This window comes from Durio zibethinus, chromosome 27 (assembly GCF_047325235.1).
Source record: "Durio zibethinus cultivar Kanyao isolate XHJ-2024 chromosome 27, ASM4732523v1, whole genome shotgun sequence".
In the NCBI taxonomy this organism is placed as follows: Eukaryota; Viridiplantae; Streptophyta; class Magnoliopsida; order Malvales; family Malvaceae; genus Durio; species Durio zibethinus.
The window spans coordinates 13,023,012-13,167,190 of NC_143188.1; the positions used below are offsets into that span (position 1 = coordinate 13,023,012).

The following is a 144,179-nucleotide window of genomic DNA, read 5'->3' on the forward strand; positions in this document are numbered from 1 at the left end:
AAATTTTAAAAAAATCAATCTAATTTGATTTGACTTAATTTTAATCTTAATACTTGACCCTTTCATTCTCAAAAATCAAATTCAAAAATTTCAAATTAAACTATTATTTTAATCTTAATACTATTGTAACTGTTTTGTGTTTGCCTAACGAATTTGAAAACGAAATAAAAAATAATGAGAAAACGGAGTCGCCACTAATTTTTTTTTGCTAGGTGTGATTAGTCACCTGTTAAAATCTATCATTTTAATAAAATTTTAAAATTAATTAAAATTTATTAAAAAGATAATTTTATGGTCTGCAAAGCAGTCTGAGTTAGGGAGTCGGTTATGCGTGGGGAAAGATTAGCACAGTCACAACATTCGTTTAAAAACGGTATCACTTAACTATGTGTTATCCTTTAATTTTTATGAAAAATAGTGTTATTTTCGGTGTTTGAAAAATAATTTTCTTGATTTTTTCATTTATTGGGAATTGTTTTTTTATTCAAATATTATTCAAGAAAAATAAATTAGAACCTCTTTATGAAATAATTCTTAAAATATTCCAGTAAGTTGGTAACATTAAAAGAACTCTTTCTCACCTAAAGATTTCTTAGGCATCGCTTCTTAGAAAATCTTAGAATTTTATCTTCAAAAGCTCAAATTTATTTTTTGCAAAAGAAACTATTCAATGCATGTAATGCAAATGATAATAAGTTAATACACATATTTTATTTTTTGTTTAGAAATTTTATTAATTTATTAATATTTTTATTAAAAAAATTGAAGAAGAAAATTTTTTTTTTATTATATTGAAGTTTTTCTACAAATATTCCAATACATTGATAATATTTAAAAAATCTTCTTACTTAGAGATTTCGTAAGTATCACTACTCGTAGTACCTTTGAATCTCATCGTCGGATAAAATTTTTTTTTCTTATATTATTTATTATTTTATTATTATTATAAAGTTTGTTTTCAAAAATAACAAAATTATCACAAATTTTTACTATATATTTCATTATATATTTTTATTAATTATTATTATAAAACAAAACAACAAAAATTTATTCTAACAAATTTAAATATTTTTACATGCATAAATATTAATAATAAAAATTTAAAATAAAAAATAATATATAAAAAAATCTTTTAAAAAATTAAAAAAATTTTTTTACCTGAACTAAACAGGTCAATGGTCTGGTCAATGTTAATTCGACAGTGACCTATCCGATCAACGTCAATTCGACTGTTCGAGTGATTCTGCAGTCCAGTCAATGGTTCAACGGTTTAGTCAACGATTTGGTTCATTCTGATCCGATTCAACTGGACTATTCAGAGGCTGTTGAAGGAACGGGTCAATGGGTCAGTTGGCACGGACCCCGGGTGAGGTCGCAGGTCAACGCGTGGACCCTGGGTCCCAAGACGACGTAGTTTTGGACTTTGGCTCTCTATATAAAACCAAAATTTTTTTAGTTCATTCCAAACCCCCTTCAGAAAAAAAAAAAATTAAGTGCCTTTAAAAGAGCCCCAAAGTTCTGCATCGTCTGGCTTTCGAACCACAGCGCCAACTGCCATCAAAGCCACCTTCGATGGTCGTTGTCGGTGGTCGTTAGTGGTCAAAAAATGCCAAACTCCTCCAAAAAGCTTTCTTTGATGCCTTCTTTCCAGATCCGATATTCTTTTTATCAGAAATAGCTTCAATTAACGTAGATCAAGACTTAAAGTTTCGGTCTCCCTTCTCTCTCCTCTTTTTTTTTATACACCAAAACTGACTTTTTGATTTTTTTGTTGTAGGGGCTTGACATTGATGGTTCCTCCCTACATAGAGGATGGTGTGTTTTTTTTTTTGGTAGAAAGAAAAAAAAAATTTTCTAGAAATTTTTTTTGCAGGCTCCCCCTTTTTTTTTTTCATTTGGATACATTACTCTATTTATAAAGCAAAAAGAATACTAAAATCCTAAAAATTTTGAGATTTTAATGGCCTAGGATTATGATAGCCACTGGCTGTCAGAACAACTGTTGGTGGCTGTCAAGGCTGCTGATAGTGTAACTGTAGGCAGCTGTTAGAGCCACAGCCAGAAAAAGAAAAAAAAAAGAAATAGAGAAAAAGAAAGAAATAGAAAAAAAAAGAAAAAATAAATGAAAAAGAAAATAAATAATAAATAAATAAAATGATAATAAAATGATGTCTACAGCTACCTCTCTTTGCCTATTTTTAAGAATCAGGAATAAGACTAAGACAAAATAGACAACCATTTTATTCGAAAAGAAGAAACATTGAGCATAAAAAAAAAAATTTTAATTTAAAAAGCTCTTCTAATCAGAGGCTCAACAAATTTAAAAATTTATCTTTGAAAAAATTTCTCTACGCAGAGGCTCAACAACTTTAAAAATTCATCTTAAAAAAGATTTATCTAAGCAGAGGCTCAATAATTTTAAAAATTCATCTTAAAAAAGCTCTTCTAAATAGAGGTTCAACAACTTTAAAAATTTATCTTAAAAAAAAGCTCATCTAAGCAAAGACTCAATAACTTTAAAAATTCTTGTAAAAACTGCTCTCAGCAGAGGCTCAACAACTTTAAAAATTTTTTAAAAAGTTCATCTCAGTAGAGGCTCTATAACTTTAAAATCTCATTTTGAAATAGGCTCTTCTAGATAGAAGTTCCACAAAAATAAATTAAACCACAAAAAAATAACTTCAAATATCACCATCAAAGGATAAATAATCTCAGATATCACCATGAAAAGATGTTATTGATTTCAGATATCACCATCGAAGAAAATACAAATGATTTTTTAATACTTGGATATCACCATCGAAAAAATACAAATCAAACCTTAACACTTGGATATCACCACTGAAGGAAACTTAAATATCACCATTGAGAAAATGTAAATGATTTTTTAATGCTTGGATATCATATATGAGAATATGCAAATGACTTCGTATATCGTCACCGAAAAAAACTCGAATATCACCATTGAGAGAATGCAAATAATTTTTTAATGCTCGGATATCACCACCGAGAATATGCAAATGATTTCAGATATCGTAATTGAAAAAAACTCAAATATCACCATCGAGAGAATGCAAATCAAATCTTAACACTTGAATATCACCACCGAGAATATGCAAATGACTTTGAATATTACCACCGAAGGAAACTCGAATATCATCATTAAGAAAATGCAATTGAAGCTTTAACACTTAGATATCACCATTAAGAATATGCAAATGACTTCGGATATCGTCACTGAAAGAAACTCGAATGACATCATCAAGAAAAATGCAAATGAAGCTTTAACACTCAGATATCAGCACCAAGAATACGCAAATGATTTTGGATATCACCACCGAAGGAAATTCAAATATCACCATCGAAAAAATGTAAATAACTTCGGATATCGCCACTAAAGGAAACTCAAATATCTCCATCGAGAAAATGTAATTTAAGCTTTTAACACTCAGATATCACCACCGAAAGTATGCAAATGACTTCGGATATCGCCATTGAGAAAATGCAATTCAAACTTTGACACTCGAATATCACCACCGAGAATATGTAAATGACTTTGGATATCGCCACTAAGAAAATGAAATTCAAACTTTAACACTCGGATAACACCACTGAGAATACGCAAATTACTTCGGATATCACCACTGAAGGAAAACTCAAATATCACCATCGAAAAAATGTAATTTAAGTCCTAACACTCGGATATCACCATCGAGAAAATACAAATAACACTTCGGATATCACCACTGAAAAAATGTAAATAATTCAGATATCACCACTGAAGAAAATTTGAATATTACCATAGAGAAAATGCAAATCAAGCTTTAATACTCATATATCACCACCAAAAAAATGTAAATCAAACCTTAACACTTGGATATCACCACCGAGATTTTGAAAATGTCTTGGATATCACCACTAAGAAAATGAAATTCATACTTTAATACTCGGATATCACCATCAAAAACTTTGAAAATAATTTATCATAATATTTTTCTTGAATGTTGCCAATTTCACTAAGTTAACAACTTTTTTGCCAGCTAGATTGGTCTTAAAGCTCTCATCTTATGCCATCTCATTGAAATTCTTAAAAAAATTTTATCTTTTGAATATATTTTTGCCCTTTTTTTTTCTTTAATGTTTCCAAAATTGGTGAACACCATTATGATGCAAATGGCTTCTCTTAAAATGATGATACAAATGAAATGCAAATGTCTTATCTTAAAATAATGCTCATGAGATGTAAATGTCTTTTTTTAAAAAGATATACATGAAATACAAATGTCTTTTCTAAAAATACTAATGCATACTTTCCTGTCAATATTGGACAAGCTAATGATGCAAATGCAAAGTCAAAATATTCAAATGCTCAAAATTTTCTTTTCTTAAAAAAAACCAAGTCAAGATACACAATTGCCCAAAATCTTCTTTTTTTAGATTTTTCAAGGTTTTTTTTCTTTCAAACTCAAATCATTCATCTCATTTCAATTCCAAATCATTTTTTTTTTGTTGCTCAATTTTTGCTTTCTTTCTTCACAATTTTGATTTTTTGACTTTTCTTTTCATTTTTCATATTCAAATCAAACATGCATATGATCAGCTCGAACTCGGTGAATGTGAATTGAAGAAAATAAACCATTGAACTATGGTGAAACTCAATTGATTAAACATACTATTGTATTAAAAAGTGTTTCCCATAATGCCATTTATTTTCCTTAAAGTTTTTTTCTTCCTCAAAAATATTTTAATGACAAAATTCTCACAAAAAATGGTCTTAATCAACCTTTATGAAATAATGTGACTTTTAAGTCTTTAAAAAATGGTGATCATTATTATGCACATGTTTGAATAGAATGGTAATTTCATCTTTTCAAATGGCTTGGATGATTAATTGTCAAATTGAAGTCTGCAACTTGATATGAAAATTTGAATTTTTATTTAGGCTCAACAACAAATTCTTTTTTAAGGTTTTTTTGTAGTTAATTTAGATTTGACACCTTTTTTAGTATCACAACGTGGTATTTTAATAGATGTCAAGATCAATTATGGTAAATTCAAGATCATATTGGGAAAGGCCAAGATTTTCTATCTCAATCACTGGTTGCAATGAGTTTTCATGTTGCAATCTCATTATTGCTCTAAATCGCCTTTTTTTTTTTTTGGTTTTCACCTTAGAGCTTTATTTTTTTATTTTTTCTTTCTTTCCTTTTTTTTTTTCTTTTCTTCCTTTTTTTGTTTTTTCTTTTCTTCCTTTTTTTGTTTTGATGATTTTATCATGCACTCAAGTACTTTTGTGAAAGAAAAAATCTTGCAAAGAAAATAGAAAAAAGTGAAATTGGTCATGAAGATTTTACAAGGAACAAATTTTTTAGTTCAAGTGTCCATGTTTGATCAAAATGGACTTTTCAAGGTATGTAACATAGGTCCGGGTTTGAGGTTTTGAAGAAATGCATAAATAACCCCAAAACATGTGTTTGAAGGTGATCGGACTAAGGATCATTTCATACCATGTGAAAAACTTTCTTTTGGATATTTATTTTTTTTTATTTTTTCAGTCATAACATCCAATCATCTCTTTTTTCTTTCTTTTTTTTTTCTTTTTTTTTTCAATTTCACTTTTACCTTTTCTTGCATACTTCAACATTTGCTGGAATATGTTTAAAACTCAATATGTCTAACATTTGCTTCTACAACTTAAGGCATTCTTCTTTTGTTGTCAAAGCATGACTTCATCAAATAGATCTTTCTTTATGTCAAGTGACCCTTGATCAGGGTTCATTTAGAACGAATTCACTAAGCTCAAAAAGGCAGCAAATGGATAATTTCTTATTTGTGAAATGAAAAAAAAGATGGTCATTCGTCATCTCAAGCCTAGTCACTTATGCTAAAGAGTGATTCCTTGAAAAGTCAGAATTTTATTTAAATCACCTCTTTTTTTATCATTTTTTTGGATCATTTGAATATTTAAAGCACATGATGTAACCATCGATATTTTTTTTATTTTTTATTTTTTCTTCACAACTCATATGACAACCAATCTTTGTCCTCTTTCGGTAAGTCGACAGGATTTATGCGACAATGAAAATCATGTTAAAAGGGTCTATTTATGTCTCGATTGTGCACATCATCACCAAATTGAATAGTGGCATGAACTAGGCAATTTTGGGGTGATTGGAAATCATTATCTTCTATCAACATGCCCCTAGACAAAAAGGTGCATTTGGCTATCTAGATGACTTTTTGTTTGAAGCATAATCTTGACACCTATCAACTCACCAACATTTAGATAAAAAAAAAAGTAAAATATTAGTCTGATGTTCAAGAAACTCAAAAAGTTTTTCCAAATTGATCATTTCAGTGTTTGTTACCTTGACGAGAGGTATCACAAAGTTCAAACTTGTATCTTTTGGTGCATTAAGGTCTTTCAAGTGATTTTGGGACATGAAAAAGACACGAGAATATTTTATTCAAGTAGATTCATAATAATGACCACTAATTTTTTTGAGACTTTTATTATGAAGAGCAAAAAAAAAAAAATCTCTCAATTAGCATTCAAATTCAACTTTCATACAAGTCAAGAAGTTCATACGTATGTCTAATACAGAAATGAAAAAAAAAAAAAATGACACTTTTTGAATCAATCCACCCAACGAATCATCATTTTTTTAGAAAATCCACAGAACCATTCTCCAATTCTTCATCTGTCCATTGCATCCAAATTATCCATATCAATGATTTAACACCTCTGGTTCACCTCTTTTCCAATATATCAAGGACACAATGATCACCATTAGTTTTAAATTTTATTTTTTCAACTTTAATGAGATCTTTGACTTTATATTTTAGTGTGAGACAATTTTCTATCGAGTGGTCCTAATTTTCACTATGGTAATCACATTTTACATTAAGATCATACTTGGATTGAAAAGCTGATTTTGGATAAGTTAGGGTAACAATTCTATGTAAAATATGAGAATAGGGTTGAAAATGGTTCTTTTTTTAGTATGTCTTAGGGCTCTCAAACCACTACTTAGATTGGATCTTCATTCTAATTTGGTAGGTATAGTGGGATGGTTGTACGAATAGCTGGGTGTCTGAAAAGATGGTTGGCAATAGGGTGGATCAGTTGATTTTGTAGTGGCTGATACAGTTGACAAGGATAATGGATGGATGTAACATTGTTTATGAATGGGTAATGGGTTGGGTACACTAGTGTAGGGTATGAGGTGAAACCTCTGAATTATTGCCCTAAATAGTTCACTACTTAGGCTTCATTTTCTTTCTTTTTAGGGGTTTCAACTTTATTTGCTTCGCTTGTCTCTCTTAAATCGAGCTGGCCATTCTTTATTGTGTTTTCAATAATCTCACTAGATATTATCATGTTTGTAAAATTTTTGGTTGCATTGCCTATCAGTTTCTCATAGTATGATGCTTTCAGAGTGTTCACAAACAAGATAGATATCTTTTTCTTAATGAGAGAAAGTTGTACTTGTACAACCATATCTCTTAATCTTTATGCATACTCTTTAAAGCTTTCTGTTACTTTCTTTTTCATGTTCTATAGACAGACGATCTAGAGCTAAATCTATGACATGTCGATATTGTGTAATGACTACCCTTGTGAGCTCTTACTAGAAACGAATATGAGTCATGTCTAGTTAAACATACCATCTGACTACAGATCTTGTAACGCTATTTTAAAATACATGCATCAACAACTTCTCGTCACGAGTATTGACCATCATCTTGCGATAATACATGATGACATGAGTCATTGGGTATTTTGTGCCATCATATTTTTCAAATTCAAGGACTTTAAATTTTGGTGAAATGATCACATATGGGACCAAACAAAAGTCGACTGTATCCGTGAAGCCATAAAAATTTATTCCCTCTACGACCCTAAGCCTTTCTTTCAATAACTTCATCTTCTCTCAGGCACTGGTATCTTTCACTTTTTTAAGTTTCTTTATCCCTATCTTTTCTCTCTCTTTAGGATCATCCAAATCAAGAACCAAGATTGGTTTAGGTGATTTTTCCATCATAATAGGATTGACAAAATTTTGAAATTATCTTGGAGGAAGTGTGGATGTCATTCCTGGATAAAGATTGAAATATTCTCTAGGAGTAGAAATTTACACTATGATTCATTGAGACGGTTGGGTCGATCATGGCTTAAATTCTAGAAGGTAAACAAGATCCATGTCTTGCAATTGCTCTTGAAAGCTAAGATTTTCTTTCACCACTTTTAGTTCTTGAACATGTCTATTATCTTATCAATATCCTCTTTTAGTTCTTCTTGAGCCTTCTCCATTATCTCAAATCAGCTAGCCTATTTTTGTTTCATAATTCTTGTCTAAGCTCTACTATTGTATGAATGACTAGTAAGTTGAGTCAAAATTTTAGTGGGTAAACTGTTTTTAAACCTTTATTACCAAAATCTTAAAAAAAAATCAGAATGCCATATGTTAACAATTTTATTTTTTTATTTTTGATTTTTTGAAAAAAATGGTGCACATGATGCATGAATGCAAGTGGAAGATATTTGCCCTTAGACAAATTTCAACATTAAAAATTCTCATTAATTTCATACAACTTTTGTTACATGAAATTTGAGCAATCTATAGTCCTATGGGATCTATGAAGACTTCTTAAGAGAAAGATGTCTTAAAGTAAATATCTTGATATAGAACTATATGATATGATTAATGTAAAAAAATAATAATAAAATTGACCTAGTGTGAGGATGTGGTTTGAGATAAAAATTTTTTGAGATTTTTTGTTTTGTTTTGTTTGTGTTTTTTTTTACACATAATTTTTATTCCTACACGTTTTGGACTTAGGTATTTTCTACAATAGGGTTAGCAAAGCTCTACCTAAGGTTGGTTTCCTATAGCTTATTACGTGCTTGGTTTGGATTGACATGCATCTAAAAGTTCTCAAATTGTTCCTCACTGTCGTCCATATTGGGCTAGTAAGGTGCCCTGATCCTTACCCATTATAGGTTACAAACGAAAAGGGTTTAATTTGAGTGAAAGTATTTCACTTGCTATTACGAAGGTTATCACTTTACGAGAGCATAGGTACTTTACTTCCTCCTATAAGAGATAGAGCCCGAGTATAAAGCTTTTGTATGATATCATGTCATTATGTGTGTATATGTTTCCTAATTTATTGAGAATAATACATAATAAAAAATAAAAAAAATGTTTATGAAAATTTTTCTTTTCGTTTTTTGGTTTTTTTTATTTATTTGGCTTTTTTTTTTATTGAAAGTGAAAAGAATATAGGAATTAAAAACTAAATACCGATTAAGACTATTTAAATTAAAATTTGAGAATAACACGTAGTTAATTTTGGCCTGACTCTTGAAAACAAATGGCATCCCTAATGGAGTCGCCAAGCTGTCATAACGATTTTGTGTCCACTTGACGAATTTGAAAACTAAATAAAAAATAACAAGAAAATAGAGTCGTCACCAATCTTTTTTTGCTAGGTGCGATTAGTCACCTATTAAAATCTATCCTTTTAATAAAATTTTAAAATTAATTAAAATTTATTAAAAAGATAATTTTATGGTCTACGAAACAGTCTGAGTTCAAGAGTCGGTTACGCGTGGAGAAGGATTAGCACTCCCATAGCGTCAATTTAAAAATGGTACCACTTAACTACATGTTATCCTTTGATTTTAATGAAAAATAGTTTTATTTTCGATGTTTGAAAAATAATTTTCTTAATTTTTTCATTTATTGGGAATTAGTTTTTTTATTCAAATATTATTCAAGAAAAATAAATTAGAAACTTTTTTTGTTAAATAATTCTTAAAATATTTCAGTATGTTGGTAACATTAGAAGAACTCTTTCTCACATAGAGATTTCTTAGGCATCGCTTCTCAAAATACCTTAGAATCTCATTTTCGGAAGCTTAAATTTATTTTTCGTAAAAGAACTATGCAATGCATACAATGCAAATGGTAATACGTTAATACATATATTTTATTTTTTATTTAAAAATTTTATTAATTTATTAATATTTTCATTTAAAAAATTAAAAAAAAAAAGAAATTTTTATTATATTGAAGTTTTTCTATAAATATTTCAATGTACTGGTAATATTTAAAAAATCTTCTGACCTAGAGATTTCGTAGGTATCACTACTCGGAGTACTTTTGAATCTTATCGTCGGATAAAAATTTTATTTTCTTACATTATTTATAATTTTATTATTATAAAGTTTATTTTCAAAAATAACAAAATTATCACACATTTTTAATATATATTTCATTATTTATTTTTATTAATTATTATTATAAAATAAAACAAGAAAATTTTATTCTAGCAAATTTAAATATTTTAACATGCATAAATATTAATAATAAAAATTTAAAATAAAAAATAATATATAAAAAAAATTTTTTTACCTGAACCGGATTAGTCGACGATCCGATCAATGTCGGTTCAGACAATTCTGCGATCCAGCCAATGGTTCAACGATTCGATCAACAGTTCAGTTCAGTTTGATCCGATTCAACTAGGCCAGTCAGAGGCTATTGAAAGAACAGGTCAATGGGTCGGTTGGCATAGACCCCAGGTTGGGTCGCGGATCAACGCACAACCTTGGGGTCCCAAGACGACGTCATTTTGGGCTTTGGCTCTCTATATAAAACCAAATTTTTTTAGTTCATTCCAAACCCCCTTCAAAAAAAAAATTTTAAAGCCCCAAGGAGAGCCCCAAAGCTCTGCACCATTCGACTTTCGGACTGCCGCACCAACCGCAGTCATGGTCACCACCGGCAATCGTTATTGGTGGTCATTGGTGGCTACCGATGGTCGAAAAATACCAAAATCCTCCAAAAAGCTCTCATTGATGCTTTCTTTTGGAATTCGGTATTCTTTTCATCGAAAACAATCACAATCGACGTAAATCGAGGCTTAAAGTTTTGGTCTCCCTTCTCTCTCCTCTTTTTTTTTTATACATCAAAACTGACTTTTTGATTTTTTTTGTTGCAAAGGCTTGGCGCTGATGGTTCCTCCTTACGGGAAAGACTGTATGTTTTTTTATTTTATATTTTTTAGCAGAAAAAAAAATTTTATTATGTAAATTTTTTTTTCAAGCTTCCCCCTTTTTTTTCGTTCAGATACATTGCTCTATTTATAAAGCAAAAAAATATCAAAATCTTACCGAGATTTTGGTGGCCTAGGATTAAGGCGGCCATTAGCTGTCAAAATAGCTGCCGGTAACTGTCAAAGCTGTTGACAGTGTAACTGCAGGCGGTTGTCAAAGCCACTGCTAGAAAAAAAAAAAAAAAGAGAGAAAAAGAAACAAAGAGAAAAATAAATGAAAAAAAAAAAGAAAAAATAAATAAATAAAATGATAATAAAATAATGTCTACAAATACTTGTGGTTGAAATTTAATTATTAGTAACCTCAACATACGTATTTTGAAACAATTACTAATGCTGGTCAACAACTACTGTATGAACATTTAGAGCCACAAGTTGTACTTTGCTTGATTGAAACTAGAACAAGAAAATGTCAAACAGAATCAGAGGATGGCACTTTCACAATGATATGATTTCACTCAACAGAAACAGGTATTTCTCGGTAAAAAGTCTAGGACAAGGTCCCACGAATCGGCTTTCAAAGTCCAAAAATCAAAATTTTTGGCTTAATAATTGCCAATTGGTATTATATATTTATTTTCTTGGTCGGAATTGTAACAGGAGAAACATGACCTAAGGATATGTTATTGATTTAATCATCCGATCATACAGTTTCCAATTGGTTCGGCAGCCTCCACTTAAACAGTGTTAACGATTGCCGTGAAATCATGGGAAATTTTTTTTTCAATTTTCCATCTATACTTATTTTTTTTAATTATAATCTAAGGTAAATTAGAGATATTAAGATTTAAATATTAAATTTATCAAATGAATAACATTTTACTTGTAATTTTTTATTATAATTTTATATTTATTTAATTATAATTCAAAAGTATATAAAGATTTATAATTTATAAATATAGAATTAATATCAAATTTTGATAGATTTTACGTAATTTTAAATTATAATTGATTAATTATAATATAATAATCGTAGGTGATATATTTTTTCTTGAATGATATCTCTTAAAGATAATTACATAAATTATTAAATTTTTAATTTAAATTAATATAATTTAATTAATCTTTAATTTTTCTTAGTCAATTCAAGCAAAAATACACAAACTATGTGGAATTAATGATGAAGAAATTTGAAATGGACCCAGACGCAAATTTTGATATTATAAAAAACTAGTCTTGAGAATATAGGTGAGAACCTAGCTTTAATTAATGAATTGGAAAATCATGCATTGGAAAATTTTAAATCCTTCAAGTGTTGAACTCTTTGTTTGGTATAGTTCAAGAAGAAAAAAAAAAGAAAAAAAAGAAGGAGAAAATGACTTATAGCTAATTTTTTAACGTAATTAGTTACCGTTTTATTCTATCATTTCTATCATGATTATAGTGAAAATTGAAATTGTACTTTATATTATATATATTTTATCAAGTTAGACTATTTTATATCATTAATTTTATCTCAAATATTTATAATTTTTAATATTTTATATAATTATGAGTTATTTTTTATATATCATTGATGTAGTTTTTAAATCTCACAATTAAAGTTAAGAGATTATTGTATATTTTATTTTTTAATAACTTTTTTTATTATTTTAATATATCCTATAGAGACATGTAATTGGTATCTCTTTTGGCGAATTTTATTAATTTTTTAATTATTTGATAAATTCAAAAGTAAGATCTATTAATTAATTAAGCGATAAATCAACTTATTAATAAATGAGATATTACAATTAAATTCATATATTATTGTCATTAGGAGAGACAAAATAATCTAAGTCAAAATGAAGAATTTAAGAAGGGAATGAAACATTGGTCAATGGATTGAGTGACTGACAATGTGCATTGCATGGTATCCTAAGGACATATACTTATTGGGTTGTTGAAAAGCAAGCAAAAAATTGCTATGTCAAATTGGGAAAAGAAAAATTAATATATAATTTTAATATTTTTGCAAAAAAAAAGTTGTAATTTGAGAATATAAAAAATATATGAGTGTTGAATTTTTATTTTCAAGTTTATTGAATGTTATTTTTTAAAAATAATTACATAGATTTATATGAATTACAATTCGAGTTTAAAATCTCATTTTACTTAAAATGAACAAGATAAGTAATCAGATGAACAAAATTTGGTATTAGACAAATCAAATGACCAAAATCATATCACCATCACATTTTTGTATCTTGGGGAACTTAATTATTTTTTTATTTGATATTGGGATATGTTAAGTATTAAATTTAAAATCAGTTGGCTATAAGTGAAGAGTCCAAACCTAAATATAAAATTATAAGAAATTAAATATTTATTAGATCTGAGATAACATTATTTTAATAAGCTTTCATTACATATAAGCGAAAATAAAAAAAGCCTATCGATAGATTTGGAAAGGGTAACAAAAAAATTTTTTGACTATGATATTATGCTAAGTATTCAATTTAAAATCAATTGACTGTAAAATGGAGAGATCGAATCTAAATATAATATTACAAAAAATTGAATATTTATTAGATATTTAATAACACCATTTTAACAAGATCTTACTAAGATTATTGTTTATGAGTTAATTTATATACAAATTAAAAAATTATCTATACAGTAATATTTTATTCTCTTTCATCTTGTAATATGTAATTCATTCACTAATAAATCACAATTTCACACATCACCCCAAAATAATTGAACAACCTTTTTTTTTTAAAAAAAAAAATTGCAATCTTAAGATAAAAAGGTTGTAGGTATTGAAAGTTAAATTTATATTAAATTTATTGAATTTTTTTTAATAATAATTATATAAATCAATTAAATTAAAATTTAGATTCAAAATTAATAATTGAACTTTAACGTATAATATATAAATTTTGATTTTGAACAAATGAAAAATTAAATAATAATTTAAAATAAACCTAATAACTTAAAATATGATATAATGATACGATATAAAAATAATATAAATAAAAAATATAAAAATAATATAATTTAAGGGTCAACTTTTATTAATGTTAAAATTTAAGCACTCAGTAAACGCCAAGCTGCCAACTTTTTCCGGCTACTGAAACACCGTGTAGGCTGTGACATGACATCTATAATTTCAAACATTATATGCCAATCCAATGCTCTCCACAAACTTAATATTTTATTATTATTATTACTGCTGTTTTAGCCAAAAATCTTCTAAATCAAATGTTAGACTTTTTAAGTATCTTTTTAAATACACCTTTTCCTAACAAATCCAAGACTTACGGATAGCAGTGAAATGTGCAGACAATCGATTTTCACGTGTTTCATTCATTTCAAGTATGGTCGGTCGTAATTTTGCATGCTCAATTGTAGTTGCCCTCGTGAACGAATATTTTTGCCTTCTTTTTCATTCATGAATTTTTTTAATTTAAAATTATCAAAATTTAAATTTTAATAATCTATCATCAGATCATATTATTATTATTTTATAAATCTTTTTCATGTTGTATAAAATAATAAAAAAATTGAGAATATATGCAAAATGTTCGAGTTTATTTCTTATATGAAAATGGTTTGATAAAAAAATAAAATGAAAACTTTGTTTGAAATAAAAAAAAAAATTTCAATCTTCAATCGAGAGTTATGTACATTTGACGACCCAACCTTGGGGCGCCTACCAGCTGATGCACAAAAACTCGATAGCCATTTGCCCACCAAGTTATATATCCCAGCCGATACATCACTCCACTTGCCATTGACAAGCTTGATTTTCCATTTTACAGCTATGCCATGACTAATCCTACTTGAAATTCTTCATGGTTGGTGAAGTCATGCGAGAAGGGAGTCAATTTTATTATATAGGATTGGAATTTAAATAGTAATGTAAGGCTCGGGCTATTGGTGACCTACGTAAACGGGGAGATGAACATAAACATCCATTACGAAAGAGAAACGAAAGAGAAAACGATTTTTTCAAACGCATTAAATTTTTGAATATTTTATTATTTCTAAGTAAATAAAATGTCTTACTTAATTATTATCAACTTAACTCATACAAGGAAGATATTATGAGTCTAAGTCTTTTCAAATCTATAATTTTTCAAAATATGACCAACATACATACCATATGAATTAATATTCAATTGTCATCGATCTTGATAGTTTTCTAAACGTAGCATTTTGGTTATGCTTAATCAATGTGGAACTATATAAAAATCTGTCAATATTTTCCTCTCTATGCATATAATTTCATCATTAATTTACATTAATATTCCATTATATGCCTTTGACTAATTGATTAATTTTTAGACTTTATACATGAAAAGTGTTGATAGTAACTTTAATTAATGATGCATTGTCTTAATTAAACAAATTGGAATACATCCTAAGCTCTAGCTAGGGAATTACAATTATGAAACTGATGTTCAAGTTTATTGAGTTAATTTTTGAAAGATTAGTTTGACAAAAAATTATTTTATTTATACACTGATAATAAAATTTTTAATCTTCACAAACGAGTTTAAATAATTAACATATATATATATATGTTTATCAGATTACAAATAAAAAAAATTGTTGAGTTAACACATATAATCACTCAAACGGATTCGATCATAAAATTTAAAACCTCTATCATTGATCGATGTATCGAATAATAATCCTTAAGTTAACGTTACGATTGCAATCAATTTTAAAAGTTAGAGGGGATCAAGAGTCATGTTTTGCTTGCATATGTGCATGTGGAGCAGACATACTGAAGACTAAAGAAGACAAAGTCTTTATCCCCTTATTATGGGTAACGCACCTTGTTTCCTTATAAGTCTTTAGCCCCTTATTATGGGTAACGTTCCCTGTTGCTTTGTTAGACGTAATAGGTAACTGAAAGATATAATATGTAAGTGGAAAAAGAAAAGAAAAATAAAAAGGTTTAATTATTTTTGCACTTGTTCTTCGGGAAAAGATTTCAATGAAATTTTTTAAGTGAAATTCTTAAAAAAATTTTATTAAAAACGATTAAATAAAAAAAATTCAAACCAATAAATTTAAATGTCTTGTTATATAAATTAAATGTGTAAAATTTTAAAAATATTTAATAAATTTTAATATGTTTTTTACATAAATTGTATTACTAAAAATTTTGAAGAGAACTTTATTATTAAATAAACACTAATCGAATTTAAATTATAAATGATATTTTTAATATTTTTTATTTGTTATTAATTTTCTCACTAAACTTTATAAATATAATGATTTAAATTTTTTAATAAATTTTTTATTGAATTGTTTTTAATAAAAAAAATTTACAAACTTTATTTAAAAAATTTCATCAAAGTTTTGCCCGTTACACAACGGCAGCGTACAAGTCATGGAAAAATTAAATTGAAAAAGTTGCTCCAATTTCTAGAAGAAAGAATCTTAATGTATGTAACGCTTCATTAATTTGTTCTATTTCTTATTTACTTTTTCACTTTTTAAGAAATAAAATGATTGAAACAACGCCAATTTCAAGAGAAGTTTGTATATAAACAATCAAATTGGAAAATTTTTTTCCTCTAAAATTATTACATTTTTATTTTTATAAATTTTTTTTTAGTTCTGTCCAAACTCATTCTATTTGTTTTTACTTTAATTTTGAAAGAATTAGCTAAAATAACAATCAAATGATTGGGTATCTTATGTATGAATCTAGCTAAAATATTTACTTTAATTCCTTTAACTTTATGATTTTGAATACATAATTTATGTTAATTAGAAATGCTTTAATTTGGTTAAGCTTGTTTTTCAATTTCTATATTTATATTTATATTTATATATCATTATCTATATATGTCTATCTTATGATTTTGAAAAAAAAAAATCCATTTTTTGCTTGTTAATTCATGTTTGGTGCCAAATTCAAAAAAAAAAAAAAAATCTTATTTGGAGCCCTAAAAAAATATTTGGAGATTCAATTTGTTAATCTATATCTAGTGTATCTGTATCTATTCACTATCATCAATATTTGTTCCTCATTATAAATCTTAAAGAATATAAATTCTAAATTTAATTATGAAATCTTTTTTTGAATTTTTAAATTCTTCATCAAATTTAAATTTAACCCATTACTTAAATTTCATGATTTTCAATATATATTATTTAATATCAAAAAAATTTTGAACATTGATTTTTTTTAATCAAAATATAAAGTCTTCTTTTATATGTTTTACATATAATTGTCAAGCAAATTCCATGAAAGATAGAGAGAACTTATATAAATAAAAAACTTTCAATTATATGTTGAGTATTTAACTCAATAATAAATGTATTTGTTGATAAAATGTTAAATTTTTAATTTTAGATGGTAGGGTTCAACTTTTTACAGCTTAAATATCAAAAGATGAGGTAAGAGGGCTATAAAATGAATAAATAAATAAATAAATAAGAAAACTAAACAAAGAAGAAAGAACAAAACAACCTAGCAGAATCAAAGGCAATAAATGAGGTCTTTCACACTGCCAAATTAATAAAAAGCTTACATAAAAAGTGAAGTTGCATTAATGAAAACAAAAAGTGCAGAAACTGTGGGGGGGTATATATGAACAAACAGGAAATCCCCCCCCCCCCCCCCCAAAAAAAAAAAAGAAAAAAAAACTAAGGAATCTAATAACACTATAACAGGATTTAGCAAGATGTTAAGTTCCACATAAAAATTTATTTATTAAAAAAACCCAAAATTTATAAGTTGATTAATGAGAAAGATCAATAATTTAAATAATATTATAAATATCATTTATAATTAAAATTTGATAAATATTTATTCAAAAGTAAAAACATTATCAAAAGTTTTAGTAAAAGTATTTATTTAAAAAATTTATCAAATGTAGCAAGATTTCTCAATATATCAATCCGGTTTTTTATTATAATTTTTATGTAATTGTTTTTAATAAAAAAATTTACAAATTTCATTAAAAAAAACTCTATGTCCTCAAATTAAAATTTAGGATTACCAAATTCTTAGTGTGCATGTACTTTGTGCTTTGCACGGATATGTTCTCTGAGCTGCTTTTGCCAGGGAGAGAGGGAGATATTCCTCATCAAAGCACAAGGTTTCTAACCCAGATTTTCCTTGTTTAACTTCATATCATTAAACAAAGAGAAATAAACTAGTTATATTAGAAAAGAGAAGAATCAAAGGCTACCAAAATTTTGTAAAGCAAGGAGAATAGCCTTAAATAATAATAACCATTAATCTACACTTTGTTATATATATTTGAGATAACTTCTTGATTCTTAGAGATTACAAAATTTTTTTCCTAAATGTACAATTAATAACTATTTTCTGGCCCTATATATATATGATGGGTAAAAAAGAGGATAAGGCCAACGGGGTTCTTCATCTATATACCTAAGGTTAATATTTTTAACTAAGAATTAAGTTTTTTGAGATTGAACCATGTTTACCATGTTGATTGCAGCATCTTTCCATGGCAAATTAATGTTAAAGCTTTGAGCACTCAAGATCAACTCCCTTGCCGTATTCAAGAAATCAAAACCCTCCTTTTGCATTTGCACTCTTTTGGGCCATTTGAGTAAGCTGATATAGGTTTCCAGGTCATGAACACATGAAGGATTTTGGACATTGAAGAAGTCTAGGGCTAGTTCAACACCAACATGAGCATAACAAGAGCAGCTCCATGGGAACTCATATCTCCCTCCCAAAACCCTAAAATTCTCATTGAATAAAACCCCTGGAAGCTTTGTAATGGGGTCATTGACATTGACTACTCTCAACACTTTAACCCCCAATTCCTCACACCTTTGCTTGAAACTTGAGTTCCCAACCCTTGGTCCCCCAAATGAGAGGACAGTGACTGGTATGTGATCTTGGTCTGAATTGGTTTGATTCAAACCGAGCTCTGATATATCATATGCAAGAAGAAGAGCCAAAGCACTCCCCATACTGTGACCAGCCAAAGTTATGCTCAACTCTTCACCTTTGTACTTGTTTAATAACCTGGAAACCTCAGATAGAAGCTGTTCCCGACAACTTTCGAGCCCGAACTTGCTGTCGGTTTCATCTGAAGTGTACAAGCTCAAAAACCCAGACTCCACTTTCACTTCTGGCCTCGGATTATGCGGGTCGAGGCGTGCAGGCGTGAGTGAACTCATGAAATTGGCAAGCCATTCATGGTTTGTAACTGTCCCTCGAAAAGTAATCAACACATCTCTTCTCCCAAGCCTTTTCACAGCATCATCTGATGAGACGGCTACATATCCGATCCAACGGCCACAAGAAGTCCCATTTTGGATTGGGATATTAACATCAGGTGTAGCGTAGATGTATTTTGTTACTTGGTAACCAGAATTGTCCATCCCAACCTCCTTTAGCATACTCTTTTTCCCATACTTGCAATTCAAGTACCTTTTGGAGTTGGGGTCAAGATCAAAGGCCTTGTAACAAGCGGCGACGAACTCTCCATATCGAATAATCTCTTTTCGAAGAAGCGGGTGCAATGGTTCAATTAGATTTTCCCAGTTGTTTGAACCTTGTAATTCTCTCCAGAAATGAGACAAGATGGAACAAGTTTTGGTACTCACCACCATAGCTGCTGGAGTTACTAAAGAGTTATTAGCAATAACCGATTGTCTTGATGAAGAAATCCCAGTTTTCTTTGGCAAACAAACTTGCCCAAATGAATGTGACTGAGCCTGATTGTGCCCTGGAAATGTAACATTGTTCAGGTTTAAGCTTGGCATCAAAACTGTCGACGCCATCAGAGGGAGAGTGAAAGAGAGAAAGATAGAGAAGCAGATTACAGGCTCTGAAAATTGTGTGAAAAAAATAGGAAGGAATCGGATATATATAGAGACAGGAGAAAGCAAGAGTGATGGGATATTGAGAGAACTAAAGAACCGGAAATGGTGTTTCTCGCATGGTGAAATTGTGACAGACAGAGAGGAAAATTGAAAAAGAAAAGAAAAAGACAGGTTGGGCGAGTATTTGACTGAGATTATCATTCAAAAGAGAGTTATCATATTTTATGTGGTCGGTGTGGTTTAATTAATATGTCACACTCTTTCAAGGGATTAAATCGTTTACGGTTGGACCAATATTGGTGTGTACAAAGTGATAAAAAGAGCGTATTTTTTACTATTTATGTTTAAATTTATAAAAATAATTACAAAATTTTTTTTTTATAAATTTATTAAATTTGATATAAATAAATTTACTTCAATTGATTTAAAAAAGATATATTGAGTAAATTTTAGAGGTTAAAAAAATATTTTTTGATAAATTTATAGTCTGATATAAATAAATTTATTTCAATCTATTAAAAAAATGTGTTGAGTACAATTAAAAAATCTCTTATAGTTTTTAAAAAATAAATATATAGTTTTAATATACTTACTATATATTTTTTATAAAAGAAAATATACAGCATGTCTTGTAAATAAAAAACGCTTTTAAGCTTTTACAGGCGTAGCTTTGTTGGGTTGACTTCAAAAACCATCACTATGAACATTAGAAAATTTTAACATATTAAATTATATTAATTACTAATATTTTGGTCTCATACAACTATGATTTTATTTTATTTTATTTCATTCTTTAACATTTTTTTGTGGATTTCATGAAAAGATTTTTGAAAGCATTATTTTATGGATAAATGTTAATTTTTTTTATATAAAAAAGATTGCTATTTGAAAATAATGAATTACATGAAATTTAAATTTAATATGTTTTGAATGTGAACTAAAATAATTAGGTGAATCAACTTAGCTGAATGATGGATTCAAGCAAATGTTAATATGAGTTTCAATTTGATTTCCTTTGTCAAAGTTACAACTTGGAAGGGGTTGAATTTACTAATTAAGGAGAATTGTATATAGACAAGTCATTAGACATCTTAACATATATATATATATATATATAAATTTAATTTTGACAATATCAAGAAGTTTTTAGTAAGAAATTAATTGTTAAAAGAAAAATATTGGAAAGTTTAAATATAGAAATAAATGAGCAATAAATGAGCATATATATATAAATATATTTACACATCATTTGATTTTTTTAATAATATATATATGTGTGTACGCGCAATATCATTTATTAAAATTGATTTTTAACAAAACAATAAATTTTTGTAAATTTTTTTTTTATATTCAAGTTATGATTTTTTAAAATATATAATATTATATGTCAATTATCTTGTAAAATTTAATTATCTGAAATTTTTAAAAAAACTTTTATCACATTAGTACATTTATAATGCAAGATCTAACACTATGAGTATATTTGGCTTGAATAATTAGTACATGTTCTTTAATTTGTTGAAAAAATAAGATTCATGTCCTTTCTTTTTTAAAATTAAAAAAAAATGAATTCTAAACAATTCTTCAGTTCCTCATCGAATGAAGTCTAATTAAATTTCACTTTAAATAAATTATTATAGTATTGATATAGCATGTGGGGAAGGTAAGGGCCTATTGGTGATATCCCCCACTTTACCATTCAAGAGACATGTTTACATAAGATCTAAAAGCTATTTGGATAAAAAAAAATAAAAAAAAATTTTTCCTTTATCCATTTTTGGCAGTTACGTACCTTTATCCTTAAATTTGATAATTTCATACATTATACGAAAAAATATAAAATCGGCAATACGATTTTAAATTTTGATAAAAATCATATATGCGCTTGATAAAAATAAAATATATATTTTATATTTAATTTATTAATATGAATTATAATATAATATTTTTATATTTATATATATTTAATATAAAATAGACATGATACAAATAAATGTATTATCTTATCTAATTTTAATTAGGAATTCCCATACAGCGGTCTTATGTTCCTAATCCTTTAAGTTTTTCATTTTAAACCCTTTAATTATTTAATAAATATAATTAATATGGTCGGAAAGGAGGATAATTAGGGACGAAAACAAAAATTAATGAGTGAAATAGGAAAGCAAAAGGATTGGACTTTGGCTGAAAATTTTGCTGACGAAAGGCTTACAAATTTGTCGTAAAATGAGACACATGGCCCAAAAATGGGTTACTTGATTTGACGAACGTACAGTCCGAGTTAGTGATTCAACGCGGCGGGTTGAGTGACTTTTTGCTTTATTGGCAAATCCCCTTTATCACATGCTATAAACCTTTGTAATTTAGAGACGAGTAGTGAGTGCTTCACCATCAGCTTCCTTTTGGGAGGCCTTAGATTCCTCTTTGGCCGGTTTTTGACTCTCTTTGCATGCCTTGCTTGTCAACGAATAACCTTATAAAATTTATATGCCCTTTTTTTCTTAGTTGAAAAATAAAATGATATATAGGGATAGTAACGGTTGGATTGTGATAGATTTTTCCTTGTTTCAATTTCATAAAATTTATATTTAATTTCAATTTGATCCGATATCAAAATATTATTTTTTTCATACTTGACTTGATTCGTTCTACCTATATATAAAATCGTAATAGATCAAAAATTAATTTAATAATTTTAATTTAATATAATATTTATAAAATATTATTTTTTAATATAAATTACACCTTAATAACACATAAATATAGTATTTTGTATTAAGTTAATATTTTAAATTAAAGTATGGAATAATAATTTATTAATATAATATATATATAAATATAAAATTAAATAAAGATTAAAAATATTATATATATATATCCAATTAGATTTATCTAAAACTCAACTTCAACTTTAAATTACATATAAAAGAGCATTTAGTTAAGAAAAATCTAAGATTTTTTTTGGGTATTCAAATTTTTACGTTTGGTTCGAAAGTATTAGATTTTTGGATATAATCTTAGATTCCAAACAATAATCAAAGTTTTAAAATTAAAAATTAACATCTCCTTATAATTTTTTTAAGATTTTCAGAGAAAAGTGACTTTTGTCCCACATTGAATCTTAATAAAATTTTTTTTTTCTATTTTACTCCCATGAACAGAAGGTGTCTATTTTTTTTCAACGTTTGATTTGATAGCTTTTGATTTAATAATTTTTTTTTATAGTTATGGCAATTATTGCATTTCTTTGGATAGAAATGTAGTATTTAACATTTAATTTTTTTTTCATCTTTTTGATTTGATAATTTTTTATTAATAAACATTTGTTATAGATTTATCAATTATTGCGTTTCTTTGAATTTAAATGCAATAATTGTTCATTGTATTTGTTCAATCCCGTTTCCTATATTTCTTGGATGAAATTAATACATTAATTGATAACTAATTATTTTTTTATAATTAGTCACTTGAATATTGTGTTTCTTGGATAAAATTAATGCTAATTAAAAGGCGAAAGATTGAAGACACCTATAATGGTGCTATGAAAGAAAAAAAGAGAAGTTTCAAAATTCTTTTTCTTCAAATAAAAAAAATGTGTTCATAAATTTTTTTTCTCGAATATTTTTCTTTATAATTTTTGAATTTCGGACCATTTAGCAAAATATTTCCTATATTTAATTAAGAGGGTTTTTTTTTTTTGAAAGATAACATAATTATATTCCTATCATTTAAAAAAAAAAGGAAAATGAATCTCTATAACAAAAAACAAGGAAGCTCATTGAGCTATGCCCTCAAATAGATCATGATCTTTACCCACACCCAATTTTGCTAAAATAGTCAGCAAAAATAATTTGCCTTTCATGCAATATGTGAAGAAAGCTCAGCTTTTCGCTTTTGAGAGCAAAAATTATCAATTTAATTTAGAATAGTATTATAAACTCAGGGGATTACTGCCATATCTAATTCATAAATGAGAAGAAAATTGGCAAAGAAAAGCCATGACATTGGTCCCTCAAATGGGTCCCAAGTAAATAATATCATGTATCTTAATCGAAATCTAGCTCACCATCCATCGAAATTTTAATATTTGCCAAGAAAATAAAAAGAAAAAAATGAAAATGAAAATGAGAAAGTTTTCTTGCATATGAATAACGAATTCCACTGTCTTTTTTATTCAAAACATTGAATAACAATGGTATGCTGATGGGAAAACAAGAAAAGAAAATTTGACAAAATTTTCTTGTTATAGACTTTTTTTTTTCTTGGTTTCTCCCCATTGGTATTGGAAAATAGTGACTAAGGAAGAAAATGAATAAAAAAAATAAAATCAAGTATACGCAAGTTACTAGCTTTGACAATTTTGATTAATTGAAACAGGCTAACATTTAGGTCTCATTAGTTGTTATAGTATTTGAGAATTTAAAATTAAATAAAATTTATGAAATCAGATATAATTTCTTCTTCTACAATTCAAACCGTAATGCTTTCATACCTTTTACCAAACTTAAAGTTTCCTGTGGAAGTTGAACTATTGATTGATCAAAGGCTTGTTTTTGTATATATTTTCTCGGTGGAATTTTTAAGATTAAATTTATAACTTTTAGAACTTTATATACATAAAGTTAAGAGCTGATCAGCTAAACTTTAAAGTTTTTTTGGCTTTTTCTATCATATAATTGCCATGAATGGTTCCTTAAACCACAAAATTTTTCTATCAAATGACAGCCAAATTAGGGCGGAAAAATAAGCATTTCCATGGAGTTGCATGGAAGTGAGGCAATGCTAGTAATATGCAAAAATGGCTGCCTTATATGTTCAAGATTGTCAAGCCCTAATCGTTGAAATTTTTTATTGACTGCAACTAAATTAAGAAACAAAAAGATTGTTGACAAGCATGCAAAAAGAACAAAAAATATTCATTGCATTAACTCTTTTTCAATGGAGTTAATCGCAACAACTTCGTAAGTAAAAAAATTTTAACAATAATAAAGTAATATTTTACAATGATTTTCATTGTTGTTAGATGTCATTTTTCTTCTAGTGTAAGTTTCTATAGTTTTTTTTTTTTTTTTTTGTCTTGGATTGAGTTGGATTCTCTCCCATTTTCTACTATTGCAAATGTTGAGAAACGAACTTTAATTTTGTGAGAATTTATCTCAGTGAATGATATATAGCCACACCTACTAAATCAAATACTCGTATGCTATGTTTTTCATGCTTGAGACTTGAAAGAAGCAAAATCAATTGGTTTCTTCAATATCCAATTAAATCCAACATTTTACACATTCAGTTTGAATAAACACAAAGCATTTCAAACTAATTAGCTTTTTATCCCATTGGCTTTGTTTGTTAGAAAAGTTGTTGGGTGATAAGTGTTGAAAATTAACTTTGACAGCTTTGTGGAACAAGAAAAAAAACTTTTTTTGGCCAATCATGGAACATGAAATTGTCTAAACAAGATTGCAGCTTACAAAAATTACTAATGTAATGTCTGTTAAATTTAGGTAATAAGAAGACAAGAGATATGTGAAATGTCTGAAAAAATTATAACAACCGCCCATCAGGCCAACACCATGCAAATGCTGACAAACAATTAAGCTGATAAGTACCCTAGTTAGTACTTTTTCTTTGGTCGGTTAGGTTTTTTTTGTCTTTTAAGGTATGATTGGAATTCAAACTCAAGACCCTCGACCTTAAAATTGAATCCTATTGAGATAACAACTCATCCACTGTCTGTTAGTTTTTAAAAAATGGGCATTGAATCAAGTCATTCATTGTCCCTTCCACATTAGATCAATTTTATTTTACCTAGTTATGTTCCAAATAATGTGGAAGTGTAAGACAGGAAAAATTAAAAATGTAATTAATAAAATAGCATATGATAGGAAAGTATATACATGTTAGAAATTATTAAAGTAGATTATCCTATATCTAATAAATATTTAAATTGGACTCCTTCACTTATTTTTAATTAATTTTAAGTTGAATACTTAACATTGTATCAGAACTATAATTTCTTCGATTGCTTTTTCTAAATTTATCACGTAATAAGCTTCTTTCATTTTTGCCTAGAAGTGATGGAGATTTGGTAAAATGGGTTATCTCATATCTAATAAATATATAATATTTTATAATTTTATATTCAAATACTGCTAATTAATTTTAAATTGAATGCTTAACAAAAATAATTACCATATTCTTTTCAAAAATTATTTATTGTAATATATATTCTAATTAAGATTTGTTAATGAGGCTTTGTCCCAATAACAAAGAGGAAGCACTAAAATTTTCATATTTTAAATTGACTTTCATATAATATGTGAATTTTGTCTAATTTTATATTGAGTTTTCTTTAATTATATGCAAATTAGTTTATTGGTTTCCTCAATTGAAGATAACAATTATGTTATGTGCTATTGGTTTTTGATTTGTTATAATTATAAATTTTAGGTAAATTAATAATTAAAAATTGCCCTGATTACAGGTATGTATAACACTGAATATTTCATGTTGCATTTCACAATTTTCTTCTTTGGTCAAAAATTGAACTACAGCTTTCTTTTTGGTATAAACAAATGTGAAACAATGCCAGATTGACAAATTAAGCTAGCTATTTTATGTATTCTTCTTGGAGATTTGAAGTTATTAGAAATCAAAATTTTAACCAGTCATTTTATCAACAAATTATATGATTATTGATAAAAATTGTTGTAACAATTTTTTATTAGAGACTCGATTGCTAGATTTTAAAAAAAATTTATGAAATTACTATCAATCTTTTTTTTAACTAAGTGTAATTGATCACAAAAAATTTTATCTTTTTAATCAAATCTTAAAATTAATTAAGATTTATTAAAAAAATATTTTAATTTGCAAAACCAAGATTGAATTCAAGAGTACAGTTATTAGTGAAAAAAGGATTAACACTCTTACAACGCCAATTCAATGAACAATACCAATTAAATATGCATTTTTCTTTTATTTTGATAAAATGATTTTTTTAATATTTAAAATTAATTTTCTAAAATTTTATTCATGGGAAAAGTTTTTTTTTTTTTTTTGCAAACCTTATTATTTATGCATTCTATAAATCTTCCAATACTTTGGTGAAATTATAAAAAATACCTTCATTCAGATTTTTTTTTTTTTGAAAAATTGACCATACAAAAAGTCCCCAAATTTTCATCATAAGATTTTTTTTATTTTTTATTTATAAAACTAATTTTAAAATTATCCCAACTCTTTGAAGAAATCTAAACATCATTTCTCTTAATAAAAGGAAGACTTTTCTATTTTTTCCTCACTCAAGAGATTCAATGGAATAAACACTTAATTAATTTATCATTATTTTTATGTTATTTTTTATTGTTATTATTTTAATTTATTTTTTTGGTTATTTAAATAACCTTTATTTAGTAAAAATTTTTAGATTATTCCAATTCTTTGGTTAAATTCAAAAATAGTTTTTACTTATAATAATTAAAAAAAATTGAACTTTTCCAATTTACATTAAAATTACATTTTCAAAAGATTTATTTAAATAATCAACTATTCTTATTGTATTTACATTAAAATTTTTTATATTGTAAATTTTAAAACTTAACATTTCAATTTTAAAAATTTTAAGTTTATTTTGAAAGGAAGAATTGTGATTGATGAGATGAGATTGAAGTTATATTTTTTTATTTCATCATAGAGCTCAAGATTATATATGCAAAAGAAAAATGACATAGCATACTTATACAAAATCTTACATATACAGAAATAAATAATTAAATTTATCACGAGTTAAACTTTAATTATTGAAATTAACAATGGTGGATGCAAAATTTTTGTAGGATGCTCACTTATATAATTTACAAATATATACAATACTATTTACAGATTTATCAATTCTATCGAAAAAAAAGTGATCGGAGAAAAACTTTGAAAATATTTAAAAGAAAATTTTCTTTTAAAATTTTTTATTTTTCAATCTGAATATCTTACTTTTAAACGTAGATTTACTTTTAAAAATTAAAAGTTCAACGTTTTATTAATAAATCACACTATTATTATTGTAATGATATATATATATAATTATATGTATAAAATTAGAATAATGTATTGAGATAATTCTTAACATATATGACATAATTATTACGTTGTAAAAGTTGGTTGAACCGTTTTGATTACGTAAGTGTGTTTAATTTGACCTAAGAAGTTAGAATATTCGAAGAAAGCTGCGATAAGAAAGATGGACAATGTGTTCCCTTGTAGCAGCTTTTTCAAACGAAGCAGGGATCACGAGAATAGGAGAATAAATTGCTGCTAGACGCCACCTTTTAAAGGTGATTGCCGAGTTCCATACTAAGGACTAAATATTCAACACTGAAAACCAGTTGTTGCCTAAACTTCAAATGGAGCAGTGTGACATCTTGATGATGGCAGTGCTTGATCTCCATGGAAAGTAATGCAGTATCTCAAAGGTTTCCAAAAATAGCCTATGCATCTGACAGCTTTCGCTGTGACAGAAGAGACATCAACAACTGTAACACAATAAAATAAGTTGAATTCATGAAAATGTAGGATTAAATTGTGTTTAAATTGGTGGTCACACTAGAAAATTGCAATTTTTATACAATTTTCATGAATTTAATCAACACTTTACAACAGGGTTTCACCAAGTTATAACCTCAGTCCTTTGACAATATTAGTACCTGCTTTGCAATATCAGCTACTTTGTTGAGGTATAGTGTGGAACTATTGCCAAATTTGTATAAAAATTACATCCTTGTGAAGGTAGCCAGGAGAAGAATAGGAGTATGGCAAGCAGCAATGTTAGATTGGTTAAAAGCTTCTTCCAAAACCAGTACCGCAACTACAGATTGCGCAAGACAAGGAGAGTTGAGTACTCTTATAAGCTTTCCAGATACGGAATATCGAGTTGCAGGATACTCCAATAGGAGTTATCAGTCAGTGATTTCGTTTGTTCCATTAAACTACATTTCAGAAGTAGCTTGAATAAAATCAATGTACCTTAATATGTGGCAGGCTATTGTTAAGTTTTGTTTGGCCTTAAATGATGTCAGTCACATAATGTGAGATACATGCAGTGCACCTATGACATTTTCAGCTTCCAAAATCTTTTGCTTGGCATTGTTATATCTGAAGAAAGATCAAAATGATCAAAAGTTTTGCACCTTGTGACCAATATGTAACAAGGCAAAAAGATCAAATAATCATGAAAGAACTCAGTAGTCATACCTCCAGGGCAGATGGTCAAAGAACATATTAGGTGAAACCACAATATCTTTCACGTATTCTTTGTTTACTAAGAAAGCTTTGTACTTCCGTGGACTCTCCAGCTTTTCCAAAAATGGATATATAACTTTTGTTGTTGAGGTACTATATGAATTAGAAGGCCAGGTAGAAACATCTCGGTAGGATCACTGGCTGACTCATTTTCAGATCTGGAGACAGTTCCATAATCTGAGATATTGGATCATTTATTGATTTAGATCAGAAGCAAAAGGACTGACGAAATCGCTATCCTCAATGTCAACAAGATTTTGTCTCTTGTCAATCTCATAACAGAGGGAAAATTCCTGATCTTGATCCTTGCTCTCTTCAGAAGTATTCAATCCTTTAGTAAAATTTCTGCCCCTCCATAGTTTAAACAGCAAACTTTACAAACAGGTTCAATCTTCATGGACAGGGAGCAAAAGATTGCCCTCTACCATGATGGCAAATTGGAAATTTGCATTTTTCCTATCTCACGTCATTTTAGTTGCATAATCATGAAGTTATATTTACTATCATTCCTATACTTCAACTAAACTTTTTCCAGAAGAATATTTGACCGCATCCTCTGTCTGGATCTTAGTTCTATGAGATTTGCTTGCATAAAGAAATTGGTGTGAAAGTCTGAAAATCAAGGCTGTATCAATTTGGTATTTTCTGATAGAGCTGTTATTGCAGCTGCATGAAGCCATAGGATTGATCCAACTGAAAAGCAGGTAGAAAATTCATTGTCCAGTATAATGGTGCAGAAAGCTCAAACACTTAAAAAGTGAAAAAACAAGAAATTTCTAGATAAAATTGGCTATCTTGTCTTTAAATATTCAGCGGCATGATTGCATTTAGAATTACCTCGCTACAAAAACAGAACAAGCATCTGCCACAACTGAACCACCGCATGGAAGTGGTCCACAGGAAAAAACATGTAAATTTGGGAATTGCTGATATAACTGCACACAGAAAGCAAAGGTCAAAAACTTGAACACAAAATAGTAAGTGAACAAGCTTTCATATCTAGAAGACGAGAACACACGGCAGCATAAATGTAGATGCCTTTTAAATCATGTAAAGTGATCCAATCTCATAAATTAGGCCCAAATAACCTAAAATTTATATGCTATTCAACCAAGTCCTTTTAAATTTTAAGCAGTATACACAAATTCAAGAAGAGAGATTCTCTTAGAAACCAGTCAGGTCATATTAATTAAGTGAAATTTCCCCTCCTCCTTTCCCATGGTTAATAAATATGGATTCATCTTGATCCCTACTGACATGCAACTCACATAACAATCAGCACTTCAAAGAGAAGCAGAAAGAGAGAAGGGGAGATTATAGCCATGTTCCTTGGGAACATAATAAATGTTTACCTAAGTCTATCTCTTTTTTCTAATTTTTATTTTATTTTATGGGCTTAGGTCTATTTCAATCATACAGCATGGCATATAAACAAATAGTAGATTATCACATCATTGAAGCAAGGGAAAGCATACTCTTATTCCTAGCAATGCAGCAATTGCACCTCCCAAGGAATGCCCAACTATCCGTAAACTATAACTTTCACATTCACATCCAGCTCCCAGCAATTAAGAAAGGAAGCCACCTGACTGACGGTCTACATCACCATTTGCATCCATAGAGATCAGATATGATAGCTAATGAAGAAAACACTGTAGTCATACAGTTTCATTAGGTAAATAGCATGAAATAATCTCTCAGGGAACCACTAGTTTTGAACCAGATTAATTTACTCTATTTTATTTTGCACAGAATAGAAGTAAAAGGATCATATTCAGCATCAGAGGGACTACCATATATGACCCTTGCAACAAAGTAACATTGTAACAGATGGTCACCCTACAACAGGAGGGCAAATCATGGCAGCGTGGATAAGAGGCATTGTAACAAATAAGAAGGCGGTTGCATACTGGTCGTCAGAGGACATCAACATACAAAGGAGTTGGAAGCAGTAAGTTTGTTCTGCTAGTGATGATTTTTTTTAGGTGAGATGTTAATCATTGTACTACTTAGCAATAGCAGGTGCAGTGAAGCCTCTGTACCAACAATAGTTATAGACAGCTGGAATGCTGAAAATGGTGCTGAAAAGCACCACTTTGAGTGGATTATGAATACAATTTGGGACCTCCAAATTACTTGTTGAAATCCTGAGAAATTTTGGAGCACCTGCTGCTCAATGAAATCAATAAATTTGACAACAGAATTCTTAAGTGCCTCCTTTACATCCCTTATCAAAATATACCTCAAAATGGTAATAATAGCAATAACAGTAAAAGCAGTAGTGCTAAGAACAAGAACAAGAGCAAAAATAACAATCTCCTCACCATCTCTAGAATATCCTTCAATCTGTGCGTTAATATCCCTGCAGCTTCTACCATACCTGAGTGCCCATAGAGTGGGAAAGATGATTCTACACGTTGGTTGACAGAAGGGTGAATATAACTGCTATTGCAAAGTGGAAAACATGTCACATTGGTTAGAGACACCAGTAAACACAAAAAAACAGAATAGCATAAGATTACTTATATTTAATACCAATGGCGAGGCTATTAGTTAATTTGGAGGGGAAAACGGGATATGATGTTTGGCAAAAACAGAATACAGAATGATGCAATCCTAGAAAGAAGAATTTCAGTAGGAAGCATATTGATGTAGTAAAATTTCATATCTTGATCACACTTAAAATGATAAAATTCCATTTGGTGGATATCATCATTGGGGGTGTAAATGAACCGATAAGTTCATTGAACAGCTAGTGAACGAGCCTGGTATATTTGTTATTAAGTTAAATTAACAAAGTTGAGCAGTTTTAAAAACAACACTTAATAAACAAGTTCAAAATATATCAGCTTGTGTCCTTTTAGTTTTATAATGCTTTTAGTTCTATAACAGTCATTCTTTACTTATTTATTTTTTAAGGAAGAGTAATATCCTAATACTAGGGTTGGATCCATAGTTAACAGCACGAGGGGCTGCAATGCCGGACCAGTAAGTTTTGTTAAATAGATGAAACATGACTTAAAAGGGTTTGTTAAAGAAGTGTCATGAGATACCTCAAGTCAAGGTGCCTTTACCACATCTCATATTGCCTTACATCTGCTTTTTTTTTTTTTAATTGTTAGAACATCAAGGAATGTTCAAGAAATCACCTAAAGAATCTCATAGTACATGAATATTCCATATCATAGAGTAACTGTAAAATTGACTGCAGCACCATCCAAGGCATATTTCCATCTTTGCAGTTCTATATGTCTTATGCTCTAGCCTAAAACAAGAATGGTATTTAAAGGGAAAAGGAAAAAAAAAGAATTAGCTAATCGAACTAGTGAATATAGATAACATGTGGAAAGACAAGCAAAAGAGATGATGAAGACCATTAAACAAGATGATGGGTTTTCTTTAAATCACGTCAAATCTATAAGGTGTAAATTTAGGAACATGTTCAGAATTCACATTTTGTTTCTCACTTCTCTCAATTTCTCCCCAGTAAGAAGTTAGCAGGCCAAGCTACAAACAAGGAAAACAAGAGAATCATGCTGAATTTTTTACAACTATATTTCTGTGGCCATGCTATATGGATAATCATGCACCTTAAGTGAAATTTGCCTTTATATTGACAACCTGTTATGATTAATTGCTGGATACGGGTATTCTCGGGTCTGGGCAGTTGCTAGTTCTGGGCTTGGATTCTTGTTTCTGATTTGTTGCTTGAATGTTTTCTGCCAAAATTTCTGTTGATTTTCTGTGCTTTGCTTTCCTTGTTGATTGAGGCTTTGGGTTGTTGTGGCTGTTTGCTGATAATTGCTTCTGACTTGGGTTTCTGGATTGACTGGCTACTGTAGGACTGTGTGTGAGGCCGATTCTTTGCTCCCCTGTTCACTGCTGGACATTGTTTGGCTCTGTGTGATTTCTCTTGTTGCTTTGAGTTGCAATTGCTCTCTGTAAACTGAGTTTGTTGCTGTATTTCTGATCTTATCGCCTACTGCCGAAATGCTTCTTGCTTGGTTCACTTGAATGTCTGCTTGTTAACAGCTCTGGCTAGATTGATGTACCGTGACTGCTTCTTCAATTGCTGCTGGATTACTTCTTCGTTGATGCTTGATTGCTTCTTCGATTCTGCTTTTGATTGTTCTTGCTTATTGCTTTCTGTGTGGTTCTTTGATTCTTGTTCAGTGTTTTGAGGCTAATTCCTCACTGCCTATGTTGGTTGGGTTCGTATTATCTCCCCCTTCGACGATTTTAAAAACTTTGCCCAAATTTCTTGCTTTTCAACCTCTTGTTGATCTTGATTACCGGTTGTCCGGCTCCCCTGTGATTGCAGATTTCACATCTTAATATAGGCATTAAATCCTGATTCAATTTGAACAAACATTAATTTCAGGATTTCCAAAATTTTATTCTTCTATATTTTCCTTTTTTCCATTAATTGAGAACCAAGCATTTTCATGCATGATCAATCAATAATTGAACCAGAATCAAATATAAGACTTCCCCCTCCAAAATCCAACCTTTTCTTTTTTTTTTTTTTAATACTCTAATTAAAAATAAAATAAAATAAAATTAAAATTAAAATTAAAATTAACATTAACATTAAAATCAAAATTTAAACTAAAATCAAAAGTAGGATCAAAATTAAAATTTTTGGGTTTTTAATTTTTATCCAAAAAATTTTTTTATTTAAAATTTAATTGCACAATCAAATTAAATTTTAAAACTTAATAAATTTTAAAAAATTTTCAAACAAAATGAAATATTTACAAAGAAATTACGTTAATTTCTTGACCCGCGATCGCGGGAATAGTTGTTCTTTTTTTTTTCCATCAAATTGAATGAAAGGCATAATTATCTGTTCTGTTTGGAATGATTTGCTAGTTTTGGATGGGATGGAATGGAAATCCAAAGTAGGACGTCAAATTTTGGGGTTACCTTATTTCACGCACTAAGATTTCCACTGGAGGAGATGGTTGAGGTGTGAAATTGTGGTTATGGCGTTTTTCAGCTATTTGTTCCTAGTTGGAACAGCTTTTTTGTGACGTTGGAGCCTAGGAGGCTCGGGCCTATACAAAACAAGAGTCCATGGAGGGTCAGTTGTGACGATAGGTTCTATTTTTTAAAATAATACATAAAATTAAAAAAAATTTAAATTTTGAGTTAAATTTAAATGAGTTTTTATAAAATTTGATTCGATTTAAATCAAGTTTTATTAATTTAATTTAATTTATTAATTTTTAAAATATATATTTTTTATTTTTATATATTTAATTCAATTTAAATTAAATTTTATTAGTTTTATTTGATTTATTAAATTTTAAAATATATTTTTTATTTTTATATATTATTTTAATATAATTAAATATATTTAAGTATAAAATAATTATTTTTATTTTATAAAATTTTAAAAAATATATAAAAATTAATAAAAATATATAATTTATTTTGATTTTTAATTTTTTGATTTAAAATTTGATTCAGATTCAACAAATATTTGTAATATTTGAATTTAATTTGAATTGAATAAAAAAAATTTTATTCGAACCGAACTCTAAATATAGTATAATAAAAAAGTAGTTTTCATTATTATGATTGAACACAATTATTATGTAATAAAAATCTTTCGTAGTACGTTATCAAAAACCCTAATTGAAGTGCTAATTTGTTTTATTAACCTTTGATCTTTCTCATTATGTTGCCAAAGGAACCTAAATATAGTGTTAGTTTCGTTTTAATAACCTTTGATAGTGGTCAATTGATTCACCCTAGGTTTACAAAGTGCTTGTTTCTTTTATGAAATTATTTCTTTAGGGGAAAAGGAAAAAGGAAAGACTTTGAGCAGCTTGGCCTTTTCATCATTAAGATGGAACTCCTTTTGTAGCCAATAATTTTAGAAAATTAAATACAAAAATTGTGATTACCTTCACCTTTATCATCTGTCTCTTTCATTGTTTTGATCAATCCCTACAATTAAAAAAAAATTTTCCATATCAAATATTTTTACTATTTTTTTCTAGATAGAAGAATTTTAAAAGAAAGGAAAACAAAGTATATTTTTAAGAATTTCAAATAAAAAATTAATTCAATTGATAAAAATTATATTTTTAAGAATTTTGAATAAAAGATTAATTAAGTTAATAAAGAATGTCTTTTGTATATTAACAGTCGTATGATATGGTAATAGGTTGCTAGAGTCTTAATTTTAATAATTAATGATCAAATCTTGATAATTTTGAATATAAAAAAAGATTTTTATATTTATTGGATGTTATTTTTTAAAAATAATTACATAAATCATTTGAGTTAAGTATCAAGTTCAAAAATTATATTTTCTAAGTAGTAAATCAATAAATCTAGAGGTGTAAATAAACTGAATATGAACGAATTAATATATATATCTGCGATTTGTTTGTTAATTTTTAGAGCTATTTATATTTGGCTCGTTTTCGATAAAAAAATTGTTTATTATGTTCGAGTTCGATTCATTTAAATGATAAGATATTCGTGTTTAATTTGTGTTTAGCTTGTTTAAGTTAAACTAACTTTTTCATGAACATTAAACGAATATATTTACAAATGTATATAAACAAACATCTTCATTAATAATAAACAAATATATGTTTATGAATAATAAACAAATATTTGTTCATAAATAAATAAATTTAAATAAACAAACATATAATTATAAAATTAAAAAATAAATGGACATAAAACTATCCCTAAATGAATAAGTTTTAAAAAAATTTTAAATAAATTTATTCATGAATATAAACGAACTAAATAGACATTTATTTATATTCAATTTGTTTAATAAATTAACGTAAAGATATCATTCAAAATTATTTTTTAAATTTAATAAACAAATATAAATGAATAAAAACTAAACATGTTCATAAATAATTCGGTAAAAACTTTGTTTGTTTACACTTTAATTAAATAAGTTGTTTCAAATGGATATATCGACTTGCAATATGTTTTTTTCCCTAAAACACATAGATAAATCATAGGTCATTAGCATAAATGTTATGGGGGTTCCAAAATTATGTTCACAAAGTGGCTAATTCCTAATAATTATGAAGGCATAAGATATAAAATTTTTAGTTCCATAGAGAGATGAAATATTAAAAACTAGAACATAATAATTTTTTATTAATTAAAAACTTAGTACTGAATTTTATTATATATGATTTAAATAATTTAATATATGTTATTTATTAGGTTAAAGGGTAAAAAATATCTTTGAATATGATTCAATAATCATTTAGAATCATTGACATTTTATTATAATTAATCAAGCCTTTGATCTTTAATTTTGATTTAATTAAACCTTTAAATAGATGAAAATTAATGTGACAAAATTTAATCATTTAACCTCAAAATATAATCAATTGAATGTTGAAAGGGATATTAGAGAGAGAGAGAGAGAGGTAGAAAAAATAGAGAAGAAAAAAATTTTATTTTATTAATTTTTACATATATTAATTATGTCACATGTCAAATTTTAATTTATTTTATTAATGATAAATACAAATTTTTTTAGTTGGTAAAAAAAATTAAGGGTGTTAATTTTTTTTAATCCAAATAAAAATTTAATTGAATGCAAATAGGTGTTAAAGGGATTGGTTGATTATAACAAAAAAATTTTTTTAATTTTTTTAATTATATTATAGTTCATAGATTTTTAAAAGTTTTTTATTAATTATTATTTTAGTAGAAGAATCAGGAATAAGTGCAAAATTCATGTCGTTTATATTAAAAAAATAAAAATTGTGATTGCGATCCAATAATAAAACATTAGTGTCTTATTTTTTTTTACCGATTAAAATTTTGAAAATACATATTTGAATTCTGATTATTATCTTTTAAAAATAGTAAATTACATTGAGTAATGGAATGGTTTTTTAATAAATTTGTTAATTCATAAATTTATATTTATTTTATATTTAATACATATAAGACATATCAAATATAAAATATAATTATTTATTTTTATTAAATTTATATATTTTTTATATTGAAGCATCTTGTCATGCGAAAACTGTAAAATCTATTTTTTACTATTCTCCAAACTCTAAAGCAAATACAAATAGGTAGGAATGAGAAAAAAATTTGAAAATTAAAAATTGATTCGAAATTATAATATTTGACTTGGTTTGTATTGATTTTTTTTATTTAATTTGGATTAAATTTAAATATTAAATGTATATATTAAATTCAAATAAAAAATTAAAAAATTAAAAAAATTAAATCGAATTGAAATATATATATTTTTAGTTTTTATGTATATTTTAAAAATTTTAAAAATAAAAATAATAATTTTATATCAAAATTTATTTAAATATATTAAAATTTAATATTAAAATAATATTTAAAAATTAAAAAAAAATTAAAAATTAAAAATCCATAAATTAAATCTAATGAATTAAATTTGATTTGAATAGAATAAAAATTTAATTTTAAAATTTTATAATATTATATAATATTCAAAATATTTAAACCTAATCGAATCTAAATCAAACTATTATTATTCTTACCCGCTATCACTATTATTGCTGCTCAAATGCAGAAGAAAAGCTTTTTAATTATTAGATCTTTAAATACTTAAAAAAATATATATATAGTAATTAAAAAATAAAAAATACTAACCCCTTAATTTTCTGCGTGCAAGTTGCGCTGTCTTTTTTTATTCCATTCCTTCCTTCCTTCTCTAAACCCCCGAAGTAACGAGAAAAAAAATTAAGAAAAAATGCCGAAACGAAACGAAACGAAACGAAGGCACATTTCTTTCTCTCTTTCTGGTTTGTGAGTTCAAATAAGAAATTTTGAATCAGTCTGTTGGTAGAGAGAACTCTTCGCGCTTTTCCTCTTGAAATTCTTCTATCCAATGGCGACGATCGATTTAATTAAATTAAAAAAAAGGAAAATTATTTATCTTTGCCGTCAGATCTGCGGTTTCAATGTCGATTCAATCAGGTTAAGGTTTTTTTTTTTTTTTTTATCTTTGTTCTCTTTCATTCGGATCTGATTCGTTTTTTATTTTATTTTTTAAAAAAACTGGATGGTTTTCTCTTGTTACAGATATAATTTTCATTTCTCAAAATTTAGCTCAATTTCTCCTCATTTTGATTGATTTTTAGTGGTTTTGAATTCATAATTGTTCTAAAAAGTTACTCTTTTTTTATTGAATGATTGGAGCTCTGTTTCTTATTCTTGTAAATTACATTTATATTTATTTATCAATTGTTTTTCTTTGCAATTATTCTTAAGGGAGCTGTTAAAAATATTTCTCAAAATTATAGAATTTTGATCCCAATTAGCTTCTTTTATTATTAGATTAACTCCTTTTCAATTTATGCAAGCTTAATTTCATTATATTGCTTGTAAATGACCTTGAATCTTTCTTTTTCTTTTGAATTTTTTGACTTTTCGTTGTAATGTTTATAGTTAATATGTTCAGATGCATTTAATTTTAGTCCCTTGTGGTGCCTGAAAATGGTTCAAGATCTAATCTTTCCTTTGTTCCCTCTCTCTAACGTGACAGGGCTGCTTCATTTTGAACGATGAAAAAGGCCTTCGATCAAACTGTTAGAGACCTGTAAGTGTATCACTAGACACTAATTCCCTTATCATGATAATATGTTTAATTTTTTTTAAGTACTTAATAGTTTTAAAGCAATATCTTGGTAGCAAAATTATCTATAGAAGACTATGATTGGAAGTTTGACTGCTTGTGAATCAATTTGTTGTATTTCTGCATCTGGGTATTTGCTATAACCAGTGGTTAAATGATTTTTTTTTTTTTTTTGGTTTTTCATTCTTGCAGTAAGAGAGAGGTTAATAAGAAAGTTCTTAAAGTTCCTGGAATAGAGCAGAAGGTAAGATTATGTTTTTTAGAAAGTTCTCTGTCCATTTGAGAATGTAAAAGTCAATTGTTGCATAATTGTAAGTATCTATGGACTGTAGCGTCTAGCAGAATCATGTTTGCCTTTGGCAAGGGATTTAATAAACTATCTAAATATTGTTTTAGTTGATGTTGATTGCCGAGATATTAAACTATGAATGTGATTCTGACTTTGATTCACATTATGGTTGTAAAAGGTGAGGGCCTTTTAATATTATTTATTAAAGTGCTATTTTGATTCTATGATGTAGCATATTCTAGTAATGGAATATAAATGGAGAGGCAAACGGAGGAAGAACAAGCAATACTTGGGGAATGTGAGTTTTTGTAGAAGGTGAAGAAATGGGATGATAAAAGGAATCCATCACGTGCACATTTGTAAAGGGAGTCTTTTTTGGTAAGTTGGAAGGGTTAATGCTGTTTGTCTGCATTATGGAGAGGTGACAATAAGGGGAGAAAAATGCTTTTTTTTTTTTGAAAAAAAAAAAATGCTCTTGTTTTTGAAAAATGAGACCGGAGAGAAAAAGTGTGAGAACTAAATTAGAGTTAATGAAATCTTTGGGTTAGTAGCTTGATGGATATTTTTGTTATATTTGGGGTGGTTTCCTACCAGTCATCGGTCTACATATGACACTTCTTAACCGAGCACTATAAGGAATGGCGTTGGACTAATAACATTCTGACAAATGGCTAATTTGGTTTGGAAGAAAGAGCTTACTAATCTCAACTGTTGAGCATCCTGTGGCTGCCTGTTTGAGTCTTTGAGTGAGTGTTTGGGGGCTCATAATGGAAGGTTACTAAAAGGACTGATTCTTACATTTGCTGAAGAACGATCCCTATTTTGCAATGTAAATGTCTTCTGAAGTTTGATTAACTGCCTCTGATGTTGGTTGAGCTGAATCTTGGTTGAATCTAGTGGTTACAAACTCTTTTCTTTCTTTGTTTTCTTTTTCCAGGGGGAGGGGATTGTCCTCAAAAGTATTTATTAGAAATAGTATTCTTGAACAAAGGTCTCTGTGCAACAAAGTAACAATATTACTTGTAATACTATTAAAATTTTATTTAACTGCTTGAAATAATATTATTTTTTCCTTTTGTCTTTCAGGTTCTTGATGCTACTAGCAATGAGCCCTGGGGTCCTCATGGATCACTTCTTGCAGATATTGCAATGGGTACAAGAAACTAGCAAGCTTGAGAGAAATTTATGTATGATTTTCATTACTTATTTGTTACAAGGACATTCAATTTTTTGAATATCCATGCAGTCATGAGTATCAGATGATCATGGCAGTAATCTGGAAATGTACAAATGACACTGGAAAGAATTGGCGACATGTCTATAAGGTCAGTAAGGATTAGTTGCATTCACTATCAATTTGTTTTCTCTGCAACTTAAAAAGTGGTCATCTAAAAATCTCATGTAACTGTTAAAATTTATCCTTTCACTAAATCTACATCTTCAAGTTTGCAATGGTCTTTGTGTTCTGACGTGGTACATATTTTGTGTACCATATTTTGCTTTGCGTTTTCTCTGTATATATTTTACTTTTCCTCAATTCCCCCCCCCCCCCCCACATTAAAATATACCAATATACTAAGGTATTTGCTTTATTGAGCTTCAGGCTCTGACTGTTTTGGACTACCTTGTTGCCCATGGATCGGAGCGTGTCATAGATGACATAAGAGAACATGCGTATCAAGTATCGGTAATTGATGTTTCTTGGTGCTATATTACAACTTTGCATGCTGTGCTGATGATGCAATCTGAGCTCACTGTATGTAAATGTTTTGGTCTAATTAAATAATTTTTCTCATGTTACAGACTTTGTCTGATTTTCAGTATATTGATTCCAGTGGAAGGGACCAAGGTAGCAGCGTCTGAAAAAAATCTCAGAGCCTTGTAGCCCTAGTAAATGATAAAGAAAGAATAATTCAAGTAAGACAAAAGGCTGCAGCTAACAGGGATAAGTGAGTCGGCAAAAAATGCATTTATGTTTTGATCTCCTTTTTGTGCTCAACCGCCCTCCCCAATAAGTGTTTCAATCACCAGCATTGACAAAATTGATGCTTATTTGATTTTATCCAGTTTTCAACATCACATCACTTGTGCATGAGCATGTGTACTTTCAACATGATATTTACGTGTCTTTCAACAAGACAAGTACATGCGTGCAAGAGCATACATACTTTCAGCATGATAAGTACATGCAAGCATGCGCATATGCACATGCACTTTCTCTTGCACTTGGATTTCTGATCACATTTTTTTGTGTTATCGAATGGGATAGCTTTTTCCATTGTTCAGTAGGAAAGTTCAAGTTGTTATGTGGTATATGTTGTTCACATAGCAATTCAGAGACATCCATGTTTTATGCATGTGAGTGTCAGTTGGAAATATCTTTGATGTCAAGGTCCATGGAATGAGATTGCTTAAAATGGTTTTTGTCTCCAAAGATGCTGGTGTTTTCTCACCATTATTGCCATTAATATGGGTCTCGTGGGATTTTTATTGTTGATCCTTTCACCAGTGAAATCAAATTTGATCTCTTTCCTGCTTTATGTCTATTTGGTATCTTTCTGAGATGTGTAGCATGGTCCTATCTCTGTCTTCCACTTATAATTTTGTATCTTCAGCTGTGGTCTTAAATCTCTATTGCTATAAATGATATTGGTGAAATATGGTATTAACTTTATAGATGATACTGTGTCTTTTTTATTTGAGTTCCATTTCTGTAAGTTCTGATGACATTTCTTGCTTATGATCATTGGGATGTGTTTGATTTAAATTTGTTGTCCCAAAGGCAATGTGTTTTAAATTTTCCCTCAAAATTGCTTTATATATGAGAATATAAATGAATGGAAATGTAGAATTCTTCCATAATCTATAACCGTTTGTTCTACAGGTTTCAAAACACAACTGGTGGAATGTATAGGCCAGACTTAGGGGGATATGGCAACAGATACGAATATGATCATTACGGAAGCAGGGATGATGACCAGAATGGTTATGGAAGAGACAGGGATTATGGCTATAGAGATGATGAGCAGTATGGCAGATATGGGGATTCAGACAGTCGTGATGGAGATCGTTATCCAAGAGACTATGAAGACCGCTACAGAAGAGATGGTTACAGGGACATGCAACCGCAAACCGGAATGCCTGCCAGTTATAACCCTATGATGGGTTCTGGTGGCTATTCTCAACAGCCATACAGTGGTGGTTATCGATCAGAACGAGTTGCTTCCCTAGACGAGTAAGTTACATACATGCTTGTGATACAGAGTAAAAGAAATTGAATTAGCAAACCCAGGTGTCGCCGTCCGAGTCGAAGCTGTAATTTTGAAGTCACACATTCTCTTGGCAGTGGCCTGACGTGATCCGTGTTTATTCATTTCATTATTTCTCGTTCTTGCTTAAGCTATTGCACTGTTCGGGCCACAGGAGTCGTTTGGTTCATTGCTGGTTTGAGCAGTTAGTGAAATTGTGTTAGTAGTGAGGACAATCTTTCTCAGTTCCTTGTTTTTTCTTCTTTCTTTTTTTTTTTTTCTCATTCTTCCATATAAATATATATATTTTTTCTTTCACATGTTGAGTATTTGTAGAATGGTTGGCCACACTATGCAATAATAAATCTAATCATTCATTTTTCCATCATTTATTTTCCCATCAGCAATAGTATTAATTTCAGTATATTTACGAAGGGCTGCTATGATGAACACCACAATTTTCACTTTATAAAGGCTACTATGATGGTATCAGGCTGAACAGGAGATGGATAATTATCAAAAAGGTTAATTACATTTTTTTTATCTAAATTTTGAGAAAAAAATGAATAATTTGGTATTTGAAGAACAACATTCACGATTTGTTCCTTAAACTTTAAAAAACTGTATCATTTAAGTTTTTCTTTTTATTTTTAATTTCTTGCGGTTGATGAAATTATTAATGATTATAATTAGAGTTAATTATACTTTTAGTACTTAAATTTTAAAAAATGAATAAATTGGTGCTTAAAGAATTAAAATGTACAATTTGCACCGTACTTTTAAATTATATGTTATGTTAATCTAAATTCTAATCTTACTAATAATGTCAATTTATATATATATATATATAACATTTGATAAATATTATAAAATTATGTGCTCATTATATATATATATATATATTATTAACATTTTTTCAATATAAATTGAAAAATACTATTTTATCTGAATAGTAAAAATTATATAGAATAGTTCAATTATTATTTGTCATGAGATATCTAGATGACATTTACATAAGTTTTTACAAAATATTTAATATTTTTATTTAATAAATAATATGTATATAGCAAAATTATATTGATTAAATACTATATAGAAGAGTTAAGTTAATAATATTAAATTTTAGATTAAAATTATAAATAATTTAAAAGTTCATGATATAAATTATATATTTTAATTTTTATAAACCAATTTATATTTTTTAAAAAAATAAATGTATTTTCAGAAAAATGTAAAAAAAAAATGTAATTAACTCTGATTATATTATATACCCAAGCATAGAGGGCACCAAAAGGAGAGAACTAAAGAAAAGCATGGATTTTGCAGTAAGCTTTAAGTGACAAATCAGAACTTTTTTTAGCATATTCATATAAATCATTACATTATCTAAAGCTATAAATGTATGTTAAGTCCATAGATGAACAATGTTTCCTTCACATTCTTCAGTAAAAGATCCAACTAAAACATTCTTATTCTGGATTCTGTCAATAACCAAATTATTTAAATGGTAGAAAAATAACTTCGTAATGGATAAATTTTTTTGATATAAAATTGAAAATACAAGATAAAATTATACAAATCCATATATGAATAAAATAGAGTTTTCAAAAATCTTGAGGGGCCTTAGTCCCCTCGTCATGCTTACCATCCGCCCTTGTTTGCAACATTGATATTCATTATCTATTTGAGCAGCAATCTAAGGCATTGCATTTTTTTTTTTGGGTATAAATAAGTTTAAGAGTAGGGGGAGATTATCTCATTTTTAAGATCATAGTAAACCATCGATTTATAAAAGGATTTACAAATTTTTTGAGATTTTTCGAATTTATAAATCGTCCACTAACATGGAACTGTAGAAGTTCGAATTTGGATGCTTTACTTTGCTATATAGGCAACTAATTTGATCGGAGTTTGATAGTTTTGGCGATGTAAGAATTTTCTCCGGAGTGGAAGTACGGACTTATCGTTTTCCATTCAAACCTGAGCAATGGCACTAAATGAAGCAGAAAAGGAAACTGTTCGTAGAGGTTGGTGAGCTGTTAAACCGGAAATTTTTTATGAGGTCTCATTACGGGTTGCCAGTATGACAGTTTATGTTATATCATCAAGGTAATGATCCATCAACCTGCTAGTTCTTTTTATGAGGCACGAATGGAAGAACTACTAGATCTACTTTTTTTTTTTTTTCCTTCTGAGTCGAATTCTTCGCTTTACTAGTGGAATAGAACAAATATTAATCCGAGTGAATCCACAGAAAAAGGGAGGTATTCCAATGCAATAAAGTTACGTAGTGCCTAGTTTTCATTGATAAGGAGGTATTTCCATTGGTTTACCTTGGAATCATGTTCATATTGTCGTATTGATTGATTCCGGTTGTTTGATGTAATAATAAATGGGTGGTTAAACCTGACATCTTGTACACGTTTCCAGTTGATGCCTGCCCCCAAACCTTTACTTTTAGTGGCCATTCAAGATGAGATCAATAAAATAGGTGAGGACATGATACATAGCTTTGTAACTCAAATGCCTTTGGAATGTTGCTGACCCAAATTTGCTTATCAACTCAGCAATGGCGACCAGAGCTAGCAACAACTGCATTTTGGCATATGAGTGAATGGAGAGCAAATTAACCGACCACGAATATTTTATTTACCAAAATGACATTTCAAGGTCCTTGTTAGTCATTTCTTGGATATTATATAAGATAATCAAACAGAAATTAAGAAATACAGTATTTTCTTAAATGTAACAATAAATTTTTTTATTCTTTTACCTTCTATTGTTTAAATTAGACTTGATCGATTAATTAATTAAATTAAATCAATTCGATCCGTTTAATTCAGGTTAAATCAAATTTTTAACATTCTTAGTTTAACAATAATTGCATTTGCCTATAAATCATAAGGAAATAACCTATTCAATAGTTTTTCAAAACATGCAACATTTGTAATAGTAGCCATTGACCTATATCTTGTGCTCCAAGTGAAAGAGGAATGAAATAGGTGAAGCCCTAAAATGAAAATGAGAACAGCAATTACTCATTTACAATTACCTTTAAGGTCCCAAACATGTCCTATGGTAGATAGCCTCCCTATTCCAAAGAACAATACATCATGATTTCTTCCCTTGCACATCTTATCCAATGTTCTGGTTCTCAACAATTCCCCTTCCTTCGATGCTAGTGGTATAATCATGCTTGCTAGTATCCCCGGTTTTCGAGCTTCCAGCCATAGTTCCGCGATTGAGGTTGTCACAACCAGCCTCCTCATCAAAATGCTTGCTTCTTTCAGCATCTTCATCAGCAACACCAGCTCGGCGTTGATCCTCTTCCTTGTCACCCCTATAATAAGAGGAATTGGCAATATACATGACCATGTACATAAACTTTCTCATGGTTCATAGCTGAATTGCCAAACAGCTTTTCTGACTTACTACTGAAGAATCAGACAATTACGACGAAACAGACAACAAATCATACTAGACATAACAAGCAAAAACACAACTATTCTCCTTCAGTCTGTTACAAAATCGGAAACTAAAGAGTTTGGATTGCAAACTTACTTACCCAGAATAAATAATAAGTCCAACAGCTACTGCAACAAAGGCTAAAAAGTACATCCAATCAACCTGAGGAGGATAAATGTTATCAGAAAACTGATCCTCGGTCTATCACATTTGGACTTGAATTCAATCTCAATATTTAAAATAAAAAATATAATTTTGATTGCCAACCTTCTCATGGTAAGCAAAAATGCGGATTACGACGGCCCACATGTCTGAGGTTAGCAAAGAGAGATTGAGCATTGTGGAACCACTAATCTGCAAGGACGAAAACCGATATTCAGAAGATTGTCAAGAAATATTAGATGTTAATTAGAATAATGCTGGAGAGTTTATCCCATTAATATAAAGTTTGATAAAAGAAAAACATATATCCCTGTATCTCCTGGACAAGTTGGATAGCGCTAGATTGCTTAGAAATTTTTGGATCATAAAATCATGGATTCTGACAACTATAACAAGAAAAACATGCATCCCTGTATCTCCTAGACAAGTTGGATAGAGCTATATTGCTTAGAAATTTTTGGATCCTAAAATCATGGATTCTTACAACTATAACAAGAGAATGCATTTCCACAGAGCATTCACCATGATGTCTTTATGCACTCATACCACCAAAATCTGTCATTATGAAACTTGTATCACTAATCTGAATCAGTCGGATAAACTTTATATATACCAAATAACAAAACAATATAATTTAAATATTAGGAGAAAAGTATACCAAAAGAAGTGACACTAATTTGAGTTCTTCCAACTAATGAAAACTTAAAATTAAGCATTGACTACGGCTGAGAGGCATTGGGTGTAACCAAAATAATAAGTCAACATGGGGCTAAAACTTTAAAGAACAAAAATGAACGAAAAGCCTCAAATTTTCCTTTTTCTTTTTTATGTAATTAAAAGAAACACTAATGGATTTGCTAATACAATAGAACAATAACAGTTTACAAACTATCCTTGTTCCGGTTTCTGGCTCTTCACCACCTTGCTTGAGCATATTTGTGGTCATTTAGCGGGAAAAGATATACATTATATGAAATCTTAAATTGCAGTTTTCATACCTTAAGTAACACCGGGACAAATGAATAAAACAGAAACATAGCCAATGAAAATCCAAAAAATGGAAATGCCTGAAAAAACAAAAAGAATAATCAAAGTACATTAAGAAAACAAAAACTCGAGCTTTTATGCACACCTAAACTGAAATGACAACCTCCAGTTTATTGATATTGTTCTACCTATTAAGAATCAGCTCAGGAGACTGTGTGTATGTATGTGTGCAATATATCAACTTCATATATCCCATGCACAACAGGTAAGAAAAAGCAGCTTTCGCCATCAAAAGATACAGGATGCCGTAAAGTTATCAATTGAAACATTTAGTGTCATCTAGTTTTTACAACACATTATTTGATCCTGTATTCCTGCCTAATCATCTTCATGTCTTCTAAACAGAAAAATGCCAGGAAATAATGATACCAGATTTTGATTCACTCAAATAAAAAAAACATATGTTGCTTTTCGTGATCTTCTTAGGAATTAGTTCCTGGTTCTGCTTCATACATCAGGGCTCCAAAATACCTTAACTATTTCTAACAAGCTCCCTAAAAATTTCTTCCAAGTAGGATCACAGGATCACAAAAAATAATTTTCCCCTGGATGATTTTTAATCCAATTGCAATCAGTAGATGTTGCTCCATTTGCTGGTGCAAAAAGAACGTGATAGAAGAAGAAAAAAATCAAAGACTTCTTACTAGTTTGGACCTCATCAAGACAACAAGTTGTAGTCAAATAAACTAGTATCAACTATTGTGGCTTAGCTAGGGTCAGTTGCATTTCTCTTTTTTTATTTTTTATTTTTTATTTACTCAGATAGCATTTCTAACACGCAAATTTGACACCTATATCAGGTATGAGGGAATTCAAATGCATATGAGAAGTTTTAAACCAAAGTTGTAGAAACAAATTATGGTTGCACACAGGGAGAAAGAGGAGGGGAGATTGGAGGTTTTGAGGAAACTTACAGCACCAGCTGTCCACCGAATCGATTTGAGTTCATTGCGTTCAACTATGCTTCTATAGACATCATTAAGGGTTACAGATTGACAATATAATTGCAGTAAAGAAATATGTAACCAGCTATTGTACATATTTTATATCTTTAATAAAATCTTGATGGCATTAACATTGTCAGATATTGTAACTTGTCTAACATTGTGCAGCTGGGATGCATATCAATGAGAAAATTCGGACAGTAGATTTCATAAAAGGAAATATAAACCCATAATTGTCAGGAGTCATTGAATTAAAGAGCAATCAAATTCGGAAACCAAGGATACATTTGGATTGCACTAATAATGGCACCAAAGAGGCCCAAAAATGACATGAGTTCAACTCTATCAGCATTCTTCACAAGAAACTCCTGCAAAAGAACAAACAAATAATGATGCAGAGAATGATAGATAACCAACTGCTGTACACACAGACGCTAGGAGAGAACAACATAAGATAAAAGGATACAATACTTTGAGCTTTGTACGAGCTGCAGCCAGTAGACTAATAATGATTGTTAAGGCAACTTCATTTACAGATAATGGTCATTCTTCAAACCATAAAACAAAATTATTTCACATTTGAAAATCTATCTTTAAACCTGATAGGTAAACTTATATGTGAGGCAATTATTAGCAGAGAGAAAGAGAGAGAGAGAGAGAGAGAGAGATCAAAGCCCTCAACGGGCTATATCCAGTAGGGTAAGAATGATTGACAAAACAATTTCAATGTACAAAATAGTAGTCATTCGTCAGGCCATAAAACAAAACAATTCCACATTTGAAAATCCATCTTCAAATCTGATTGGTAAAAAGAAACTTGAGGCAGTGATTAGCAGACACAGAGAGCAATGGAAGTGGGATACGGTAGAGAGAGTATAAAAAAAAGAGAAATTAGGGTCATTTAAATCAGAAGACTGGAAAACTACTGAAGTTGATTTCAAAATAAAATTAGAACAATGGACATTTCAACTTTTAACATTATGTAAGTAACTAAATAGAAAAAACTTGCTTACCGAAGTATATTTGTGATAGAAAAAGCTATGGGCAGAAGCAGCTAAAAACAAAAGAACACAAACCACAAGTTTCAACAGATCCTGATTTTCTCTCAGCAGAGGGGCATCAAATGGGAGAAAAACTGCTGACGACAAACAAAATATAAAATCGGGGGCTTCTAAGATCGAAGCCAAGGAGGGAGGTATACAAAGAGGAAAAGAGCAGCAGAATGAAATGGGGCTAATGGAGAACAAGAAAAGGTAAAAAAAAAAAACGTAAAGTAAAAAACAGGGTGGGGGGGATTGGAGGGAGAGACAAAGGAAAAACTTTGGATGTGTGAAAATCATAAAGATTGTCAAATGATGTAGGTGACAGGGACCGATGATTTCAGGTGTTACATTTACAATAACAATCATGCAAAGCAATATTTATTTTTCACTATGTTTTGTCATTATCAGTATAGAAATGTGCTATATTGAGAAGAGGATAAGAATTATCTGAGCTTTCCAGTGGATAAACATAAACATAATTTACCTCACTGACGTTACTAATGGCATAGAGTGTTGCCCCAGTAATGACAAGTAAATCTCCTTTGCGAGGGTTGCTGCCTCCTAAAACCCAGAATAGTAGTTCTCAAATCATAATATGCCCCATATTGATCCATCTTAATGCCTTAAAATAAACTAAAATAGATAGTGGCAATATGTAGTTTATGGTGAAAATAAAAATCCATGAAAATACAGGAAAGGTTGACCACATGCCTGTGCCTTAGCATTGGACAAAATTCATAATTATGAAGATCAGCCAAAAGGTAACAGTAAACAAAGGAGCAATGGGAGAACCAGTTCCACAATTGCAACACTAATATGGAGATTGAAAAAAGTGTATAAAAAAGGCAGCAAATACCAAAACTATACCTGATCGGTCACCTGAATGAACATCTGAAAAAACGACCATAACAAGACCAGCAACACATACAATCACACCAGCTATCTTTCTGAATCTGTACTTTGTTTTCAGGAAAATAAAGGTAAGAAGCATGACAGATGGGATAGACCAACAATCCAGCAGCATGACACTTGTTATAGATGCGTACTGATAGGCCTTCACCACTGCACATGAAGTGACGGTCAATTAACAAAAGTAAAGATTAATCGATTTTCACATACAAATATTTTCTGACAGATATACAAAAAACTCCTAAGCAAAAATTTTTCCTTGTAAAAAAGGCGACTCAGAGTGCTACAGGGTAATACACAACCGTTTCAAATGAGTTCTGCATCATAAGCTTCTGTACTGATTCCAGTAAATTGCATTTGAGGTTACTATACATAAACAAAAACTATTCACAATCTAAACTGAACTCCAGATTAACAGCATCAACGTGAGTGTTGAATTTATGGTTTAATACTAACTTGTAATTTCATATGTTTAGCTACTCGTTCTTTCAATCATTCATAGCAAAAATATACTCAAATAAACAAACACCTTGCAGACAGACTTGGTTAAATTATAAGAGTATCTATCATGATTAACTATAGAAGGTTTTACAAAGCAAAATCAACTAGGGAGAGAAGCAATAAAGTTTCTGCTTAAGACATCTCTATCAATCAATTAAGCTCAAAGTCCACAATTTATCAAAAGTTTTCTGGTCCCACATGTCTTTTGGTTTTTAAGTAAGAAAATAAGTTTAGTCTTAAATAAAAATAATTAAGAAAATGAAAATTTTGTGTAGCAAGACATATCAAATCAGCGAAGTTCATTGGAAGGACACGATACACTTACCAAGATAATTGGCCTCTACATCTACCAAACCAAGAACAACGTAATAATACCATTTTGCCTGCACAAATTCCAAATAAAGCAGCCAAACTTAAGGCATCAAATTTGAAAATAAAAAGGGAAAAGAAATCCTTGATAGAAAGCATTAAAAAAACAAAACCTACCTCAAACCCATCCTAACCTGTTTCTTTTATACTTGAAGTAGCGGAAAAGGGCACCAAACACATGAATTTTTAAGCCTATAATGGTTATATTCATCTATCTAGGAAAAAGTAACCAAAGCCAGATTATTCAACTAGCGGCCACTTGCTAAGGCATATAGCATAGTCCATTAGATATCTCAAAAACCTTTAACCACTACTTTATTAGTTGCCCTCTTTGCATTCATGACTGATATTTTGATTACATATAAAACCACTACTTTACAGAAGTTTATGTTTACATGATCTTTGTTGCTACAAGCATTGCTTGGGTGCATAACTGCCGAGGACATACCATCACAAATCATAATCCCTAATAATAAATACTTAACCCGAAAAGGAGGCATGCGATCAAATTCTACACACATTCCAAATCCACTCAAAGTTGAGAAGAAGAGATGGCCAAGCAAAGAAATACCTTAAGTGCTTGCCTTCTGTAAAGCATGACACTTCCATAGACAATAGTCAAGAGTACATAATTTAGAAAAGACTGAGATGTTGGTGCATCAATTCCTAAGATACACAATAAAACAGAGAAATAAATGATCAATGGGGTGAGATCACTAAACACATGGAAAATTATCTTTGAATGAATAATCAAATGATGCTATATAATTCGAAAACCATGTGAATGCACTATTCTTTCTTTTTCTAACTTTGCTTTTGAGCTTTGACAATCTACTAGAACATAGAGCAAGCTGTGGCAAGTGGCAACAAACATCAGACAATAGACCTCACATTCCTCAGAAGAAAAGAACAGTTGTCAAAACACAGATATCAAATTTAATGGACAATGAGTAAAAACAAGGAGAGCACTCGGAAGAAAATATTCAAACTAAAACAAGAAATATAGTTGGTAAAACAAAAAATTCAGTCTTTTTTAATCTAATATTTTGAACAAGAACCTTTTAAAAATCTATAAGACTTTTATGTGAGAAAAAAGCTCCACTCTTTGCCATCAATTAGCACAAGAAACACATCAACAAGTTTAAAACTCTATAATCAATTAAATTAAGTAAAGATTTAAAGCTAGAAATCAAATGAAACTAATTGAATTATATTTATTTGTCAATTCTTAACCAATTTCTCATCTCATTAAAGGTTACATTTCAGTATGATCAATATTGACAAAACCAAAAGAAAATACCAAAAAAGAATACAGATTAAGCAAAAAGAAACCTTTTTTAGCGAGTTCAGAGGAAGAGAAGCCAGTAGAAGTGATCAGAAGAGACAGAAACTGCCCCAGTCCAAGTCCAACCAACGTCTTCTCTGTCCAAAACTGCTTAAAACTAATCATTTTTTTCTCTCTCACAGTCCTCAATACCATCAAAATGTTGGAAAAGAAAAAGGGGTTGTTGCTAAAAACCCAGTTAAGAAAAAACAGAAGACTCAAAAAGCCATTTGCAGAAACTCCTTAAAAGCTGCCAAAAACACCCAAATTGTCCAAATATGACGAATGGTTTTGTCAGTGTAGGTAGTGAAATGACTCAAAGTGATGGGCTTTGACAGTGAAAAGGCAGAGTTTTTCAAATGTGAAAAGAAGCAAAGGACCAATGGCTCTGTTGAGTCGCCAAATTCTTCAAGAAGACTATATCCATCCATTAAACGTGGTTACCATAAAAAGAATTTGAAAAATTAAAATGAAAAATCATCTCTTCTTTTGAAGAAAAAAAGGTTGTCACCATATCAGCCATTGAATTTGGCCATTTTCTTTTGGTTGCTACTATCGATATTGTTGAATTATTTAATGGTAGAAACCAATGTAATTATGATCATTCTAAACCCTAGATCCCTATAAGTGTCGACCAAACGAGGAATTGCCGCTGCACCAAAAGCTTCATCCAATAATAATAAATAATATTTATTATTATTCATATTCTTTTTGACCATGTATTCGCCATTCGTTTAAAGTGGGCATATAAAACTGCCAGATGCACAAGTCAACTTCACTTAAAATTCCATAAAGAAGGCAACAGAATATCTCTTGTTCCGGCTGGGTTGGTTGTTGATAATCCTGTGCATGGACCGGGTTATGCCAGATTAGTTTTAATTGGTCTCTTAAAAAGTCCGTTCAAAGCATAGCTTCAACCGTCGAAAATTTTCTTTTAAAATATGATAATACAAGTAAAAAGTTCGAATTTAACTCAAAATTTAATATTTAAAATTAATTTTAATTTAAAATTAAAATTAAATGATCACATTTATTGAATAAAAAATAAATTTAATTTTTATATTTAATCTCTGATTAATTATATTTGAATTTAAACTCAAATTTATATATATACACGTATAAAATTATAATTTTTAATTAAAATAATAAAATATATAATAAAATATAAAAAATTCATGAATTATTAAAATTAAGTATTAAAATATTTGAATTTAACTTACTCGACAAATGAAACTAAATTTGATAAAAATACTTAAATTCAAAATTTGTTCGATCTAACTAATAATAAGGGAGTAGAGCGGCGAGATTTTGGGTTGGAAAAGAAAAACGAGGAAAAAAAAAAGATTTTCTTTCTTGGTTTTGCATCTTCATATTTTAAGTCAAATGCGTGATTCTTGCTTTTATCGTTCACGTGTTATCTCTGATGTTTGGTATAATCCTGAATAGAATTGAGTTAAATTGACTGTACGTGAATAACTTCAAATTCATGATTTGTACGTTTCTTTGCAGTCTGAGATCAATTTTTGTACTAGATCTCATGGATCGAACGCTGTTACGTCGAAAATGAACGGCGTTAAGCGACTTGCCAAAATTATGAGATGTAAAAATGCATCGGTAAAAGAGCGTTCTGCCTTCGAGAGAAGTACAGATGCTAGTTTAATTTATTTTTAATAAATTTTGATTTATTTGAAAGATCAATTTTTTTAATAAATTTTGAATCGAATTATAGTAAAATAAAATCGAAATCAGATTTTTGGTAAATTTTTTTCGTTTGGATTCTGTATATATATATATATATATATATATAATTTTTTAATTATTTATTTAATTTTATATTTATATTAAAAATAATATTTTATTAATTTTAAATTAAATCAAATTAAATATAATTTTATATAACATCAAATTAAATTTAAATATAAAATAATCATTAAATTAGATCAAATTCAAAACAAATAAAAATTTATTCTGATTCGATCCTCGCCGTCTCTAAAAAAAAGCACCGTCACAAACGGAAGCATACGAAACTCGTGAAAATGTCCAAGTAACGCAAATATTAGCGAGAATCCAATGCCCCAAAACCTCAAAGGTTTCTCTGCAAGGTACGTCCACGTAAAGGGTGAATCAGGTCAACGTCAAACCGTAAGGCGTAGCCGATAGACAACATACAGAGGGTATATGGAACGATAAATCTAGGGTTAATAACGTATCGAATCGGAAGTAGATTTTTATTTGTATCAAATTTCATCTAATTTTATAATTTTAAAATTTAAATTTAATTTGATTTAAAATTTTTTTATTATTTTTTATATTTGAATTTGATTTAATATGATATTATATAAATTATATCTGTTTCAATTCGAAATTAATAAATTATTATTTTTAAAAATATAATTATATATAAATAAAAAATTAAATAAATAATAAAAAAATAATTTTAAATATAATATAAGATCAAATCAAATTTATCTAAAACTCGAATTTGATTTGATTCTAATTTTTTTGTTAATAATATCGATCTGATCTACCTCGAACCTAATTTAAAAAAAAAATTGATCTTATAAAATTAATTCAAGTTAAAATTTATTAAATTCGAATTAGACTGCGATAAATCAACGCTTGGCTTTTTTTTTGTAATTAATTCCTGTTTCTTTTTCCACGTTGAGATGCTAATTGTTTAGACTTTTTACCTAATTTTCAGACCTAACCAAAGAGAAAAAATTTTTAAATTGTACTAGTTTAATTTTCTTTTCTTCGATATTTAGTTAGTTTGATTAATGATATTTTTTTAAGTGTTAGATTTTTAATTTAGTGATAATTTTATAAATTATTGAAAATTTTAATTTTAATTATTATGATTTAATCAAAGTTAAAATTTTAATTTTAAGGATCGGTTGGTAAAGTGTATTAGACTAATTCTAGTTATAAAGATCAAATTTTAACAAATTTTAAATAAAAAATGGAAGTTAATAAAATTGTCATATGGTTTTATTTGTTATATTTATACGTTCCGTTTAAGAATTAAGGCTAATATAATCTAAATTTTCATCGATGTTATTCTTAAAAAATAATATTAAATAAATTTAGAGTTTTTTATTTAATATTTGTAATTTCTTTTTTTATTTTTAAATAAAATGCGATCTCTTACATAAAAAAGTATATTATTTAATATAATAATGTGTTACAAACTCAAAAATAATAAAAGAAACTCAAATTTTTTATTCAAATGAAGATAGAGATTAGTATTGCATTGTATAAATAAGGATGAGAATGAGTATAATTTCAAATTTTTATTTGATATGAGAATCGAAGGATAAGATGAGTAATATAATACATGTTTCGTACTCGTAACTTATATATATTTATATATATATTAAATAAATATATTTTTAAATAATATAAAATATTATTTTAGAATATTTAAAATTAATATATATTTTATTTAAAAAATGTATATTAATATATATTTATAAAAAATTATTTAAATATCAAAATAAAAATAAAAAAGTTAAAAAATAAATTTTATTTTTATTTTTTCAAAAAAAGTTGAGTACGAAGATTATCAATACCAATTAAATACTTAAAATGAAGATAAATTTAAAATACTTGTTAAACATGAATATATATATATATATATATATGAATATAATATAAAAAAATAAAAATGAATAATGCTCTATTCATCTCATGTTATATTCATTTATATCTCTAAAAAATTAACATGCATGAACTAGACTTGACAATTCGTATTATTGTTAGGGTTGGCAATGGATCAGGTCAGGGGCGGGTTTTTGTTTGCTCTGAATCTTACCTGATTTGATTCGATTTTTTTTTTATTTTTTTCATATTTGAACCCAATTCGATCCGAAATTAATAAAATATTATTTTTTAAAATATAAATATTTAAATATATAATTATATAAATATATAAATAAAAAATTATTTTTATATAATATTGAGTCGAGTTTAATCGAAATTGTCTAAAACTCGAATCCGATTCGATTTCAGCATCTTTTTAGCATTACCCAACCCGAAACTCGCTTTTCAAAAATAAAAATCAATCATATAGGGTCAGATCGAAACTCGTCGGAAGCAAGTTGGATTGCTCACCTTAATCATTGTATCATATAAAATATTATATTCGTATTATATTTTATATGAAAATTATGTTTCACAGTTTGATTTTATACAAAAATATAAAATATAATTTTTTAATTTTATTAAAATAATTTATAATTTTTTTAAAAATTTATTATATTTTTTATTTATATTATATTTTCACATCATATTCTAAAGTATCATATTTATATGAATACGTGGTATTTAATTGGATCTGGGGAATTACAAAATGGATCAGAAATGTATATATTTTGTTACAATGACAATGAGTGATTACTAACAAAGAAATGAGAATTTTCCTCGAAAAAGATTTTACAATTACATTTTCATTCTGCAATTTAAAGGGGAATATCAGCGGTGGTCGGCTTGATACTCTCACAATCAAAAAAGCGAAATCCGACACGTCAAAAGAATCCAACGATGTTCATGGGCAAGATGCAACAGCCCAACACTGATGATAGTCGAACTTTTATCGACCACGTTTGTCAATGTATCGAGTCACACTATTGATTGAAATTCGAATTCAGGATCGGTACGACAGTGATAAACTGATAATTACCTTCGTCAATCTTGATGGCTGGCTCTCTCACTCCTCTTTATTTCTTATGAAGGTGTTTTTTTTTTTTTTTAATTAACAAACATTAAACAAAATCTTGAAGATAAGGCTAACAATAAAAATTTTATACCCTTTTCAATAAATATTTTCTATTATGATTGTTGACTCAAATAATTTCTAATCCACTGCCACATTTTGAAATTTCCCCATTGGGTTTTGGCAGAACTGTACCTTGATCTTGTTATGACACTGAAACAACTGAGCTGACAACGCCGCCACTCTCCCTTTCCGCCCTAACCAAACATAAAACTTCCTTCTGTCTCGAGGGTTTTATACTTTTCTTTTCCCTCCTCTTCCTTCCTCAATGGCTTCTTCCATCTTAACTTCCTCCAAATTTTCTCCTTTCTCTTCTCCTTCCATCAAATCCTCCCTTTTCCTTCCCTCTACTTCCCTTCCCTTCCCTTCTTCCAAATCACCCATCACTTTCCCTTCATTTCCTTCCAAATCATTCACCAAACCCCTCCTCATTTCCTCTTCTTTAAACCCTAATCCTCCCTCCCCCCATCGCCGGCCCCCCTATATTCCCAACCATATTCCGGACCCCAACTATGTCCGTATCTTCGACACCACCCTCCGCGACGGGGAACAATCCCCCGGCGCCACCTTGACTTCCAAGGAAAAACTTGACATTGCTCGCCAACTCGCAAAGCTCGGTGTAGATATAATAGAAGCTGGGTTTCCCGCTGCCTCAAAAGACGATTTTGAAGCTGTTAAGACTATTGCTAAAGAGGTTGGGAATGCGTCGGATGAGATTGGGTATGTGCCTGTTATTTGTGGACTTTCTAGGTGTAATGAGAAGGACATTAAGACAGCTTGGGAGGCGGTTAAGTATGCGAAAAGGCCTAGGATTCATACGTTTATCGCGACGAGTGGGATTCATTTGGAGTATAAATTAAGGAAGAGTAAAGAGGAGGTTTTGGATATTGCTAGGAGTATGGTTCGTTTTGCTAGGAGTTTGGGTTGTGATGATGTCGAGTTTAGCCCTGAAGACGCTGGCAGGTTCGAGATTTTATCTTCCTTTTCTCTTCTTATGTTATTCTCTTAAAATGGATTGTTCAAGGAAAGGATTATGCCCAATTGATAATAGTTTTATTTGGTTTAGAATAGGGGGAGTAAGAAGATTAAATGTTAAAAATATGGTTTAAAGTTTGTTTCTTGATTGCATTTAATGGAAGCCAAACCATTTTGGTGAAAGATATGTGCTTGATCAGATATTGCTGCAATGGGTGCATGCTTGATTTTGTATTGGGTGGGACTAATTTTTTTCTGGGGATTTCAATAACTGGTTTTTTGCTGTAGCAGGAGTGTATGAATCTGATGTAGGCTGCTTTTTGAATAAGTAAATGCAAAAGGGTATTTTTTATTTGTTCTCTTGTTGATATGATTGTCTTGTATTTTTGGATCCAACCAGATCTGACAGAGAGTTTTTGTATGAGATTTTGGGTGAGGTGATCAAGGCTGGAGCGACAACTCTGAACATACCCGATACTGTTGGCATAACTATGCCCAGCGAATTTGGGCAATTAATTGCTGATATAAAAGCCAATACCCCTGGAATTGAGAATGTTATTATTTCAACACACTGCCAAAATGATCTTGGGCTTTCTACTGCCAACACTATAGCGGTAGGCCACTACTTTACTTCGTTAATTGATGCACAGTGAGATGTACTTGGGTTGCATTTACATCTTAGCTGTTATGAATTCAGGGAGCTTGTGCAGGTGCAAGACAAGTTGAAGTAACAATCAATGGTATTGGGGAAAGAGCTGGAAATGCTTCATTAGAGGAGGTGAGCTTTTGCTTTTTGCAATATTAGAATGATTGCATATTTGGAATTTGAGTTATGTAGAAGTAGATGGAAACCTGGTTTTCTCTAGCACCATCAGGTGTTCTTGGACATATTAGTCCAATAATCCAATGCATGAGTTCGTACTATCTAAGACCATATTCGTCTACCAAATCTGCTTTTGATGGCAACATATTACCCCGATATTCAGTTAAAGAGGGGCTTATGGAATTTTCATGTGCTTCACTATGTGAGATAGGTGATGTCTTCTGTGCCTCCAACGTGCTATGTTTTTCGGTCTCCCTTTTATGGCTTTTTTATTTTATTGTTTATGCCGAATATAAATAAGGGAGAAAGGGCATCTTAAGGCTCACATTATCAAGTATCTCATGACAGATGTTGTATCTGTTGTTATATAAATTGGCAAAGAAGACAACCAGTTTCAGTGAAACTCTTAAGAATTGCTATTGTGCTTGTTTCATCATAAACTAATTTCCAATTCTGTGAAAATAATTTTAAATTATTATAAATGAATTCATTATGTCTTTTTTTCCGGAGAGAGAGAGAAAGGGGGTTCTTGACAATGAGGGTGTTTATGGATCCTTTTGATGAATTTTCTTATTCCAGTTTGGTTGTCTTCCTTGGTTAAACATTTAAAATCCGTAAACAAAAGACTTTCAGTTGTCAATTGCTCTATTCTAGCATTGAGTTGAGTAGAACTATTATTTTGGTTGTAATTGTTGAACTTTTGTCCCTTGACTGATGGTTCTTATAATATCCTATTATCTATATTTTGTTTTACTGTGTTAATTCCATTGAGCTTTTACTTTTGTTTGTATAGGTTGTGATGGCCTTAAAATGTCGTGGTGAACATGCATTAGGAGGCCTTTATACAGGAATCAATACCCGACATATTGTGATGGCTAGCAAAATGGTATTCTTTTGTGAACTTTGTTACAGTTCATTTGTTTTTCACTCTTGACTGAATTAACTCTGGGAGTTATTATTAACTTAAAATGGTTGTTTAGGTTGAAGAATACACGGGGTTGCATGTGCAGCCACATAAGGCTATTGTTGGAGCCAATGCTTTTGCTCATGAAAGTGGTATTCACCAGGTTAGTTTTTCTGGTGTTTGATTGGATATTTTTGTGAACCTCCAAACTATTTTCGTTCTAGTTGCAAAGTTTGTTTTATGGCTGATCTCCTTGATTGATGGTGGAAGTGTATTTATTATTGTATTTGGAAAATACTAGAATGCACTAACATGTGCCATGATTTTTTCCTTATGTGATTACAATTTATATTTGCTGCTCACAAGTGCAGCTTTGTCGGTTTATCTTAAGAATTTCCTTTAGTACTGCAGTAAACTAGTTAGGACAAATGCTGCTGTTTTGTTAGCCAGTTTCCCCTTGTAGGGGGACTGAGTTTTCTTACTGAATACTAAAATTATCCTCTTTTGTTTTTCATTAATAGTTTGCAAGTAGTTTATATGCATGGTAGAAAATAAAAATGGAATCTATACATCTTTTTTTTCCTATTTAAAATGTCTGAAGGTTTAGCTAGTAATCTCTTGCTAGGGGAATGATGTCAGCTGAGGAGTATGCTTGAGCTTTGAATTCGATCTACTTTTGGGTAGACTTTTAAGATTGATTTTGGGGGTTAAATTAGAGAACTCTTTAAGACCATCTGTACAAGCTCAGAGATTGGCTCTGTATATCAAAACCCTTGTTCAACCAAAGTGCTTACAGTTTTAGTTGCTAATTATAGATGATAATATAAAGTCATGCGTGTAGGCAGCCTGGTTATATAGTATTTCCATTATTTGGCCCTTTTAGCAGTAATGTTTATTTGATCTGTCAATTTCATTTCTTGTTTTACTTTTTCACCAATTACGATTATATGGATGTATATTTGCAAATATAGGCTATGTTGTTAACTTTACACTTTACGCCACTATTTATCTCGTGGTGTTAATTTGGTGAGTGAAACAATGATGACAAAGAGAAACTATTACATAGGTATTTTCTACCGGATCAACTATAGGTCTAATAAATGAGGATACAATGTCTTTAAAATAATGTGATGCCAGCACAATGGGAGCACAATTTTATTGTTCTAGTCAAGGTTATCTTTATTTTGTTGTGGTGCTGTTTACTCTAACATAGCAATTTCTAATGCCGGCCTCGTCTAAATTTGTTGGACATAGAATTGATGTGGAAGGAATTTAACAATTTCTCCTAACTTTTTATTTTATAAGAAACACAACTTCTTTATATGCTTCTGGAGGTTACTTGAATGTGTAATCTATTACTTGTGGTTTTCTTTCATGGGTGTTCAGTGTTCTGTATTTCCTTTCTTTCTTCTCTTAATTGAATATTGATAATATTAATTAATAATAAATGTTAATGTGTATAGCTACGCTGGTAATTTCTTGTAGAAATTGGGCTTTGCTTATTGAAACTGTTGACAATTATTGATGTTTTTGTTAAGAGCCAACTCAACCAAATTCTCCTAACCCTTAATCCCAAACTAGTTGTGCCTGGTTATAAGAATATGTTTTTTGTCATGCTGTTTGGTTAAGGATGCTATCATCTGAAAGATCAAAAGAAGGCAACAAAGCCACTTTTTCTTTGTTTTGGTTAATATAGATATATATCTGTACTTCAAAATTTATAAAAGCAATAAGATATATATTCCAAAATGATTTCTGTTCTGTAGGATGGAATGCTAAAGCACAAAGGTACATATGAAATTATATCTCCTGAAGATATCGGGCTTGAACGGTCCAATGAAGCTGGTATTGTCCTTGGAAAACTTAGGTAGGTATTTTATTTTTCAAAATTTTTTCCTCCATTTTTCTGGTAAAGCTTTTTCTTTTTGATATGTTTTGAATACTTTAAAGGGATGTAGATGGTGAAACATATTTAGAGTAACAAGAGGTGTAAATGGTTTTTCTGTTGCTTTTCAATGTTGGATGCAATGTCACAATGACCTGACAGAAATAGTTGAAGATTTAACATAAGAAGCAACATATTTGTTACCATTACAAAGAATATTGTATTTAGGTTTGTGTATATATCTTATATCCAATCTTGATGAGTATTTTTGAACTTTTGACTGTTAACTTGATTTGGGGACAGTGGAATTGTTGCAATAATGTGGGGCGATCCTTTTATAGGTTTTTCCTTGGCCTTTTCTCTTTCTTATGAAAGAAGGTGTTTGTCTCCTGATATTAAGGTAATCAAAGGGGGAAAAAGTGTTAATATCACCTCAGTTGCTAGGCACCAAAAAAATTCTTGGCGAAGTAAAACAGGGTACATATTATTAATATATTTGATAAATATATTGAACTTTACCTATATTCTGGAATAGGTTGGCAAGTTATCGGAAATATTTGTGAAGCATAAAGGTTCACTCCATGTATTAGATTTTCTGGCAAGTTTCTTTGTGTGTAAATAGAAACTTTTAACTTTCTCCAATTTCATGAATCGACTTCCATGGTCCTATGTTGCTTGAAGTTGGATATAATGTTGGACATTATTATATGTTGAGCATCGCTCAGTTATTCCTAAGTTTTTCTTTATGCTGGAAGGTTCATATATCTATCCATTTTGAGGTGTTCAACATGTTAGGACAGATAAAGAGTCTGAGCAAGACTTCTAACATGTATGCTCACACATTTTAAATTAACAGAAAGAGTCTTGCATTCTAGCCTGTGGGGGTTGGGCAGAGGTGAATTGAAAGAGGAAGCATAGATGTCTCAAGCAGGGAATTCCACTCTCTCCCCCACCCCCCAAAAAAGTTAGCAACTTTTTCAGTGGGATTGGTACCATCTTCTGTTCTTTCTACTTAAATTTATGCAGTTCTGTTATGATACTTATCTCATTCATGTTATCGGTATCTTCCTATTCATTTTTTATTTCTATGAATTTGATTGTAACAAAACTTATGACTTCTGTTATTCTTCTTCTTTTCCAATTCTCTGATAAAGTGGACGTCATGCTTTGAGTGACCGATTGAAAGAGGTATACTTCTATTAGGCATGTGTAAAATTGATGAAATTACTTCTCTTTGCTTTATCTAAACACCTAGTTCTTCATGTTTTCCTCAGCTTGGTTATGAGCTTGATGATGAACAGCTTGGGAACATATTCTGGCGCTTCAAAGCAGTAGCTGAACAAAAGAAGGTGAACAAGAGTCTTTACTGATTTGCTGTATTTCTTTCCCTTCAGATCATTGTACAATCATCTATTTATGATACTTACAAATGAATGAGTTGCAGTTGGAAATTAAACTGTCTTCAACTGTTGAAACTTCTCGTTTCCATTGATTTTTTTCAGAAAATGAAAATGAAAATAAGGAGAGATTGTTGCTAGAGTACAATTTTGCATAATTGTCCCTTGGAAAACCAGCATTATTATCATGGATAACATTTTTCAACAGTTTTCCAGTTTTCCAGTTCTCCAGTGCTCCATCTCTGTTTTCTCTGTTATTTTAAAAACCTCTTTTTCTAGTTTCAGCAACTAAACAAGTTTTTCTTTTATCTGTATGGAAAACAAGAACTGAGAAAAAAAAATTGAGATACAATACAGAGACAGGATATAGATAATGTTTTTATTGGTAGTTGTAGTTTTATCTTTTCGCTGTTTATGATATTAGTGGAGTCATAAGCCCCAGTTGGATGCTGAATGTATTTTTAACACAAAAAAACCTATCTTTTTATATCCACATTGGAGTTAAGACATAGTTAACCTTGTAACTTAAGGCTTCAAGATATGATGGTGGTCTGAGAAATGCTCCGTGGGCCTGGAAAATGAAGAAATAGGGCTGAAAGGTGATGGCTGCTGGTAGTTGATATATTGCAAGATTTTCTGGGTAGCCCCAGTTTAAGGGTTCTGGTTATCAATGATAGATAGTTAATGAGGAATTTTAGTGGGTTGTATTCCAAGTAATTGAAAAAATATTTTCAAGATCTTATAGTGATTATCACATGACAGTGCAAAGTAATTATTTTTGTTGGTTATGAATGCTTGTATCAATTAGCTTCTCTAGGTGCCTGGCATCCATGATGTTTTTAAGTTCTTGGATGTGGAAATTCAGTTTATTTTGGTTGAGTTGTAGTTTTTTTGTACATATCTTGATTCTTAAGGGAAAAATAACTGTTGAACTAAAGCTCAAGTATAAATGCATGATTTTCTGTTGTTTGTTTTCACTGGTGATCTATACTTAATTTTATTTGCTGGTGTTCCAGAGAGTCACTGATGCTGATCTAATAGCATTGGTTTCGGATGAAGTTTTTCAGCCAGAATTTGTTTGGAAGCTTCATGATCTGCAGGTAACTAGACATTTTTTTGAACCATAGTTACAGGAATGTGGTATGTGACTTAGATATTTTATGCTATGGTGGGTGCATGCTTCGTTGGTTTGTTATTTTGGGTTGCAGTACTGTACAAAGCAGTATTGGGGTTGTATTGCTTTAAAATATATATATGTTGTTTTTCTGTTTTTACATGACCGTATTTTAAGAAGAACTTACAAGTTTATAGATATTTTATAATCAATAATATACATGATTATAAGAAAATACATTATTTTAAAGTGTTTCTTCTGTGTATTTAATTTTCTTCTTTTAAAGAGAGAAAATAATAATGGTATATTTTACAGTAATTTGTTTCCTCATTATACTCCAAATGATGTTCCAGCCAATTTATTTAATTACCAATGAAATATTGGGATTCTGCATTTAAGTGAATCAAAGGAATATTAATGAGCCTGATTAAACCCCAATTACAAATTAATGGGCTTGATGAAACCCTCTATAATACATTAGTCAAAATCCAAGAGTATGCTTATTTTTAATTTCAAAGTTAACTCATTCCCTACCCGTAACCCCCAATTTTTTTGCTTCACTGTCTACACCCCAACTTTGAAATTTGCGGACTTCCTTTCTTTTTCTATTTATTTATTTTTGACTGGATATCTCCTTTACCCTATCAGATCCTTTCTTTCTCTTTCTCTCTTTACTGTTTCGTCTTCTAGCCTCTGTCTTTCTATTTTACCTATCAATTTGGGTCAATGGTTTTGGTGATCCGGGTTGCATACCAAAGCAATCCAGGATGCAAAAGTACCATGATCTGGGACATATGAGGTGGATCGCAGTTCTAGGGGTAACAGCGATCCTGGTAACTGTGTTTTCAACTTTATTGTTCATCATCCAATTTGCATTAAATTTTAATATGTTATATTTAAATGGAAAACGTAACATGCAGGTTACTTGTGGAACTCTTGGTCTTTCTACTGCAACAGTTAAACTCATTGATGCTGATGGGAGAGAGCATGTTGCTTGCTCGGTTGGAACTGGACCAGTAGATTCAGCTTATAAAGCTGTTGATCTTATTATAAAGGTTCGATATAGGCAATTAGTAGTTTTCTTTGTTTGCTAGAATTTTCTGTTGGGTGTTGATAAGATATGATGCAAGATTTACTGTTAGGGTATTAAGAATTTGTCTATGAATTCTGGATTTTATTATAATTAAGGTTTTTTTTGAATTTACTCTTTCTTTATGGGGTCTCATTGGCTGTAACCATGAAGTCTGTAGTTCATAATTTTCAGTTAGAATATTGAACTTCAGTTTGGTCTATTCACCATTTTGTTCAACTTCCTTCTCTTCTTTCCTTTTCTCCCTCAGTTTTTCTGTTCTCTCTTCCTTTTCCTCAGATTTGTTTCTCCTGCCTATGCTTGTTAACTCCTTACTTCTCTTCCTGTGCTACCTAAATTTAGTAGCAGAGAATTTGTCTTGTATTTATTATGTTAGTTGGTCAATAGATATGTTTTGTTCAAGCTTAATTTGTCATTTCTTGTGCCGTAAAAATGAAGTCTTGTTGCCTGCTTTTAGAACCTTGTTTTTGTCATTTGAATTGTGGCTCATCAATAGGGTTATAGATTGTAGCCCTAAATTTTTTAGTTACTAAAATTTTCAGTTAGCTTTCTGAGCACTAGAATTAGAATTTAGTCTTTCTTTAAAGCTTTGCTTGGTTTGAAGGATGGAAAGAGGTGAGGATGGAAAATTTGTTAATCTAATGGTTAAGTTACAAAGTAAGAAAATTGTTATGAATTTTAATCATTAGGTTAACAAGTTTTTCTTCCTCACATTTTTTCATTCTTCCTACCGAGCAAAGCCTAAGTGAATATTTTTCATTCTTGTAGCTCTACCATGTTTCTCTTCCTGCCCTGCATCAAAATATTATACTCATTCTTTGATGATCACTTTCCATGGTTGTCTTTTTTGTCCATAATGGGGTAGTGAGGGTATCTGCTATAAAGATGGATGGTATTGATGACGGTAGTTAATTATTTTTCCCTTTGTTTTTTTTTTTCTGATTTTCCCGCATGCACTCTATCTTCCCCAACCCATCTCGTGTTAGAATACTTTTCTGAACATATTTTTGCTGAAATTGTGGAGCAATATTTCAAGATTTTTCCTTCAATTGCAGGAACCAGTTTCACTACTTGAGTACTCCATGAATGCTGTTACAGAAGGCATTGATGCAATAGCCACCACCCGCGTTCTAATTCGTCCAGAGAAAAGTCACATATCGACTCATGCTTTGACTGGTGAACTCGTTCAACGAACATTTAGGTATGGAATCTTCTTGCTCTTGTTTCCATCGACATTTTAATACATCATCCTCCAAAATTCAGTGCATAAATCTTTCTCCTTTGGTGCCAGTGGCACTGGGGCAGGAATGGATATTGTTGTTTCCAGTGTCAAGGCTTATATCGGCGCAATAAATAAAATGTTGGGATTCAAGGAACAATATCCAACAAAGGCTTCTACAGAAAGGACACCAGTTTCTGCTTAAGGAGTAAAGTAGCATCATCAGGTAAGTTTTGTGACTACATGTTCTCCCTATTCATCATGCAGTAGTGACAATGCTTTGAAAGGTTTTGGTCTACAAGTTTCAGAGACACAACTGTTCATCAAAATTTTGCAATTTTTGTGTGATGACAAGTTTGTCACTAGCTCTGTATCTCTGAACTGAACCTTTTTTCTGTTCATTCATTTTCTTTGTTGTACGTAAAGATTTTGAGCTACATAACGCGAGGTAATCTTTTTCAATTGCATAAATCTCATCGTATTTATGTCAATATTTGAACTCAAAGATTGACTAAACTGAATCTCGAGTTCTAATCATTGAGATGCCCCTTCGGAAATTGTTTAGTCGTTTTCGTTTAAACTCAAACAAGTTGTTTACTGTAGAGTTTTGCATTGAATAAGCCTGTAATCACATTAAACCTCACTTCCAAGGATCATTTTTAAGGTCAATTATGCTCAACATTTTGTTTGTGTTGTGTTAAATATAAAAAATTATTGTATTAAATTCGTGTATCGATATGATAAATATAAAATATATATTTTTTATTTTTATTAAATTTATATGTAATTTTTATTAAAATTTTAAATTGAATCATTTTTATTTAATATCTTTGTATTGATTTTTTTTTATCGTATTTAGATCTACTAAGTCTTCGATAAGCGGGAAAAGAGAATATGAAAAGAAAAAAAAAAGGAAGTTTTGGGTTTCTAAAACAGTGGGGAATAACCTGTTTGACAGGGACACTTGTTAACAAAGCAAAATCCACTTTGATTTGCTGGGAAGGCTGGGAATTTTCTTTCTCATTTAAAGATACGTGGCCCGGCGGCGGAGTAAGAAAGGCCATGGCTGTCACAGCCTCGTACGAAGGATAAAATTATTAGACTAAGAGATAATAAGACGATATAAAAATTATATAAATGATATAATTTAAAATTTTAATAAAAATTATATATAAATTTAATAAAATAAATAAATAAAATTTTTATTTTAATATCGATATAAAATGTAATATATAAATTTTATATAAATTATTAATATTTTATATTATACAAAAAAAAATTTTATTGGTACCTTGTTGCCCCCAATTATTCCAAGCCTCCAGAGTAGGCCAATTATGTCCATGGAAGGACAGCCAGACAGAAAACAAACAAAGTTTGCTGAGTCTAAGATGATTCATCATCAAGTCATCACTGATCAGCATTGCCCACACAATATTTTATCATACATTTTGACCTCAAACTTTTAAAATTTCTTACATACAATCCACCATAATTTTAGATTATATATCTGAAAAATCTCTACTTCTATTGTTGTTCTAGAACACTAGAGACAAAAAAAAATTATATCAAAAAATATAAAAATATGTTAATAATTCAATTAGTTTATATAATTATTTTTAAAAAAATTATATTTTTTAATTTTTTATAATTCTTTTATGTATAAAAAAAGCAAATGAGAAAGAATATATAAATAAACAAGTAAATATAATAATAATAAGAAAAAAAAAGTTGGCATTTGGGTTTAGGCCGAATTCATTCTCCACCGCCCATTTGTACTTATTTCTTGCTGGAAAGCAAAGAAATCGTCATCTTTCAACCAAAAGGAAGGATGGTGAGTTGGTGACAAAGAAAACCAAACAGACAAATTAATAAACTATAACTACAACCAAGAAGCAAACCCAAATGAGTTATTTTGGTAAAATGTTTTATTAATTTATATTTATTCTATTTATAAATAATTATTTTAAATATTAATGAGATTTATTCAATTTCTATATAAAATTGTAATAGTGACTTTTATTAAATAAATTTATTTGATATATTTTGTAAAAAAAAAATTTCCAATGTTAATTAATATCAATTAAAGTTTAGAAATAAAAATCTATGTTTATCAATATATCAATTTAACTATAAATAGAAAATTATCATAAAAATTATGAAGTGTATAAATTTTATTTAATGGACAAAATTTGGTGTAAAAAATAGAAATCTAAACAAATTTCTTTGAAAAAAAAGCAACTATAGTTATTCATTTCTATATTTAAATAGACAAAAATATTCCATTAATTTTTGTGTTGTTTGCCTCTCTTTTTATTCACCTTTTCTTCCTCAAAATTTTCAAATTCTTCCAATTTCTCTCTCTTTCTCTGTCTTTCTCTCCAACACACACCCAATCCCTTCCCCAAAAACCAAAAGAACTAGTGGCAAACAAACCCTAGAAAGAGAAAGAGAGAAGATTTGTAACAATCACAGAGAGAGAGAGAGAGAGAGAGAGAGAGAGAGAGAGAGAGAGAGAGAGAGAGAGAGAGAGAGAACCCAGGTATTATAATTCATTTTAAGTTTCAATTTTTGTCCATTTTAATCCTTTAATTTCGGTTTCGATTTAAAAGCTGTTTTTATTCCGTTTGTCTATCTATCTGTCTCTTTTGTTTCTTTCAACCGTTATTTTACCCCTTTTTCCTTTCTCTTTTTTTTTTCCTCATTTTGTAAACAAATTTGAGGGTTTCATTTATCTTTTGACTCTCTGATTTCTTTCGTGAAGTTGCATCTACCCATTTTAGAACTGAGGCTTAATTTTTCTGGGTTGTCGTTTAATTTTTGATTTGTTTGCATTTTTATCTTTAATTTCTCTGTTTTTGTTTAATGGTAGACGAAATATCATCGGCAAGGCTTGGTGGTAAGGCTAAATGGGCTTCTTTTCTCCTTTAATTTTACATGAATTCGAATGTTAAAGATGTAAATTTTATTGACAATGCATCTCATGACGTTTAATTAATTAATTATTATTAATTCAATTGTATTTTTAGCCTTTTTTTTTAATTGTTAAAATTGTATGACATTGCCTTTTGATCAGACATTGCTGCGGTTTCTCTGGATATATGAAATTGTTGGTTTTCCTTTTGATACATATATGAAGGTGTTGTTTTATCTCTACTAAAGTTAATGAAATGCAATCCCAATATTTTGTTGCCCATCTTTTAAAAAATTTATCATTTTTGTCATAAATCTCCAGAATTGTTACAGGATGATATGGGGAGTTTGTTTGTCTTTTCTTGATTTTATGTTTTATTTTTAAATATGGTGTTTATTGATATTTGGAATTTTTGACCTCTTGTGATGTTGGATGAGTGTTGAATCTCTCTTAGATGTGTCATATCGTTTTTTGGCTTGTTTCCAGTTTGGCATTAGACAAATTTGGTTGCAACCTTTTTCTGCATAGAGATTTGTTTTACAATGTGTTCATTGGATTATGAATGAATATCTTCTGGAAGTATGCAGGCAAATGCACCTTCTCCTGGCTACTTTGTTCGACTAGGAAATACTGACGATTTGTATTTGAAGAAAAGAGATAGGATGCGACGGTGGCTTTGCTGTTCCTGTCAGGTAGAGGAGATTCACCAATCACAAGAAGATGAGCACTTGAAGATCCCCAAACATCAAACAGATGGTATGTACTTTGATGCTAATTGGACATGCTAATTCTGATTTACTGTTAGTGGTCTTTTGGGTGGTGTGACTTCTGTAGTTATTTTCTTGCAAATATAGATGTTACTAAACTAAAATTTTCAGAATAACTTAATAGTATTTACCTTACTCTGGTGAATAAAAATGCGACTGGGACATATTTTTGCAGTTTGTTAGTCTTGTTAATTACCTATTTTTTACTTGGTATAGAAAGTCTTAATGTGCAATGCATGTTCTATGGTGGCTGTCTTTGACTCTTCTCTCTATATCTCTGTTTCTTCCCGTTCATTTCTATATATATGACCAAGCCATTTACATGTCTTTTTCATTTTGACTTGTGAAATATTCTTTATTTATGTGAAGAGATGAGGAAGTTCATTATTTTCTCGTAATTTGCCTTTTTTTTTCATAACATGTCAGATTTTGGTTTGAATCTGCCTTAACTCTGATCATTGAATTTCACAGTGGAACCTTCTACATTTCTATAACCTTCTTTTTAGGTGATTCAAGCTTGTTATGGGTTTCAAGAATTGGGGATTCATTTAGATTGCCTTAATTGTTTTATATTTGGCTTTTACTTGCTAAGATATGAAGATTGTTTTAAGCTGTCTTTCTTTCTTAATTTAATTTTTAGTGTTTCCAAACAGAAAAGGGTTGCATAAAATTTAAGATGATTGGCATATGTTGTTCGGTGTTCTAATCTGGTATTTGAAATGTGAATGTCTTTGTCAAAGATTCTTTACTGAAAAAAATTCTTATTACTATTTAATCGTTCAATTTCTATAATTTTTTTGTTGGCATGGTTGTATTCATAGAACGATTTTTCATTGCTCATGCTATGTGCTTTCAGGGCATCCAAAAAATTCAAAGGTGGCAGCTCCTGTCAAAACTGAAGTGCAAAAATCAGCACCACCTATAGAAGTGCCTGCATTATCATTGGAAGAATTGAAAGAAAAGACTGACAGTTTTGGATCAAAGTCTTTGATTGGTGAGGGTTCCTATGGAAGAGTTTATTATGCAAATTTGAACAATGGAAAAGCTGTGGCTGTGAAAAAGCTTGACATTTCCTCTGAGCCTGAGTCAAATGTGGAGTTTTTGACCCAGGTGTGTAAGCAAATTCAGGTTGTTATTCTTATTGATAAGCAATTTTACAGAAGGGCCTTTTCTTAACACTTCCACTGTACAAATTTTCTTTCTTTAGGTTTCCATGGTTTCAAGATTGAAACATGACAATCTTGTTGAGTTGCAAGGTTACTGTGTTGAAGGAAATCTCCGCGTGCTTGCATATGAGTTTGCAACAATGGGATCACTACATGACATATTGCATGGTTTGTGGGGCCCTCATATTATATATTAGTTCCTGATTCATATTTATCTGACAAAGCTTTTCTTATACAAAATAGACTCAATTAGTTTGACTGTTTTCTTTTTTTTTTTTCTTTCTGACAATTGTAGGAAGGAAGGGAGTTCAAGGGGCACAACCAGGTCCAGTGCTTGACTGGATGCAGCGGGTAAGAATAGCAGTTGATGCGGCAAGGGGCTTGGAATACTTGCATGAGAAGGTTCAACCCTCTGTTATACACAGAGATGTCAGATCTAGCAATGTCCTCCTCTTTGGAGAGTTTAAAGCAAAGATTGCAGATTTTAACCTCTCAAACCAGTCTCCTGACATGGCTGCTCGTCTTCATTCTACTCGAGTTTTGGGGACCTTTGGCTATCATGCCCCAGAGTATGCTTTCTAAGCTTCTTTATATTATATTTTTTTCTGAACCAATTAGTTAATGGCTTTTGCTGTGTTTAGTTGACTTCTTGTGTATGGTTGGTTATGTTTAATTCTGTTCTCTGATAACAGCTAGGAAATAACGCATATGTTTTTAACTTGTCCAAACTCTGACATCCAGATTTATTTATTTATATCAATCCCGATTAATGTCACTTTTTTTCCCCAAATGAAATTGCTATTTGGACTCCCTAACTTCTTTTCGACATCTTACATGATAGATATACAAACTCATCTAAGGTCCACTAGTTTGTGAAGTCAACTGTCTGTGCTGGCCTAGAACTAAGGACATGAATTTGAGGGAGTTCCAGTATTTTTTCTAAATGCATCACTATCCCGAAGGAGCTGCACAATTTTAACTGATTAATGGCTCTAATGTTTTCCAGGTATGCAATGACTGGACAGTTGACACAGAAGAGTGATGTGTACAGTTATGGGGTTGTCCTTCTAGAGCTTCTGACCGGAAGGAAACCTGTTGATCACACAATGCCTCGTGGACAGCAGAGTCTTGTTACCTGGGTGAGTTTATTACTTTCTCTTCTTTCTGTCAATATTTTCCCTTTTCTTTGTCTAGCATGATGGTGCATATCTGTTTCTTTTATATAGTGCTTGATCTTCAGTTCAGTTTAAATTTGATCAACTTTTCAACATTTCTTTTTCTCCATTTAGGCTACTCCAAGATTGAGCGAAGACAAAGTTAAACAATGTGTAGATCCAAAATTGAAGGGAGAGTATCCTCCTAAAGGAGTTGCTAAGGTATTTTTTTCCTCTGTCTGCATAACTTGCACAGAGTTCAATTTTTTAATTTAGTGATGGGGGTTTTGAGTGTTTGAACTCTGGAAGACATGTACAGATAAACCTGATAATTCGTGTATTCTTGTCATATCTGTTTTGTATCCAACACGTGTAAAACACGAAAATTGCAGCGTCACAATTCATATCTATACGTCAAATGCTAAATACAATATTTTGTTTTTTTCTAAATCTATATACGTTTTTTGTCAATTTTAAGCCGTGTCACTTTTATTTTTCATATCGCTTTTGTGTCATGTCTTAAATTGTCGAATCTAAGTATAGGCATACCAAACTAGCACTTAATGGTTTTTGTTATATTTTTGTTGATGCAGCTGGCAGCAGTGGCAGCATTGTGTGTGCAGTATGAAGCTGAGTTCCGTCCAAACATGAGCATCGTTGTTAAAGCTCTCCAACCACTGTTGAAGGCTCCAGCTTCAGCACCAGCACCAGCGTAAGAGACATAAAAGCAGATGAATCCAGTTTCTTCACCTTTTATCGAAATTTCTGCGACCTCTGCACAGTTTGGTTTCATTCGACTGTGGATACCATCATATCACTAAATACTGATACATATTTTCTTTCCAATTTTTCATATATGACATTGATGTGTAGGATTGGGTTGGACTGTTTATGATCTGCCTGTTACTGGTTTTTCGGGTGCTGATGTCTATTTAAGTTGTAGTCATAAAATTGACCAAGGGATTGGGTCGTGTGGTGGATATAAATGTTACTGAGTATTGTTTGCTTCATATTTTTATTTTCTTTTTGTGCTGCGTAAATGAGTTTATTTGTATGAATATTTTTTCCCAGCACAATTGAATTAAACGAAGTGTCGTCTATGATTTATTGATGGTTAAGTTATGCTTCACATCTGTCTTTTTGCAAAACGTTTGATTTCCGAGTTCTTGTCATTTGGCAATGATGTCTTCTGACTTTTTAACCCAAAAAAAAAAAAAAGGTTCTTGGAGCTGAAAATATAACTGCTATACATAGGTCTCTTCCAAGCCCCATCCAATAGAACCACTACTTGCATTGAACAAGAAGGAGAAACTCTCTTTGAACTTCAACTTCCATTTTCACTCTCTGTAATCAATATCCACCAACAGGGTTCAATCCCTCAAGATCACCAAGAAGAAACAACTAGGGATGATAGCACTCCCAAGAAGAAAGCCAAGTGCTTTTCTCTTCTCTCTGAGGGGAAACCAAGAGCTGGATCTTCGCTCTTTCACTAAGAATGCTGCTCTTTCTGGGTCTTTTGAGAAAGAAAAGATAGATAATGTGGAAAACAAAGTGGGTTCCTTTGGAGTTCAAGAAGTTGATAGCCAAGTCAATGACATTGAAGTTGATGTGGGTTTTGTCCCTGAAGCTGATATGATGGCACATTTGGGGGCTTACTTGGATTTTCAGGAGAAATGGGTTATCAAAGGAAAAGGCTTGGATTCTGAAATTGTACTGGAAGCTGAAAAGAAAAGACTTGCTGAGCTTGAAGTCGGAAAAATTTTTGGCGCCAAAACGTGTAGTGGGAACATATCCGGTTTTGTCTGGTTTTGCTACAAACTCGTCCAACATTGATGATAACAACATTGTTCGTATCGAAGGACTTGATTTGCCGGTTAATGGGTCTTTAAAGATTTAAGTTATCGATGATACGGCGTTGATTGGCTCATTTCCACTCTCCAAAACTGGAAATGGCAGTGTAAAGGATGAGAAGAAGGGGAAACAGGAAATTGATGGTAAGAAAGATAAAACTTCACGAAGAAAGGGATAGAATCCAAAAAAGGTTTTAGGGGAAGCTGTGAGTCAACAAAAATTGTTGAAGTTGAAAATTATACAAGAGAAAGCAAAATTAAAGTAGGATAATGTACTCAAGAAAAGAGTTAGAGGCTTTGAAGTTTTCGGCAGTTGCGCAACAGCGGAAGTTGTGGGGGGATCATAAGAACCTAAGTTTGGTGCTGTAAGTAAGTATATGAATGATCTGATATAGTTCTGATGGTGATAGAACTTCATCAATCTTTCTGAATTTGTTTTGTGTGATGAATAGTGGTGAAACTTGTGTGGTGCCCTTGGCTCTGCTGCTTTTATCTACTTTTCAACCTTATACTAAGATGGTAGTTTCTTAGAATGAGGCTGTATAATCTTTTAACTCTAGACCAATGAATGATTGAGATTTTGATATGTACTCTGATAGACTGGCATAAAACATGATATACAGTGAGTGTGATACCATAGGTTTTCGCAGTATAGCTCAGTTGGTCCCGGAAACAAATTGTCAGTGTTTCCTTACAGAAACGATTAAGCTTTAATGAATACTATATGGTGTCCTGTAATTAATGTAGAAGCTTATGGACATTCTGAGCAGTTTCCATGTACAAAACAGGCTTCATGACTGTTGGAAACCGATTATCTTTAATATCTCGGGAATAGAAAAATTTTGACAATTGCATATCTAAGGCAACTGGCTGCAACTTTTGTTTCCTTTCCTGAACTCAGGCATTGTCATATCCGGAGGATCCCAGTGCCAAAATTTCTGGTAAACTACCAAAGTTTACTGTTCAAGAGGATGACTTGTGTCAGCTTCATGAGAGAGTTGTTATTGCAAAATTTAACAACCTTGCAACCAGTGAAGTCCATTCTGACCACACATCTTTGTCAAATGCTGTATGCTAAATATTTTGGCCACCATTTCAGGAAGAAACTTCGACCAGTCTGAATCCTGAAGGTTCCTCCATCTGTGTCTGTATTTATGCTGGCTGCATAAACTTGTATGAGGTTTTTTTTTTGGAGAGAAAGAGGTTGGAAATTGATGAAAATTTAAAGTATAATACAATTATACAATATAAAATAATATAATAAGACAAAAATAATTTAATTTAAAATTTTAATAAAAATCATACAAAGATTGAATAAAAATTAAAAAATATATTCGTATGTTTTATGTCAATATAAATTATTATACAAAATTTTTATATAAAATATAATATAAATATATAATTTATCAATATTTTGTATTACATCAATAAATAAAATCACTAATTTTAAAAAAAGGTCTTCGTCAAATCTGTACTCTTAGAAATGGATAGTACAAATTACAAGGTGTGGAATTAGGGAGTACAAAAAAAAATTGAACTAACCCTTCAGCCAGTTGTGTTGTACATTGAAAGTCATGTACTGAATTAGATTTGGAATGTGCTTATATATATTTATATTATTCTGAAACCCATTGCTCTAAATCTGTATCTCCAAGTTGTAAGGGGTGAAGGAGCCCAACAGGGGCGACATGGGATCACATACGGTCAGTCTTAGGTTGAAACCTTGTCCACTGTCTTTGATGTGTTCTCAGTTCGCCCCTGCAGGGCTTCCCTTCACCATCTGATTTCTTTCTTTATTAAGAAACATTTGATTGCATTCTTGGTGAGTTGACTTTCCTTTTTTGTTTTCTTTTTACCAAAATACAGTTTTGTATAGAAAGATTGAAATGACAGATGATAAAAGTTATTTACGAGGATATTAATTTTCTTGAAAATATGATTTTTTTAAAAAAATTATTCTTGAAATTTGAATTTAAAATTTTCGACTTCGAAATTAATTTCAATATCACCGAACTAATAATTTATTGGTTTTTATTTCATATTTAAAGTTATTTATTTGACATTTTATACTAGTACATATCATTTTCTTTTTTGAAATTGCAAGATGAAACCAAAAGTTCATCAGGTTGTTAACCTCAAACATATAGTGAGCAAAATCCTGGAGCAACATAGAGTAATAAAATGATGAATTTACAATAATGGATTGTTCATTCTTGCATAAAATTAGGTAAAATCATCTTTACTTTTAACTAGTAATACACAACCTCAAGGGTGTAGAAGTCTGATGAACATCAGGGTTCAAGGTAAGCTAAGAGAGTGAAAAAGAGGAAAAAAGAAAAGCATAGAAGTGGAAAAATTCAAAAATTGATAGCAAATTTCAGGTTAGATATCTGATATCTGATATGTGAACAAATTTAGAAGGTAGAAACATGTGAATTTATAGAGAATTCAGAGAAAATTAGAAACATGTGAATTTATAGAGAATTCAGAGAAAATTTAAATTATACAAGTATAAAATGAAGACGATTTTTTAGTATTTGAAATTGTGAGAGAATTGAATCAACAGATCACACGATTGATGGTAAAAAAACAAAAAATGAAGTCGGGTTAGAACCCTTCAGTTCGGGCATTTGGCATTCCTTATTTCAATCTTAACAACTAAAATATATAAACCCAGCTTAAGTCCATATTAATTGCAATATGCAATTTTCATGAGTTCAATTCCAATTGTGCTTCCAACAGAGCTTGAAAAGGGAAGCAATTACATATACAAGGAGCCTGTCTCGGTTTGGGGACTACATAAAAGGCGTCCCCCTGACAATGATGTAGTTTATATACACAAGATAGTCCTATGACCATCCACAAGTTCTCGACTCTAAAACATGCAAGAACAAAAACCCCAAAACAATCTGAATGGTTCACGTTACATATATCTATATTTCCACATAGATGTGTGGAAAGATGAGAACGTACCTTCAGATGTCTCCAGGATAAGCTACCAACTTCATAGAAATGGAAGCCGGCTTGATTCTAACGATAACTAGGATTCGTTTCCATGTTCAAGAAGGCTCTCAGTGTTATAACCGCTGCCCCAAGCCCTCTCCTTCCAAAGTTGTTCCACTTCAACAAATGTCAGTCCCTTGGTCTCCGGCACAAACACAATCACGAAAACAACTGCAAGCACAGCTATACCAGCAAGAATCAAGAAAGTACCACCGGTTCCAATAGCTTCAGCAATTGTGAGAAAAGTCTGGGCCACAATCAAATTTGAAATCCAATTCACGGTAGCAGACATGCCCCCACATATCCCTCGGTATTGCTCAGGGTATATCTCGGAGTTCACAGTCCATGGAACAGGTCCCATTCCAGGGGAGAAGAATGTGATGTAAAGGACTAATCCAATGACCGCGAGCCATCCATAAATTCCATTTGAAGAACCAGATGTTTCAGCAAAGAAGGCCCCAGCAAGGATGACAAGGGATGCAATGACACCTGATAAACTCGAAAGTGCCAGACTTTTCCTTCCAACATGATCAATAAGGTATATGCCAACAATAGTTCCTGCTGCATTCATGGCAGCAACAATGAGAGAAAGGAGAAGTGCTAGCTGATTGGAGTTGAATCCAGCCATCTGGACGATTGTTGGGCTATAATACATAACTGTATTGATGCCAGAGAACTGCTGAAAAGCCTGCATAATCACATTTGCTATGTCATTATACAGTCCTCATACTTCCTCCTAAACATAGTTAAGAGAGTTAATCATTCACTAAATTGTTGAAGTTTTAGTTCCTACCTGAAGTCCAGCCCCAGCAAGAAAGGCAAGTCTGATTTCTTTTGTTTTAAAAATATCCAAATATCGGACAGTTGTCTTTTTTTGACGCTCTTCTTCTAGAGCAGCAGAAAGGTGATCCACTTCATCCTCTAATCGAGCAATGTCATAAATTTTAGAAAGCACAGCTATGGCTTGGTCTTTCTCATTCTGAATAATATAATGAAAATGGTTGGTTTATTAAAGGACTAAATGGAAAGGAGGAACCAGTTAAAAAAAGGAATTTACATAGAAATATCTGAGAAGTAATAAATGTACCTTCATGAAAAGCCATCGTGGAGACTCGGGCAAAGAGAGCATAAGGAAGAACTGAATGATAGCCGGCACAGCTGAAACTCCAAGCATCCATCTCCAAGTTCCTCGAACCTGTTCAGGCACGAATGTTTTAGACAGCTAGTAGAGATGCTTGAAAACATTTTGGAGTGCATGAAGTCCTATGATGCACAAATGCCCAGATAACAAAACTCAGCTCAGACCCAGCCTTCACCCATTCATACTTCTTTCACCTCCAAGAACATTAAGACCTCAAAACTCACATATCCAGGTTTAAACAGTCCAGATAAGATCTCAACTAGTTGCTTGAAGATCTCGCCATGTAGTTCAACTCATCAATAAAAATACAACAGAATTAAATGCTTATTTATTCTAAGTTAAGATACTTGTTCATTTGTTTTATAAAACCACAGGTCTCTGAAGGCAGGAAGTGAAACAAGCTTTGCCCCCACAACCTCGAATTGAATCCATTTCTTGAGATCAAATTGTAAGTAAGGTAGCTATGAGTGGACAATTATCCTTAAAACTGAAAAACTTTTAGAAGGAAGTTCAGAACTCTAAGAAAAAAGAGCAAGGAAATTATTGATAATCGTTCTGAAAGAGGGGAAGCAAAGCTTCTGAATATACTTTAAACTTCCTATTTGCATTTCATTAACACACTTTTCACCGAAACATGAAACATATTTACACTTACATGCCATGACAAATTTAGTTTACTATGTACCATTCCACATGCCATAAACAACAGCAGCATATGAATAACCTAACTAGTAGGAAAGAATGACAAAGATTCTATCAATGGTATTTCTGTTCAAGAAATCAATAAAATGCAAACCCCATATTATATCTTGGTACGGCATCTTCAAAACTGCAAAACTGAACACCTTTCACTGAAGCAGAATGATTAATGAGTACAAATAGAATAAGCTATCCGGCAATTACTTTTCCTAGAAAATAAATAATAATCACCTCAGAAAACTGTTAATACTTGGAATGCTATTTGAGCATTTCCTAAAGAAGAATCTATTCTATTCGCTAGCAACCTCAAGAAGAGAGACTAAAAAGATCGAAAGGATGCATTCTCAAAAATAGATTAACTTGTAATTTAACATGCATATACTGACATTCTATCTTCCGGTTAAACAATAAGATGATCCTGATTCCAACCTTGAATCTTATTATAATCAAAAGGAAAGTTTTGTATTTTGACCAGTGATAATAAGACAAAAGAAAATTGCTATCTATACCATTTGAACAATCATATCTAGTTTAACATCTAAAGATATCCAAGTAAAGATTGTTCCTCTATAGCCAGCTAATAAATGGTTTTATTAGCGAAGTCTAAATAGGGAGAACTATCATTTAATTTCCTATATTAACAAAAACTATTTTATGCCAGTTTAGCATTATTCGCTAACAACCTTGTGAGTTTTGAACTTCTAAAGCAAACAAAAGTGTAAAACTGAATATCCAGTTTCAGTATCCTAGCATGGTAATTGGGAAGTTTATTTTCAGTTTCAACTGGTACAAAACCATTTTTTTCCCACATAAGATCACAAGGTAAATAACAGAAAAGAAAGATATGGAAATCCTACCATTTCTATATATATATATCTATATATATATATATATATATAGATATCCCAGGGTCAAAAAAGAGTGTAACACTTACATTGGCGTAAGTGGATCCCTTCTCATATATATATATATATATATATATATATATATATATATATATCCCAAGGTCAAAAAAGAGTGTTAACACTTACATTGGTGTAAGTAGATCCCTCCACACAAATATATATATATATATATATATATATCACTCCAAGAGACGAAAGAGAATGCAGTAAAAGGAAGACAGCTGACCTCTGTAAAAGCAAGATTTACAAGGTAGGAAAGAAACTGTCCACCAGTTATCATAAGCACATTTGTACTCACTAGCCCACCCCTTACTTCTGAGGGTGATGCTTCAGCAATGTATACAGGAGCAGTAACAGATGCTATGCCCACACCCAGGCCAACTAAAAGTCGGCCCAATATCAGCACATATGGATCAGGTGCTAAAGCCATGACAATTGCTCCAGCAGTAAAGACAAAATCTGCAAGAAGAGTAGCCTTCTTACGGCCGTAAGCATCATTAATCCAACCCCCAGATGCAGCTCCAATAATTGCACCAACCAATGCCATGCTGACAATTGTTTCCTGAAAGATAAAGATTCAAGATGCTTCTAAACAGGGAAAGATTCACAAATTAGCAAAATGATTTGCATGTTAACTAATATTATGAGTTATACAAGATTTTTGGAGTCAAGGGAACTCCAAGCCCTCCAAACCACCCAATTACTCCCATTCTGCACCTTTTGCAAACGCAAGATTTGCCTGCTTTTACCAGGCACCACAATCCCCTATCCCAATCAATTAAAAGCATGCCCCTGTACACACAAGATCTAGGGAGAAGTTGCCTTATGTGCTTCGCTAGCAACGCTTCCAAGTTCCATCATTAACACAATTTTCTACTTAAATTTAATGTTTCCTTTGTAGTCCACAACCTCTTCCACTCAATCAAACACACCCAAAAAAACAAAAAAGATTTTCATCAATTCAATTTTTGCATTTTTTTTTTCTGGAAGCAAAAAATTTTTGTATTTCATAACACCTTTAAAAGCTGGTACCTGCAGGAAACTACTCTGATTGACCACCTCAAAGTCATCTTTTATATAAAGAAGGGCCCCTGATATTACACCTGCAGTTACCAATTCCAAGCGAGAACATTTTATGAGAATAAAAAAAAAACTGCAAAAGAAAGGGGAAAATATAACCAGAACAAGAAATGAAGAAAAGCATATCTTCCTTTTTTATTCAGTTAAATTTCTGATACTGCTATAAGAAATCTAGATAACTCAGCGTGATTAACAGTTTTCTTTTACCAAATTGAAGGAAGATATCACACACACCCAAATGAAATCCCGGATAGGATAGAAAGATAATGGTATACTTAGTAAACCACAAAACCAATTTTTTTTAGAATCTAAAACTTAACTCAATAGATTCATACAATCACGCATCCAACAGATTTGAGTTTAAATCTGGACACACACAATCTTTACTTTATTCCTAGGCTAGGACTTTATTTGTTAAAACTAATTTTTTTTCAAAATGTTTTTACTTTTTAGTACTTAAAAGGGGTAAAAGTCTTTTTTAGAAACGAAAAAAATACAGTAAGAGTTAAAGTTGAACAGAACTTTAAGTTACTTAAAATCATTTGAATTGAGCAACTCAATGAAATTCTATTATATAATCATGTTAAATTAATAGTACTTCTTTATTTAAATTCCAAATTTGAGATAAAATTTTTTTTTTCAAATTACTTGCTTTTTTTTTTCCTGGTTCACAGGATCTCCAATGCCTTAGATCAGTCCAATTCTGCTACTACAATCAATAAATTCAAACAGAACTTAGTTTCATCAACTAATAAATACAAATCTTTTCATCCAGAGGAATCAAAGCAAATTGCATGAAGACAAAAAAAAAAAAAGAAGAAAAAAACTAAAACAAGAAAGAAGGGAAGAAAGGGATTGATACCTGTGTCATAGCCAAAGAGCAAGCCACCAATACCAGCAATGACAGTAAGTCCTAAAACATAAGGATTACTGAAATATGACATTCTTCTTTCTGGAAACAAATCCAGATACCCTGAACTCCCAGGCAATGAATTTAGAGTCATTTTTCCTTTCTCTCTTTACGCTTTAGTAATGAAAATTCAACCCCACCAAACAAAAGAAAGAAAAAATCGATTAAATTCCCAGGAATTTAATTCCCAAATCCCAATTCTCAAAACTTTCTCAATTTGGTTTTCAGCTAATTCCCAACAACCTTTTCTTTTTTTCTTTCTTCTGACCCAACAATGAAGAATTCAAGATTATAAAGAAAAGTGAATCGAGTTTTCAAGGATCAAGAATTTCCCTTATACCCAGAAAAAAAAACAAATAATTTGTTCTTGAGTTCTAGTCAAAACTCGATAAAATGATTAACCAATGAAACAAAACATGCATTTAAAACTCAAAACGTTGATCTTTTTTTTTTTCTTTTTTCTTTCCAACAAAATAAGAATCCAATTTGATTTTCCCAGAGAAATCCTGGCGTTTTGAGGAAGTCGCTTCCCTTTTCGCCTGCAAGAGAGAAAGAGACCGTGAGAACGAAAGAAATGGAAAAGTGAAATTAAGGACGATTATGAACGAAACAGTGAGAGTCGACCATGAAATCATAACTATTAGTTAAAATTTAATTTTATTATAATTATAATTATATTTTTTATATTTATTATAAGTAAAAATTTCATAATTATAATTTAATTATGATTAATTACATCAAAATTTTGTAGTAATTTGAAGTGATCAAAACTTTCATATTTGTCCACAGCCACATTGATAGAGTATTAAAATTTTAATTTCAAATTTTATTTTATAATATTTTTAAATTTATATAAAATACCAAACTTTAATCATTCATTCTTAATCCATCTATAACCAATAACTTTCTTTTTCTAATTTCATTGTAACGAAAGTAAATCATTTATAAATTTTTATTAAAATATTATAATTGTTTAATAATAACAATAAATTATATAAAATTCATCACTTACAAATATGAATTTTACATAAAATTTTTATAAACTTCACGTAATTTTAAATTACAATTAATTAATTATTAAATAAAATACTATTTATATTTTATAGGTGTTTCACATCTGTTGGATATGTGTCAAAATTTTTATTTTTTTATATTTTAAAAATTATTTCACTCGGTCTTATCCATATCACAATGTCACTGTCTGTAAATATTTTACCTATTTCTTTAAAGAATGGATAAGTTTTTAAAATAAATAGTTTTGGATTTTTTTATGAATTAAAAAATGCAAAAATAAATGAGGGCAAAAAAATATTTTACATATAATTATTATAATATATATAATTAATTATAATTATAATTATATAAAATTTACATAAATAATAAATTTTTATATCATTTTTTATTATGATTAAATAATTATAAAATTATAACAAAAATAACTACGCGTGATATATTCTGGACAAAAATTATCCGTAAGCAGAGAAGACATGGGTAATGCTAAAAACGTGGAGTTTACTATTTACTGTAGGATTTTAGGACATAATTAAAGTAAGACAGAGTAAGACGTAATCTCTCGAGTAGGTACAGTAAAGTTACTCGCTTCTGGGCTCCTTCTTCTTCACAAGCCTCTTCTTCAACCAACCTCTTTACCCTTACCCTTCAACCAGATGTTTTTTAAGATTTCAAACACAAGTTCATTCACTTTTCATGTGCAGAAACTCACTCATATTTTCTCCAGAAATGTGATCACCCACTTTGACAAAACCCTGAATTTTTTATTTCCCTTCCCTTCAAGAAAAATGAGAATGTCAATCCTACAAAAGCTAGTCATTCAGGCATGAACCCAGATCATTTCAAACAAGCAATCCAAGAATGTTCCCTTCTCCAGGCTCAAGGATTAATTGAACCAACCTCCTCTCCATGGGCGTGTGAAGCGTTTTATGTCAACAAACGTTCAGAACAAGTTCGTGGAAAACTCAGATTGGTAATCAACTACAAGCCTCTTAACATTTTCCTTGCGGATGATAAGTTCCCTCTTCCAGACAGAAAAACTTTGTTCGCAAATCTAGCAAATGCAAAAGTCTTCTCAAAGTTTGATCTCAAAGCAGGATTTTGGCAACTAGGTATACATCCACAGGACAGATACAAAACGGCGTTTTGCATTCCTCAACACCACTTCCAGTGGACCGTAATGCCTTTTGGTTTAAAAGTTGCTCCTTCATTGTTCCAAAAAGCCATGACCAAGATATTTGCTCCAATTCTTGATAATGCTTTGATTTACATCGATGATATCTTACTGTTCTCTCCTGATGATACATTTCATGCACAGTTATTGGATAAGTTCCAGCGCATAGTTCAACAGTATGGGATAATGCTTTCAGAGAAAAAGATGCTCATTGGTGCTACAGAAATTGATTTTCTAGGCATGTATCTCAAAGATGGTCAGTACATTGCTCAACCTCATATTGCTCAGTCACTTACAGATTTTCCTGATGCAAATCTTTCAAAGAAGCAGATCCAGCAATTTCTCGGTATAGTCAATTACATGAATGAATTTCTCCCAGATATTGCCCAGCTCACATATCCACTCAGACAAATGCTCAAAAAAGTAAAGGACTACTAGCCTAATAAGACGAGACTAGGACAAAGTAACTTTACAAGTGGCTTAGGATAAGACTAAAGGACGGTGAGTCATAACTAAGGTACAATGACTCATAACTAGGGTACAAAGGTCCATTATTATGGTATAGTGACTCATCACTTAAGGTACAGTGACTAAGCACTATGACTCATACTAAAATACAAAATACATTATGACTTGACTAAGACATAAAGGTGATGAAGACTTGACATAAGGTTGTCTTGATGTGAAGGCATCATTATCAACTTCTGTGGAGTCTTCTGGAGAAAACTGAAATTAACACGCTTAATTATACAATATTTGGACTGGAGAGGGAATCTTTTATCTTGTAGCACCATCAGTGTCATCATTCTGGGAAATCTTCTGAGAAATCTTCAAAGTACTGAAGGACTAGAGAATCATCTACCCATCGGAAGAGTTCTTGTTCAAAATTATCAGGAGTAGAATCACAACATTGGAATAAGTGATTGTAAATTCTGTGTTCAAATCTTGCTCGAAGTCTGGAGAGATCTTCATCATTCTGCCAGTAAGGATTTGTTGGAAGTTCTGCTAATTCTGAAGGACAGTGAAGATCAAAATTAACAAGTCTGTGTGATAAATCACTCCACCAAGTGTCATAAGGTGGTTCAGGAATCCAATGTGCCAGGTGAATGTGTAGTTCTTGGATGTATTCTGGAGGGTACCACCACCATGGTTCTTTCTTGAAAGGAGGAAGTTCTGCAGGGACTGGGAGGTTGTTGATTTTGCAGAGTCTTTTTAACAGGAGTTTGTATTCATGAGCATAGAGAAAGATAGAGTTGTACAGAGAGTAGGGATTACACACATACATGTCTGAACGGGGTTGAAAGAAAACATAATCTTCAGAAAGGTCACAAGGTCGGTGGAAGAAGAAGATAATATGGTAATGGGAAGGAAAGTGTTGGGTGAGAGAAAACCAAGTATGGAGGGGTTTAAACCACTTCAAAAAGGTTCCTAAATGAACATGAGCTTCATAAAGGAAGTCATTATTAGTGAAAGTGATTGTGACAAAGTTGAGTTCAAAAGAGTTAAACTCAATGGCAATGGTGTAGAGTTGGCATAAATACCATAAAAGAACTAAGGCTTCTTTGAATAAACTGGGTTGGAAAGATTGTTGGAGGAGGAACATCCTTTCCTTTGCTGTGATCAAATTCAATTGTGACAGTACCATCCTGGTTTGTCTTGTAGGTTGGATCAAAATGTTCAATTGGCTCATCTTGTTTCCAAATCTTTTGATAACTTGTCGTCCACGTCTTTGGGAGAAGGGTGGCAAGTTTTTCATTGGAAATCTGCTTTGGAATATGAACATGTTTGGGAGTTCTGTCTGCTGTTTCCATTTTAACAAAAACTGCATCACTGGAGTGTGAAAGAGGCAAGTTAATGGCATGATCTTGAACTCTGTATGCCATCTGGTAGTGAAGGGTTGCCTGGAGGCCTTTCATTTCTGTGCCTACGATCTAGACTTGAACTTTTAAAGCATCTAACAGGGTTTGATCATGAAGAGACATATTGTAATTTGGGAAGACTGTGAAGAAGACAGTTCCTGCATTGAGTGTCGTCTCGACGATTCCAAGGACTGCATGCTTGTAATCTTTAAATCTGGTGTCCAATAAGGCCATTCTGGTACAGACAGGAATTCCATTTCTACCATGAAAGGTTAAAGCGATTCTGATAGCACCAAAGTGGATGTGAGTGTATCCTTGTTCTGACCACTGGTGAGGAAATTCTTCTGGGATCTGAAGAGTAACAAAGTGCTCTTGGGGTCCTGCTGGAAGAATACATTGATCAAAGTTTGTGGCTTGAACATATTCTTTTGGAGCTGGATATTTGGGTTTTAAAAGAGTTTTTAAAGATCTGGTAAGAGAAGGGGAGGAGTTTGAGAAAGCTGTATAAGGATTGACAAGGGGTAAGACTGTTTGTTGGGTTTTCTTTTCTTCTGGAATATAATCTACTTCATATAAGAACTTAAGCTTAGAAGAGGAGGACTTTTTAAGTACAGGAGATGGAGGAGAGGATAGACTAAAAGAAGATCTAGAGGAAGATGGTTGAGAACTAGAGTTGCTAAGAGTGGATAGATCCATGAAAATAAGACTCTCTTTTGGCTTTTCCTTTTCCAATTTTTCAATAATCAAATCTTTTAGAAACATACTTCTCTTCTCACTATCTTGGCAAGTTGTTAGGCCTGATACCATTTATACACATAGCTCTGATACCATTTATACAGGTAGAAATGGAATTCCTGTCTGTCAAGGTCTTTTGGATGGAGAGAACAGCATTTGAGTCTGAAGAATTGCTCTCTGATCTTTTCTAATCTGTGAGTTTCTTGTCCGCAAAAGATTGCTGCAAATTGAGAGACAGCGTCTGTGATTGTTGGGCATTGAAGAAACTGGAGTTGTCTGTATTCACCAATGTTGTCCCAAAAATTTTTCAGGGTTCCAACGAGTCTAGAAACATTATAATTATTAACAATCATGGTGTTCCGATGATGGCGAGTTCTAAATGCGTTCTCGCTTTTGTTTTATTTTAAATTTTTTTAAAAATAAAATTATTTAAAAAATATATTTTTATTAATTTTTGAATATTCACTCTTTTAAATAAATCAAAACCCTTTTTGAAAAAAAATTTTAAAAAAATCATAATACTTTTCAAAAATACATTTCTAAAAACTCATAATATTGTTGGAAAAACTTTTTCGATAAATGATAACACTCTTCAAAAATAAATTTGAAAAAAATAATTTTTATAAAAATTTTAAAAAAGAGAATATTGTTAAAAAATTTATAAATTAGTTAATGAAAATAGTTATAATTAAAAATAATAATTTTTAAAATTAATTAAAAATTTATTTTTATTATTTTGATTTAAAATACACATCCCTCTTGTTAGGATTTTTTATGAAAATTTCAAAAAGTAAAATTTTTTTTAAAAAATCATTATTGTTATATTTTCGATCTTATACAAATTTGAGAATCAATGGGAAGGTCCTTAAAATAATTAGAATTAATTCAAAATTAAAGATTTTTTTGACTAATATTATATTCTTATGAATAAAAAAATAGTAATATTATTAAATATTTTATAATTTTATCAAAATTTAATATGTTAATTAAAAAAAATTATTATGATAAGTAGATAAAGATACTTCTTCAAAGAATTTAATTTAATTAAAATTATTATAAAATTTTAATAACTAAAAAAATTGTTTATTATTTTTTCTTTAAAAATAGTTTTTTTATTGCATCTATTTCCAAATAATTTTAATAAAATTTTTTGTAATTTTTTATAAAATTTCATTTATAAAAATGTTATGATTTTTCGAAAATGTATTTTTGAAAAGTATTATATTTTTTGAAAATTTATTTTGAAAAATTATAAAATTTATAAGAAAGATATTTTAATAATTTTATTTATAAAAAGTTCAAAAAAAAAAGTGTCGGTGGTGCAAATAAAATTCCCCCCTTGTGATTCCAATCGTGTGAATCACGCTCAGTTCTTTCGAGTCATGTCGCTCTATTTAGATACGTGCGGCTTCAAAATCCAGACATAACTTCGATGGTGCGTGACGACACGCCACTGTTAAAATGATAACCGTGAAACATGGTGTAGCAGTGCCTCCACGTGTTCCATTGGGGGTAGAACAGTGGCTCATTTCTTTCTGTAATTTCCTTAATCTCACGTCAGGATCACACGGAAGAGCCCACTTAGTAATTATCCGACAGTGTTGCTTGCTTAACAAACATTCAAGCATCGAACTTGCATTTGAGATTAAAAATAGCGGTATTTATCATAGGTGTAATTTACTTGAGGTGATATTAAAAAGTTTGAGTTTTAATTTGAAATTTGTTGCTAAAAATTTTATTTTAGTTTGATTAAAGTTTAATTTTTAAATTTAAATTTGATTGGAGATAAAAATTAAATTATTTAAATTTAAATTTAAATTTAAATTGATAAATATATAATTAAAATAATAATTTTTAATTAAAATATATTAAAATATAAAAAATTAATTAAATTTATGAGCTAAAATTAAATATAATAATATTTAAATTTAATTTATTTGATAAATTAAATTATTCGAATTCAAATTTAATTCAATAATAATTAAGTTGAATTTAAAAATTAAATTTTAAATAATTTATTAATATTAATATATTATTTATACCTTATATATTATAATATTGAAATTAAAATAAATGAAAAAAATATGTGTTTATATATAAATATAATAATATGATAAGATTGAATATAATAATTTATTGTCTTACAAAATATAATCAATTATTATAATTAAAATCTTTTTATTTTTTTAATTCTACATTAAAACAATTAACTATTTTAAAATTTAGTGGTTCATCGAAGTATTAGGATTTTAGCCTTTTAACTGCATCGTTAGAATGCTAATAAATTTGTTCAGGAGCCAATAGCTCATTTTTATGTCCTTGGCTGCGTAGAGTTTGGATAAGAATTTCTGAATTGGATTTGATTTGACTCGTGTGAATATTTTAATATTATATATAAAAATTTTGTTAGATAGAAAAAATGAGAATTACGACAATATCAAGATTCATGGGAGCAAGAAATTGCACGAAAAGTTGTTGACAATAAATATTTGCTACCATACAAATGTAGACATTTGGTGTCACGGTCACCAACCATTTGTAAGCTCTGCACAAAATACTTTGTCCTTACCAAATAATAACAATGATGGAATGATTAAAAGGATAAATGATGCATTAGTTTTTTATAAGTTATTTAAATTTGGTTAGAATAAAATTTATGATTGAAATTTTTTTAACATAATAATTACATTTTATGATTAAAAAAATAATATCTTAATTATGTTTAATTAATATTTATAAACATCAGTCAATTGACCCTTTTTATAATAATGCAATGATAAATAATTTTCATTCCTACTAAAAAAGATAAAAATGGATGTGTTTCAATTCGATTTGATTTGATTTAAAAATTTTTTTTTTTTAAATCGAGTATCGGATCTATTTGGATGGTAGAAAAGAAATTTGAAGTTGTGTCAAGATCGAGTTTTAAGTAAATTCAACTTAATACATATAAAAATTATTTTTTAATTATTTAATTTAATTTTATATTTATTTATATATATTTAAATTTATATTTATATTAAAAATAATATTTTATATTTTAAAAATAATATTTTATTAATTTTAAGTCGAGTCAAATTAGGTATGATTTTATATAATATCAAATTAAGTTGAATTCAGATATAAAAATAATAAAAAATTTATTAAATCGGATTCAGATCGACTTTAAGACAAGTAAAAATTTATTTCGATCCGATCCGTTATCACACTAACTTTAACTCATATTTTTTAATTTATTATTATTATTATTATTATTATTATTATTAATGTCTTAAAAGTTGAAAGTCTCAACAAAATGGCACGTGGGCAAAAAACAGTTATCCCATGCAATAATGGTAGGGAAATATTGCATCAATGTCATATTCGATCTATTTGTGTGGCTCGCAAGATGTCGGCTCCATATTTTACAAAAATGTCACCACCTTGTTTGTGTATGCAATTATGTCCTCGCCCCACATGACGCAAGATGTCGGCTCCATATTTTACAAAAATGTCACCATTTGTGTATGCAATTATGTCCTCGCCCCACATGACATGATTTGTGCTCCTTCGTGCCTATCCAATACAAACGTACATGCTATATCTCGTGATCTTACCAAACAATCATAAATTTTATATGGATTCTATATTAGAATTGAATTGGAGATAAAAATTTTTACATTATTTTTAATTTATGAATATTTTTAAAATTAAATTATAAGATTTAATTAATTAAAATAAATAATATTTTATAAATTAATACGAACAATGACATCTGATATTATAGTTAATTTTAAATATTAATGATATATCATCAAAGATGATGAATATTTATTAGAATAAAAAAGATATTATAATTTAAAAAAAAATTATAAATTTCACATCGATTATATATTATTAAAGTAAGAAGATATTATAGTTTTAGAAATGAGTAAAAAATTTCACATCGATTGTATATTAAATCAGTTTTGAGATATAAGTATTCACATTATTTTAAACTTGTAAAATATTTTTTATAAAATATTTTTCGTAAAATAAAATCATAAAATATAATAAATCAAAACAAATAATATTTCATAAATTAATATAAATCGCGACAATATAAATGTTATATGTGTAATGTCTGCTTTTTTTGTTTTTGATGTGGTTAAAGAAGATTAAGATGAGAAGCTTGTTTTGACATGGTTTTTGAAAATGAAAATTCATTAGTTGGAACTTAGAAAATTTAAATACATGTTTGGAATTTAAATATTAAGATTAATTAAATTTGTTTAGGATTAAAAAACCTTGTCAAGTTAGTCAATTTTGGTTCAAAATTGGGTTTTAAACAAGATATTTCCAATTCCATTTAAATTAAATTATGATTATATTTTATTATTAAATAATTATTTAATTTAATTTTAATTTTAAAATATTAATATAAAAATATTACTTGGTTATTTCATTTTGGGCTCAATCTAAATATATGATTATATAGTAATAAGAAATATGCTGATAATATATATATATATATATGTCTAATAACTTTTTATTAGACACTAATTAAAGATAATAAAAATATTATTTTAAAAAATTAATTTAATGTATTATTTTTATCAAATTAATAAAAAAAATAATTTAATTGTAATTTTCTTTTATAAATATGATCTTAACCAATGGTTTAACAAATATATTATGAACAGAAGCCTTGTGTCTTCATTAAAGCTGCAATTCCATGTCTTTGTACAATTTATTATATTAAAGATTCACTTTTTAGTTTTATAAATGAAGTTGTAATTTGAGAATAGAAAAAGTTATAATTTATATGTATTAAAATTTAAATTTATATATATTAAATATCATTTCGTAAGGATGTTTATATGAATTAATTGAGATAAGAAAATTTATATTAAAGATTCTCTTTGAGCTTATGGTAAACAAAACTTGAGTATATCCAAATAAGCTGGAACATGATTAATCATTTTAGATAAAAAAAAAAAAAAAAGGTGTCCTTCAAACAATTTACAGATGAACATATCAATGAAAAATTCAGTACTTCAGCTTCCTTTGATCAAAACAAAACCTTCATGAACATCAGGAGCTAATAATCTTATCTCAGTGAAACAACTCTATTTATCTATGTAAAACACTATGACATATATCCTTTCTATAAAACTCAGATATATTGGAAATTTCCCACTTCCCACTTCCCATTGCAATATCTAAAACACAACAATCTCTTTCAACCTGGAAAATTTTGTCACTTTAGTTGACCAGATTGTCTTAAAATTTTGATGCTCACTGCATTTAGCATTGCTCTTGAATATTGGCGAGAAGCCATTTTCCAGTCCATGCCAGTTAGCATCATTGCCTTGAACTCTTGGTAACTGATTCGACCATCCTACAAAAATCAAATCAATGCAAACAAAATGGACGAAAGTTATAAAATTCTCCAAGTTGGATTAATCTTAGGCATTGAAAGTTATTGTTTTTTTTTTAAAGGATCACCTTGTCCTTGTCGACATCTTGCATTATGTCCTTGATCAGCTGTTCATTGTTGGGACCATGGTTGTCTGGCAGCAATGCTTCTTCCAATTCTTCGAATTCGATATAACCACTTTGGTTCTTGTCGAAGTAATGGAATGCTTGGGAGAGATGCTCGTCGTTGCTAATCCTTTTCAGGTGAACTGCCATTGTGACAAACTCCTCACAGCTAAGTGTGCCATTTCCATCAATGTCCGCCTTTCGGATAAGAAATCAGAGAAAGAATTTCAGATATAGCAGAGTTTGGTAAGAAAATGTTTCTGGTAATAGTAGTTCAATTAAGAAAAAGTTCAAAATTTTTTAAACAGAAATGGGGTTCTTGGGTTTTATGCAGTACATCTTTTCTTAAAATCTATTTAAATAAGCTTATTTATGCCGAGTTTAGCAAATTCATAAAATAATAACTTCCAATAATTTCTCAACAGATTCGAAATCTAAGCAACAAAGATGGGTACACTCTCTTTCTCACTTGAGCCAATCATTTATTGATAAAGTTTGATTCTAATAACTATGAGAAGCAAAAACATTGATCCGAGCAAGCAAACCCTTGTAAGAACTGAGTTTTAAAATGAATTGAACTTACTGCATCCATTAACATCCGCACATCAGGATCAGCAACACAATGTCCAATTTTCTGAAGGCCATCTCTCAGCTCCTCGAACGACAAGTCTCCATTTTCATCAGTGTCCATCATATGAAACATCTCTATAATTGAATCGACTTCTTCATTTGGCAAATTGTCTGCTACCACCTGGAATGAAGAGAAGTGACATTTCTCAGGGCCTGGATAAATCCACATTAAACACAGGAAGGCTTACCCTCAAAACTTTCTTCTTGAATTTACTCATCAAGGAGAACTGCTTAATCCTTGTTCTCACATTTTCTCCCAGATTAACATTTGGAGCATGTTCCAAGTTTTGTATCCAAGGATGTTCTTCATATAACACACAAGAAAATTATTAGTCTATCAATCCAATCGTTAACATCAATAGTTTATGTATCTAACTAAGAGATTGGCCTGCTCTTTATAAAAATCAATACATCAAGCTAGCTGTGATGCATTTGGGATAGACTTTTGTCTTTAAAACATGACATGATGACACGATTGGCAATTTAAATATATAGAGGTGATTTGTACTTGAATGTATCAATAAGGATACATACCAAGGACATCTTGAACCGTCATACGACTATATGGATTCGGATCAAGCATGCTCTTAACAAGATCCTTGGCTTTATCAGAAACCTTAGGCCAAGGATCCCTTTCGAAATCTATGTTTCCTTTTATAATTGCATGTGCAATTCCTTCCTCAGTGTCTGCACTAGCCATAGCCAATACCTTTGTTAGAAGGCATCAAACACATAGTTTTGCTCAAAAATCTTGCAAGTAATGGAAAAGGAATTCATTTACCTGCCCAAAAGGGAGGAACTCCACAAAGCAAAATATACAGGATAACACCTATACTCCATATATCAATTTCCTTCCCATAATTTCTTCTTAAAACCTCTGGAGCCATGTAATAAGGACTTCCAACAATGTCACTGAAACGCTGACCTGCCATTGATGATTGAGATAGGATGCTCAGACATGTTTACAACAACACCAATTAAGCCCTTTTAATCAGTATGTGAATTCTGCTAAATGTATCATATTGTCTTACTGTTTCGTGTTTAAAATCATATATGTTCAATCAACATGACAAATTAGGCTATGCTAATACGATGAAATTCGCTGTCTGCTAAAGAGTCATTTAAGAAAAGGTAGAAGGTTCGTATAAGCTTACCAGGTTCATAGAATATTGAGAGGCCAAAATCAATTGCTTTAATTGGGGCAGTTTCTCTTCCATCTGCCAACAAGAAATTCTCAGGTTTTAAATCCCTATGTATCACCCCATGTTCATGGCACACCTGCAACAAATATTACATAGATCATAGATTATATATTAATCAATTGCATATTTCTATGAAATTTACCATGAAGAGTTAATAAATAAAAATTTTGCTATGAAATTTGCATATTGCAATAAAAGTTATGAAGAGTTCATAAAATTTAGGGCAAAAATTGCATATTACTTGTTTTCATCTAAAACAATTATATTAATCAATTGATGAATTGCCTTTTTTTCCTTTTCATTGTTTGTTCCTTTTAATCAAAAAATTATTTTTTTTACTTTCTATAGTTTGCTTGTTAATGACTTTCAAGAAGTAAAAACCAGCCTTTTCAAGCTCTAAAATCAACAAATACATAATTGAAAATTTTAATCTACATTATTTTAAAGTCCAAATAATTAATTTGTGAGCCAAGAAAGAACCAAATGCATCAATTTGATAATAAAATTCCCAAGCACATTCATTAACTATTCAATAATTTACCCCATAATTTTTAATAAAAAAATACATTATCTATTTTTTTCCAAACCTAATAATAAGCAAAAAGGAAAAATCTTGTCATTTTGAAACTAGAAATTATATATATGAATAATGATGGTATGATTACTTATAAATGGGATATCTCTTAATATCAATAATTTGTTACTAAATCTCAACAATAAAGGGAAAAAAGAAGAACAAAATTAAAGATAGAAGAGATTGATGGATAACCTTGACAACCTCCAAAATGGTCTTGATAACGGTAGCAGCAGCTCGTTCTGTATAATGACCTTTAGCGACAATTCTATCAAAAAGTTCACCTCCATGGCAAAGCTCCATAACAAGATAAACAGCTTCTTTATCCTCAAAGGCTTCCCTAAAGGTTACAATATTCGGATGCTTAGGCAAATGCTTCATGATCTCAACTTCCCTTCTTACATCTTCGATATCGATCTCCGTACTCAGCTTTGCCTTCGATATCTTCTTACATGCGTAAGCTTCCCCCGTTTCTAAATCAAAACATTGATGTGTGATCCCAAACTCTCCTCTCCCTAATTCTTTTCCCAACTCGTATCTCTCCAAAATATTGTCTCCTGATGGATCTTTCAAAACCTTACCATTGCTCCCACGTAGGCTTAACGATTTTCGTACCCCATCGTAATCCAAACGTCCATGTTTGGATTTTGCTTTCGATGAATAATAATATTTCTTTGATATTACACCTACTAGCTTTGTTGGTGTTGACATGCAACTTCCCATGGGATGGCAGTGACGACGAAAATGATCGATTGAGTTAAATTAGGGTTGATTTGGTTTGATGTTTTAGATCATAAAACATCCCATGGGAAGAAAGAGATTTTTTTTTTGGCTAGAGAAGGAAAATGTAAAGCCTAGCAAAGGAAAAGAGAGGAAAAGAGACTAAATTTGGTTTATTAGAGGAGTTGAAGGAATTTGAGAAGAAAGTTATTGGTTTTTGTTAGATTTGTCCCACCATTTTCTTAGGACAGTTCAAATACCGTTATCTTTAACATTAAGGTCGTTGATTATGGTTATAAATACAGAGAAATTTTGGGATTTTAGTGCTTTATTACAAGAACCACTCAAATCTCTAGGAATTTTTTTGTTTGTTTTTGGAAATTCCTTTTCTACATATATAATCTTTAATGCCAAATTAATATTTTTGATTAAATTTATTAAAAAATATTATTTTATTAAATGGTAAAAAAAATGAAAAATGAATAAATAAATAACACAAGCACAAAATTGAATCATTTTGAGGGTATTTTTACTATGGGAGATGCATTATACTAATGGTTTGGGATTACAGGTGACAATTGGGAGGGACGAGTCGGTTTCACTTTGATCTTAGTAGCCAATGAAAGGTTAATTTCATGGTTGTTGTTGTGAAGATTAATCACACCTGATTTGCAAAATATTTTTCATTTTGATATGAAGATTTTAATTTTTTTATCGTCAAATTACAATCACATCTAAAATACAAAAAGGGTAACCTTCTATTTTATATTTGTGGACGCTTTGAAGAGTGGTGGCTTGAAATTTTATGAGTCGACAATAAAATTTGTGAAAATCGAAGTAATTATAGTTTATGATAACACCTTATGGCATATGGTTTTGTATCCTTTCAATTGTTGATGCTGTTACTCTTTGCAGGCAAAACTCAAGTCAAGAAGGACTCTTCCTCCTCGGTGAAGTAGTTTGAATGATAATAACAATATTAAAGTTAAAGGTTGAGGCTTTGACAAATCAAGTTTGAACAATCTTTCAAATTTTAGTATATCTTTTGAATTTAGACAATCACCTACCAAGTTATAGGTTGACTGCATTTGACGACTTTTAGAGTAAAGTGTTCATAGATAAGATTAGATTAAATTAAGTGGATCTTTGGATTATTATTTTGAAAAATTAAGCATGATTGGATCTAATTTGCTCATTTATTTTATATTTATTATAAAATAGTATAAATATATATTAATAATATTTTATTTTTAAATATATTTTATCATTAAAATTAAATAAACTATATTATTGATTATATATAATTTATGAAAACAAATTCTAATTATTTTTTTTTCTATGACTAAAAATTTTGTTTAGTTTATTATTGGATAGTTAAAAGTTAAAAAGTTACAAAAATTTTTTTGTGGAACTTTATTTGTAGTCTTAGCAAAAGTGGGAGTTCTTTAAATAAAGTTTGTGAAAATTTTTTTAAATAAAAAATTATTAAATAAAAATCAAAATTAAAAATCAAAATTGAAAAATTAAAAAATTAAAAAATCTTATTATATAAATCAAGTTTACAAATTTTGAAAAAATTTTAATAAATTTTGGTATATTTTTTAGATAATCATTTTTAGTAACAATTTTGATAGAAATTTTACATTTAAATAAATATCAATTAAATTTAAATTATTAACTATATTTTTAATATTTTATTAATTTTTACATTAATTTTTTCAATCTATTTATTTGAATTTTTTATTAAAATTAATTTTTTAAAAAAATTCACAAATTTCACTTCATCTAAATTTTGTCTGGTAAAAGAAATAAAATGGTGATATGTTGGTCAAGTCAATTCATTAAATCTCTTCAAAAATTTGTCAAGTTGATTTTGACATAGAACGAAGGAATATATTCTAAGAAAATTCCTCTTACTACTTGCATTTATTTAATTAAGGTTTTTCAGAAAAGAGTAAGGCTTATATTTAATGGGATTCCTTTGAAAATTTTTAATTTCATAGGCAGCATTAAAAAATTTATATATATATTTAATTATTTTTATTTTAATATATATTTAAAAATATATATCCATTTACAAATAAAACAATTTCTCTATTTAATTCAGTTTTAATGAATAAATACATTTTAATTTATCTGATAAGAAAAATAATTTTCAAACTTCTTTCTCTTCTTCATGTTCTACATGAAAATGAAGAAAAAATGTCAAATAAATTAGGAATAACATTACAAAGTTTGGAATATTGAAAATGGAGTTTTTATGAAGATAACAAAATTGGATTATTTTTCAATAAAAATTACTAATTTTATTATTTTTTATACAAAAAAAAACCTAATCTGAATAAAATTTTTTTTAATTAAATTAGTATCCAATTTTCATATATAAAATGCCCTATTATTATGGTAGAAATTCCAAATTTAATAAAATTTTCTACTAATATAAATTGAATATAATTTTGTCATCAAAGTGTTATTTTCATCATAACAAATTTAATTACCCATAAATACATTATGCAATTAGGAATATGGCAATAAAACAGTTTTAAGTTTCATAAAAGATTGAAATTTCCTTTTATTGGACATTCTAAGTATTATAATTTAGAGCTTTGATTTTGAATTCATAAGATGAAGTAAATGGTATGAATTTTTCGAAACGATAAAATATTATTTTTTATTATATAATTTAAAAATTAAAAATATAATTCAAAGAGTGATATTGACAAGTATTTTAATAGAATATTTTTATGACTATTAAGATTTTAATTAATAAATAATTACATATTAATTCTTTTAATTTTATTTATTAAATTTTAGATTTTTACTATCAATATATAGTATAATAATAATAATAATAATAATAATAATAACAAAAAGACGTTGGGTTGTATGGACTTGCCATGCACGCTTTTGCAATTCACAAACATAAAACGCCCTTGCATTTAACTTTATTTACCAAAACGACACTACTAATTATGGCATTTTCATTGTGATTAAAATTTAGGGTTAAAAGGGTGAAAATTGTTATTAATCACTTTGTTTTTGTGATTAAGAAAAAACACTCATTTCAATAAAAAAAATTTCATAAAAAAATTTAGTATTTATTATATTAATAGTATTTTGATTGTATTTAATATTAGTTATCAAGTGATATCAATTTAGATTAAAAAAATTATAAAATCAAATAAAATTATTATAATAAATATAAAATTAAAATATATATCTTCTCATGTTGAAAAATTACTCATATTTCTTTTACCTATTTTTCTCCTTTAAAATATAACTTTTTCCTTTTTAAACTACATATAATTTTCATGTAAATAATATTAAACTAGATTTTGATAAATTTATCGTGTGCGAGAAAAGTAATAAATTTAAAAAAATAAAATTTTTGAAAAAATAAAGATAAATGTTATTGATGAGTGATATTTTTTAAAAAATGTATTAAAATTTTTTATTTTAAAAAATAAAATACGTTAATATTTTTATTTTATTTAATAAGTATAGATAGATAATATCTTTCTTCATTAGTAACAATAACATAGGGTTAAAATAGGAATTTAACTGTTAAAAGTGAAACAAAGACTGAAATCGAAGCTTCTTTCCTCCTACCTCTCCTAACTCTGACTCTCTCAAAGTGAGTCATCCGCTTTTTTTTATCTTTTTGTTTTTGACTTTCCAATGTGACGAGCAATCTCTTTTCTTAGAAATTACAAAGCTTTGACCTTTACTTGTAACATAAAAGAAAATAAATTCCCTTTTTTTCTGAAGCAATTAAATTTTTTGTTAGAAGATTGTTTGCTGATCATTTCTCCTTTCTGGGTAAGTGTTTTTTTTTTTTTTTTTATAGTTTTTGGCTTCTGGGTTTTTGTTTTCTTATATAATTTTAATGTGGGTTAGTTTTAATTTTCTGAAATTTTCATGTTTTAGAAAGTTTGGTAATTTGGTTTTGGTCTTTATAGGTTGAATTTTGTTCGAATGCTATGAACATTTCATTTTTATTATGTTTGATTAAGTTGTTCTTTTTATGACAAAAATTTTCTTCTTGTCCAAATGTCACTGCAATCCTTTCATGATGGATTAGGATATGTCTTTTTTTCTCCTTATTCCTTTTGTTGTGTGACTGTGATCTATTTTCAAACGGGTTCTTATGGCTGGTAGTAATGATTTCTACAAGGAATGATCTGCATATTAGCGGAAATTTTGATGTCTTCAGGATCTTCTTTCTTAATAACTATTTCCTATTACTAGACCAAGATGCGTGCTCCATCACTGCTTGCACATTGCTTGCCTGGCTTAGTGCCCCAAGACCGAGGGAGCCAAAGCATGTCCACCGTATCAGAGAGAGATGTCCATCTGCCTTCCCCGGCTGTGGAGATTGTCCCTTCAAAGGTTAATTTCATCTCCCTATTAAGGACTAGTTGTGAAATTTAAATTTGATAATGAAGATACAAATGGTTGACCATCATACAAATGAGATGGTTTATTATTTTGAATGACTGGGAGGCGATTGAATTGGCATTCAAAATTAAGAAGTTTTCTTGTTGTGCAGACAGCTCATCCTTATAAGTATGCTGGGGATAATGTAGACTTGCAAGGGCTCAAAGTATTCAAAGTATGTTGACTTCTTTTTGCATTGCTTTATCAGGGCAGCTTCCTTATGTTCTTGCTCACTGTAATATTTTTTGTTAGAGTAGACTTCCCTCGCTCTCTTCCCTCATTCACATCCACACATAGATGTGTTTTTATTTATAGCTGTCCATTCAGTAGCAGTGTTTTGAAAACAAGGATTGTGATATGCATGCTGATGCTTTTTCAACCTTTTACAGGGAAGAGTTAGTGTCGCTGATATTATTGGTTTAACTGGTTCCGAAGTGACATCCTCAAAACCTGATGGTAGGGTGTGTTAGCTATGCATTAATTTTAATGAATGTTACTTTTTATGTAAAAATTTATGTTAACTGTGACTAAAGTATTGATGTTAGTTCAAGTCTTGACTTGTCAAATTGAATAGTTGTAACTGACAGCTGTAAAATAATTTTATTTTGCAGGGTTTCTGAAATCTTGGGACAGCTCTATCGATCTTGTTAACATCCTTAAGCATGAGATTCGTGATGGACAATTGAGCTTTCGAGGGAAAAGGGTGCTTGAGGTAATTAATCATAGAAAAATCTGAAAACATTAGCCACCACAGCATGTAGCATTTGTCTGATTTCCTTCAATTTACTTTTGATGTATCAGTGTTTTCCTTTTAGTTATAGAAAACTTGTTTTAGGTCCATTTGATGATATTGTTGAACAGGTGAACCTAAAATGTTCAGTAAATGTACTCAGAGGAGAAAACAATTTTGGCTGTTATGTTCAGCTTGAACTAATCAACATAAATGCACACTAGAATATCTTTGTTCTTTTCCATTCTCTTTAGGCAACTTCAAACGTGATTTTCCACGTTTAGAATATTTCTAGATGTTATAAGCTTCCTGGCTCATGTGCTTCTCTGCAAGTTCTTATTTCATGTATGGAATAATATCGTTAGAGTTAAGGAATTAATTTGTCTGTTTTGTAGCTCTTGATAGAATATGAGCTAATCATCCCATTCGATAATTCTTACAGTTGGGTTGTGGCTATGGACTTCCTGGGATTTTTGCTTGTCTGAAGGTATTGATCTTCGATTGTTCCTCCTATGTGCTGTTTGTATCTCTTTTATCTTATTAATTATATATGATATTAACGGCATCATCTATTAATAGATTGGGAATATAATATATAGTAGGGGGGGGGGGGATCGGATAAATGAGAGCAACCAGCTCATATTATATGCTGGAAATAGTCAGCTAAATGAGAGCAACCAGCTCATATTATATGCTAGAAATAGTCGAAGAGCAATTTTATTTTTATGAAAGATCTACTTGCGCTCCATTTTATTCATTTGTTGGTTCAGGGAGCTTGTACAGTGCACTTCCAAGACCTCAGTGCAGAAACTATTAGATGCACTACCATCCCAAATGTTCTTGCAAACCTTGAGCAAGCTCGGGACAGACAGAGCCGACAGCCTGAGAGTCCTTTGACTCCATCCAGACAAACTCTTGCCCCAACAGTGAACTTCTACGCAGGGGATTGGGAAGAACTCCCTACTTTGTTGTCTGTCGTTCGGAATGATGTGTCTGAAGTGACTACAGGAATGAGCTTGAGCTTCTCCGAGGAGGATTTCATGGATGCATGCAGTAGCCAAGATGGTAGCATAATAGCACAGGAAATTTCCTCAAGGCGGACAAGAAAACTTTCGGGAAGCCGGGCGTGGGAAAGAGCTAGTGAGACAGATCAGGGAGAAGGTGGTTATGATGTTATTTTGATGACAGAAATTCCATATTCTCTTCCCTCCTTGAAGAAGTTATATGCACTTATTAAGAAGGTTGGTTTCTTAATTTCACATTGCTCGCTTTATTACTTACAACTTTGATGACATTCTTTAAAGCAAGAAAAAAGATTGTGTTCCATGAATAAGAAAAGAAGGGAAGCTGGGTCTTCATGTCATTGTCCATTTTGTGCAAGATTGTAAAATATAATTGGAAATAATTGGGAATAGTATCATTGTTTCATTGTTGCCGTTGCTACTGCTGATGTCCTGACATAGTTTTACTCATTTATGAACGACCAGTGTCTTAGGCCTCGATATGGAGTCGTATACATGGCAACGAAGAAGAATTATGTCGGCTTCAACAATGCAGCACGGCATCTCAGAAGTCTAGTTGATGAAGAAGGCATTTTTGGAGCTCATTTAATCAAAGAGGTGACTGATACAGATATTTGGAAGTTCTTTCTCAAGTGAGTCGAAGTTCAGAACTGTGAAAACAATGCCTGGTGAACTAATTACATTTGTCTTTTATTTTTGTCCTATTGGTGTAATTCGTATCAGAATTTGTTTCAATTCTTTTGGTAGTAATAATGAAGTTGGGATATCACAGAAGGCTGATTTTTCTACCATGTCTCTTGTATTTTTTTCTTAATTTTTTTCCTTTTTTTTCCAGTTTAAATGTAAATAAACAGTTACTTAATTCAAAATCTAAAATTTAATTCTTTATTATATTGTTTTTTTAACTGGATCTCTTTGAACAATCAACTCGATAAGATATACTGTATTTATATTGTATAAAAATAAAAATTATTATCATAATTTATATCAATATATTAAATATAAAATATATATGTTTTGCTTTTATCAAACTAATAATTTTAATTAAAATTTTAAATTATCATTTTTTGGTCGTTTTTATATTGTAATATTGTTGAAGGCTAGAGTTGTAATCAAATTGAACACAAAAGAATGAATGTATATTTGTATTTGTTCGTTTATTTTAAAAGGTGTTTGTATTCAATTCGTGTTCGTTAAAAGAAATTAATCTGTTCATTTATGTTCGTTTGTTTAAATAATATATTATTTATGTTCGTTCAATTAAATTAAACGAACTTATTTATGAATATTAAATGAATATATTTACGAACATATATAAATGAACATATTTATGAACAATAAACAAACCATAATCAAATAAATTTAAACAAATAAACTTTAAATAAACATATACGAATTTAAATAAACATAAATGAACTTTAAAATAGGATTAAAGTAAAAAATAAAAATATAATTTTATTAGTATTATTATAAACAAACAACAAACGAACAATAAATGAATAACAAACGAATAAACTTTAAACGAATTTGTTCACAAACATAATTGAACCAAATAAACTTTTGTTCTTGTTTAATTAGTTTAAGAAACAAACATAAAAATATTATTCAAGATCGTTTGTTAAGTTTAATAAACAAATATAACCAAATAAAAACTGAATATGTTTACGAATAGTTCGATGAAAACTTTGTTCGTTTACACCTATATCAGCGGTTGAAGCTTCGTTATCGCCAGCTTGCCAAATATGACTAAACTGTGAGATGATGGATGGAAAGAGATGGGTGTACAGCAAGAAGAACAAGTATTTTCTTTGTTAAAGTTAGGTAGGAAGAGAAAAAAGAAGAGAGGACACAAAAATCAAATTTTAAAATTGAAAAGATTTGAAAATAAACTTAATCAAAAATTATAAATTTATCAAGTTATTGAAAAAGTATCGAATTCTTAATTTCAATAAAAAAAATTCGATTTCTAATAACAACAAGAGCCTAAAAAATTATTTAAAAGTTCAGTAAGCACATATCCTAGTGGCTTGTGATTCATAAATGCAAACGAAAATAAATTCAATACTTCTCTAAAAACAAGTTTCTATTTGGTTTTTCCATTGAAAAATGAAATCCACCACAATTGAGATTTTAAATCATAAACAAATCTTTATTTTATTTGACATTGCATTTAGGGTTAAATTCACCAACTAATAACAATTCCAAACACCAATCACAATCCTAAACCAAGGAATTAAGTAGGAAGAAAATGCAAATTGAAAAAATTTTTGGAAACTTGCAAAGAGTTACCGGCGATCAGTAAGAGGTCATCAGATTCAGTTACTAATGGATGAAACGGCATAACCTATGGTTTCACAATATGATCTAACTGAAAATAGAAAGAAAAGCTTGTTACAAGTATAAAATAAGTGACAATACTGTTGTCAAGTAGGATAGACAAAGCTATAGATGTCCATTGAACCATTCCCTATATGTTGAAGGAACTTGCCACAAAAAATACAAGAAAAACACATCGATGAAAGAAGACACCAAAACTACGCAACTTCATCAAGCCTCGCAAACATAAACAAAATGCATAAACAAGGAGCCACTGTATACGGATTTGAATGAAAAGTTTTAGTTGTTGCAAACTTACTTCATTGAAAAAGGTGCCTACTTGGCTTCAATGTCTAGCACCTGCATGGTAGGAACCGTGCAGGTGCAACTAAACAAAGGGAGAACTTGAAGAAGTTCGTGGTTGTTATGAATTACCCTGCCTTTGGTTTTCAGTTAATCTTCTCCAAACCATCCTCCCACAGTGTATCAAGGTCAAGATTGCCATCAAGAAGAGAAGAGGAATCCCAATAATGCAGCCACCGGACGCAAAATTTATCAAAGTCTAGGGGGAAAAGAAAAACAAAAAAACAAGTAGATAAGAATCATTCACATAATCTTTGTAAGAAAAACATTAAACTCACAAAAGATGGAGAGAAGCTGCAAAATTTTAAAGTAAAGCTAGCTAAACTTAAGAGAGAAGTGAGCCAATTTTGACCAGTATATGTGGGTGTATTTCAAACTATTGACATGTCAAAGGAAAAGGTAGTTGTTTCAAAAGCATCAGCTATATCAAAAACTGTCTTGTGTTAAATGATTGAATCTACAGGCATGAAAGAGCGACCATCAACTCTCAAGGCTACTTCACCAATTTCTTTTGTTACCACAGCTTCATGCATTTCAGTATTACTAATCTGATAAAGCTATCTATAGAATACCAAACATGGTGCCCTCCAATGACCAACAGAAAACACCTGCCAGCTGTATGATTCAAATTAAGATCTAACAATGGTAAACCCCTTTTGTCCCTCAAATGAAATGAGCATGGACTTGCAAGGCTAATCCAAAAGATGCTGACAAAGTTGTTTTATTTTTTAATTACTTGTTTTTTAAGAGTATGAGGAAGAAGAATTTTGAAATGAGACAATTTTGAAGGACAGGTACGGCAATTAACTAGAGAATAGACCAGCCAAAGGAGCCAGGAAAGTTCTGAACTGCAAGGAATAAGTACAATGGTTCCATCTTAAACCGAGTATGGTAAAATGATAAGAAAAACAACATAGGCCAACAAAGAATGAGTTACTTGCATGTTAGAAACATCAGGCATATTTAATAAACATTCCTTAGCAACGGTCAAATGCATTCATAAGTGTGGAAATCTAATCTTCATTATTACTTGATTAGTTGACTTTATCTATTTTAATTAAGTCTCTTATTTTTAGAATGAGAAGTGATTTAGGTAATTACACCAAATCCATTAGATATTTTCCTATTATGTGTAGAGAGTAAATAACTCCTTTGTTTAGCTGTTTTAATGCATGAAATCTTAGGTTTTAAGGCTAAGAATATTCAGTCTTTAGCCTATATATTTTCATGCAATTCTAGCATTATAATAAGAAAAATATAGAAGAATAAAAAAGTTTTATTCTAGAGATTTCTTCATGGTATCAAGCACGATCTAAATCTTTGAAAATTTTCACTTGGAATCCAACATGGCCTGCGGAAAGGAGAGCTCAGTGTCGAAGATTACCTCTAACCTCGGAGCTAGCATTTCTCAATCATTGTAGAACATTGCCACTCCTATTTGAACAAGTTTTTTAGCACAAAAGGTAATTTTCTAAGTGCTTTGAGTGTAAAACTAGAGAAATCAAATTCATGGATTGTAGATTTAGGAGTTTCAGACCATATGACTGGGGATGCATCTATATTTAGTAAATACAACCCATGTCATGAAAACTTCACAGTTTGAATTGCTGATGGGTCACTTACAAAAGTAACTGGTACAAGCTCTATTATTATTTCCAAGGAGATAACACTTGATTCTGTTATGTTTGTCCCAAATCTAAACTGCAATCTATTGTTTATAAGCAAACTTACAAGAGACCCCAAATGTATTACTAAATTTCTTCCAAATATGTGTGAATTTTAGGATTTGGATTTGAGGAAGATGATTGGCAATGCTAAGATGTGTGTAGGACTCTATATCCTAAGAGCTAATGATTATCAAAAGACCTCTTATGTGGTTTCATCCTCCAATAATAATAAAGATAGTACTATCATGTTGTGGTACTATCGGTTAGGTTATCCAAATTTTTTGTACCTCAAAAGATTGTTTCCCTCATTATTCAATCAAAATCCTAACAACTTTCAGTGTGGAGTCTGCCACCTATCCAAACATACTCGTACCATATATCCTAATTAGCCTTACAAGCCATCCCATCCTTTTTCAATTATACACAGTGACATTTGGCATCTCTCTAATGTAAATAACATTACTAGCTCTAGATTGTTTGTCACATTTATTGATGATCACATCAGGGTTACTAGCGTATTCCTTACGAAGGAAAAATTAAAAGTGGGCCAGCTATTCCAAAACTTTAACAATATGATCCAAACTCAATTCAAAACCAAGATCCAAGTGTTGAGAACCGACAACGGGAGAGAATACTACAATTCAATTCTTGGATCGTATTTAATGAAGCATGGTATAATTCATCAAAGCTCATGTGTCGACACTCCTCAACATAATGGTGTTGTTGAAAGAAAGAATTGACATTTGGTGGAAGTTGCAAGATCCCTCATGATGGCTGCCCATGTACTTAAGCATTTTTTGGGTGAGGTTGTTCTTACTGCTACATATCTTATAAACAGAATGCCTTATCGAGTCTTGAAATTTCAAAACCCTTGCCAATCCCTTCTCAGTTCCTACCTTCACCTTCGAATCATTTTGTCTATTCTCATTAAAGTGTATGGATGCATTGCAGTTGTTCTTACTAGCCAACAAAACCAAAGCAAATTAGATCCCAAATCCATCAAATGTATATTTCTCCGATACTCCCCAAATAAAAAAGGATACAAGCGTTACTCACCAGTAACAAAGAAATTCTACCATTCGGTGAATGCTATCTTTTTTGAAAATCAACTTTACTTTCCCAAAACCGCCATTCAGGGGGAGAATCCAATCACACGGGAATATCAGTTTTGGGAAGATCTTATTACCGAACCACCAAACACTTCCCAAACTCCCTTTCATGTCCAAAACATCAAACCAAATCCTTCAACTCTCTTTCAAATCCAAAACATCCAACCAAATCCTCCAAGCCTGAAGTCCACACAAGGGAAAACAAACAAATAATTGATTGTGTATTCAAGAAGACAAAAACCTCAAAAGAATATAGGAGAACACACACCTTCAAAGCAAAACCAAGCATCTGAACTGATTCCAAAGATACTTGAAACCAACACAAGTAACACTCTAACTGAATCTGATTCAATTGAATCTTTTGATGATCTTGATCAACCGATTGCTCTAAGGAAAGGAGTGAGATTATGTACTCAACACCCAATCTGTAATGTGGTTTCTTATGAAGGTTTATCACCTAGTTATCGGGCTTTTGTTATCACACTAAACAATATGCAGATTCCAAATAATATTCTTGAAGCACTCATGTAACCAAAATAGTAGATGGCTGTTTTGGAAGAGATCAAGGCCCTAGAAAAGAACAAAACATGGGAGATTTCAGAACTACCCAAAAGGAAAAATCTGTTGGGTGCAAATGGATTTTTATTGTCAAGCACAATGCAGAGGGAAGTATTAACAGATTCAAAGCTCGCCTTGTTGCTAAAGGATTTAGTCAATCTTATGGTGTTGACTATGAGGAGACATTTGCTAGGGTTGCTAAACTTAATTCAATCCAAGTGTTATTATCATTGGTAGCAAATGTAGATTGGCCACTCCACCAACTAGATGTCAACAATGCATTTCTTAATGGTGACCTAAAAGAAGAAGTTTACATGAAAATCCCTCCAGGATTCAAAAACTAGGACAATTCTGGCAAGGCATGTAAGCTTTAAAAGTCTTTATATGGTTTCAAACAATCCCCACATGCATGGTTTGATAGACTAACAAAAGTAGTAAAGAAGTATGGTTTTTCACAATGCTAGACCGATCACACCATGTTTGTCAAACATTCACTTGAAGGAAAAATAGCCATTCTTATTGTCTATGTGGATGGCATTATTCTTATTAGAGACTATGTGGAAGAAATTAGCAACCTAAAGAACCTTCTAGCCAAAGAATTTGAAATCAAAGATTTGGGACACCTTAAATATTTTCTTGGCATGGTGGTAGCTCGCTCAAGGAATGGCATCTCTGTTTCACAGTGTAAGTCTGTCCTAGTCTTACTAAAGGAAATTGGAATGCTTGGATGCAAACTTGCTGACACCCCTATGGACACAATGAATAAGGTAGGAATGAAAGAAGTCCACCAATAGATAAGGGCAGATATCAAAGATTTGTTGGGAAATTCATCTACTTTCTCATACAAGACTAGATATCGGTTTTTCCATTAGCATGGTAAGTAGATTTATGAACAACCCAACCAAGGAACACTTGAAGGCTATGTATCGAATCTTATAGTACCTAAAGAAGAGTCCTGGCAATGGGTTATTTTTTAAGAAGATATCATGCTGAAATGTTGAAATTTACACTAATGCTGATTGGGCTGGATCCGTTAGTGACCAAAGATCAACTACTGGTTATTGTACCTATGTGTGGGGAAATTTGATTACTTAGCAAAGGAAGAAGCAATTTGTGGTGGCTAGAAGTAGTGCAGAAGCTAAGTTTAAAGCTACGTCTCATGGCATATATGAGGGAATTTGGCTAAAAAAGTTGTGAGGGGACTTAAAGGTCTTTGCAAAAGAATCCATGAAGATATTCTACGACAACAAAGCTGCCATAAACATAGCAAAGAATCCAGTTCATCATGATAGGACTAAACATGTGGAGATTGATCGTCACTTCATCAAAGAGAAGATAGAAGAAGGAATTGTTAGATTAGTTTATACTCCCCCATGCCTCCAAACTGCAGACATACTTACTATGGCTCTCTCTCGAAACAATTTCGAGAATACAAAGTCTAAGCTGGGCATGATTGACATCTACCACCCAGCTTGAGGGGGAGTGTGGAAATGTAATCTTCATTATTACTTGATTAGTCGACTTTATTTATTTTAGTTAAGTCTCTTATTTTTAGAATAAAAAGTGATTTGGGCAATTACACCAAATCCATTAGATATTTTCCTATTATATGTAGAGAGTAAATTACTCCTTTGATTTGCTATTTTAATGCATGCAAATCTTGGGTTTTAAGGTTGAGAATATTCAGTCTTTAGCCTATATATTTTCATGCAAATCTAGCATTGTAATAAGAAAAATATAGAAGAGTAAAATAGTTTTATTCTATAGATTCCTTTAATAAGCAAAATGGTAAATTACAAATAACCTTCTTGTAAACAAGTAACATGTGATTTTGATTGTAAGACTTGTTCCTTGTTTAGTCATACTTTTGGTATTTGTATGAGAAATGCTAAATGTCAAAACAACATTGTTTTGAACTAAACACTAAGATTTCTCCTTACTGTTCAGATCAAAAGGATAACATTTTCCTGGCTAAGGATGCCAAAAGAGCATTGTTTAGAACTTCTCACTATTCCCCTTACCAATGTCTCCTAAAAATCTAAGATCAACATAGCATAGTTTCACTTTTCTAAAAAACAATGGCCAGTTATGTACAAATGGACCAAACCAAGGATGAGGTTTTGCGTTTCTTCCCCTTTCTTAACTTAGGAGGGAATGAGAAGGGGAGATGTATCCATTATCCAAAGTTTCAAACTTACAAAAGTTATTCTTATTTCCTATATCAAACAAGGAAAACCACATTTCATAATCTGTGGACATGACAGTTACATGGTTAACACTTTTGAGCTACCATTCACAGTCTAATTAGTTTTCAACCTTTCTAGCTAGAGTGCTTGGTTAACTGTTCACAGCACAGAAACCTTTTCCTTTAAACAAGTTTCTTCTCTTCTTTGCAACCTAGATCAAACTCCCTTTCTTGTGACTTCCAACCATATTTATCTTCCATGTCATATCAGTCCCCAACAGCAAGTAGTCTTCAATTCACCAACTAAATCCTAATATTCTTGCTGCCCGAAATTTCCAGCAATCTTTACCCTTAGTTTCAACCCACTTTTGATATTCAAAGCTACCTGTTTCCAAAAACCTTACCCAAATTCCGACCATTGCCATAAACGTTATATTTTACAAAATTTCCAAACATGTCCTTTAAACAGGTCTGAACAAACGAAGTTCATGCATTTCCACAAGAAAATAGAATACACATGTTAACAGTTATCAATTTCAAAGTTCAATAGGATCATGGCTCAAATAGGAATTAGATAATGCCACATAGCATATCCACCAGTGGATGCTGAATTATCTCAGTTTAAAGATTAGCACTTGTCACTTTTCAGCTTGATAAAATGTCAAAACCAAACATGAAAGTATGGCATAAACGTGTAAAATAAAAGTAGGCTATTACCATCATTCCAGCAGCAAGATGAACTGAGGGAACAAAAACTTGATCCACTTTATTCCCTTCAGAATAGCCATTAAATGCAATAACCATAGAGAAAGTATGAACCGTTACAAATGCAAGAGCAATGATTGCTGCAATGTTAGATAAAAGCTATTAGAAATAAAAACTTAACTTCAAATCCAATTTTTAAATAGTTCTTAAGAGGTGTCAATTCTCATAGAAAATTAAGACCAACTAGTCCTAGAGTTCCATTCTAGTAATTCAATCTCAACCTACAGGTTGTATGAAACAAAAAACAGTGTGTGTAAGATGCAGACAGAGGTATGCTTGACACATAAACACAATTGAAAAATATAAATGGATGCATGTAACTAATTTATAGAAGAAAACACATAACTCACCAGAAACAAGGAAAAATGGTATCTGTGAACACCTATCAACAAAATAAGTTGCTGGACCAAATGCTGGTGTTAAGAGGCTAAGACAAAAGAATACTGCATGTGCCACACCATGACCTAACCCGCCAGCTGAATCAGTTAATGGAACAATATAAGTGCATAAATTAAATTAGCAAGAAATAATATTCAGAAAGAACACAAGAAGGGTATCAATATAATTTATTATTTCCAGAAAAACCCACAAGAGCAAGGAAAAGGACGATAATAGTTTGCACAGAATTATGCTCCAGATCTATATTCCTAATGAACAAGTCTTTTGTACAACATGAAGCTTCTCTATAATTAGAATTAACTGCAAAATCAGCACACAGAAGGCCTAACTGAATAATTAAGAGGGTGTCATTTTACAAAATACAATAAAAAATCACCTTGATTCAGTCCTACAACAGTGCACAAAAAATACAAGTCTCTTTTTCCACTTCAAGTATCAATTCTAACAGAAAATCTTTGCACAGCAATTCGAAAGCAAGTATGGTAATTTAAACCATTTGAAAGCAAATATAGAATCCTCTTCCAATCATACCAAGAGCAATTTGCATCTTATCAGTCAGGTATAGGCGTGGCTTTGAGACCCTATCAGCAAAAGCATCCAATATGTCTTCTAACCTCCTGAGAAAGTTCAAATGCAAACATTTATCAAACTGGTGTTCACAGCATAACATGCAGTTATATCCAAGCAGTCAAGAACGCATACTGTACAACTAATCAAGGACCCCCTCTATTCATCGGAGCATTTGGCTCAATGGCAGGTGCATATATCCCCTGCTCAAAGAGCAAGTTCAAATCCCCCTTCCCTAATAAAAGTAATAATATAAAATAAATAAATAACCCACTCTATGTTCTTTAACATTCTGTCTTAGCTATTTACTTTCTTCCCTCTTCTTCCCAAGATTGCTATAAATTGAAATAAAATGGTTGAAAGCAACAAAACCATAATTGATTAAAGATAAGGAAATTACTAAAATGTAGCACCAACAAAACAAGTAGAATCATACATTTTGTCTCCTCAAAAAAGAAATTACAATTTTCAAGTGTTAATTCTTCAAAAACATAAGTATTCGTTTTTATATTTTTCTTTCTGCTTCTGAAAAACCAAGAGCAAGTAGTAATAGTTATTGCCTTACTTGTAAACTTTCCAGAAAAGAAGGCGAAGGCCTTCTTGAAAGGCAACGGATGTGAATATAAGAATTGCCAAAGGCCACCAAGTTTTTGAGTTCAAAGGAAGAAAAGCTCTCCATATTCCAGATAATATTATCAAACTTATAAGCCAAACCAATGTACTGCATTATTGACAAACAAAAATGTTACAATTTTGAAGTGACTAACAAATTCAGAATTGAAAAATAGAAAAAACCCAGAGTTTGTTTGGTATGAAAGAAAAGGAAGTGCAAAAAAGAAAAACCCAGAGTTGGGTTTGTTTGGTAAGAGAGAAAAGGGAGGGAAAATGAGGGAAACCTGGAGAGAAGAGTGAGGATCAAGAAGGGCTTTTTGGAGATAACGGAGACAAAAAGGGAAAGAGACGGTCCTAAAGCCACCAACGCGTACCCTATACCGGCCGCTACTGTCATTGTTTTTCGCCGATTTTCGTTTACTCTTTCTCGCTGCTTTTACTTCACATGAATATGAATGGGGATGGTTTAAGAGTTTAAGCTTTGTTTAATGGAAGAACTACAATTCATTTTCCTTTCTCTTTTTTTTTTTAATTTCTCTTTGGGTAATAAAAGTTTTTAACTGTTCAAAATAGTCCTTTTAATTTGAAGTTGGATTAAAGAATCTATTACATAATATTAAAGTTATCCCCTAACAATATAAATAAAATCAATTAAGGGATAATTTGAGGAAGAAAACTTCTCCAAAAGCTTGAACGGAGAAGTTTCCTTTTCTTTCTCAATTTTTAATTTTGAATTTATCGATATCTAAGCTGAAAACAATAACTTCGAACCTCAAAATACCCCTCATTCGTTACACCAAACATAATTTCATTAGAGAATTTAAATGTTTAGAAAACTATCGAGTCTTGATTTTTAAACTGAATTCTCTTTTGACTTATTCGACTCCTTCTTTATTCTCAGTTCTTTTGTTGAATTCATTATTAGGTCTACTAACACTAAGAGCAGTGATAAGGATAAGTTTCTAGTTGGGTTGATGCCTTTGAGGCTACATACAAAGTGGATCTAGAGGTTATCCATTTTTTATTTATAGATTTTTTGATTGTTTAGATTTTTTTTTACATATATGTCATAACATATAGATCTGTAAATCTATAGTTAGATTTAACAAGAGGAGTCGCCACCAATTTTTTATTTAGGTATGATTGGCCACCTAATGAATTCATCCTTTTAAAGAGCTTTCAAGCTTAACTAAAGGTCCTTAAAGAATATGTTCTAGTCTACTAATCAAAATAAGGTTCAAGAGATCAGTTACAAATCGAGAATGTTATAGCACCCCTACATGCCCATCCAAAAGATGGTACCATTTTGTTTTAAATTATCTTAAGATCTTGATTCTAATTATCTTAAATTTAATATTGAAAATAATTTTTAAGATTTCTTCATCAATCTGATATAATTCTTAAAAATACTTCCTTACTTCTAGAGTATTTAAGAATTTCATTTGTTTTTTTTTTGAAAAAGTTCTGTCACCGGAAAGCTTAGTCAATTTTATTTTTTGTTATATTTTTGTTTTATTGAAAATATATCTAATTCTTCTACCATTTGAGCCAAAATTAGAAATATTTTCTCACATAAAAATATTTTAGATAATCATCCATTTGTGATTACTAAGAATTTCATCCTTAAATTTTATTTTTTATTTTTATTTTTAATTCTAAATTTTTTACCATTTGGGTCTATTTAGAAAAATTTTCCTACAAGTTTCATTTCTAGATTTTATCATTTGGGTTAAATTTATAATCTTCTTAATCCTTGGAAAGCAAATGATATGACAATTATTTTTTGAAGTCTCATTTAAATTCTTCTATCATTTTGGTTGAATTTAAAGAAATTTCTCACTTAGAGATTTCTTAAAAAATTTACCACTTGAAATTTTTAAGAATCTCATAATTGGGTAATTAGTATTTTAATTCCAAAATTTTATTAAATTTGTGTTTTTTATTTTTATTTTTAAAATTGGAAATGAATATTAATTATTGTTTATTAAAACTTTATCTAAATTCTCTTCCATTTGGGACAAATTTAGAAAAATTTCTCACTTAGAAATTTTATAAAAATTAACCTTTTTATAATTTCTAAAAATTCCATCATTGGATAATTATTATTTATTCTAAAAAAATTATTAATGTTTTATTTTGTTCTTTTTTTAAAAAAATTTTCTTCTCTAATTTTTTTTAAAATTTAATCATGCAAAAATACTTTAAAAATAAGTAAAATAAATAAATAAAATAAAAAATACTAAAATAGGATTTGATTCGACTTGGTTGGTGCATGTGGTTCGATTGCAGGAAGGGAGAGCAGTTGGGCCAGCTCGACTTGGTTGGAGCCAAAGGCTTTGGAACGTATGTTATAGGATCTTTCATACAAATGCTTTATCTTTAAAAAAGTGGACATGACACTGACAATGGAAAAATATTTGACTTTACTGGGTTTGCAACTTAAATCTCTAAATAAAATATTCGTTAAAAAGAACAAGTTAGGGTTTCATAAAACAATAACCAATCTTATGAACATTGATAAGGTGATCGTGGATTTGAACACAAAGTGAAAGTGTAAGCGTGTTTGTTTACCATGGGAATTTCTTCGTAACTTTATTGTGAAACACCCAAATGATGACAAAATGTATAGATGTATTTGCTTTAGCAATATATGGAACATGATTTTTCCAAAGGTGTTGGGATATATTGAGATAACAATAGTAGATATTTTCAAACAAGTGGAGAAAAGTTGTAATCCTTCAATGGCAATATTATCAGAAACCATTAGGTCATTAAGTTATTGTTGCCAAAATAAATGATGTTTTATAGGGTGTACATCGCTAGCATAGTTATGGATGAAAAATCATTTTGAATGTAAGAAAAATGTCTTCTCAAAACTTTACTTTTGTATTCGAGCTTCGATTATAGAGTTTTGTAAAAGTGAATGGTCAAAGCAAAAATCCAAGTAAGAATGGGTGGCTTTCCTACATAACTTAGAATGCAAAGGTAGAATGGTTGGTTTCATGGATGAATTGAAAGCTCATGTTGTATCATTATGGAAATGAGATAGTGTTCTCATTCTTAGGATTATAGGGAGCAACAAGTTGTATGCCACTCATGGTATGAAGACAATTTGGAGTAAAACAGTTCATTTTCATGATACATAAACTTGGCTAGGTGGATTTTTTTTATAGTGAGTCAAAAGCATTCTAGAAGATAGATAATGTAATCCAAGCATGAAAAACCCTTTGGAGAATGAGTCTTAAACCTTTTAATGATAAGGTTACTCATGGATATTTAGTTTGGATTGTGAAGCATGGGAAACAAGTCGTGTTTACTACCAATGATTCTTGCCAAATAGTGGGTCAAAAATTGAAAAAAATGCCCTTAGAGTTGGAATTTATGAAGAAAGAATTTGAAGATGAAAAAGATAAAATGAAATAAGAGATTCACAAACTTCAAAAGGAAAATTAATGGTTGAAAGACAATGAGGAGAAGCAAAATGTTAGAATCTAGAAGGTCATTAGGGAACATGATACAACTATTGATGATTTGTCCAAGTTACATCAAGAATGCAAGAGATTATATATCAAAGAAAGAGCTAATAAGATAAATGTGATTGAATTTACTAACGAAAATGAAAGGTTGATGAAAGAATGTTCCAAGATGGAAGACGTTTATGTTCATGCTTATAGAGGCAACAACATTTTAAGTGACTACATTCAAGATTTGAGATAGAGGATGAACGAGCAAGAAGATTACATTGCTGCACTGTTAAAAAAAAAAGAATTGTTGTACTAAGTGTGGTATGGCAAGAAAAAAAATTTAGATGACAACGATACGTAAAGCATTTGGCAACACAAATATCTAAAGTGGTAGGTGAAGCATTGGAAATGGCTAAAGAAACAATAGCATTCAAATGTGCAATCAACCCAATCGAAAAGCATGGACAACATTTGTTGAACTTCTAAATGAGGTAAAAGATCAATATGAGCAAATCAAGCATTTTTATAGAAGTAATGTAGGAATGATAGGCTCTATTCAAAAATGTTCTTGGAATTAATGAAAGATCTTTTGTTGAATATTGTCACATAGCAAATATTTTTTTCATTCATGCATTTAATGCGTAAGTCATATTTGGTGTCGTGCTTTTGAAAAAAGTCATTAATAACATCAAATCTTAAGTTTTTTTTTTCTATTTTTTAAAAATAAAATTAATAAAAAGGAAAATTTTTATTGCACGATCATTTAAGCTTTCTAATTGTGGTATTAAAGGTTCAGGGATAGCTTGACCTTAAAAAAAATCTCAAATAGCCTACTCGCCACTTATACAACATTAAAGCTCAAGCAAAGATAATGGAACAAAAGTAGGCTAATTGATTTGAAAGAACTGAAAAGGTGTACGAATAATTAAAAATGGATCTGAATAAGATAATAAACATGTTTAAGAATTTGGATAAACAAAAAATAACAAAAGGAGATCCTAGCTTACCGGAGCAATTGTCAGACATGATAAATCATTCATACCCCCCAAGGTTTAAGCCTCATCAACCCCAAACTTCTCAAGGGGTTAGGGTGTAAATTCTTATTTCTGAAGGATATCCATTTACCTATTTGGAAATGATAGCCACACTTGCCTTAAAACGGTTTCAAAATTTTGATAATCTGGTCTTTATAAAGAAACCATTTGTGCTAATCCTAATTCTTGATTTAGATAATCTTAATGAGAAATAAAAGTTAAGAATGAAAGCATCTGAGATAGTGGAGGACATAAGCTCCCATCAGAACATGAAATTGTTAGAAAAAAGACTTAAAGTTACAAAAGAAATGGATTTTTATGGCTTTATGGATGAGGTTGAGCTTTACTTTGTTCTAAACATGGCCATCCTATCTAAATTTAAAGTCCCTAAGTTTAAAAAATTACAATGGTACAAAATACTTGATAACCCATGTCATTATGTATTATCGTAAAATGGTCATAATGAAAAGCTATTAATCCATGTATTTCTAGATAGCTTTACATTTTCTACAACTAAATGATATGTTTAACTATATAGGATTTATATTCATTCTTAGAAAGAGCTTACAAAGGTGTTCATTTTTTAATATCGATATATCATAGATATAATCCTAGATTGTTTGTCTCTATAAAGCATGAAAAAAAAACCAACTGAGAGTTTCAAAGAATAAGCATAGAGATGGAGAAATGTGGCTGTGTAAGTACAACCACCCCTCAAGAAGAAAAAAAACCATTATTTTATTTGTCAATACCCTGAAAGCTTTATATTACAAAAGAATGATCGGGAATGCAACTAAGAACTTTGCAAGCATGGTAATTCCAAGCGAAATCATAGAGAATTTCATAAAAAATGGCAAGTTAGATAAAAAAGAGACTACTAATGTAAAAAAAAGTGAAACACCCAAGATTGAAAATAAAGCTCATGCTATAAGCTATGAGAGGCATCAGCTTGCAAGTTTTGCTCCATATTATCATCACCGAATATATCAAGGCCATGTAGCATTAATCCATTATCCCTATCATCTAGCACCAACGTCCATTTTTAAGCCAACATTTTAACCCTAAACACCCACGCATGTGCCTAGCCCTATCACTACACTCGGCGTAAGACCAATTTCAAGGCCTATCAACCAAACAAATAATTCGAAGAAACCAAAAAATGATAAAGAGAAAACCTCTTTTGACCTACCTTTATGACATACATAAATTTATTCTAAAAACTAGTGGAGAATAATTTTTTAACTCCAGTTTTTGTAGAAGAGTCAATGAAACCTCATTACCCGAAATGGTATGATGTTAATGCTAATTGCAACTATCATTATCGGATTACTGGTCACTCAACAGAAAATTGTATTGCTTTAAAGCATAAGGTACAAGGTCCTATCAATGCTAACTTGATAATTTTTGGTAATAAAAGAGGATCAGATGTTGTTTTTTAATCATGTATAGGCATAATTCTAAGAGGACTTTTATGCGAGTTACTTGTTGCCTTTGAACTTTTTAAGAAGTAATAAATACTAGGGAAACCTTTTATGTGTTGATCTTATGTTTATCTTTCATTTCAATAAAGTGATGAGTGCATTCCATTTTATATTTTTTTTTCCATTCTTATATTTTTGTATATCATTTCATATTTCACTCATTCTTGTATTTCAAGTAATGAATGTTCAAACAATCATGACAATAATTTGGGATTCAAATTTGAAAACTTCATTTATAATGGTATGATTAAGACTCTTGACCTATTGAGATTATATAAGTAAAAACAAGACGAGTTTATATAAGTGAACTTAAAGGGTGAAAATAGAGATGTTTTATAAGCATGTGTTCTTTTATAAAGATTTATCCACTAGCTTGCTTTTTTTTCAATAAATATTTTTTAAAAAGAGTATGCATAGTTGAGATGAGAAATGACCTTTTTTCTATTATCTTTTGCATAAAAAGTGAAATCATCCTTTTACTACCTATTTTGAGCCTATTATAATTTCTTCAAAAGAAACACAACAAATATCACCATCTATATTTAGGGGCAAAGTTTGAAAAAGAGATGTGCTCACAAAAATATAAGATAAAAGTCACAAATGATTTCAAAAGGAACAAAAAAAAATAGCCCTTTTGTGTATGAATCATTTTTGGAAAGAGAAAAACCATGAAAAATTGAAAAAAAAAAGTAAAAATATCTAAGAAAAAGATAAAAAAAAATAGGCACAATGCCAAAATGCTCTAAATGATAAGAAATGATCCTTTGCTTTATAACTTTTTAAATTCATGTTTTGAGCCTAATCTATCGATTAAAAAAAAAAAAACTTTTACCTTAACCTTCATTACATGCCTTAAAAGCTCATTTTGATTAAATATGAATGCTTGGATTGAATAATCATATATTAAACTAAGGTATATTAAACTAAGGTGTGGTTATGATAAAATTAGAAGATAATAAGATCATGATCTTTTTTATGGATTGATTTAGAACTCGATGAAATGTTTATGGTAAAACAAAAAAGAAAAAAAGAAGAGAAGAGGTGAAAATAGAGAAAAATGAAAGAAAAAGATGGAAAACAAAATGAAAAATAAAAAAAAGGAAGAAAATGAAGACTTAAATTAAAAACTCGAAAAGATGATTTAAGTAAAAGGGATATTTTGGCTAAAAACATGAAAAGGCAATCTAAGAATATAAGACCAATATCACTTGAGAACCAACAGGATAAGGGCATGATTTGGTTTGATGAGCTAAAATGGATTAAAGGCATTGATAAAATGAGTTTTTAAGAAATGATTTTGGATTAGTGTTGAAAATTTTCTGAATATTCATTGTTTAGATGTTGTTGTACTATCCAAACACTTATCCCGGTGATAAGATTTAAAATTGTTCATTTTCCTATTTGTTCTTTAGTAAACTCTAGACACCTTATTTAGTTTAGGGTATTTTAAGATTTTAGTATTTTGTTTAGTTTAGGATTATTTATTTTGTTAATTAATTGATTTATGAGTTTTTTTAAAAAAAGGAAAAAGTTTGATTTAGTTTAAAGTCTACTGTTCTAATTGAAAAATAGAATGTATTGATTTGAGAGGTGGACATGGATTATAAATCTAAAATTCATCGTGAGTAGGAGATTGAAACCAAGAAAAATTTCTCCTATTGTGATTTAGATTAGAGGCTTATAAAAAGATCCCATTAGGATCACCTAGATATAATGAAGAATCAATCAGAAAAAATCACGTGAGAATAAATAAAAAAAAAAGAAAATTAAGAGTTTTTTTCTAATGGTTTGGGTTTAGATAATTAGGATTTTCTTTTGGGGGTTGTGTTAGGAAAAAGACTTGAGAAGAAACACAAAAGGGTGGCATTCAATAAAAAGTTTTGGTAGCAAAAGTTTTTAGGGTTTCGAAAAAACAAGAAAGAATATAAGGTAATTTTTATTTTTTTTCTTCTTTATTTGTATATCTATTTATGTTACTTAGTTGTTTATTTTTCTTCTTTTATGCATATTTAAAATAAATTTTTATAATAAATTCATGATTTCTACCAAACTATTCGAAGATTTTCATAGGTTTAAAAATTTTAAATTAAGTTCTACCAAACGATTAGAGAATTTCATAATGAAAATGAATTGTCTTTAATCCTATCAAACGATTGGAGGATTCAAATCTTGAATTAAGTTCTACCAAACAATTGGAGCACTTAATAAATTTTTGAAAAGATAATATTTTAATTGTACCAAATGATTGGAGGATTCAAATTTTTGTTAAATCTTATCAAATTATTGAACAATTTAATGACCTTTATTTTTAAAATTTTCACAAAAAGATTTTCAACAAAAATCCTATCAAACAATTGGGGGATATGCATTGATATAAAATCTTGCCAAATGATTGGAGGATTTTATTGTTTAATTTCAAAAAAAATAATTTCTTAGAAAATACGTTAATGAATCCAACGACAAAGCATATTTAGAGAGAGACACAAGTCTTCATGAATACTCATAAGGTGAGAAAATTATCTTAAATCACTACCAAATGATTGGAGTAATTTTAAGATTAATTTTCAATAATTAAATTCACTTGGTCAAAATTTCAAAATATTTTAAAGTTTCGATAACATGAAATCAAATTGGTACCATCCTTCGATGAGAGTTATGAGAGTGCTATAACCTTATTTATACGTAACTATACTCTCGGACTTATATATGTTTTTGTGGATTATAATCTACCTTTCAAAGATACCTAAGTTAAGCTTGAAATTTCTCTTTAAAAAGAGATAGATTCAGTTAGGTGGCCATTCACACCTAAACAAAAAAGATTGGTGGTGACTCCTAAAGTTCGATCTAGCTATAGGTCTATGGATCTATACGTTATGATATAGACTTATTCTTGCATTAAATATTCTTATTTCTTCAATTCACTTTTTCATTTCTGCTTTTTCATAATGAATTGAAAACACATATAATTGAAGTGCATTTGTCATGATATTGGAATGGTGAAAAATAAATGATGAGACACATGAAAGATCCCTATATTACTTCAAAATTGAATTCGATGGTAATAAGGGCCAAATGAAAATGATGAGGAAATGATGAAAGAAACTTTAAATTGGAAGAGACATTATAGAAAACTTCAAATTTGTGGATTAGATGATGGAATTAACAAATGGACATTTTGGTTCATAAAGCAATGGAAAAGACAAGTGAAGATACAACTGAAAGTTCAGTCAAGGTATTTTATTCATAACATTGCAATTCATGCATTGCATTCATGGTATTCATTGCATACATTGCAAACAAGAAGTGTAGACTTTAAATTTGGAAATTGAAATTAGTGAGAGGGTGAAATTTTTCAAGAAAAAAAATTTTGAACTTGTCAATCCTCAATTGAAAAAGGTTTTTCAAGAAAAGATTTTAACTCGTAATAGAGGATCAATTTTCAAAGATAAGACGATTGAAAATATTTTTTTTAGAGATGAGATTTTAAGTTTTGGATGAATGAAGCAATTTAAGAAAAGAGCTTTTAGAATCCCCAAAAACATTTGTTGATATTTAGAAGGGCATATTTCAAATGAAGAATAGGATTTGCAAAATCTCTATGCAAGATTTGTAATACTTCAAGGAGAAATACATCGATTTCATGTTGACCTTGGTTTTGTCCAGGTTATTTCATTTTCAAACTATGGCTCATTTTCAATCACTTAGTTCTTTGACTTGCAATTCACTCCCAGTTATTTCATTTTCAACTTGCAACTTAGTCCCAGTCACTTTGTTTTTTGATTTATGGTTCAATTTCAGTCATTTCATTTTCAACTTGCAGCTCAATTCTAGTCACTTCATTTTTCAACTTACGGCTTAATTCTGGTTACTTCATTTTTCAACTTGTAGTTTAGTCATAGTCATTTCATTTTTAACTTTTGGTTTAGTCTTGTTCACTTCAGTTTTTTACTTGTGGTTAAATCCTGATCATTTCATTTTTGACTTATGGCTTAGTCTTGGTCACTTTATTTTTTCATTTGTGGTTCAATCCCAATCATTTTATTTTAGACTCAGGGTTTAATCCCACTCACTTCATTTTTTGATTTGCTGTTCAATCTTGATCATTTCATTTTTAACTGGTAGCTCGTCTTGATCATTTTATTTTTGACTTGTGACTCAATCTCGATCATTTCATTTTTGACTTGCAGCTCAATCTCGATCATTTTATTTTTAGACTTGCAGTTTAGTCCCAATTATTTCATTTTGAATTGTGGTTAGTCTAGATCACTTCATTTTTTGATTTTCGTTCAATCCAAGTCATTTTATTTTTAGATTTTGACCTTCATTTTATGAACCTTTAAACTCATTTGCAAATCTTTGAAATCATTTGTGAGCCTTTGTAAAATTTTTGATAGGAATATCAAAATGTTTGATGTGAATCGCGAAACTTCCAATAAGAATCTTGAAAACTTTTAACTGTGATTTTTTAACTTTTCATATGTTAATCTTTGAAAGATTTTTTGCTTTCTTTAGATGATATTTTTAAAGTTTAATGCCTTTGTTTAAAGGAGTTTTCATTTAAAAAAAAAATTATGGAACCTCTAATAAAAAGAGTATTCATTTAAATTTCAAAAGTTGTTAAGCCTTTAGTTAGAGGAATTTTCTTTTCAATTTATTTTTAGAGGTTGTTGAGTCAATCCCTTTAAATAATTAAAAAAAAAATTTGAAGCATGTCTAAGTTGATTCATTCAAGTGTAAATTTAGCTTGTTTATGAGTTTTCGTATGGTTGGTTTGTGTTTGATGGTGTTTTTGTTTGAGTCTTGTCAAAAGAGGTACATTTGTTCACTGGATAAAATTATTGCTTTTTGTTTTTGCCATATTCTTGATTCTTAGCAATGTGCAAAATGGGGTAATGGTAAACATCTAATTTTGTCTAAATTCTAAAATGAGTCTTAAGCTAATTATGATTTATTTTATGGCCTCAATTGCACTTAATTTCAATTCAAAGTTGGGTTTGGGCCTAAAAGCCCAAATCCCTATAGTGAAGTTTAAATGTTAAGCCAAAAAAAGGAAGGAATTGCTTTAGAGAGGACATAATCGACAAGAGCTTAAAGTCCAAGCCGTCAAATGCCTTTTTCTGCATAATTTTAGGCAATAAAAGTCACCAATGGTATATATAAAACTCTTATGAAATCCTAGAAAATTTGAGATTTGAAATTCCCTAGCTCAATAATTAGAGCTTGAAAATGCACTATAAAGGGAACCAATATTGGAGAAGACAAAGAACGACTCTATAAAAATCCTTATCTACAAAATCACCATTACAGAAACCTACCCCTATCTACCTAGCACCAAAGAAACCACCACTGTCGAAACCTACTTCCAAGCTAAAAATTTCCCACACCTTACCCATACCATCACCATAAAACAACTTTTTTCTTAAAAAAAAAAGCCCAAAAAAGATTCAACACATTCCGCATAAGAAACCACACAAAAAAAGTAATAAAAAAAGATAAAGAGAGAAAATCATCTCTCTCCTCAGACTTAAGGTGTTCTAGATGGTTTTGGATTTAATTTTTGAGCAATAAAAAGGCTATAGGAAGAAGAATAACATATTAAAATTTCAACTCCATCGGACAGTAACAAGATGGTTTTTTGGTGGTCTAGAGTTTCGAATCAAAATTTAGATCTAGGATACTCTAGAAGATTTTTAGGGAATCCTAAGAGTAGAAATCTAGTAAAGGGTGGGAAGAAAACTCAGTAAAAATTTTGTGGCCATGGAAGGTGATTGTGGCGGTAAATCTAAATTTTTGGCTTTTAGCTTTTCTCAATTTTTATGGTAAAAAAGGAATTTTTAGGAAAATTTGAACCATTAGATTCAAAGAGTAGGTAGAGAGGAGCGTTTTGGTATTTTTTAAGAATTTTTCAACATCAGTGACTTGTAATGGCAATGGCCGATGGTAATGCTGGTGATGATTTTGTTGGCTAGAAATCATTTAGAGTAAGATGGAGCAAATGAATAGAGGAAAATGACGAAGACAATGAAAGAATTTTGAAGTTTTGGAACTATTAATACCATAATTAAAACAATGTCATTTTGATTAAAATTGTAATCAAGCCATCAATTCAAGCCAAAAATTGAGTCAAGCTTAATTATTGAAGCCATTGATTTTGGACCTAAGCTGGTTGATCAAGGATATTTTTAGTTTTTTTTTTTCATATTTTTGTGCCTAATGTTTTATTATTTTTATTTAATAATCATTTATTTATTTTTAAGTTACGTTAAAAATATTTTTAAATTTGTGTAAAAAAACAAAACAAAATCTTTGAACTTATTTAAAATAAATTTTAAAAAATACAATGAAAAAAACTTTTCCTTAGAATAAATTTTTGACAACATTTAAGAAAAAGTTGAAATATAAAATTTTCTTCAATTCTTTGAAAATAAAAATAAAATAAAGTGAATAAAATTTTTTGTTTTTGAAATATGCTATGCAAAATTTTGAAATATCAATTTCTTCTTAGTATAAAATTTTAAATATTAAAAAAAAAGTTAAAATATCAATTTCTTAAATTATTTGAAAATAAAATAAAATAAAATAAAATCTTTGCTCTAAAAATGCTAAGGTTAGAATAAATTTTTAAATATTCAGAAAAAAGTTGGTTGTTGATTTTTTCTAAATTCTTTGAAAAATAAAAAGAAAATTAAAAAATTCTAAGAAAAATGTTGAAATATTAATTTTCTTTAGAATAAAATTTTGAAAATATTTAAGAAAAACTTAAACTATCAAGTTTTCCTAAAATTGAGGAAAATAAAATTTAACTTTGAATCTTCCAATGATAAAATTACTAGAAAGTTACAATGGTAATTTTGAAGTAAATTCTTAGGTGAGGTATTATTTTTTAGATGCTGCTAAAATATTATAGTATTTAGAAAATTTTTTAATATCAATAATTTTAATAAAAATTATTTTTAAAATTGATAATGGAGTCTTTTCAAGAGTGATAATAGATATTTTGAATACTTTTAAGGTGAAAAAATATTTCTAAATTTCTTCTAAAATATTAGGTTAATTTAAGGATAATTTTTAATATTAAATTTTTTAAAAAATATTTTAAAAAAATTTTATTAGGCTTAATGGATAACATAAAATCAATTGATACTGTATTCAGATAAGCGTTATAGGGGGTACTATAACATTCCCATATATAACCATACTATTAAATCAAACTTTGATTTGCAGACCAAAAGTTTTTTAGTAAATCTTAATTAATTTAAGGTTTAGTAAAAAATATATTTTTTTGTGATCAATTATACCTTAACTAAAAAAATTAGCGGCGACTCTTTTATTTTTCTTTAATTCATCTAGCAAATGAAAGATACGTTATGACAATACATGCTTAATTATTGGCCTGAGCTACCAAACTATTGTAACAAAGTTTCACTTGAGAGAACTTGATCGCTAGACTTAAAAAAAATTTTTGAAGTAGCCACCAATATTTTTTGTAAGGATGATATTGGTCACAAAAAAAATCTTTTAATAAAAATCTTAAAATTAATTAGGATTTACTAAATAACATATTTGGTTGTAAAATCAAGATTTGGATTTGAAAGTACGTTTATAAGTGAAGAATGTATTAACACTCCCACATCATCCGTTTAAAGAACATTACCAATTAAGCATGTGTTATATTTTTATTTTGATAATACAATTTTTTTCGATATTTAAAATTAATTCCCTAAAAATTTATTCATCAAAAAAACTTTTTTTTAAATACCTATTATTTACACATTCTATGAATTCTCTAATGATTTGGCGAAATTTGTACAAAAAGATCTTCATTTATAATATTTTTCGAAAAATTAAATATTCATAAAATTTTCAAAATTTCATCATAAGAATTTTTTTATTTATAAAACTAATTTTAGAATTATTTAAACTCTTTGACGAAATCCAAAAAAACATTTCTCTTAGTAATAATTAAGAAAAATAAGACTCTTTCAATTTTTCTTAAAATTCTTACTCAAGGGATTTAATCAATAAACACTTAATTTTTTTATTTATTATTTTTTGTGTTATTTTATTAATATTATTTTTTCATGTATTTTTGGTTATTGAAATAAACCTTTATTTAGTAAAAATAATGTTTTTAAGATTATCCAACTCTTTGGTGAAATCTAAAAATATTTTTATTTGCAATAATTAAAAAAAATTAAACTATTTCAATTTTTTTTAAAATTTGCATTTCAAAAGATTTATCCAAACAATCCATTATTTTTAATTCATTTATTATTTGTAAAATTTTTATTTTTAGCAAAAATAATTTCTTAAATTATCTCAATACTTAGGTAAAATTCAAGAAATATTTTTACATGCAATAATTAAGAAAACATAGAAAATTTCAATTTTCCTTAATTTTTTTTGGACTTAATGATTTTTTTACTAAATTTTACTAAAAGTTATTATTAATTCTTTTGATTTTATATTTTTGTTAAAATTATTACTTATTTCTCTTGAAGTAGATCCTTGGTGCAATCAGTAAGGCTGTTACCATGTGTTCTGGTGGTCATGGGTTCATCCTCGAACCCTATACATAATGGGAGTGCTTTACGTATCAGGCTGTGCTTTTTTTTATTACTTATTTCTTCTAAAATAATTTTTTATTTTTTATTTTAAAATAATTACATAAAATAAAAAAAAATTAACAAAAAAAAAATAAATCAAATCAAATAAAAAAAAGTTTACAAATAGGTCGGGCAAACACGTTGGTTAGTGCACAAGTCATGATGTCTAAAATTACGTTGTTTTGAATGGCTTATGAAAGGCCTTCAATCTATCTTTTTGTTTTTTCTTCTCTCTCTCCTCCTTTAGACTCTCTCTCTCAAATTTCTTCTCCCTTGCAAGCTATCATAAGATTCCAATTTTCAGCCAGTTGGCCATGTAATCATCAAAAATTTCAATCAATGTAAAAAATTCAAAGATTTTTCATATTTGGACTAAATTCTCAGATTTTGATGATATAAAAATTCAATCGGTCATCAAAAATTTAAAATTTTTCAAAATTTAACATACCTAAAAAATTTCAAAAAAAATTCCCAAAACACCTCTCTCAATCTCTTACTAATTTTTCTAAAAAAAAAAAAAACCCCAAACCACATATAGCAATCTTTTTATTTTTTGTTTTTTCAATCTTTTTGTTATTTTCTGGTATGTTTGATCCCCTCGAGGATGTAGTTGCTAGAACTTTTTACTAGATTTTGGTTGTTGATGGGTCTCAGGTAGGTTTAGACATAGTGGTAGGATATATATATATATATATATATTTCAATTACTCTATTTTGCCAATTGCCCCCCTATTCAATGAGCATTAGAACTCAGTTTACAAAGCATTAAAAATTTCAAATTCCAGATAATAACTTTCACGACACTAAACCCTTAAAATTAAAACTCATAAAGAGCACACTTAGAACTTTCTATTTGCATAAAATATATTTAATATATAAATAAATAAATAAAAAATGTAATATTTAATTTTACCAAATTTATCAAGTTAAATTAAAATAATTCGAATAAATTATAAGTCAAATTTAAATCTAAAAATAAAGTTTGATCAAACTTAAAACAAACTTCATGCTTTAAGTTTTTGAATCAAATCAAATTTGAGTATCTAACAATATATTGATTTTTTTGTGCACTTACCACAAAAAATTTTTAGATCTCAATATACCCAACGCTAGCCAAGAAGCACAAGTCAAGAAACATAATATATGCTTCGACCACACCCTCATAACTCCAAATACCCGAATTTATTATAGTCCATCTCGTAATACTCCAACCGATCGGCTCAGTTATACGATAGGAGTAAACATGTGCTTTACCATTTTACCAAATACTCAAGTGTAATTTAAAACTTATGATCCCAATATTTTCCTTTTTCACCCTATGCCTGTAACCCTAGGTGCCAAAGTTTGATCTTGTGGTTATATACAAACCAACTCTTTGAGCCCAAATCTTATGACCAATTATGATCCCAATGTTTTCCTTTTTCACCCTATGCCTGTAACCCTAGGTGCCAAAGTTTGATCTTGTGGTTATATCCAAACCAACTTTTTGAGCCCAAATCTTATGTCCAAACCTTTCAACATTGGGCCAAGTTTGCAAGCCATGGCAATTAAAATATAATCAGTTCCAAGTTACACATTTCTTGCAACTTTGATGATTAAACTATAATATTTGGCCTGTTAATATGTAAATTAAACTTCCATGATCCCCAAACCTTAAACCTTTTTTTTTCTTGTATACCAACAGTTGAAATTACCAAAATTTGGTTTATGAAGTCTTGGATTAGTAGTAAGGTGGAGGTTATAGAATTTTGAAATCCTAAATTCAAGTCTCGTGTGTGAATTTAATTTAATTTTAAATTATATTTGTTTAATTATATTTTAATTTATTGATTGATTTATTTTTTTGATTGTTCATCGATTTGTTATATATATATACACATAATATTTTATTATAGTTATAATTTGTATTTATAATTTGAAAAAGATTATGAGATTTGTATTTTTTTATTAAAAAAGGAAATATGAATTAGCATTTTACATAGAAAATTATATAAATTTAATACCGAATCAAATCTTCGGTTAATAAATTTTTCTCAAATCAATATTAAAGTATGAGAAACGATCAACTTACACAACGTAAAACTAAAAGAGTTTTATATATTTTTTCAACAATTAATTTTGATAGATCCGAGGAACGAGAGAGACAAGTAAGAAAAAAAGAAAAAATGATTTAATTTTATTATTATGATATATTAAAATTAATGATTAAGAATATATAAAATATTTTTAGTTTTATATTGTGTAGATTAATCTCTTCTTTTAGAGAGTGTTTGGTAACGGTTTAATAGTTATGGTGATCTGTATTTAATAATTACATCTCTTTATTTGATTTCAATTTAGAAATCTTAAATCACTGAGGGTGATAAAATCATTACATTGAAAAGTAATATGATTTCTAACCTAAATGATGGAAAAGTTTTATCGAGAAAGTAATTTCAATATTATTTTCAAACTAATTTGCTTTTATAAAAATTATAATTAATATTATCTCGAGAAGCTAATCATTAAAATTTAAAAAAATTGACTTTTTAATAACCTATTCTAAAAAATTCTTATATTATAAATTTATATTGACTAAAAAAAATAAATTTATTTAATAATTAAAATTTTTTTTTATCAAAATTGATCTATATTTTACAGTTTTCTAAAAATAATGTTTAACTATTTTATAAATTGTTAATTCAATAAGTATTAAACATTTTTTAAAAAAATTCTTTTAGATTTTGTGTACTATATGATTTATTTGTTATATAAAATTAAGCACAATAATTTAAAATCTCTAGTGATTTCTAATATTGTATCAAATATAATAATAAAATATTATTAGTGATCAAATCGCTTTAGTAAATTTATCATCATAATAATTAGATCACAGTGATAATTTTGAAAATATCTCCAAATGCTTAAAGTATTGTTTAAAATTATAAATTATTTTTGCTGAATCAAAGTTAACAATAGAGTCAAACATACCAAGGTAAAAGAAAAAAAAAAAACAATTAAGTATCTTTCAAGTTGAATTATTTCCAAAACCGCGTAACCTAAATTATTTGTTCAGAATATCATTGATAACTGAACACTGCTTTTAAAAAGTGGTAAGAGAATTTTTGGTTTCTTCAAAATAATTTCCTCGAATCATCCCTTTCTGGAATCCAAGGAGCCGAAGTACAAGTAGCTGCTTCATTTTGTGGCAAATGAGGCAAAAAAAAAAAAAAAACAAACAGATTTTTCAGACCATCAGATCATCAAATATACAATGCTCAGATTACTAAAAATCTTTGAACATGAAAATCTCCATTGATGTAATTTTCAAATAGAAACCTATCCTTTAAAAAAACTTTATCTTTTGAATAGTAAGAGGATTTTACACTCTATTAATTTTTTTTAATAGTTTAAATAAATTTATTTATGTTAAATTTAATGAATTCAGTAAAAATTATTTTTTAACAAATTCAAACAATTAAAAAAATTTTACTTCTTTTTTTTTCTACTTAAATCACACGTCCATTGGTCAAACCTATCCTTAAATTATAGATGCCTTGTCCAACATTTTGTCTTAGGTTGTCCCGTTTCTACTTGACTTTAGTCTCAATTATTCTAATTAATGTGCTATTTCTAGAGAAACTTCCTCTCTAGCTTCTTCAAACAGTGGAAAAGAAACCCTTATTAAACTCAATAATTCCCATATTTGGTTCGTACTAAAAAATTAGTATTGTTAATTAGTTTTATAATTTTTTATGCAAGAGAATATTACCATTTAAACTTAACATCTTTAACGAAATCTGCACCAACCTTTTGGCCTTACCATTTGTGGTATGTCACAATTATTTTTATTATATGACTTAATTATTTTTTTTTTGAAGTCAGTACATAAAAGAAAAACAAGTACCAAATGTACAATCTTATTTAATTAAAAATATGTCATTTTAATATAACAATATATATAATTAAACAATTATTCAATTAAAAATAAAAAATTTTATTTCACAAATCATTTTCTATCAACAAATATTCTGTTAATGGAAAGAATTTTAAAAAATTTTAATTTTTTAAAATTTAATTTTAGAGTGTTAATGAACACTCTAGCGTAATGTATGGAGGTCTGTGAAAATATCAAAATTTTGAATGCTGAAAAAGGAGAAACACAATGAAAAAAATGAAATTCCAAATGCGGAGAATCTAACGTGAAGAAAAAGTAAAACGGCCGAGTTGAGTTCACTTCAAACTCCCGTACAGCCGTTTCTGTCTTCAAATGTCGGTGGCCCAATGAGAAAAAAAGGAGAAGAAAAAATTTCCGTGGCCGGTTGGGTAGTGGTAAATCAAAAACAGGTGTCAAGGACGAAAAATGAAAAAGAGTGGGAGACTTTGCTCTTTGGCTGGTTGCAACGCGTGATATCTGACAGGTGTACGGCCAAATATCCAGACAAGATTTTCCGACCCTTGACAGTAAATTCTTTTTGATAATTTTTTAAATTATTAATAAGGTTAAATTATTAAAAGCTTTTAATATTATTAAAAGCTTTTAATATTATTAAAAGTTTTTAATTTTTTAAAATTGTTAGTCGAATTGAACTGTTACATTGGGTATAAATTTTTATTATAGTTTTTTAAAATTTAATAATTATCAAATTTAAGGGAGTAATTTTTATATTTTAACAATAATAAATGTTTTTTTTTTTTAACTTTTCAATGTTGTTGAATGATTTTATTATTAAAAGCTCTTACTATTTGTTAAAAACTTTAAATTTTTAAAGATTGTTAGTTGCACTAAACTATTACATCATATATGAACTTCTATTAAACTCTCTATTAACAAAATTACTAAGTCTCAAAATGAATGATGAGAGATTATTTTAGTTTAAATGAAAAAGATAATAAAATAAATTAACCAACAAATTATTAGCTAAATTGGTTAAGATTGTCTTCCTCGACGAAAATGTATTGGTTCAAGTTTTGTTGCTAGCTACTTGTTGATGTCATCTTAAATGCACGATTTACAATCGTCTGTTTTAAGGTATTAAGTATGATATATTTTACTTTAATTTAAGAGATTGAACAATTTATTTATTTTTAAAATTAAAAAAAACTATAATTAATAGTAATAATTGAATTTAAAATTTAATTTAATTAATTTACTTAATTATTTTTAAACGATGATATCATACAAAAGTATGAGATTCAAAGTTTAATAATTGCAAATTTCTTTATTCTCATATATAATTATTTTATAAAAAATTATAAAAAATTTTGTTAAGTTGTAATCATAAATATTCTCATTTTTTATTAAAAATTATGAATGAATAATATTATTTTAAAATTGATACGCAATTGATTCGAAATAAACTCGAACCGAAATAAACTCGAACAATATTTTCGACTTAATTTTTTTTTTGTAGTAAGGAAGCATATTATTATGAATAGTAGCAGCTAAATTAAGGTTGTAACATAAATCAAGGTTCTTATAGAAGTAAAAGGGAAAAATCAAAGACTTCATTAGTAATGTAAGCAAGCTTAGAAGATTATTCCAAAACCCAACTGATAAATACTCAACTGATCGCAAAGTCAGAAAAAAAAGGTCTCCTTTAAATAGTTTAAAATCTATGACTTTATGAGCAAAGACTTATAATTAAGCAACACCACAATTAATATTCAATAACAACTTATCCATTAAAACTTTGATAAAACTTGATTATTTCATCAGCAATTGTAATTAATTTCAACGCTAAATCATTCAATCCGACAAAAATTAAGTCATGACACCATATATTTGAGTCATAGGCGTGCTCCATAACAGTATTGTCTTATTATTTTCAAATCACATATGAGATAATAGATACTGGAGTGTTTTTACATTTTACAATTTGTGTCGAGATTAAGGAGAACTTATTGAAAGTTAAAAATTGTCTATCATTGATCCTAATTGATTGGGTTTATCTGCAAGTGCACAAATTTTACAAGTAGTAGTTGAGGCTCTAAGACTTAAGTATTGATCCCACATAGACTAGTTAAAGGAATTCCTAGACTAAGTATCTGTCATCAACATCTACTCATTAAGGTTGGATTGGTCACCAAATAGTCATATAACTAGCTATCTAAAATCAATAAGGCATTCATACATGAGCTAAATAACAAGAAAAGAATTAAAAAGAATAAGAGACAAAGTGAAAGCTAGGAAATAGACTTGAATGAACATATAATTCTACACTAATGAATGAAAATAACAAATGCAAGGAGTAAGTAAAATAGTAACTAAATGAACATAATCGAAATAACTAACTAAAACTACCTTATAACTAACTTCAACTAACAATTCAAAAACTACTAAAAAAAATTGTAAAATATGAATAAAAAATTCTAAAAATTTGTAGAACATAGTATCTAAATCAAAGTAAAAACAAGTTTGAAGTAAGAATGAAGTGATGAAAATGCAAAATACCATTATCCATGCAAAATTGAAAGTTCAAAACTAATCTAGACCAAACTGTAACTTCAACACTAAAGTGAACTCTAAATGGCTACAAAGTAAATGAACTAAAGCTTAAAATTGCAAAATCACATAAAGAACTAGAGTAGAAACAAGTTTAGAATTCAAATGAGAAGCAAAAGTTGCAAAAGCTCAAGTAAGAAGTTGAAATTGTAACTACCTTACAAAATTGGAAATAAGAATTTGAGCTACTATTTTGCATAAAAAATGGAACATGATCAAGTGAAAACAAGCTGGAATTTCAAAGATCAATCAAAGAACATCATCAAAAAAGAATTTGAAAAGCAAAAGTTGAAGAAAAATCACACAATGCAATGAAAGAACACAAAACCGCAACAAACAACTAACTTGTAACTGATCTTGAATTAATTGATCTAGATCTAACTGATTCTAAAACAATTGATCATAAATTGAAATTGAAAAGATCAATTAAGAAATTAGAAGGAAAACTAATTTGAAGAACAAAAAGTGCAAGAAAATACAAGAATTAACTAGAAACAACTAAAACAAAAAGTGAAATCCAATCAACACTCATTGAGTTGATGAGAAAAAAATAGGTCTAGAAGCTTATAACGAAAATGAAATTAAATTGAGCTAAGGTACCATTCATCAACAAGTTTACTACAAAATTCAACAAGAAAATCGTAGCAAAATAGAGAAAAACTAGCTTAATGAACTAGCAACTCTAGTGACACTTAAAATAGAGAAAAATAGAGCATTAACTAAACAATTCATCTAAACAGCCAGCAAATTCATGAATTAAATTGCGATAAAATGAAAATAACCAAGTAAGCATGTAAATATAAGAGTGTAACATTTGAGAGAAACAAACTAAACACCTAGAAAGAGAGATGACCCACGTTCAACTGGTTTTCATGCCTAGAATCTCACTACCTTTTGGATCCACCTATAACTTCCAAGCTTGATTTGGAAAGGTGTGGTTTGAATTTGAAGCTGATTTTTTTATTGGATTATAGCCTTTTGAATTACAAATATATGAAAAAAAAATTTGAGCTAAAACAAGCTAGGAATTACTAGGTTTTGATTAAAAGATTGAAGATAGGTCAGTGCATAAATTTGAAATCATATCTAAGTTCAACATGAAATAAAAAAGAATTTGAAGAGGAAATCATGGGAATTTACAAATTTCATTATGAAAATCTTAAAGTTCATTAAAAAAAAGTGGAAGAAAGTTAAAATTGCAATAAGATTTAATCAAGAAAATTGGAATTAAAAGCTGTTTGGCTAAAGAGAAAATGTAAAAGTGTAGGAAAGGAAATGCAGAAATTAAAGGAATAAAAAACTAAAATCCTAGTGTAAAAGTCTCCTAATGGCCAACCCTCTCTCATTATTTATAAACAAATGGGAGGTGCCTTAAGCTCTAAAATATCTCCTAAAAATATCTAAGTTTGAGTGGTCTTCTAGTTCTTTCTTTCTCTCTTCTTTCATGGCTTGATTATGCTTTTTTTATTTGCTTCTAGAGCCCTTTCTTATTTTCAAGCCTTTTTCCCTTGAATCTTTGTGAGCTAAAAAGTCAAGATTATAGCCAATGAGATTTCTTTAAAATGCTAGTGCATCAGTTTCATTTGGCCTTTTTCAAATCACTAAAAGATAACGCCAAAATGTATGTAGTTATATATCACTTGAATTCACAACAAGCATTCATCTTTCCTTTTCTTTTGGTGCCAAATGCACACACTTCATGTTTTTATTTTACTACAAAATTCAACCCATAAAATGAACCAATTTGACATTATAAGACTTGGCAAAATTTTGGAATTTAATCATCTTAAAAAATCAAGAAATCATAGAAAAAAAAGATAAGAAGAACTCTTTAATAGGCAATGAAACATAATTACACTAGTTGTGACCTTTGCTAGCTTTTACTACCATAAATCCTCCAACATGTGTCCAAATAATAAAAAATTCCTCATTTTTTTTATTTTCACCTACACATAAGACAAATGTGCATTTAGGAGTATTTTGCCATAATTATCAAGGAACAAGGTAAAATATAAGAAAGATTGCACTAAAAATGAGTAAAAAGATAATACAATTTTAGTGTAATCACTAATCCACTAAAAAAGGAAAAGATCACATGAGATGGACTAGGGAAGTTGTACTTATACTAGTTAGAAATGAAAAGCATAAAGATGAATGAGAATATGGCCAGGTTCAAAGGCAAACTTAGACATAAGATATTAGGCACATTTTCAATGTGAAAAGGCTATATTTGTATGAGAAAATGGATAGCTAATTGTGTTCATATTGCAACTTATCTGAAAAAAATTTCTTAGTTTTAAGATCTCAATCTTAGCATTTAAGCATTTTAATGTTAATTCCTTAATTCCAGACACAATATAGCAGTCAAGGGGTGTGACCAAGTTCCTTAAAATCATCAATTTACAATAATATGCATTAATAATGTGTTCCATATACTTAGAGGGTTGTTCTAAGCTTTTTCTATTTATTTTCAATTTATAGTTAAAAGATCGACGAATTAGAGTTCTTTTTATCCTTAAGCAATCTTTTAGGTTGTTCTAAAGTTTTATATCTCTTAGGTGAATTTCCTAAAATTGTGAACTTTTTTAGTTCTATATCCAAGCATAGTATTCTTAGGGTGGTGATTTCTGTATCCTTTGGAGATTATTCTTAGTGGTGAACTTTGTTCACTTACAATTTAATAAGTAGCCCTTATTTTATAGCCCATTTCTATTAGTCATCATTCCTTATGTTTTATTAGTTTACCTATTTTCGTGAGACATCTAAGAGTGTTCATGTAGTTTTCTATTATCAAATAGCCTTAAACACCATAACCATGAATTACCAGCATTAGTTTGGTATCAGAGCTATGACAAATCATCATTAAGCACTATTTAAAAGATGGTGAAACTGACCCCAATGTCGCAACATCTCCTAATAACAATCTAAGGGATGCTTTTATGAAGGAGATGCAATAATAACCTCCAACTACAATAAAAGTTATGCATAAAAGAAGAGAGAGAAGAGATAAAAAAGAAAAAAAAAATAAAAAAGAAGCCAATCCATACCATGAAAACAACCTCAACTCTAATGATTGCACCCCTTTCACCTTATTAAGTGAGAGATCACCTGTGTAAAAATCGATCTTAACATAGCATGCTTAACCCAAAGATAGAGATTCATAAATTCGAGGGAAAAATACAACCTAAAGAGTGCCTAGATTGGCTGTACATGGTGGAGCATATTTTTGTTTACCATGATGCCCTTAAACACTGTAAGGTAAAACTAGTGGCCATCAAGCTTTAGAAAAGATGCATCTTTTTGGTGAAAAATTTGAAGAAGCAAAAAAAGAGAGAAAAAACGTAAAATTACAACTTGAGAAAAAATGAAGAGAGAGTTGAAGAGGAAGCATCAAATAACTTTCAGCAAGTCATCTTTCTTAGGCTTTATAAATTAAAGTAAAGAGATCTCTTAGTGGAATAACATATAGTTGAGTTTGACCACTTTTTCTTAAAATACAAATTAGTGGAACAAGATAAGCATACTATTGTATGATATTTTAGAGGATTGAAGATTGAGATAGCTAATGTGGTATAGCTAAAGCCTTATTGGACTTTCAATAACGTATGCTAGCTTGCTCTAAAAGTGAAGAGACAACAAAAGAAGGCTTATAATAGCAATTTGAGATTTAGGTTTTAAGAAAACTATGTCAATAGATATGGCTTTTTTATAACTATTGTTCTTTCCAAACCTATTCCAAAATAACCCTAAAAAAAAGATAGAGCCTCAACTAGTGAGGTTCAGTCTAGTGCACAAGCCAGAAGGTGTTTTAAGTGCTAATGGCTTAGGCACGTTGCTTTAAAATGCCCAACCCAAAGGTTGTGATACTGGTGGAGAAAGATTTAGAGAAAAATGATGAAGAGCCAATTAAAGAAAATTAAGACCTTAAAGAGAAAGAAGAGGTAACCTATGGTGATTGTAAAGCATCTTTAGTTATACAATGAGTGCCACACTTATTGAAAAAGAAGACTGGTTGCGTAAAAATATGTTCCACACTCAGTATATTGCCCAGAGGAAGATAAGTGATGTTATAATCAATAAAAGAGGCTTTGAAAATGTTGTTTCTACTTTTATGTTACAAAATTAGGCTTTAAAACCATGGATCATTGCTAACTATACAAGCTATTTAGCTACAAAAGAAGAATAAAATCAAGGTCAACAAAAAGTGTTTGGTTCATTTTTCATAAGAAAATAATACAAGGATGAAGTGTGATGTGATATAGCTTCTATGGATGCTTGCCATTTGCTTCTTGGATGACCTTGACATTATGATAGAATGATCCTTTATGATGGTTACCGCAATGCTTATGTATTTGTCAAGGATGGGTGCAAAATCATCCTAAGCCCTACCAAAGCCATAGCCATGCAAAAACTTACCAAATGAGAAGAAAGTAACTTGTTTACCAAGGTCGATTGTAGAAGAGAGATTAAGATAGGTGGCATTATGTATGCATTAGTGCTAATTGAGGACAATGAAAATAGTGAAGAGCTCCCTACGATCATAAAACCATCATTGGAAAAATTTTAAGATATTGTTCAAGAGGAGATTCAATTGGTTTACCAACAATAAAGGACATTTAACATTGCATAAACCTCATCCCAAGAGTTGTTCTACCTAATAAGGTAGCCTATAGTGTAGACACCTATTTTGCTTAAAAAAATTAAGTTCTCAATCTTGCTTAGGCTCGTTCGAATATTTCGATTGAATTTATTGAGTTACTTTCATATTAAATCCAATTGAATTTTGTTTCAACCTAAATATTATACTCTATCAATTTTATTATTTTTATTTATTTTATTTATTTTTATTATCATATATATATATTTTTTCTTCCCTAAAAGACTTCTGTGCATTTACTGCACTATATGCCATTTTGTAACACCAAATTTGTTGACCAAAAATCATCAACAGAGCCCTAAAAGTCATTGTCAATCTCAATTTTTTTGGGATTTGAGCACCTATAAGGCTCTATAAATGGAGTTTTCAAACACTGTAAATAGAGAAAATGAAAATGAAAAAAAAATTGAAACCCCATTTAAAGTTGCACACCTTGTTTCAGCTCGTATCAGCACCATCAAACACCTTTTTAAAAAGAAAAACCCAAAAACAAAACATTCAACACATTCCCTATGGGAAAACCGCAAAAACAAGATAACAACTAAGAAAAAAAAACAAAAACCAAAAATGATAAAAAAATGATAAAGAAAGAGAGAAAAGTTTCTTTCTTTTTTGATTTAAGGTGTTCTAGAGGATTTTGGATTTGATATTTGGATAGTAGGAAGGTTATAGGGAGGAGAACAACATAGTAAGATTTCTGGCTCATCGAATAATGGCAAGGTGATTTTTTAATGGCCTAAAGTTTCAAATCAAAATTTAAATCTAGGATTCTTTAGAGGGTTTTTGGGAAATCCTAACGGTGGAAATCTAGTGAACGGTGAGATGTAGACTTAGTAAAAATTTGGTGGCTATGAGAGGTGATGGTAATGGTAGATTTGAGTTTTTGGCATTCGGTTTTTCTTAATTTTTATGGAAAAAGATAAATTTTTGAGAAAATCTAAATCATTAGATTGAAAGAATACATGGAGAAAAGAGTTTTGGTATTTTTTAAAATTTTTTTGATGCTAGCGACTAAATGCTAGTGGTGGTTGGTGGTGGTCAACAGTTGTCGGTTATAACTGGTGATGCTTTTGGTGGTTGAAAATCATTTAGAGTGAGAAGGAGAGAAAGAAGAAACAAGAAAAAGAATAAAATGAAAGAATTTTGATGTTTTGGGACTATTATACCATAATCAAAATGATATCATTTTGATTAAAATTGTAACTAAGCTATCAAGCCAAATAAGTAATCGAGCCAAACCATAGAGCCGAGCTGAGTTGGTTGAAGCCATTGACTGTAAACCTAAGCCGGTTGATCGAGTCATTTGATCATTGATTGAGTTGTTGATTAGTGTTAACTAAGAACATTTTTGTATTTTTGTATTTATCTTTTTTACTTAATTTTTAATAATTTTTAATAATTTTATTTATGTTTTTTGTGACTTTTTATTTTCCTTTTCACCTAACTTTGATATGTAAAATAAAATAAATTGAAAATATTTAGGAAAAAGGTATGAAAAAAATAAAATATTTTTGTTTAAATTTATGTAAAGTAATTTTAAAAAGTAAATTTAGGAAAAAGTTGAAATATCAATTTTCCTAAATATTTTTAAAATAAAAATAAAAAATAAAAATAAACAATGAAAAATGAAAAATTTTGTTTTTTTTTTTTTAAATATAGGAAAAAATTGAAATATCAATTTTTTCTTAGAATAAAATTTTGAAAAATTTAGGAAAAAAATAAATATTAATTTTTATTAAATTCTTTAAGAATAAAAATAAAATTTGATAAGTTAAAAATGTATTAAAATTTGAAAAATGTTAGGAAAAAGTAGAAATATCAAATTTTCATTAAAATAAAATTTTGAAAATATTCAGCAAAAAGTTAAAATTATCAATTTTTCTTGAAAATAAAAATTATTATTTTTTGTTTTGAATTTTTCAATGATGGAATTACTAGAAAATTGTAATAGCAATTTTTATATAAATTCTTGGGTGAGGTATTATCTTTTAAATATTGCTAAAATAGTACAATATTTAGAAAAATTTTTCAATATCAAAAGTTTTAAGAAAAAAAAGTTTTTTTTTTCAAATCCGACAACGAAATCTCTTGAAAAGTGATAATAGGCAACTTAAATATTCTTGAGGTGAGGAAATATTTTTAAATTTCTACTAAAATCTAGAGTAATTTAAGGATAATTTTCAATATATAATTATTTTGAAAATATTTTAAAGAAATTTTGTCATGCTTAGTGTTATGGGGGTGATATAACCTTTTTCATATATAACCGTCTTCTCGAACCAAACTTTGATTTATAGACTAGTGAATCTTAATTAATTTAAGGTTTATTAAAAGTTAGATTTTTAGGTGGCTAATCACACTTAAACAAAAAAAATTGGTAACAACTCCTGTGTTATGGCTAGCGATTGAAAAATTGTTATGGTAGCTTGGCGACTCTATTGGAGAATTTCGAGAGTTAAACCAGTAATTGATTTTATGTTATCCTAGCTTGAGTTTTCTTTTTTTAAAAAAATAATTTTTGGTGTTTAGTTTTTGAATTTCTTTTATCTATTGATTTTAATCTTAGCTTTTAATATTCTATTATTCTTCTTGGATGTGCATAACATGAGGTGTATACTCAGATTTTGTCCCTCTAGGAGAAAGTAGTGTGCCTATGTTTTTGTGAGATTCTAATGTCTTCGTAGTAGACTTGGCAATCTAAAATATGACACGATGATACGTTACAAACACGGTATGAATATAGGATACAAAAGTGACATGCTTAAGATTTGAGCAATAACTATATATAGGCTTAACAAAATAATAAAAATGTGTTTCATATATTCATAACAACACGAATTATGACATGTATTTTTTGTGTAAAATATGGTATGAAAACATGAATTTTAGTATTTCACACGACATTAATACATAATTGCCAAGTCTACTCCGTAGTGGTTAGTGAAATACTGCTATTCAAATTGAATATTTTTCATTTATAGGCTGTAGTGGGTCGGGATCAAAATGCCTTACTAGTCTAGCATGAATGGCAATGAGGAGCAATATAGGAACCTTTAGATTCTGGATTCAAAGCACATGTAATGAACCTAAGAAACCTACTCCAAGTAGAACTGTGCCTTCCTTTTTCTAAGAATTAACCAAAAATTAGGAATCATGCCTTATGATATACGTTGGTATACCATGTTTCTTTTGACATATTTTTATTTTGTAATGTTAACAACTATTCTTTTTTTTTTTCTTTGTTTTTGGTTTTTGTTTTAGCATGATTTATATTAACATCTATAGGTTGCATCAAGAATATTTGCTTTAAAGACAATTTTTGACAAAGAGCTTTTATGAAATCCATAAACGGTAGATTTGCTCTTCATCTGTATTCACTCCATGTAATGAATATAAGAGACCTACCTAAGTGAAGATTCAATTAGAGAAAATCTAGCAAAAAGAAAGAAATTGTCTACTAGTTGATCATGTCTCCATTTTGACAAATGAGGTGTATCTTAGCCTTAAGCATAATTATTTGAAAGATTTGACTGACATATAAAAAAGCATGAGCCAATTGAGACATCAAAACTTTTGTTAAAGACATGGACACATGGTATACCTTATTTTAATAAGGGTTGAAAATTAGTTAATTAAAGTAGATATTTGTTTTAGGATCTTTCATACAAATGCTTTATCTTTAATAAAGTGGACATGACACCAACCATGGAAGAATACTTGACTTTATTAGGTTTACAACTTAAATCTTTAGATAAAATATTTGTCAAAAAGCACATGTCAAGATTCTGTAATAAGCTAGCCAGTCTTATGAACCTTGATAACAAGACCACAGATGTGAACACAAAGCAAAAGTGTGAGCATGTCTATTTACCATGGGATTTTTTTCACGACTTCATTATGAAACACCCAAATGATGAGAAAGGCCTAAATGTACTCGCTTTAGCAATGTATATAATAGTGATTTTTCCAAAGGTGTTGGGTTATATTAAAATAACAGTAGTGGATGAATAGGTGGATAAAGGCTATAATCCCTCATTAGCAATACTATCAGAAATCATTAGGTTATTAAGTTATTGTTGCCATAATGGAAGACGCTTCGTAGGGTGTACACCGCTGTTATACTTATGGATGAAAAGGCATTTTCAATGTAAGAAAAGTGCCTTGTTGAAACTTTAACTTTGTAATCGAGCTTTAATTAGAGAGTTTTGTGAAAATGAATGGCCAGGGCAAAAATCCAAGAAAGAATAAGTAGTTTTCCTATCAAAACTCACGAATGAACAAGTGAAATGGTTGGCTCCACGGATGAATCAAGAACTTATGTTGTATTAGTGCGAAAATGAGACTGTGGTTTCACTTTTAGGTCTTAGGGATTAACAAGCTATGTGCCATTTATGGTAAGAATTCAATTTAGAAAAGAACAATTCATCTCTATGACACATAAACTTGACTAGGTGTATTTTTTTTTTACAATAAGCTAAAAGCATTCTATAAGATAGATAATGTGATCCAAGCACGGAACAATGAGTCCTTCACCCTTCATTAATAAGGTTACTCATGGATATTTGGTTTAAAGAGCAAAGCGTGGGAAACAAGTCATGTTTATTGCCAAGAATTTTTTGCAAATAGTAGATCAAAAATTAGAAAAAGTGCCCTTGAAGTTGGAATTTGTAAAGAAAGAATTTGAACGTGAAAAAGACAAGATGAAATAAGAGATTCAAAGACTTTAAGAAGGAAAAAAAATTAAAAGACGAGGTATAAAAGTAAGGAGTTAAAACCCAAAAGGTCACTAGGGAATGTGATACAACTGTTAATAATTTGTCCAAATCACATCAAGAATGCAAGAGATTATATATCAAAGTAAGGGCAAAAGAGATAAATATCATTAAACTGACTACTAAAAATGAGAGACTAAAAAAATAATGTTTCGAGGTGGGAAATGCCTATATTCAAACTCATACAAACAATAGCATACTAAGTGACTAAATTTAAGATTTAAGACAGAAGATAAATGAGTAAGAGGATTACGTTGTTGCTTTCATTAAGGAACAAAGGGAACTATTGTACCAAGTTTGGTGCAACAAGAGAGAAAATTTATGAAGATAGCAATACTTAGAGCATTTGGCAACTTATATATCTAAAGTATAGGGCAAAGTAAGGGAAATGGTAGCAGAAGGAGCAACATTGAGATATCCAATCAACCTAAGAAGAAATTATAGACAATGCCTACTTAACTTTCTAGAGCAAGCAAAAGATCAAAATGAGAAAATCAAAAGTTTTTATGGATGTAATGTAAGAATGGTAGGCTTTTTTTAAAAAAAAAAGGTTCTTGGAATTAATGAAAGATCTTTTGTTGAATATTATCATAGGCCTAATGTTTTTCTGCATGCATTTCATGCATGTCATATTTATTGTCACGTTTATTGAAAAGATTCATTAATAACATCAAATCTTAAGTTTCTTAAAAAAATAAAAAAAATGAATTTTATTTTGTTTCATGATCACTTAAGCTTTCTAATTATGGTATTGCAAGTTTCAAAGATAATTTGATTTTCAAAAAATCCCAAACAACTGACTTGCCACACGTACAATACTAAAGCGCAAGCAATGATCATGGAACAAAGGTAGGCTAATCGATTTGAAAGAATTGAAAAGGCATAAAAAGAACTAAAAGAGTATCTGAATAAGATAATGGATATACTTAAGAATTTGGCTAAAGAAAAAGTAGTAGAAGGAGGTTCTAGCTTACAAGAGCAATCGAAAGACATTGTGGATCCTTTATACCCCACAGGGTTCGAGCCTTGTCAACCCTAAACTTCTTAAAAGGCCATAGTGCAAATTCTTATTCTTGGAGGATATCCATAACTTATCTAGGAATGATATTCATACCTGCTATAAGACAGTTCTAAAATTTTGCTAATATAGTATTTGTAAAGAAACCATATGAGCCAACCTGATTTGTGATTTGGATGATGCCAATAAGAAAAAAAAGTTAGGAATGAAAGCATCTAAGATAATGGAGGACATAAGTTCTTAACAGAATATGAAATTACTAGAAAAAAGACTTAGAGCTATAGAAGGAATGGATTTTTATGGCTCTATGGATATAGATGAGTTTTGTTTGGTCTTAGACATGGTCATCCCACCTAAGTTTAAAGTCCTTGAGTTTGAAAAATATGTGACACAAAATGCCCAATGACTAATATCACTATGTATTATCATAAAATCACTGCACATGTTCATAATAAAAAGGTACTAATATACGTATTTTAAGATAGCCTTACAGGTTCTATAGTTAGATGGTATATTCAACTAGACATGACTCATATCCATTTATGGAAAAAGCTTACGAATGTATTCATTTCTCAATATCAATATGTCATAGATCTAGCTCCAAATCATTTGTCTATATAGAGTATGAAAGAAAAGCAATTGAAAGCTTCAAAGAATATGCGTA

At 29.6% G+C, this 144,179-nt stretch overlaps 8 protein-coding genes and 3 pseudogenes across 27 annotated transcripts; 5 read left to right on the top strand and 6 right to left on the bottom strand.

Moving 5' to 3' along the window:
• Window positions 1-18,110: 18,110 nt before the first annotated feature.
• LOC111279883 (galactolipase DONGLE, chloroplastic-like) lies at window positions 18,111-19,929 on the bottom strand. The gene has a single exon (XM_022866946.2). It carries the CDS (start codon window positions 19,837-19,839, stop codon window positions 18,496-18,498), a length of 1,344 nt encoding a protein of 447 aa, XP_022722681.2. The 5' UTR covers window positions 19,840-19,929; the 3' UTR covers window positions 18,111-18,495.
• An 8,821-nt stretch (window positions 19,930-28,750) lies between these two features.
• Window positions 28,751-34,198, bottom strand: LOC111279453 (uncharacterized). 13 transcript variants are annotated; one of them, XR_016334749.1, is made up of 6 exons: window positions 32,797-33,894; window positions 31,500-31,617; window positions 30,651-30,772; window positions 30,013-30,110; window positions 29,128-29,868; window positions 28,751-29,028 (listed from the first exon to the last, which is right to left on the bottom strand). XR_016334749.1 is itself a non-coding variant. In XM_089756497.1 (5 exons), the coding sequence occupies exons 3-5, from the start codon at window positions 31,551-31,553 to the stop codon at window positions 29,685-29,687; spliced, it is 336 nt and encodes a 111-aa protein (XP_089612623.1). In that variant the 5' UTR covers window positions 31,554-31,617; window positions 32,797-33,525; window positions 34,102-34,198; the 3' UTR covers window positions 28,751-29,684. The 13 variants fall into 13 exon arrangements, 5 of the variants coding, with proteins under 5 accessions (XP_089612623.1, XP_089612622.1, XP_089612621.1 ...); XR_016334752.1 differs by having other exon boundaries at window positions 28,751-29,868; window positions 31,500-31,620; window positions 32,797-33,895; XR_016334750.1 differs by having other exon boundaries at window positions 28,751-29,868; window positions 30,651-30,827; window positions 32,797-33,893.
• Window positions 34,199-37,821: 3,623 nt separating this feature from the next.
• LOC111279694 (clathrin interactor EPSIN 2-like) lies at window positions 37,822-42,722 on the top strand (annotated as a pseudogene). The gene is made up of 8 exons (XR_016334796.1): window positions 37,822-38,139; window positions 38,708-38,761; window positions 38,990-39,041; window positions 40,173-40,252; window positions 40,333-40,411; window positions 40,690-40,773; window positions 40,890-41,035; window positions 41,971-42,722. The product of XR_016334796.1 is annotated as a clathrin interactor EPSIN 2-like (transcript).
• A 2,482-nt stretch (window positions 42,723-45,204) lies between these two features.
• On the bottom strand, window positions 45,205-52,695 carry LOC111280000 (uncharacterized). Of its 2 annotated transcripts, XM_022867128.2 has the most exons (12): window positions 52,107-52,389; window positions 51,346-51,440; window positions 50,731-50,788; window positions 50,042-50,057; window positions 49,863-49,948; window positions 49,480-49,556; window positions 48,238-48,320; window positions 47,923-47,974; window positions 46,960-47,028; window positions 46,067-46,153; window positions 45,900-45,961; window positions 45,205-45,674 (listed from the first exon to the last, which is right to left on the bottom strand). In XM_022867128.2, the coding sequence occupies exons 1-12, from the start codon at window positions 52,252-52,254 to the stop codon at window positions 45,470-45,472; spliced, it is 1,038 nt and encodes a 345-aa protein (XP_022722863.1). In that variant the 5' UTR covers window positions 52,255-52,389; the 3' UTR covers window positions 45,205-45,469. The 2 variants fall into 2 exon arrangements, with proteins under 2 accessions (XP_022722863.1, XP_022722862.1); XM_022867127.2 differs by having other exon boundaries at window positions 49,863-50,057; window positions 52,107-52,695.
• A 4,329-nt stretch (window positions 52,696-57,024) lies between these two features.
• On the top strand, window positions 57,025-66,738 carry LOC111279696 (2-isopropylmalate synthase 1, chloroplastic-like). Its single transcript, XM_022866701.2, has 12 exons — window positions 57,025-57,832; window positions 58,245-58,458; window positions 58,542-58,622; window positions 59,461-59,553; window positions 59,648-59,734; window positions 61,338-61,438; window positions 62,611-62,644; window positions 62,731-62,805; window positions 63,870-63,953; window positions 64,888-65,022; window positions 66,113-66,258; window positions 66,349-66,738. Exons 1-12 carry the CDS (start codon window positions 57,138-57,140, stop codon window positions 66,479-66,481), a joined length of 1,878 nt encoding a protein of 625 aa, XP_022722436.2. The 5' UTR covers window positions 57,025-57,137; the 3' UTR covers window positions 66,482-66,738.
• Window positions 66,739-68,567: 1,829 nt separating this feature from the next.
• On the top strand, window positions 68,568-73,284 carry LOC111279699 (protein CYTOSOLIC ABA RECEPTOR KINASE 5-like). Of its 4 annotated transcripts, XM_089756613.1 has the most exons (9): window positions 68,568-68,815; window positions 69,146-69,172; window positions 69,768-69,943; window positions 70,811-71,064; window positions 71,162-71,288; window positions 71,416-71,689; window positions 72,127-72,259; window positions 72,410-72,496; window positions 72,868-73,284. In XM_089756613.1, the coding sequence occupies exons 3-9, from the start codon at window positions 69,769-69,771 to the stop codon at window positions 72,988-72,990; spliced, it is 1,173 nt and encodes a 390-aa protein (XP_089612739.1). In that variant the 5' UTR covers window positions 68,568-68,815; window positions 69,146-69,172; window position 69,768; the 3' UTR covers window positions 72,991-73,284. The 4 variants fall into 4 exon arrangements, with proteins under 4 accessions (XP_089612739.1, XP_022722439.1, XP_022722442.1 ...); XM_022866704.2 differs by lacking the exon at window positions 69,146-69,172; XM_022866707.2 differs by lacking the exon at window positions 69,146-69,172 and having other exon boundaries at window positions 69,775-69,943.
• A 234-nt stretch (window positions 73,285-73,518) lies between these two features.
• LOC149510952 (uncharacterized) lies at window positions 73,519-74,242 on the top strand (annotated as a pseudogene).
• Window positions 74,243-76,788: 2,546 nt separating this feature from the next.
• Window positions 76,789-82,476, bottom strand: LOC111279701 (inositol transporter 1-like). 2 transcript variants are annotated; one of them, XM_022866710.2, is made up of 6 exons: window positions 81,815-82,476; window positions 80,905-80,975; window positions 80,099-80,434; window positions 78,215-78,322; window positions 77,921-78,106; window positions 76,789-77,815 (listed from the first exon to the last, which is right to left on the bottom strand). In XM_022866710.2, the coding sequence occupies exons 1-6, from the start codon at window positions 81,954-81,956 to the stop codon at window positions 77,165-77,167; spliced, it is 1,494 nt and encodes a 497-aa protein (XP_022722445.2). In that variant the 5' UTR covers window positions 81,957-82,476; the 3' UTR covers window positions 76,789-77,164. The 2 variants fall into 2 exon arrangements, with proteins under 2 accessions (XP_022722445.2, XP_089612740.1); XM_089756614.1 differs by lacking the exon at window positions 80,905-80,975.
• An 8,974-nt stretch (window positions 82,477-91,450) lies between these two features.
• LOC111279700 (calcium-dependent protein kinase 24-like) lies at window positions 91,451-95,311 on the bottom strand (annotated as a pseudogene). Its single transcript, XR_016334630.1, has 7 exons — window positions 94,745-95,311; window positions 93,928-94,051; window positions 93,555-93,698; window positions 93,308-93,460; window positions 92,727-93,077; window positions 92,108-92,341; window positions 91,451-92,000 (listed from the first exon to the last, which is right to left on the bottom strand). The product of XR_016334630.1 is annotated as a calcium-dependent protein kinase 24-like (transcript).
• Window positions 95,312-98,929: 3,618 nt separating this feature from the next.
• Window positions 98,930-102,349, top strand: LOC111280157 (uncharacterized). The gene is made up of 8 exons (XM_022867344.2): window positions 98,930-99,088; window positions 99,518-99,658; window positions 99,819-99,881; window positions 100,096-100,162; window positions 100,318-100,418; window positions 100,879-100,923; window positions 101,207-101,677; window positions 101,924-102,349. The coding sequence occupies exons 2-8, from the start codon at window positions 99,524-99,526 to the stop codon at window positions 102,092-102,094; spliced, it is 1,053 nt and encodes a 350-aa protein (XP_022723079.2). The 5' UTR covers window positions 98,930-99,088; window positions 99,518-99,523; the 3' UTR covers window positions 102,095-102,349.
• A 1,455-nt stretch (window positions 102,350-103,804) lies between these two features.
• LOC111280031 (gamma-secretase subunit APH1-like) lies at window positions 103,805-112,494 on the bottom strand. The gene is made up of 6 exons (XM_022867180.2): window positions 112,284-112,494; window positions 111,953-112,108; window positions 111,352-111,437; window positions 110,772-110,897; window positions 110,374-110,501; window positions 103,805-104,336 (listed from the first exon to the last, which is right to left on the bottom strand). Exons 1-6 carry the CDS (start codon window positions 112,394-112,396, stop codon window positions 104,199-104,201), a joined length of 747 nt encoding a protein of 248 aa, XP_022722915.2. The 5' UTR covers window positions 112,397-112,494; the 3' UTR covers window positions 103,805-104,198.
• Window positions 112,495-144,179: the final 31,685 nt, after the last annotated feature.

What these genes read in the sequence shown, in the direction of transcription:
- LOC111279883 (XM_022866946.2), bottom strand. Translation starts at nt 19,839, where the DNA reads ATGGCGTCGACAGTTTTGATGCCAAGCTTAAACCTGAACAATGTTACA.
- LOC111279453 (XM_089756497.1), bottom strand. Translation starts at nt 31,553, where the DNA reads ATGGTAGAAGCTGCAGGGATATTAACGCACAGATTGAAGGATATTCTA. An exon ending in TGAAGGATATTCTAGAGATG is followed by an intron (nt 30,111 to 31,499) that starts GTGAGGAGATTG and finishes TTCTGTGTGCAG; the next exon opens with TTATATCAGCAATTCCCAAA. An exon ending in TGTTCTGTTTTTGTAGCGAG is followed by an intron (nt 29,869 to 30,012) that starts GTAATTCTAAAT and finishes CCTGCTTTTCAG; the next exon opens with TTGGATCAATCCTATGGCTT.
- LOC111280000 (XM_022867127.2), bottom strand. Translation starts at nt 52,254, where the DNA reads ATGGTATTGAGGACTGTGAGAGAGAAAAAAATGATTAGTTTTAAGCAG. An exon ending in TGTAGAGGCCAATTATCTTG is followed by an intron (nt 50,058 to 50,730) that starts GTAAGTGTATCG and finishes CTTCATGTGCAG; the next exon opens with TGGTGAAGGCCTATCAGTAC. An exon ending in TCATTCAGGTGACCGATCAG is followed by an intron (nt 49,557 to 49,862) that starts GTATAGTTTTGG and finishes TCTGGGTTTTAG; the next exon opens with GAGGCAGCAACCCTCGCAAA.
- LOC111279696 (XM_022866701.2), top strand. Translation starts at nt 57,138, where the DNA reads ATGGCTTCTTCCATCTTAACTTCCTCCAAATTTTCTCCTTTCTCTTCT. An exon ending in GAAATGCTTCATTAGAGGAG is followed by an intron (nt 58,623 to 59,460) that starts GTGAGCTTTTGC and finishes TTGTTTGTATAG; the next exon opens with GTTGTGATGGCCTTAAAATG. An exon ending in TGAGTGACCGATTGAAAGAG is followed by an intron (nt 62,645 to 62,730) that starts GTATACTTCTAT and finishes TGTTTTCCTCAG; the next exon opens with CTTGGTTATGAGCTTGATGA.
- LOC111279699 (XM_089756613.1), top strand. Translation starts at nt 69,769, where the DNA reads ATGCAGGCAAATGCACCTTCTCCTGGCTACTTTGTTCGACTAGGAAAT. An exon ending in CCCCAAACATCAAACAGATG is followed by an intron (nt 69,944 to 70,810) that starts GTATGTACTTTG and finishes ATGTGCTTTCAG; the next exon opens with GGCATCCAAAAAATTCAAAG. An exon ending in AGCAGAGTCTTGTTACCTGG is followed by an intron (nt 72,260 to 72,409) that starts GTGAGTTTATTA and finishes TTCTCCATTTAG; the next exon opens with GCTACTCCAAGATTGAGCGA.
- LOC111279701 (XM_022866710.2), bottom strand. Translation starts at nt 81,956, where the DNA reads ATGACTCTAAATTCATTGCCTGGGAGTTCAGGGTATCTGGATTTGTTT. An exon ending in ATCAGAGTAGTTTCCTGCAG is followed by an intron (nt 80,435 to 80,904) that starts GTACCAGCTTTT and finishes TTTATCTTTCAG; the next exon opens with GAAACAATTGTCAGCATGGC. An exon ending in TTGCTGGGGCTGGACTTCAG is followed by an intron (nt 77,816 to 77,920) that starts GTAGGAACTAAA and finishes GTGATTATGCAG; the next exon opens with GCTTTTCAGCAGTTCTCTGG.
- LOC111280157 (XM_022867344.2), top strand. Translation starts at nt 99,524, where the DNA reads ATGCGTGCTCCATCACTGCTTGCACATTGCTTGCCTGGCTTAGTGCCC. An exon ending in GAGGGAAAAGGGTGCTTGAG is followed by an intron (nt 100,419 to 100,878) that starts GTAATTAATCAT and finishes TAATTCTTACAG; the next exon opens with TTGGGTTGTGGCTATGGACT. An exon ending in TATATGCACTTATTAAGAAG is followed by an intron (nt 101,678 to 101,923) that starts GTTGGTTTCTTA and finishes ATGAACGACCAG; the next exon opens with TGTCTTAGGCCTCGATATGG.
- LOC111280031 (XM_022867180.2), bottom strand. Translation starts at nt 112,396, where the DNA reads ATGACAGTAGCGGCCGGTATAGGGTACGCGTTGGTGGCTTTAGGACCG. An exon ending in CTTTTCTGGAAAGTTTACAA is followed by an intron (nt 111,438 to 111,952) that starts GTAAGGCAATAA and finishes GAACTTTCTCAG; the next exon opens with GAGGTTAGAAGACATATTGG. An exon ending in ACCATTTTTCCTTGTTTCTG is followed by an intron (nt 110,502 to 110,771) that starts GTGAGTTATGTG and finishes CTAACATTGCAG; the next exon opens with CAATCATTGCTCTTGCATTT.